This window comes from Theropithecus gelada, chromosome 15, assembly GCF_003255815.1.
Source record: "Theropithecus gelada isolate Dixy chromosome 15, Tgel_1.0, whole genome shotgun sequence".
Taxonomy (NCBI): Eukaryota; Metazoa; Chordata; class Mammalia; order Primates; family Cercopithecidae; genus Theropithecus; species Theropithecus gelada.
In genome coordinates this window covers 87,727,685-87,871,863 of record NC_037683.1, presented here as the reverse complement: position 1 = coordinate 87,871,863, position 144,179 = coordinate 87,727,685, and the positions used below count along the sequence as shown (strand labels likewise).

The 144,179-nt window shown below is 36.1% G+C and overlaps 2 long non-coding RNA genes across 2 annotated transcripts; one reads left to right on the top strand and one right to left on the bottom strand.

Moving 5' to 3' along the window:
• Positions 1–30,572: 30,572 nt before the first annotated feature.
• LOC112607602 lies at positions 30,573–42,462 on the bottom strand. The gene is made up of 3 exons (XR_003115883.1): positions 42,243–42,462; positions 41,528–41,843; positions 30,573–30,693 (listed from the first exon to the last, which is right to left on the bottom strand). It is a non-coding gene; the product is annotated as an uncharacterized LOC112607602 (long non-coding RNA).
• A 10,548-nt stretch (positions 42,463–53,010) lies between these two features.
• On the top strand, positions 53,011–139,140 carry LOC112608349. The gene is made up of 5 exons (XR_003115980.1): positions 53,011–53,569; positions 97,574–97,735; positions 130,280–130,448; positions 131,860–132,014; positions 138,017–139,140. It is a non-coding gene; the product is annotated as an uncharacterized LOC112608349 (long non-coding RNA).
• Positions 139,141–144,179: the final 5,039 nt, after the last annotated feature.

The window sequence follows — 144,179 nt, the reverse complement described above, 5'->3', positions numbered from 1 at the left end:
GAATTTAACATAATTTGTTTTGCAGTAATAGAAAATATAACACATTTCACTAAATTTCCCTTTTCTCATTTAACAATACAGTATGGAAATCTGTCCAAATTAGTTGATATAAGTTTGATTCATTCTTTGTTACAGCACCATATTACCTGGTGGGGATTTGCCTTAATTTATTCAAATATTTCTTTATGGATTGATATGGTTTGGCTGTGTCCCCAACCAAATCTCATCTTGAACTGTAGTTCCCATAATCCTCATGTGTAGTGGGAGGCACCTAGTGGGAGGTAATTGAATCATGGGGGCAGTTACCCCCATGCTGCTGTTCTCATAATAGTGAGTGAGTTCTCACGAGATCTAATGGTTTTATAAGGGTCTTTTCCCCCCTTTTGCTTGGCACTTCATGTGAAGAAGGCTGCCATGTAAAGAAGGCTGTGTTTGCTTCCCCTTCTGCCATGATTGTAAGTTTCCTGAGGCCTCCCCAGCCCTAAGGCACTGTGAGTCAATTAAGCTTCTTTTCTTTAAAAGTTGCCCAGCTTCGGATTTGTCTTTATTAGCAGCATGAGAACCGACTAATACATGGATAGTCATTAATTTGCTGCTACATTTCTAGTGGCAAAAAAGCTCTAAACCAAGTACATATTTAAAATTACAATTAGAAGCTGATTTTCAGTCTTGCTTTCTATATTTGAGATGTTGATTTAGAAACTGGGAAAAATACACACATACAAGAAATACTAAGGAAGCCACATTTTCATATTCTATAAAAAACTTTAGATGAAAATTATGACAATAATTTTAGAGCAAAATACCATTAAGACAGAGTTATATTTTGTTTGTTCTGGGGAAAACATCTTTAAAAACAATTAAAATAAATATTTTGTTGACTTTTTAAACTATATGAATTCTCTTTAAATTCCCTTCAGAAGTATAAAAATTAATAAAATCATTTAACAATAAATCAGAACAGATGTTAAAAATTACCTAGTATAATCACTGATTTAGTGTGTTAACTCCCTTTAAAACTTTGGCATTGAAAGATATTGTAAACAATAATTTCCAATTTTACAAATAGTACAAATACATATTTGTTGTAAAGATGTAAACACTGAAGATAACATTGAAGTTCCCTATTCTGGTTCCTTTTCTCTCTCCCAGAGGGAACCACAACTATTGTTTTGGGTATTACTATGTGGTATTGTATATCTTTTGTATATTTTCAAGGTCTTTAATTCCTATAAATACGTGTATATACCCGTAGACACTGTAAATTACATTATGTTTTATATATCATTCAACAAGTTGCTTTATTAATTGGCATTTGAGAATATAATTTTAACATCTTCTTCTGCAGTGCTTTATGACTGATGATTAAGTTTTAGGAATGAGGAATGATAAGTTTCTTTGATTTTTTGTTATTTTTATGTTTATATTAAGTTGATCTTTTTTTGTTCTGTTGTCATGTGTAATCAATATCATTTTTACTTTCCAACAATGTGCTGGCTTCCATGTTAATGAAATGATGTTAGTAGCTCAGCTGGCAAACAAAATTCCTTCAATTTAAAGTGTCTCTAAGTACATTTCACCCAAGGAAACATTTTGAAACCATGCGAAGCTGAAACCTTGCCTGCAAGCATTTCTACTGACAATCACTTTTCTAGTTTAAGTAAGGACTAGAGATGTTTTTAACATTCGATGTCCTAATGCCTTTAAAACAAATTTTTTCAGCCTCAACAGCAAAAACACATTTTAGAAATGCCTGTTAGTAGAGCAAACATTTCAACCAAAAACACATTTGAACTGTAAAATTCCCTTGCTGAACCAAATGTTTTGCTTCACAAATAGTTTTTAGATTTGCTTTGGTTCAACTCTATTCCTTCTTAAACATTACTGTATTTTATAAATTAAGAGTTCTTATTTCTTAGAATATTTGCACAATTTAGATTCAGTTTGGCAGATATTTGTGGAGCATCTTCTTTGGGCTGACTGTAATGCCAGGTACTGACTGATTCAGTGGTAAGTATTATACAGCCCCCACTTTTAAGAAACATGATCTAATGGGAGAGAGAGAGAAAAAAAATCAAGCAATAAATCTAATACAATGTAACAAATGATAGTCAATTAATTAATCAACCAGTGAATTCTTAAGTTTTAGAAATTCTCCTCTGGGCCAAGCATTGTCCTAGGACTACAACCTGTCTTTAAGAAGGGACATGCAAAAGGGCACAGGATTAGTTACCAAATCTCTCCTTAGTAAAAGGAGATCAGGACATGCGTTCTGAGAGATAATACAAGATCCAGGACGTGAAGGAAAGAAGATTGACATTGCACAGGCAAAGAAAACCGTGATCAGCAAAGATGTGAACATTCCATACCCAGAAACAGAAAAGCATTGTGTGTTGGAGAAATACTGAAGCACATTTTGGCGATGGGCATGGTGGAGACAGAGGGTCGGCTGGGAGAAACAGACAAAGACCAGGTTGTGGAAGATCTTGTAGCCTGTTTTAGGAAGCTACTAAGTCAAGAGCTTATACTATATCTTAATATTCATGCTGAAACTCAGCTGCTTACTAATTCAGTAATAATAAATTTAAGCTCTTTACTACCTTAATAATCGTTGAAAAAGAAAATCTGATAAATTTGCAATGGACTGGAAAAAGAATGTTCAGCAAATTATACTTTGTAATATATTGGTGCTTAGGTGCAGTTTGACTCTGACATAAAAAAGTTCAGACTAAAGTGGATTAAACTCACACCCATACCGCATTCTGGCTTCCCCTATAGCATGGTGGGTGTTTGGCAAAGGCCTTACTTTAATGGTGTGAGTTTTCCAGAATGCCTTTGATTTTGATTGAGCAGCAAGGAGTTCTGGCAGTTGCATAAAGGATAGGCCGACAATTCTCAAATGCATTACATCATGGTTAAAGTGATACTGACTTTTGAAAACTTCTATAGAGTTGTCAAGATTTAAAGACATTGTAAGGTGAATCAAAATAATATACTACAGTTAAAGGGTCATCAATGTGATGTAAATACTCCATATTTTGGTCAGATTTTCACTACTGAAGAATAAATAGTATAAATTTGGAAAAATTATTTAAGCTTCTGGGGCTTACTTTCTATAAAACTGAAGACATTAGATAAAAACCTCTTTTAGTTGTAAAATTATGCAAATCGAAGTCATCTACTTTGCAGTAAAATTATCCCTAGTTTGAGTGACAAAAATATGTAGTAGCTTGGCTACTGGTAGAGCTGTCCAGTATCAGAATATCTTAAGTAATTTGCTATTTGGTAAGTACGTACTATGTTGAAATGCTATTATAGGAGATGGGAATGTGATGGCTGTGGTCATTTGAACTACTAATCAAATCTTTCTGCCTCTCCGCACTATATTAGAATATAGAAGGATTGCACTTCCTGGCCTCTTTGCAGCTGGATAGGGCTGTGTAACTTCCTCTGGTCAATGTGGTTGTCAATGAAACCCCATAGGTCAGTTTCTGGGTCACAGCAATTAAATGTCCGGTTTGAGACCCTCAAGTGTTCTTTTATCAGTGTTCCAGATAGTAGCTGTTCCATCAGCCTGAGTCCTGAAGTGAAACTCCAGCCGACTGCAGTGAACATATAGCATAACTGAGAAGTAAACTTTAATTGTTAAAGCTAGTGAGGTTATAGGCTTGTGTGTCACTAAAGCCAAACTTAGCCTATCCTGGACTAGCAGAATGGGGAGCAAGACAGACAACCTACTGTTCTCATGGTGCTTACAGTCCATTGGGAGATAATAGAAATATAAGTAGGAACCAATCAACAGGGTCATTTCAGTTAGAGATTTAGGATGGGTGGTCATTGAAGGGCTTGCTATAGATATTTAAATTGAGGAAAATTGACAAAAATAAGTCAATCATCAGAAGATCTTTGGAAAAAGCATTTCAGACAGAGAAACAGCAAGCACAAAGGTCCTGAAATGGAGCAAGTTTAGTATGTTTAAATAGAGAAAGGTGACTGGAGCCCAGATATTGTATGTGAGTTGTAGAGTGTAAGGTCGAAAAGATGGGCAATGAACTTTCTCAACCCCGGGGGCACATTAGATTCTCCTGCAGTACTTAACAAAATACCATTACTAGCCCCAGTCTCGGATATTCTAGAATTATAAGAGGCCTCAGTATTTTTTTTAGTTCCCTAGATGATTCTAATATGTAAGTTGGGTAAAAATAACTGATGTAGAGTCTTTTTAGAATATGGTTAATTCTTGATGACTAGAATTTTACTCTGAGTTGTTGAAAATTTTTTAGGAGAGGGGTGACATGACCTAACTTTTGTTTTATTAAATCACTCTGACTGCAATGTGGAAAATGTATTATGGGTGAATCAGAAAGATTACTGAAAAGGCTATATCAGAAATGATGTAGATGGGACAAGGTATTAACAGTGATGATAGAGAAACATTGTTGGATTCAGGATATATTCTGAAACTAGTGCTAAATTAACTTGCTGATGGATTGGATACACTTATGGTGGTGGTTGGCATGATGAACAAAGTGAGAAAAAAAATGCTGACATGTAGATTTTTGGGTGAAAAACTGAGTTAAAAGGAAAGCCTCTAGCTTAAATGGGTAAGATTAGAACAGTAATTGGTTTGCAAAGTGGAGAGAACCAAGAATTGTTTGTAGGATTTGTTATATTAACGTTGCAACTAGTAAACATTCTGTAGAGGCATAAAGTAGACAGATATGATAATTTGGAGAACAGAGGAAAGATGAGAAATGAAGATATAAATTTGGTGGTTATTAGCAAATAATTTTTAAAGCCAGGATATTCATGTAGTAATAGAAGAGAGCAGAGAATTACATCTTTGTGTGCTCCAATATTTAGAGGCTGCAAATATATGGACAAATCAGAAAACACCGAGAAGAAACAGTCAGCAAGGTAGAAAGAAAGTCAGAAGCATAAGGACTCATACTATTGCCAAGAAGAGTGATTTAATGAAGCAGTAATCAACTTGTTAACTGCTGCTGCAACGTGGAGTAAAAGGAGGACATTAATAGCACCCAAATCTAATTCTCTTTTGTATTATACCTGATAATTCAATTGGTATACATTTAAGGAAATGGCATAGAATAGTGCAGTGCTCTTCAAATATTGGCACAAATACTTCTTAAATGACTTTTGAAAAACTAAGCACCCTTTGCAAATTTGTAAGTTGACCTCTAAAATACTTTTATTATAAATTCAAGTAATAGTTGCAAATAATGTAATTTTCAAAACTTTGTAAATACTTATGTTTAAGATAAAATTACTTCTCTTTTTAAAGGTACCCAGTGGCATATAAATACCATAGTCTATCATTTATTGAAAATATGCATGAACAAGTTCTTCTTTACCAGTTGAAAAATTATCTTCAAATTTATGTTTTAATTCTACTTCCTCTATTCAATTGTATCTATCTATCTGTGTATCTATCTGTCTGTCTGTCTGTCTATCTATCTATCTATCTATCTATCTATCTATCTATCTATCTATCTATTTTTTTGAGACATAGTCTTGCTTTGTCGCCCAGGCTGGAGTGCAGTGGCTCGATCTTGGCTCACTGCAAGCTCCGCCTCCTGGGTTCATGCTATTCTCCTGTTTCAGCCTCCCGAGTAGCTGGGACTACAGGTGCCCGCCACCTTGCCCGGCAAATTTTTTGTATTTTTTCGTAGAGACGGGGTTTCACCATGTTAACCAGGATGGTCTTGATCTCGTGACTTTGTGATCCGCCCACCTCGGCCTCCCAAAGTGCTGGGATTACAGGTGTGAGCCACCGCTCCCGGCCTCTCTTAATATATTTTTATGTGTGAAAGTGTTTACCTGACCACTGTTTCATATATAATGCAATAAGAATATATAAAAAATTAAGTCTAAATTAAAACATCCCAGTGCTTTTGATTGTTAAGATTATTGTTCTTCTTCTGGAGTGATGTCAGTAAAAGAGAAGGGAAGGTCCAAGGTCTCCTTCCCCTGTCCCCTATCTTCCAGAAAAATAAAAAGCAAGTACTGTTATTACCAACTTTGTAAGAACTCTGAAAAATGTTCAAGTTTTTCAGCAACCAAGCAAATGCTGAATTTCAAAGCAGTAGGAAAACTTTGTGGTGTTTTTACTTGAACTTGTTTCACTCTTCCTGGTGTGGCTGCAATCTTGAAGAAGAAAGCCTATGATCTCAGTGTAGGACTCTGGTCCCTGGAGGGAGCAGAGCTGACCTGATTTGAAATTGTTGTGTATGTTGGTTCTGACTTATTTGGGGGCTGCCTGAAGGACTGGCTTATGGTACTTGTCTCTTTCACCTAACTCACACCTTGGACTAGAAAGGTGGTAGGCATTACTCAAAAATCCTGCAAGGTGAAGTAACAACTGCAGACACTTCACATAAAAGATTACGGTTAAAAGGCACAATAGACCACCTAATACCTGGGAGCAAAAGCTGGGAAGAATTTCTTTTGAAAATTGGATTATTCAATGCACTATGAATATGGGGAAATTTAGAAACTCATGTACATGACCAGGGCAAAGTGCATGCTCAGAAAAGGACAGAGAAGACCCTAAGCTTACACCTTAGGCTGAGCCTTAGGCTCAGGGCAAGCCTGGCTAAATTTTGAAAGATTGCTCTGGTACACAGCCATTATACAAAGACTAGAGAGTTTTATTTTTTTTATTTGTTTGTTTGTTGGTTTGTTTTTAGTTTCTGGTCTTCAGGGAAATTTCTGTCAGAACTCTAGCTGAACACAAGCTGAAGAACAGTGATTTCAGTGACTACACATAATAAATAACAGTGTCTTTGCATAAATAGTTTGAGAAAGTCACTAAGCCAATGGACTGCTATAGCCTTTAATACCGGAAAGAAAAAAAATAAAGGAAAGAAAAAAGAAAGAACAAAGAAAGAGAAAGAGTGAAAAAAGAAAGAGAAAGAAAGAAGAAAGAAAGAAAAGAAAGAATAGAAAGCAAGGAAGGAGGGACGGAAGGGAGGAAAGGAAAACACTGGGGAAGGGGAAAAATCTGATTTCCAGAGTTACCATATTATAATGTTTAAATGTCTGTTACCAAAAGAAAATAAGGCATATAAAGAAATAAGAAAAATAGTCCATTCAGGAAGAAATAATCCATTTGGGAAGAAATAATCTCTGAAGAAGCCTAGAAATCAGACTTACTAGCAAAGACTCTAAAACAGCTGTCTTAAATATGTTCAACAAGCTAAAGAAAATCATGGACAAAGAACTAAAAAAAAATCAGGATAATGATGAATGAACACAATGAAAATATCAATAAAGAGAGAAATTATTAAAAGGAGCCAAATAGAAATTCTGGAGCTGAAAAGTAGAGTAACTGAAATAAAAAGTTCACTAAAGGGTTGTAAAAGCATATTCAAGCAGGGGGAAGAATCAGTGAACTTGACAATAGTACCTTAAAGTTATCGTCAGAGTTGCAGACTGAAAAACAAACAAGGTAAAGTTCATCAGAGTCTAAGGAACCTGTGTGATATCCTCAAACAATCTAACATATGCATTATGGGTGTCCCAGAAGAAGAATGGAAAGAAATGACCAAAAAAAGAATGTTTGAAGAAATAATGCATGACACCTTCCCAAATTTGATGACATACATGAATCTATATACCTAAGAAATTCAAATAACTGTAAAAAGGTAAAGCCAAAGAAACCCACACCAAGACACATTATAATCAAATTGTCAAAAGATTAAAAAATAAAAATGTATATACATACAATGGAGTAGTGTTCAGCTATAAAAAGAAATAAAGTTCTGATACATGAAAAACACGGATGAACCTTAAAACATTATGCTAAGTAAAATAAGCCAGACACAAAAGAACAAATATTATATGATTCCACTTACATAACTTATCTAGACTATGCAAATTCATAGAGAGAGGCACTGGGGTAGAGGAAATGTGGAATTACTCCTCAGTGGTTATACAATTTCTGTTTGGGTGATGAAAAAGTTTTGGAAATAGAGATAATGTTTGCACAACATTGTGAATGCAATTAATGTCACTGTATAGTACACTTAACAATAGTTAAAATGGCAAATTTGTATCTATTTTACAACAATAAAATAAATTTACAAAACATTCTTCTGCATTGAGTTATCATTACAGCTATTATTAGTATATAGTTGATTACTCTCTCTATATATATATATACACACACACACCTGCATATATTATACATTTTGATAATAGTGATTAAATATAAAAAGTATACTTAATTGGGAGTGTATCTTTTAATGAAATGTATGGAAATTTATTCTTCTGAAAAAGAAAATCATGCATCCATGGATAAAGCTTATTTATTGCTAGAATGAGATAAAATTCAGAATCAATTTTTGCTTTACCTTTTATCATGAGCTGTGTTCTGACAAAATTTGTTGGCATAAATAAAAAATGAGAATGGAGGGAGTTTTGCAACAGCAATGTCACACAATCCCTTGATTCATGTTGCTGCTGAAAAAAGTGAATGGAAGTTATCTGGGCCATCTTTTCTCAACCTAAAGTCAATGTTTTGAATTGTCTCTGTGATATTTTCCCCCAATAACAACATACCAAAGTAAAACTAGATATGACTGAGAATTACATCTTTCATTTGTATAGGCAGAAATAGGTAATTGTGAAAGAGGAGGTGAGTCCCTTGGAAAGACTTTGTGTACCTACATGGTCACAGGCACTATTCAGACTTCTGGTTTATTGGAAAGAACATTAGACAAAGATTCAGGAGATTTGCCTTCCAGGCTAAACTCGGTGACTGAGAAGCAGAGAAGATAAAGAATTGAATGTGTTTTAATATAATTAACTTCTTCGATGCTATCTTTATTGGTATCTATAAGTGAAATTTTATTGCTGTTCTAATACAAAGTTTTAAGAGAAAGAACATTTAGCAAAGAAAATAAAGAACAGAGAAACCATAGTTAGAGGTTATCCAGGAAACCTTCTGTGTAATTTCATGTTCTTTCCCATCATACCTTCTATGCAATTTAATGCTCTTTCCTGTACTGTTTAGTTTAGTTTAGTGAGTTGGTTCCCACAAGTCAATTACAAGAAGATGTTTATTGAGGTATTTTACCTTAAATTAAAGCTTTAATGATGAAAAGTATATCAAATAAGAAATGCTGAGGTTAATGTGGAAAGGAAAGGCAGTTTTAAAAAAGAAATTGATGAAATCTCCAAAATAAGCTCTTTCAAAACCTCACAGAAGAAATGCCACGCTGCTTATAGTAGAAAAAGAACAGAGATACTTCTATGCTAGAAACTTTCTTGATCGGCAGAAACCCATAAACTTATTAAACGATTTTCACTGGTCAATGAGGATGCCTTGTAAATTTTTTAAAAAGTTAATTGAATGTGCTTGTATTATAGAATTTGGCCAGTATTAGAGCCATTTAGGCTTTGCCTACATTAGACAATGACCTGAAGAAAGTTATCCACAGATTTTAATACACTGTGGAAGTCTCATGCTTATAGTCTTTTGGTTTCCAGTAGAGTATTTTATAATTTGTGGTCCCTGGAAGTCAGAAAGATCTTGGGGAAAATATTAAGACCTCTGATTTACCTTATTTTGAAAAACCTTCCAATTGCTTTCCTTTGTGCTAGAATAGACTACAAACTCCTTACAATGACCTAGAAGGCTCCTGGCTACCATGTTAACCTCTTCTCAGAGCTCCCCATTATGATCTGTACTCCAGCTGCTTCCCATCTTTCTGTGTCTGTTCTTGACACATAGTGAGTTTATGCCTGCTTAGGACCTTTGCACATACTGTTCCCACTTCCTGAAATTTTCTTTTCCAGATCTTTGCTTGGCTTGTGCCTTTTCATGCCTCAGGTCTCTGTTCAAAAGTAGCCTCTTCAGAAAGGCCTTTCCAAACCACTCCTTCCTATTCTCTCACTACCGTCTACCTTATTGCATGTTAGAAAGGAATGGTCTTCATAACACTCATCATTCTTAAACATTTTCTTGTGTCATTATTTGCTTACTTATTATTTGGATCTTTCCTTGTGTTGCAACTTCATCAAAGGAAATCAATCTTGTTAGCTATTGTATTCTGGTCTTCTAAAACAGTGTAGAGTAGGTGCTTAATACATCTTTGTTGATGATTGACTAACTAGATGAATTTTTCTGGCCTTCTTTTTTCTAGACCATTTCCTGCCAAAGTCACCCATGGACATTTTTTCTTATGCAGAGTTCAGTTTATTTTAATTCTTAAAAATTGATTGACTTGCACATAATAAAATTAACTCAACTGAAATATTTGGCTAATTGGTCTGTCACTGTAGGAAATATAATTTGGCTAATAGATAGCTGCAAAAACCCTGAGATCTGTAAGTTCATTTCCATTTTTGGAACTAGAGTAGGAAATCAAGCTGAATTGCAAAAATCAGGTCTTTTATGATTTGAACTTCCATTCTTTGTATCCGAATCTCTCAGTTGATCTGAAAATTCTGGTAAATCATTAAGTTACCCTTTTTCCCAGCAGAACATCCTTCTTATATCATGCTGGGTTCCCACTGTCCCAGAATTTCCACTAGGGAATGGGTCAGATTGGAAGAAATGACCTGAACTAAGTGGGCAGATAGTAGCATTTTCTTCCCTTTCTATGCTAACAATTACATTAAATAAGTCAAGATTTCAGCTCTGGGTTAGGTTTGCTTATGCAGTCCTCTTTTGGCAGCAATCAATTTGTAGAATTTTCCTACTGAAAAGGTTGATCTCTCAAGAAGCAAGTGATAGTGGACTGATGTTTATCATTTGTGCCTGTTAACAAACGTTTCTCAGTTGTTGGCTATAATCAGGCTGTAGCTAAATTTTGGTTGATAACAAGAGTTACGAAGCCTAAAGTATTAGGGAAACTGTTGAAAAAATCAATTAAATAGTTGTCTATTTTAAAACCACTATGTTTTAAGTTGTAAACTTCTGCTCATGCTTCAGCCAATTTGTAGATATTATTTCAGTAATCAGCAGCCCAGCTTGTTAAAATAATTAAATGTCAGTATTTCCTTCCTTCTCTATTATATTACTTTCAGTTCTAAGTTTCAAATGAGTGTTTACTTTTTCAAATGATGAACATAAAAGCCAACAACATTAGTACCCAAGGATGATGTTTTTATTTGCCATTGTTTTATTTCAACTGTAATTAAATGAAAGTAATATTTTAATATTTTACTCACAGATATTATTGGTTATGCTGGGAGCACAACAGAGTAAGTATTTAAAATTTTCATTCAAATGTTAAGTCTAGGCCTTGGAAAAGAGATATTAAAATATTAATTCAATTTTCTTTTTCTTAAATGTTAATCTCTCTGATTTCAAGGAATATTCTCCTACACCATTTCATAAGATAGATGATGAATGAATAGATTTTAGTAAATTAAAAACTAAAAAACTGATTTAATAATCAACTTATCTCAAAAACCACAAAGTATGTGAAAACTTTCATTATTATTCACGTTTAAGAGAATGCAAATACATGAAAGAAAAGACTTAGAGGGAGTATTGAGCAAGGTAAAGTCTGATAGATGTAGGTAAAGGTTGTGTTGGGTTTTCACAGAGATGTTATTTTGGAAAGAAAAGAGAACAGAAGAAAAATAATTATCTGTTGATAAGATATTATTTTTAAAACCCACTTTCATGATTTTTGGTTTTTGTATTCCCTATTGCTGGCTGCCTTATAAATATTTTGCTCTCTGATGTCAATAGTGAAGGTTTCAAAATTACTAAAGATTTTCTTTTCATACTCCAAAAAGAAAAGAAAAAACATTTTTCCTCCTTTGATCCAAAGTAACTGAGACCAAATCCTCAACCAACAAGACCTGTTTCATTAACCTTTACATTTCAGCTGAGAACAACAGTACACTTATATGTTAGAGTGTTTGTTCTTTAATAATCTCTAAACTAAAACAGTCACTATTTAAAATTTAGTGTAGTTGGCCAGGCGTGGTGGCTCATGCCTATAATCCCAGCACTTTGGGAGGCCGAGGCAGGCGGATCACCTGAGGTCGGGAGTTTGAGACCAGCCTGACAAACATGGAGAAATCCCATATCTACTAAAAATACAAAAAATTAGCCGGACGTGGTGGCGCATGCCTATAATCCCAGCTACTTCGGAGGCTGAGGCAGGAGAACCGCTTGAACCCAGGAGATGGAGGTTTCGGTGAGCCAAGATTGTGCCATTGCACTAGGCAAGAAGAGCAAAACTGTCTCAAAAAAAATTAATAATTTAGTTACAGTTGCAATTTTTAGTTGTTTTTGTTAGATTTAAAGTAAACTCTGGCCGTATCTAACAGGTCTATAGTTCAATCTTGGGTGCACAGATGGAACTATTCACATGAAACTTAGCCTTCTCATAGTTTCTTTTTCCTTTGGTTTCAGTGTTTTCAAAGTACACTTGATTCTGCAGTTTTGAGCTACAGCTATTGAGCCAACTATCTCCAAAGCCATCCTAATCTCTTCCCCCATTAATACTAAAATGTGTGCTTGTTGAGGGATAAGATAATGTCTATGCCATTTTTGTTTGCCTGATGCTGGAGTAGCAAATAAGTTTCATCTCTGTGTCAACTGCAACTAGATTGCTAGTAAATGCCTGCAGTGATGTATTGAAAAGCAATCTGAGGCTGTATGACATAAGTGGAAAAGATAACTGTGTTTGATTAGCAATGTCTGCCATGGGCATAGGAAGAAAGAATAGCTCTAAAACTATTTATTTGTTATTCCTGTACCTGGTCTTAAGCAGATGCCTGGAAGAGATTGGTACTTTATAAATGTTTGGTATATAGATGGATGAACTTCAGTTTTATTTGGACAACCATTTCATGTAGCAAGAAAACTCAGAAGTTCCTTTTAGTCGTAACCTTGAAAGTTTCCCTGTCACTCAGTGCAAAAACTGCTCCCTGGTTTTGTCAGATAAAATCAGTGGTTCCCGGACCTCACCCAAACTAAACTTCCAAAATGTCAATCTATATAATTTACTTCTCACCAAAGTTACGTATTTGTCTTTGAGTGCTACTTGTTTCCTATGTATTTGAGTTAATAATATATGTAATCTAGTCACTTTACTTTTGTTGTTTCTATGCTCATGTTTGACCCTGGACTAATTAGGCTAAGCATGTTCTCTGTGATCTGAAGCTTATCTCTACAATTTATTTTCTTCCTCTGCATGGCCCTTTCCATAATACCAAAACCTGCTTTCAGGAAAAGGTCTGCTATAATATGATGCAATGCTTTTAAGATAATATGTTAACCTTCATAGAAACATTTTTAAAATGCCTTTTCTATTTATTTATTTATTTTTTTGATACAGTGTCTCGCTCTGTTGCCCAGACTGGAGTATAGTGGCACAGTCATAGCTCACTGAAGCCTTGACCTACTGGGCTCATGGTAGTAATTGCTCCTCAGCCTCCTGAGTAGCTGGGACCACAGGTCTGCACCACCATGCCCCACTAATTTATTATTATTGTTGTTGTTATTTGTATAGATGAGCCTCCCTATGTCTCCCAGGCTAGTTTCAAATTCCTGGGGTCAAGGGATCTTCCCATCTCAGTCTCCTGAAACACTTAGATTACAGGTGTGAGCCACCGCACCTGACTCTAATTCTTGAGTAAAAGTCTTTGTCTTCCTCCTTTGCATACGTTCTTTACAATTTCCTTAGACTCCATAATCTTTCATAATTAAGACAGTACTCATACATTCCTTTCAGTACAGTATCAATAAAACATTTATAAAAAAAGCAAACAAACAAATAGGACATCAAAAAATCTTGATCTAAATGCCTGATGATAATCTAAAAGGGATATTCTTTTTGTCAATTAGTAACACCTAAACACTTAGTTCAAAATATAAATAGTCATGCTATTTATTCTTTCTAATGATTGCCCAAAATGCAAATAATAAAATCTACTTTATAAGCTGCATTAGAATGAAACACATATACATATGGTTTAGCACAAATACAGTGCCTTGACTCTAATGGACACTCAATCAATGATAGGTGCTATTATGACTTGTGCTAACTCTTATCTGTATCTCCAACATGTTTTCCCTTCACTGCTATGCCTATGAAAATGTCTCCTATTACTCCATCAAACCTTGAATATGTGTTGTGGTAAGGGAAGCATGAACATGACTATTTGAGCAGGTCCAATAAATCAACATCTATTTTTCTCAACCAAATGTTTTATAAGGACTGAGGACAAATAACAAGTGATTGATTTGAATTTTACACAGTTTTCCTGACTGCATGATTTTTTGTGTGTGTCTGTGTGTGTGTGACCATGGTATACTTTTCAAGCAGAAGATAATGTTTTAAAAAATGTGGTTGAAAGGAAAAGAGACAAAACAATAAATCTATAAATCCAAAATGGTCCTCTAAGTAACCTGGCTGTATAAATCCACAATGATCCTCTGAATAATGAGAAATGGCTCTATAAATGCTTATAAGCATATGCCATTAATCTGTTTTGTTTCCCCATTTATTTTATAAGCTGCTTGAAAAGATATTTATAACTTCATAGTGCCTAGTGTAATGGAATACACATCATGAAATTTAGTAACTATTTTCTGAAGAAATAGAGCAAACTCTCTACCAAATTTTGTGTTGCTTTTTCATAATATAGTTTTATCACTGGCATATGGCTACCTGCTGGGGACTACACTTCTCATCTTCCTTTGCAACTTGGTAAGGACACGTGACTACTTCTCACGATAGAATGTGAGTGGAAATGATGATGCTGCTTCAGCGTTAACAGTGGTAAAGAAGGGAGTGTGTTTGCTTCATGCTCTTTTTCTGAGGACTCCACTGAGTGGAGTGGAGAAATGTGGAGACAGTAGCACAAGTCCCTTACCACTACAAGCACTTACACTGAACTGTAATGGAGAAACAAATTCTTACTGAGTTAACATGCTAAAAATTTGGGGCTTGTTTCCATGGCAAGCAGTTGCCTAGTAGTAAGCTCATTTTTCATTTGTATGCCCTAGCATTCCCTGAGCTCACAGCAAATTTGAGTTGCTTTCAACATCAAGCCTAATTCATAACTACACTGCTAACTTTGATTTTTACTTTTATCTCAAATTTCATCCAAATTATCTAAATTCTGACGTCTTAATTACCTAAAGTTTTGACATGCCACATGTGAACAAATTTAGTGGAATATTAGTTATGCTGATGGTTGAAGATCTTCCTTTTGGCAGATCAAGACGGGCTGAAGCATGACCATCACACTATTGCTATACTTATTCTTGTCAAGCCTTTCTTCAGATTGTTCCTTGGAGTCATTGTATTTTTGATATTTTGGTATACAACTACTTTGTGGCCGATCATGACAGACAAAAGCCTGCTGCGTGAATTAGAAAAATTACTGTCTTCTGTTTTTCTACAGATACTCTCTGTAATAATAAAGCCACGATATTTATCAAACATGCCTGAATGAAAAACAAAACCAAACCAAACACTGAAAACAGAAGTTTTTGTTTGGATGGTGAAAAGAACTAAAAGAAATCAAAGAGTAAATGACTTCAAATTGGTATCTTTCAACTATAATTTTAGTAAGTTGCTCTTTGGAGCATGTGTATGTCATATTTTTCAAACATATTTTTTCTTTATAATGATACAATAACAGTTATTTAGTCTTTCTCAAATCTAAATAGTTCTGTGGGAAAATACAATTGTCCATCACTGGACATGTTATGGGAAAGGCCCAGAACAATAAGTTTACTTTATTTTTAAACATACTGCAGCTTTGTGATATTACAAATAAAAATCATCTTCCAAACCTGCTCTGACAACTTTCATAATATCTTTAAGTTTTAAATTTAAAAATGTCAAATTATGCTATGTGCATAATTAAAATGTTTTAAGTCTTTTCATCCTTTTATATGAACCATTTGCTATCCATCAAATATCAATCATAAGCAGAAACTCTCTGAAAACAACATTAATTCTAGGGACTAAAATAATTATTATGATGACTGTCACTTTAATTTAGAGCATAATGATAATATACGGTGTGAGAGGGAAGAAGATCCAACTTTCTGGATTCAGGCAGACCTAGTTTGAGTACTTGCCACTAACTAGTAACATGACCTTGAGAAAGTTATCTAAACTTTTGGAATCAATTTTCTTACCAGTAAAAGAATGGATTAAAAATAATACATATAAAGAATCCCTGACATATATTAGGTGCTCAATCATAACCACAATTAGCTCTTTTAGCCTTTAATTACATCTATATGTCTTGTCATGTGAGAGAAATACAAATATGATTTTTTTTTTTTTTTTTTTTTAGTACTTTAGAGTCAGAAACCTGTGGTGTTAGAAAGAACTTTGTATCAGTCAGCTCTTTACACAATAATGCTATGTAACAAACCACCTCAAAATGCTGTGATTGGCAACAATAGAAATTTATTATCATGCTCTGAAGTCTGCAGGTCCACGGGTATATCTGATGTAGAGTAAGTTCATCTGCTTTAGATGGCAAAGTAAGTTGGGCTCAGCTCCAGGCTGTGCATTCAGCGGGTTCAAGTCTGTTAAATGTGTCTTTGATCTGGGGCCCAGTTGGAACGACCAGCATCTACTTGGGATGAACGCTTCTTGTGCTAATCGGCAGGTGGAAGAAGCCTGCCAAACCATGCAAGCACATCTGCTAATTCTTCACTCTAAAGCAGGTGATAAGCTCAAGTGAAATGGGAAAGTATACTCATGATGGGTTTAGAGGAAAGTGGATATTTGTAGCACACTCAAAGTATCACCATTATTTGGGAGTATAGGGGGTAAAGGCAAGAATGAAAGCGGTTTAGGCCACCAGAATAGAATAATCAAAAAGAGGGTGTTGCTAGACTTTAGTCATATTGCAGAAGAAACTGAATGAGATGAGGAATAGAAGGAAGGAGAAAGAGGAAAGAAAAGGATAAGGCAGTTCTGAGTTTTGAAATACAACAATGCTAAAGAGACAGACACTCAAAAGGGAAGTGCTTTTAAAAGTAGCAGTTCTAAAAATGGCATGTGTATTTATCTGTCATGACAAGTAGAGACAGGCAGAGTACACTTATTCAAATGGGCTATGTGGGATCAATATTCAGACTTATTCAGGCATACACTAGTTATTCTTGCACCATCTCTCGAAAATATATATTGTTCATGTAATAAAATATATAACAAATTGAAAGCCAAGAAAATGATTAGTTTACATGAAATAAACTATTTCCACAAAATGTTAAACCCGTTTTGGTAATACCTATTAACACAAAACAGATGTGCTTATGTCTAATGACTCTATTAATTAAAACTGATATATCAGAGTACTCATTCTTTAATTAATTATGAGCCTTAGTTTCATTACTGTGAATACTGAGAAGTGTTTTCCTAAAAACATTGGTTTGAAAATATTTATTAATTTAGGCTTGTTATAAGCTCGAATTGTTTCTCCTAAGGAGACTAGATTAATGTAATTTTATAATAAAAAAACTACAATTAATTTTCATTTAAGTGTTCAATCAAAAATTGTCTAGTCACTGAAAATAAAAAGATGAATTTAAAATGAGAATGCCTGCCCTGAAGAAGCACAGAGAAAAAATACAATTGATAATTTTATACAACATGTTAGAAGCTGTAATTGGGGAATGTACAAAATATGCAAACCATTTGTAGTACATGGGACGTGAAAGTATCATCAGTGTGGTAGTGTTTGGGTTGAGTTGGAAGGACAGGAAGAATTTGGCTCTGTGAATCGTTAGTAAGAAGATTTCTGATGGAAGGAGCAGTGTGTGCAAGGGCAAAGAGACATACAGATGGGATAGTGATTGTGGAAAATGAGTAATCCAGGAAGGCTGCTGTATGTATTTTGCAGGGAAGCGGTAGGAGACAAAGTTGGAAGCATAGTTTGGAGTCAGAATTAATAGATGCATTCATTAGGCCGTCTGCCTTTCCTACAGCTCTTCTCTGTCACTTCCACCAAGATGACCAACCACTTTCAGTCGCACAAAAATGTTGAAAACTGTTTCCACTGGGAGCTTGAATTGAGCACACAGGTAGGGAATCTTGGGACAGCCATTTGCTGCCCTAAACCTGAAAAGTCAGCAAAGTTAGTCTTCTGAGACGGCATGACACAGATATAGTGACAAGTAGGGACAAAAACCAATGTGGCGTCAGGGAAAAGGAAAAAAAAAATGAAACAAAAGCCCAAAAAACAAAATGGAGGGTATCTGTCTTGGTTATAATGCTTCTCAGACTCTTATCCTGGGAGCCTGTGAGACGAGGGGCACTTTTGGCCTTGAGCCCCTAGAGAGTCCCCTTTGGTTTAAGTTAACCCACCTTTTGCCAGATTCAATCCAAATGTCTTTTTAAGTCAATTTCAAACTTGAGCCTTTGACAGGTGAGTGGCGGGAAAAGATTTATATTTTATAATTGTAATAATAATATAATAACAACAGTGATGATAGTTCACATTTAGCACCTACTGGGCTAACACAGTGCCATATGAACACATTTTATACAGGTATTAACTTATGGAATTCTTTGAACAATCTGGTAAGTTAGATATTATTTTCAAATGTCATTTACAGATGGGTGAACTAAACTGAAACATGAAATAAGCCAATCTAACCTAAGGTTTGTGTGCCAATCATCAGCACCACCTATTAGAAAGACTAATGTATTGGTTATGAAGACTGGTGAGTCAGCTGGTAGGTTGTTGTAACCCAAAAGTCACAGGCCAGCATGGACTGAATAGTAAAACAGGGTAATGGCAGTAGGGACTGTAGAAAGGTAACTAATTTAAGAGCTATTTAGGACAGAGAACAACAGGACTAGGACAAAGCAGGAGGGAGAAAGGTAGTCAAGGATTTGCCCCAGATTTCTGACTAGAGTAAGACATACGTAGTGGTGCTAGATCATGTCCTGAAAGAATGTGCATGTTATTGGAGGCTGGGAAGTCTCTGGGTATGACACTGACTTTGGGATTGTGATATTTCCACATCTGAGACCGAGCCCCTAATGTCATCCACTGGCCTGTCTCCCTTCTGAGTTCCTCAGTCTTTCCTCTCTCAACTGCAACCCCAGGCCCTGGGTATATTATAGACTATAGATCTAGATCAATCTATTGGTCTCTTCATTTTTTTTCCTTTCTTCTTTTCCTCCTCCCCTTTCTCCGTCCTTCCTTCCTTTCTTTCCATCCATCCACCCCCATGTATATTCTCTTGAACTTGCTGTCTTTCCTTCCCCACAGATATGTAGGTATTTCAAAGTCAAAAATATGTGGAGTGATACTCCATCCTACCCACGTCCGGTTCTTCTGTTTTGTCATCCCTCATTGAGGCAGTGAATGGAGAACAGAACAGTGTTCTAACTGAAGGTGGAATGACCAACAGGAAAGAGGAACTAGTGAAAATAAGTAACATAAGGGATAATAATTACGCTCACTCACTCTAAATTATTTCGATAGCCTTCTGAGTGCTTTCCAGTCCTTCCTTAATAAAGTCAAAACTGTTTTGAACACCAGGAAGTTGGTGGAGGTTTGGAGCCTGACGGCCCCTGCATGTGTTTCTTCCTGAGCCTCATTTCCTGGCGCTTCATCACCTTCACTCATCTTTAACTCAGCTCCCCATCTCGTACTCAGCTCTTGCACTCTCCACCTTGTGCTTTGAGCCAACATTGCCTTCACTCCCTGATGTACTGTCTTACCTTTCAGGCTATGTTTAACATTTGCTCTCTCTTCTTTTGTAATATATCTTATTCATGTTTCTGGCTTCTACCCTGCTGGACCCTACTCTGTAGCTAAAATATAACAAAGACTTCTGTGAAGTTATCTGTTCATTTGCATTGCCCATACCTTTCATTCCATATTTATGGTGCAGGGCAAATATTTAGTATGGCTACAAATAGGATTTGGTTAATATAAGGTTCTAGCTATTAGACAGTTTCAAATGATTGTCCCACTCCTGACTCCCTGTAATCAAAACATGATTCTTCTTTCTTTTCCCGTAGCATCCAGCTAGGGTTACCAACCATCCTGATTTGCTTAGGACTGTCCTGGATTAAGCACTGAGCATCCTACACCCCTGGCTTCTCAGTCTCAGGCAAACTGGGATGGTTGGTCCCCTACATCCCCAGATGATCTTACCTATCCCTCATTTTCCCTTTTCAAGATCACGAAGCCTAGTTAAGGTACTTACTTCTTACTTTTCCCCTTCACTCTGGATTTTATTTCAATAGACTTATCATTGATTTTCAGTCATTCCAAATTAAAATCTAGACTGCCTTTGAACACCGGATTAATTTTCCTACAAGCCTTTTTTGGTAATGTCACTATTTTGTTCAAATACTTCCAATGCCTCCCTTTTACCCATTGAATAAAGCTTAAATGCCTTAGGCTGATATTTCATGCCCCGCCCCCGCATAACCTTTCACCAGCTGACCTTTCTCCCTTTGCTTTGGTGACTCAGGAGTCAGTATCTTTTAGAACTTTGTAGGCATTATAATAAACAATTGTACTGTTTTTGTTAACTGTAACTTGGATTACTGAAGTGACTCAGTACAGATTTTTAGATAATAAAATCTGGATAAAACAATATTTTTTGTATATCAATTCACATTTCTCTCCTTCCTGTTGCTTGGCTGAATTAGAGTAGTTCTTAAAAACAAATTAATTTCTTTATATGAGAAGTTCAACTTAGCACAAATGTTAAGGCACATCCACTAGGAAAATAAATGGAATTTAACAATTAATTAAATAAAAAAAAAATAACGTAAAATAATCTGGAATTTAACAATTTTTAAAATAAGCCATAATTATTTTTCTAGTCATTTTCACTGACAAAAACTAATCCTGCTTTAAAAATTATTATATTGTTATTTTAAAGAGGGTTCGATTACTAATTACAACTTCTCTAATTTTGTGTTATTGTTCCTTTGATAGTGAAAAAAAGGCTCGTTTTATTTATGTGGCTTCATAGACAATTTTTAATGTCCTAAAGAAAATATCAGCAGACCGTGAAAACGATGTTCTCTACACCTCCCTTTTCTATGACTGAAAGGAAGTCTTTTGATGACTTTCTTCATGAGGAAGAATAACTTAGAGTTTTCTTCATTTATTCTAGGCTTCTGTTTTTTTTCTTGCCCTGGGATTTTCAGACTGTTTCTTCTCCTCATCTTTAGTTTTATTGATGGGTGTACTTTTGCCTGCTGAGGGGCCTGGGGCATCTCTATTTATAACCCTCCTAGCCCAGTCTGAACCCCGAGGATTCGGCTTGCTCCTGCACGGCTGCTCTCCTCCTTGTCAAGATTTTGGTGTAAGTCCAGTGTTGTCCTTCAAAGCAGGCAAGTGGCTATTAATGATGTTCTGTGCTTGCTAATATACATATGGCCATCCATCATCTCTTTGTCCTTTTGTTACTCAGATGCCAACAATCCAGGACCAGTCTCTGCTGTGGATTTCCCTCTATTTTAAGTGCATTTATCATTAAGAACAAAAATTATGTAAACATTTTTTGCTTTAGTATGAATTTACCATTTTAAAATATTCTTAGGTTGGCATTGTGGTTCAAGTGAAAATGTCTTTGAGTTATATATTATTTCACTTGTAAACTCTGCTTTGTTAGAGTAAAAGTATGTGTCAACTACCCACTCTTCCTTACTTCCTCCATTGATAATGATCTATGAAGCCCTAGGACTAAACATCACACACTGTCCTGTAATAAGGGCTTTGGAGTCTGTGATGATTTTACAACATGACCACAAACATTTTGATTCCACTTATGCCATCAAGGCATAGGTTCTAGGTCTTCTCTCCTTGAATCTAGGTAGGCTTGTGAATTTTGGCAAATAAAGAGTGGCAAAAACGACCTTATGTGACTGCAAAGGCTAGGTCATAAAAGATTAGATGGCTTTTGTCTTATGTGCTGGAATACTTACTCTTGGAGTCCTTCGCTACTATGCTGTAAGTCTGACTATCCTGAGGAAGCCATGATTTGAGGAAGCTCAAGCTATGTGAAAAGGCTACATGTGGTCATTCCAATTGTCAGTCCCTGCTCCGTATCAGATACCAAGCATGTGAATGAATAAGTCTCTAGATTATTCTAGCTTTAGACATTTAAGTATTTCTAGCTGAATTACTAGACATCTTGATGCAGAGATAAAGCCATCCCTCTAAAGCCTATTCAATTTTCTGACCTATAGATTCATGTTACTCCACTAAGTTTTAGGGCATTTTTCTTTTTTTAACTGCAGTGTCTCTCAGAGTCAGATGTAATGAGATTATTTAATTTCCAATTTTCAGTTTCCTCACCTGTAAACAGAGAACAGTAATGATAATTCTGTTATTGGCCTTTTTTTTTTTTTTTTTTTTTTTTTGAATTTTGTGTGAGAGTGTATATAATTGAGCCTGAGGAATTCAGTTCATGGTAACTATCATTACCATTACAGGCAATAATAATAAAAAACATTTTCTGCCTTTAGTGAACCTAATAATTGCTTTTTAAAAAATTGTGGTAAAATACACACAATATAAAATTTATCATCTTCATTATTTTTGTGTGTGGTTCAATAGTATTAAGTATATTCACATTGTTGTGCAACCAATCTCCAGAACTGTTTTCATTTTGCAAAACTGGAACTTTATAGACATTAAACAACAACTGCCATTATCCCTTCCCTCTGACCCCTGGCAATAACACTTCTATTTTCTGTCTCTATACATTTGGCTACTCTAAGTATCTCACATAAGTGGAATGATACAATTTTTGTCTTTTGGTGACTGGTTTCACTTAGCATGATGTCCTCAGGGTTTATCCACATTGTAGCATGTGTCAGAATTTCCTTCCTTTTTAAGGCTGGATAATATTTCATTGTATTTATATGCCATATTTTGTTTACCAATTCATCCTTTAATGAATGCATGTGTTTCTTGTACCTTTTGGTATTGTCAATAATGCTGCTATGAACATGGGTATATAAACATCTCTTTGACAACCTGATTTCAAATTCTTTGGGTATATATATTAAGAAGTGGAATTGCTGGATCATATGGTGATTATGTTTTTAATTTTTTGAGGAATCAACATATTTTTTCTATAGTGGATGTAATATTTTTCTTTCCCACCAGCAATACGTAAGGTTCTAGGTTTGCCACATCTTTACCAACATTTGCCATTTCCTGTGTTTTCTTTTTAACAGTAGCCCTCCTAATGGGTACGAAGTGTATCTTGTGGTTTTGACTTGCAAGTCTCTAGTGCTTAGTGATGTTCCGCATATTTTCATGTGCTTATTGTCCATTTGTTTATCTTCTTTGGAGAAATGGCTATTCAAGTTCTTTGCCCATTTTAAAATCTGATTGTTTTGTGTTAAATTGTAGATATTCTTTATATATTCTGGATATGAACTCCTTATAAGATATATAATTTGCAAATACTTTATCCCATTCTTTGGGCTGCCTTTTTACTCTGTTGATTGTGCAATGGTTGCTTTTAAGCAAATATCCTGATATATTATTAATTCAGTCTAAATCAAGATTTGAAACTGTATCATCAAAAATGTAAATATGACGGTGGAATTAACCTTGAATCAAGAATTATTCTCACTTTAAATCAGGCTTCATTTCAAGATTAGCAGGATGGATAGTTTTGATGAGAAAATCAGGTAAGCAAAGTAAAATTCCTTACTAATATAATTTATATTTTCAGGAGCAAAGAAATATTCTTCAGATTTTGGGATTTTGTTAGTCAGCGCCAGCTCCTAGTGAAAATGTTCAGTGTCTATCAAATGCTGTGCTGGTATCCTTATTGTAACTCACAGAGGCCATTGCACTGACTTCTACCCATCATGCCTTTCAACTTGTTGACGGAAAACTTCTGTAGTCTCTGTTGTAGCCCTTAAGCTATATGCAGTAACTTAGTGTAGTAGTGATTGATCTTATTTTGGCTTCAGGTGCTGATATATAGCTGAAAGATCAGTTTTTTCAAGGAATTCAGTTTACTTTTCCTTGGTGTTGCCTTGTACTTGTATACCTCAAAGTATATTTTAATTGGTCACTTGAAGTTTTCTTCATCCAGGTATCTGTAAATCTCCATTAGATGCTTGGAATAAAGATGTATGTTCATTTCAGATGCACCAGTTAGGAAATGACTTCCTTAGTTAGGTAGAAGTTAGGCAATTCTATGTAGGATTTTTAAAAAATAACAGAAAATTTCAAAAGAGGTTTAAAACTCACTAGTCTGTGGGCAACATCTTGACCTTCTGACACATGAGATACAGTGAATTAAGCTTAATATACACATATTGGGGCACCAGTCAACAAAAATTATTACCATAAACTTAAAATTTCACCCATACCTCAACCCTTTAACAGTAAAGTGACATCTACTCTTTTGAGCTTTTGAACATTGGATGGATGAGGATGATTTGTTAGATTTTGATTTAAATCCTTGTATGAAGCTAATTCTTAAGAGGTTCAATTTAATTTCTTTCAGATTTTAAGTCTCTGAACCCATAAAATACTGAAAGGTGCATTAAATGTATGTTTACCTTGAGAAACTACTAGAAGGATATTAGAAACAAATATTTGTAGGTTGGAAAGAGGCAACAGGAGCCAAGAAACCTGGATTCTAGGTCTGCTTCTGTTAGTAATTATCTCTGTGACCACGGGAAGATCACTCATACTTTCAAGCTGTCATTTTCCTAATTCATCTAAGCTCGTGTAAGGCTCTAACATTTAATTTTCCTATATGTCTATAAAAATTACAGAGGAAGGTAGGTAGATGCTTTTCCACTTATACACAAACACACACACGTGTGTGTGCACACAATCCTCCTTATTTTATCTTACCTTACTCATGTCAATTGTTAGCTCTGTCAACTCATTTTAAATAAGAGTATACAAATAGTGCTTACTTGCTTATTTATATATTACACTGAGAGAGTACATTATGATGAATCCATTATGGATACAGAATGAACAGAATGAAAATAATGTAGTTTCTGTCCCTGACAGTCATAATTTTTGAGGCATATTTGCATTACTCTGGCAGGGCATCAAGTAATAGCCAAATGTATCAAAATAATAAAAAATGGATATTAATATAAAAAAGGGGAAGTGATGACTTTTCAATATAGTTTAATATGGATATGAATTTCATCATGACAAAGAGGATGGTGACAATTCTTTTTTGTTATTAATGTCTAGATAATATCCAGAGGAAAGTGATCAGAAAGGAGAAAAGGTTGAGAATCACTGGCATGAGTGGAAAGGTTAAAATAATTAGGATGTTTAGCCTGGATTGGAGAAGACTTGGGGGAATTGATGACTATCTATTAGTAATTAAAGCAATGCCATTTAGATTTGGGAGGTAAATCCAAGACCAGAAGGTGGACATTTGGTAAATTCAATTTAAGTTTCATGGAAATAGAGTTTTATTCAGTACAAGGAAAAACTTTCTAGCAATTGAACACTCCGGTAATAGTTTTGGCTGCCTTTTAAGACACACCATTTTCCATAATGAGAATTGTTTGAACAGACATCGGCTCAGTGCACAAAACTCAAATGGCTTGCCAGGCAGGTAAACTAAAGAGGCAAGATGGGTCAGTTGAGGCAAACGAGCAGTGTATGCTCCATTGAAAGTTTGCCAGATCTGACTTTTCTAAAGAAACAAGAAATCAGAATTTTTATGTTAGTCTTTTGATATATGCATGTTGGCTTATTTAGTTTTTACAAACTCTGTGGGTTGACTAAACAAGATCCATCTGGTTTGAGCATAGACAAATCATCTAGTTTGATCTTTGAACTCTATTTCTGATACTTAGTAGACATGCGGTCTGTAGGCCAATCACAGAACTGGGTGTATGGGAGGGGGAAACACTAAAAGATTGGAGGATCAGGTCAAACTTAAGGAATGAGCAGGATTTACAATTAATTTATGCTGCAAAGCCACCTGGTACACTAACCTTTGCATATGCATAACCACATAGGAAGAAGAATGGCCTGTCCCAACAACATCTGTAAAGAGAAATAATACAAGACTTTGGATGTTTCCCCAGTCAAAGCTTGCAAGTAAACTAGGTAAAGATAGAATGGGAAGGAAAAAGTTCAAATAGATTCTCTAGATCCACATAGTGCTTCAAGAATGAAGACTGAGGATTCAAGGGCAACCAATTTGGATTAGTACAACTCAAGGATCAGCTGCCCATATTTTCCTGATTTCTTCATTCTTGTGGGGTCCTTTAGTACTTACAATTGTTTACTGTCTAAATAAAATGGCACTATTTCCCTTTCCACTGGAATACAGTGCCTTCTCCTGAATCCCCACCAAACCTCAGGGCTTATTTCCTCAGTACCTTCTTTTGCTTTGTGACTCAGGTCTTGCATGCAGTGGCTGTCACTCCTCTTAGCCCTGTGTCAATCCACATAGGGATGGAACAGTGGGAACTATCAGGACAGGTGCCACTTAAAGGCAGGGTAGGGTTGGTTTAGTTGCTACCAAGTGCTAGTCAGTTGTTGCCATATGATAACGCAGAACTTTCCTTTTTCCATTGCATCATAAGCGAGGCAGTTGCATCAGATTTTTTCATGAGCCTTGGAAGAAATACAGGGAGGTTATATCCCAGAAGAACCAGTAGCTTAATATTGAATATTAGACCTCCCTCTACCAAAAAGGTGCCCAGTCCCCCAGTGGACTGCTCTGTCGTCTAGGTTTCTAAGATCTTCTCCTCTCATTTTCTCCTCTTCCTTCTTACCTGTTCATAGCTCTTCTTCCTCAACTTCCATGTTTAAGTTTTCATGCTTCCTCATGAAGTTCAACTCCTTCTTCCCCTACCTTACATTTCACCCAGTTCTATGTTTGCTTATTCAAAACCTCGTAACATTACTTGACTAAACAAGGGTTCTACACTTCAAATGTAGGTGTTTTAACCACATGTAACACTTGCCCCATCTTTGTAATGACTATCTCTTTTCTTTCATGAGATCCTATTCTTAGGTATGACCTCCTCCCACACCAGCTATGTAAGTGAAAAGTGGCCGTAATAGCTTTGTCTTGCTCCCTGCTATTAATTTAAATGTTCCTACTGGAAAGTTGGAATATTAAAAAGTCAGCTGTTTTTGCTGTAAATTGTATTTTTTTTCTTCAAGTACACATAGCACATGTAAATTTATTTTACAAATACTTTGAAGCAAATAGGGACCTCTGCTGCCTCAAGTCTGCTGAAAGTGGTTAGATCACAGTAGGCCTTGAAAAGACTGCATACTGGGAAGGTGTTTGAGGTGTAGGAGAAGATCCAAAGGGGAAGCCTGAGAAGCAGATGTCATGGGGAGAGGGAAATGTGGAAAGGGAATATAGACTTTCAGGTCCAAGAAAATAACAGTGACCAAAATTGTTGAAATATTGAAGAAACCCTCCTCTTTTTCTTCCCACGTTTCAACTTTAGCCAAAAGAAGTCGACTCTTTCATGCTTTTTCTCTTCCAACTTCCTTTCCTCTCTGACTCACTTGTATTTCATGCATAATCCAAATTACTTTTAGATTTTGGAGGGAAGACAAATGTAACCTCTACCTGTTTTAGAGGTTTTAGCAGGGGCTTTAACAAAAATATTAACAAGAGTAAAAGAGTTTATTAATGCACATAGAAGATACCACACACGATAATGCTCAGGGAAAAGTGACTCAAAGTGGCGGCTCAGAGCTCTGGCTTTTGTAGCAAGTACAGTAAAGAGCAACACATTTGTAGAAAAATGACAAAACAAAGGAAAATGGTTTTTAGGTTTCTAAGAGTGGGAAGCTGTGGGAAAGGAAATATATGGGAGGAAAGTGTAGAGGAAAGTTTGTTCTGGAACTCTTCTGGTGCTGTTTCTGGGTTAAGAGTCCAGTGTCATCTCCTCTAAAGGAGAAGTTATATCCCTCCTTTAGGCAGAAAACAGGGTAGGCAGAGAGAGGTTTGCTTGAATTTTTTGCTTCTTAATTGCTTCAGCCCCAAATAATTTTCATGTCATAGAGGCATGTTTTGGGGTAATATATCCTGGTTTCCCTCAGTGTCCCCAAATCATAGCAAGTTCCTTTCTGACTTGATTCTAACTTGTTTTTGGAACTTTCTGCACTCAAATACAGTGAGCTTTTTTCTTTGCTCCCTGTAAGTACACTGTAAACCATACAGCTCATTACCTCTCAAAGTTGGGTTCTTAGAAGCAACAGCTGCATCACTTGGGAGCTTTTAACAAATGCCAATGCTTGGGCCCTATCCCAGAGGGATGAATCAGACATTGTGTGGGCAGGGCCCAGAAATCTGTGTTTTAATAAATCCTTCAGGAGATTTTAATGTATGCTCAAGTTTAAGAGATCAAGCCTAGCCTTCAGTTAGTCCTGCTATGCCTTTGATTAAGCTGTTCAGTTTGAGATTTGCTCTATGAACTTGGCCAGCCTCCATTGATGGGGAAGCTAGAATTCAGCCTCAGATCTGTGCCTGGTTTTTCAATCCAGTTTATCAGAGAGTTCTGCACTTTGAGCAATAAAATAAATACTGTGCTTCATCGTTCTCAGCTCTTTATGTATAGTCTCAGAATTTTGACGCGAAAGAGTGTTAAGATTTGGATATCAACTTCCATCCCAAACCTCCTCCAACCTGGTATGTTGGCTAATAGTTTTAATTCCTTAGAAGAGATTTGGCTGTGAAATGGGAATAGGGAATAAAGGACATAAGGATAAGAATAAGGTTAAAAGGTAATAAGAATAAGGAAAAAAGGTAACAAGCTGATATTTTTAACTTAAACAGTGGAGGATGTTCAGTCCTAGAAGATCAATCTTGATTTACTCAGCAGCTGCTGGTGCAAGAAATCATGGATAGGACATAGCACTACAAATTGTAATGCCAGGTAATTGTATAGATACTTTTGTGTTGGAGCATTTAATTCATGTCTGTGGTCTTATACACACCATTTTTACACACAATTACATACCTTGTAATTGTAGTGTGTTTGTGAGGGGTATCTCTGGTTAGGATGTTGGACACAGAAATTTACTTTGAAGCTCTTTGATGCCAACACTGTGGCTAAGAATATCATGAGAACCACAGAAGATGCTGGTACACAAGACCACTTTAAGTTCACATTTCTCTCACCTCCCTCCAGTAGAGAAAAGGAGTAAGATTGAGGATGACATTACATTTATATGGTTTCAGTGGGAGCCACTGTGTTAATACAATACAACCTTTTTACTTGAACATTGATTGATCTTGGGTTGAGCACCTGACCCATATGGGGAAAACTGTGCTCTTGTTCAAAGGGTCAGGTCTAATTCCACAATATCACATGGCATGAATTTAGTGGTTCTCAAATTTTAACAAACATCAGAATTACACAGAGTACTTGGTAAAGTAGATTTCCGAGCTCCACTCCCAGAGTTTCTGATTTGAGTTGGTGTGGAGTCACGTCCATGTATCTGCAATTCTGACAAATTCCCTGCTAGTGCTAATGCTTCTGGTCTAGGAATCACACTTGAGGAATCAGAATCATTGGTTTAAAGAATAGGCTTTATAAAAAAAAGAAAATTACAAGGACAGGATTAGCTGAGAAGGTCTAGTCTTTTTCCTCTCTTTTTCTCACAGAGAGACTTCCCAGGGCCAGGATACTATACTGGACAGGCAATGTGGAGTTATCCATGTTCCATTAGGGGGACTTCATGCTCCTGGGGGTGTTCCTCTTATAGAAAAATTATGAGGGCAACCATCAGTGAAGGATAACCAGTGTACTTTGGTGCTAGACAATGTGGATTTGAGCACCAGCCCTTTACATCAGGAATTTAGTAATCCCAACTGTCTAACACTTGGGAACTTGAGAGATATTGGGAGTTATCACCTACAGAGAGAAGGGAGTACAGCAGCCCCTACTGAGAAAAGAAAGAGGGGATCGTCCTTTCACCTTTCCCCCCACTGTCCTGCCCTCCTCCAACTCTGGTCCTAGCTGGTTCATTGTTCAGGCAATTATAAAGGAGCTCTCAGGATCACTTTTGGTAATTCTGCTCACCACATGATACATGCTATCTACTCCATACCCAAGCCTCTGATTCTACTAATTTTACTAGGTGTAGATACCTGATCCAAATTGGGCTAACCAATGTCTTTCCGTGAAAGTTGATTTCAGGAAAAAAAAACAAAAACCAAAAAACTATTTTACCTGTCTCTTGAAACTCACGGAATATAAACCCAGGTGCTCTTGTCATTGGCTATTTTCAGCCATGGGGCCCAGGAAACCCAGCAACCTCGTCTGAAGAGGGAGAGAAGAAGTAAGCCCACTTTTAGAGCAGTGGAAAGAAGATGTAGGGTGGGAAAAAGACTGGGAAGTATTTGAGTTTCTGCTTCCTGTAGTTTCTGAGGCCCAGAAACTTTGATTTCAATCCTGAGGATTCAAGAAAAAGCCACTGTCCTCTTTTGGCCTAACTTATTGTGTGATGGATTCCTGCCCTTTGTAAGAACGAATACTGACAAAGACATTCTGCTTCATTTAGAAGTTGTCATTTCCAAGCAAAAAGGTAAATTGAGTCACAAGAGATTTCACTTAAAATAAGTCTAGTAAAGGCCTTCAGAGTTTGTGTTCTATTTTAATTTAAGCTTTTCTTTGCAGAGGCTTCATTGTGTGTTGGGGGGGTTGGGGAGCTGGTCACTTAGAATCACTTGGATCTTGAGTTCCATCACAGTTCTGTTATCTGCAGGGCTTGGAAGTTAAAAATGTCATGTAAATTTTCTCCGGCTCAATTTTCTCATCTTTATTGAAGGACTATATCATTTATCATACAGTGTTGTTTAAGAATTGACATGAAAAATAAAAGTACGTAGCACAGTCTGTCTGATTTTAATGTGTTTAAATTTCAAAACACATTTTCTAATTTTGAAAGACATCCCCCAAACATGATGTATTTACAATAAGATATATATAACAAGCATAAAAACAAACAAAAAAATTAAGATTTTGCAAAAGAAGGAAAAGAAATTGTCAGGACCAGTATAATTGCTGAGTGTATTAGTCAGGGTTCTCCAGAGAAACAGAACCAATAGTAGATATTTGTATTTATATATATCTGCTATATATATATATATTTCTATATCTGCTATATAGATATATTTGTACATATATGTGCTCTCTCTCTTTATACATATATCTAAACATGTATATGTATATTTCTTAATATACATATCTGCAAGGTAGGTGGGAGGCTGGGGACCTAGACTCACAGTTCAGATTCAAATGCAGCCTGCTGGCAGAATTCTCTTTTCCTTGAAAAAGATCAGTCTTGTTCTATTAAAAGCTTTAGCTGATTGGATGAAGCCCACCCACATTGTGGAGAATAATTTGTGTCATTTGTTTTATTTATTCAAAGTTTACTGCTTTAAATGTTCATTACCACTAAACAAAATCTTCACAGAAATATCTAGAATAATGTTTGATCCAATATCTGGCTACCATGGCCTAATCGAGTTGACACATATAATTAACCATCTCATTAAGACTGATTTTATTATCTATTTATTTATTTAGAGACAGGGTCTTGCTCTGTTGCCTGGGCAGAATGTGCAGTGGCACAATCATAGCTCATTGCAATCTTGACCCCCTGGGCTCATGATACTCCCACCTGAGTCTTCTGAATAGCCCGGACTACAGGTGCATACCACCAGGCCCAGCTAATTTTTAAAATTTTTCATAGAGACAGGGTCTCACTACATTGCTAGGGCTGGTCTCAAACTCCTGGGCTCAAACGATCCTCCTGCCTTGGCCTGCCAAATTGCTGGGATTATGGGTGCGAGCCACAACACATAACCCTAAGACTGATTTTAAATTTAATTTTGAGCTTCCTAGTAAGCTTAGAAAAAAAAGAAAGATATATCTTTTATGCAATCTTTTATTAAGTAAGACAATTTACTTAGTAGAGACCATTTTTCCATACATTAAATTCCAAAATATGGTATGGTTGCTCATACACAATTTTGTATTTTGGACCTTGACCGATATCATAGGCAAGGCTTTTAAGAATTATTGTTTTATAATTAATGGAGAAGCAATTTTGGTATTTTGTTTCTGGGAAAGGTTCTCTGTAAAATCAATGAAGGTTATTCTTCCTAGGATCCTTAATCGGTGATTTGCTTTTGGGTACATTTCTAACTCCCACACCCCTCTCATGAGTTGGAGCAAATTTATAAATATGTAGCTGCTTTACTTCTTCAGGGCTTGACTAAATCAACTTTTTAGATATCTTTGAATTTGGAAAAATGCCATCTCTTGCATCCAATCTGTCACCAAATTCTGTCATTTCTGACTCCAATATTCTTTAAAAACTGTACATTCCACTCCCTCCTGTTGCCAATGTCTTAGTTTAATCTGTTATTGTTTCTCACATGAACCTAGGCAATAGTTTCCAAACTTATCTCTGCTCCTTTGGTCACTTCAAATGCTGTCTTTACACAGGCACCAGACGGCCCCTTTTTGGGACACAGTTATCATGCTACTTTTCTGTTTAACAATCCTCTTTGTTGTCCCAATAAATAAAAAACAGAGTTTCAGCATCACATGTACCTTAACCTTTGACCATATCAAATTATTTAGAATATTTAGAAAATGCTGTCACTTAGAGAGTTCTGCCTCTGCAGACTGCTGTTTCCTCTGCTTGGAGTACTCTATCCTAGACTAGCCTAGACAAATCCCAGTCATTCTTTAAGACTCAACTTAAAGGCCATCCCCTTTGTCAGACCTTCCCTGACACATATAAGCAAGAAGTCACTCCTTCCTCCTTCTCCCAGATCAATTTTAACATTTGAGTTACATCTCCTTGGGTGTCAGGGTCTGAAATTAAGACGTAAAGTAGAAATCACAAATAGTTCTATCACCCTTGAAAATACCTTAAATAGCCCAGCAAATAGAATACATTAAGTCTACATTCATGTCACATTGAGACTGACATACTATTGCTCTGTGAATCCTACATAGAGTATGCTTCCTTTAGATATTTATTATGTATAATAAAGACACATAGTGTCTTTAAAACTAGACACATATTCAGTGCTCCCCACTGAGAGGTACACGCATGCGGAGCTAAGGCTGAGAGCCATTGACTGCCATCTTCTGCCACATGCATGCGGTAGGGTATATGCTCACTGAAAGGAACAGTGTGGGGAATTAGCTGCACATTTAAACTGTTTCTTTCTGCTTTTTTCTCTCTCCCTCTCTCTTGTGCCATATGCAGGAGTTTAGTACAAACAGATTAAATGATTATACTCTATGGTGCATAACTTAATTCTAGTCTATTAACTTAGGTAGGGCACTCACATTGTGATACAAATTTTCATTTGATGCTCAGGAATCCCCAGGCCATCAGAGTAGAAAGCTCCATGAATACAGACCTATATTTTTTATATCTATTTCCTTTCCTCATACATTATTAGGACTTTAGTGGTCATTTCATGAATCAGTTAATAGAAGGCAAAGGACAAGGCATTGAAATTTCCTTCCGCTTTCACTAGGAACTTTCAGTATGATGAGAGGGAAGTTTAACATGTCTGGTCATTTGTGACAAGGTTCTGCATAGGAAGAAAAATAGTCTATTTGATAGACTTGTGAAAGATAATACAGGGTAGATAAAATACCGCATAAATGCTAAATAATAAAGTGACAAGCACAATATGTCAGGGGACGCATAGTAATGCAACTATGTCTGTAAAACATTTACTGTATTTTGTCTCTGAAATGTACAACAACAACAACCCACCAAATGGCGGCATCTGTGCTTATTTCCTCCCTGGTCCTCGATATTTGGAATCCTTTCAATGTTCAATGCCCAAAAATGCAATAAATATTTTTACTTTGGTACATCTATATTTTAACACTGGAGTTGGTACCAGCCAGGATTGTGGGGTTACTCACATCATGTGACTCTCCTCCCACCATTCAATGTGTTTACAAGTGAAAACTGATAAAATGAGCATCGAAGGCAGCCTGGGAGGGAGAATGAATGGGAGAAGGCATTGCAGAATGCATACTGAGGGCTAAGTGTGGAAGGCCCAAGAAGGGGATGGGTACTGTTTATAGGCAATCTTATTAGAAGTGGTGGGAGGAGCAGGAAGTGGGAGAGTAGGTATGTACAAGCTCTGATCTCTTTGAGCACCAGGTGGCACTACTGCTTTCTCTCTTGGCTGCTGCCTACCTGTGTCAGGGGAATTCCAGAAACCTAGATTTTGTAGGAAAGGCTAGAAGATTAAGAACCTATATGGGTCAAGAGAGAAATAGGCAGACAATACAGAGATCAGAATGTTTCTTATTGATCAAATCCTAGGAATGACGGTACTCACGGCACTCTGACAATTTTTAGCATTTCACAAGCCATCAAGGGACATGACTTGATATTGTTAAACTCAAATTTATGAACAAGAGACATTGTTTAGCTTAAGGTATTACTAGCTTGTAAATTTATTAGTAAGTTGCCAAGTTCCTTAAGGCAGAGAAATGTGTAGAAAACCAACAAACCAAACTAAACCAAAACAAAATCAATCACTACAAGTTACTTAACACATATGTAATAGTCAATTGGAGGGTATGTATCTGCCTGTTGTATCAAGAAGATTGCTTCTCTTTGGCAGTAGGTGGTTTTTTGAGGAGTCAGTTTCTGTGAATGGGATAACTGATGTAATTCCCCTTTTCTTACTTGCTATTAGTAAGTTTAGAAGTAAATATGGGAGCTAATTTGTAGTCAGTATAACATTTTGCAAGATTGTAAACACATTTTAGCCACATCCGTGGGCTTTATCTTTCATCTTGCTTCTACATCTCACATAATATTTTACATTATATTTCACTTGCGCTTTTAATTTGTTAAATTGTATATGTTTATATGCTGTGGAAAGAGCATATCCTAAGTTTATATGCTTATAACCTAAGTTTATATGCTCTGGAAAGGTCCTCTAAATACTTTCTGAAATAAGGAAAGGAAGACATATAATTAATTATGTAATTATAACAAATTTCCATTGGGTGTACATTGCTAAACACCAAGAATCAATAGAATTGCTCCTTCCCTCAAGATTGGACTTACTATAAAATGTGCACTAAATAAAAATTCTTTTCTTAAAAAATATAAGTTTTTGGAGTAGAGATATCTAAGAGTAAACACAAGGGAAAAAGGGATACTTGATTCCATGCTTAACTTTGTGTTTCTACCGTTGGCTTTGCATGGCCTCAGGCAAGATGTATAACTGTCTCCAGCATCAATTTTTCAATAGTAAAAGGCAGATTCACCTTGGGACAAACACTTGGATAGGCTACAGTGATGAAAGGCATGGTGTGCTGTAATATTTGACTATTGTTATGTAACATTTGATTATAATCTCACTCTCAGCAAAACTAGTAGGAGAAAAGATCAATTTAAGTCACATACTAAAAGGAAAAAAAACGTGGTTTGACTGAAATTCAGCACATTTTCTATAGGAAAGTGCCACACTATAGCGGCTATGGGTATACTAGATGCTGATTTATTTTTAAACTTCTATTTACAACAGTTTGAGACAAATATTCAAAATTGTGTTCTTCACGTAAGAAAGTAAATGTTTTTGGAAAAAAATACAACATAAGCTTTTTTTTGAGGATTTTAGGCTGGAAGAGAAGGAAGCTAAAGAGAGTAAAATTGGGAATATTCTCCACAGGCTACTTTTCAGTAAATTTTAGAGCAACCAATAACAAAACAATTTGCTATTGCATTAAAATTAATGTTTCCTTTTTGGTTTATTAATTTTTTATTCTTTTAAAACAGACATAACTGATATGCCAGGGTGCATTACTTTGTAGAAATGGTAGTGAGATTATTTTGGGATAAATGAAGAAGACAAGAGGTAGAAACTACAGAAGAAGGACTGGAGCTTGATTCTTACCTTTAGTTAGGCTCATTGACTTCATGGAAAACCATGGGTCAGACACAGTGGAACCTAATAGGCTTTGGTATCAGATAGAGCTGAGTGGAACCCAGCTTAGTCTGTGACACTGGGCAAGTTCCTTCACTTGATTCCTGGATTCTTTGCAAAAAGTGGGCATAATAATATCAGCCTCATTGAAAGAATAAGAAACATCCATAACATTTCTAGTTCAGGGCCAGACAAGACTTATTGCAGATGCTCACTAGATGGCAACTAATAAGGTGGGACAATTCATTAAAAAATCATCTCCTTTTATTTCTATTTAGGAGAGGACAGGAAATGGTAGCTTTGCATCATGACTTTACTTCATAGTGGATGGCAGACTTTAGGTAAAGTATGGTAGTGGCCCGTAAACTGCTGCGCGAGGCCTGTCTCCTACTAGTCTTTCTCCAGTTTTGAAAAGTCACTCCTTCTAAGCTTTCATTTGCGTTTGAAATCCGTGTTGATCAATAGCTAGCTTCCATGAGGTCTAGCCTTATCTGCCTTCTTTATTCATATTCAGAGGGCAGGGACCATGTTTTATAAAATTTCATAGTAGGCAGCACACAATCATGTATTTTACTTTTTCCTAATGACATAATTTATTTTAATGCAAGCTTGTCAGCCAGAGCATTGAAAAATCAGCCTGATACCCTAGTTCTTTTTTACTTTTGTTCATTGACCTGCTTGCCTTAGGTGACTAGTGAGAAAGTCAGCACATTTTGAACACATTACTCTGTGTAAAGCATCCTGTTCAGCATATTACACACGAAGGGGGAACACCTCAGGTGTTCATCAGGTGGGTAATACATAAAACTTTCTTAAGTTTTCAGGAATGCAAATTTCTCTGTACTTTGAATCCCCTATAGCTCACTGAGTTATACCCATGAAGAAATAAAAATAAAATTCTAAGCCCCCAACTAACTGAATGGACCATTTCTTGGCCAAGGGGACACCAAAGAAAACTTGGAAGCTGAGCCCCTGGCCATGACAGGATGTGAGGATGGATATGTCCCGTTATATCCCTTCCCTTGCTAACCACTCTTAGGCTTTCTTCCCTAAAGGTTAAACAGAAACAAGCCCTTTGGAGAAATTTTACTGCTGATTTAACCCAACTGCCTGACTACTGCCACTCCCTTTTGCGGTTTCTGCACAACCAATCAGCATTCCTTCCCGATAAGAAACCACTGACCAGGAAGTGGTTCTGGCCAGTCTTCGAAGAACGAGCAGTGAGGGTTTTTGTGTCTTCTGTTACAGAGGCTGAAAACTTCACTCTCAGATCATGCTAATGCCGCCATTTTTGAACACGGGGTCCCATCAAGAGGCATGAATTCAATTACACCTGCGCATGTTTCTCCTTTCATAAATATTCATGACTCCTCCTATAGCTTATTGAATATGTGTATTTGGCCACCTCATTCCGCATACATCTCTGTCTTATTCTTCCCACCCTTGAAATGTCTGTTTCTGGAGTCTGGAAGGAGGCTATGTTTCCCAGCCTGTCAGAATGGCCACCCTGCAGGCTGCAATCCTTTATGAGAAATAAAGCTCCACTTCACAAATGTATGAACCTTTTCATTCATCAGTTGACACCACTTAATCAAATTGAGTCTCTCTCTTTTTTTTTTTTTAATTTCATGCTTTGCATTTTCATTCAGGAGTCTTAGAAAGTGCTAGGATTTGGACCTAATTTCTGGTAACTTCATCTATCAGTGCTGATGTCCACTGAAATACTATTATACAGGTCTGATTCTGAGAGTTTGGTCCAGGCAGCTCACCACCTAGACTGCCTTCATTACTCCCTGCAAAACCGCTCAGTCTGAGTCCAAGTTCCTGACACTTCCAGGCTCTCAGGACATATTCAGCTGTTTCTTTACAACTCCAGAGTCAGATCTCTGCTTCCATGTGCTTCTTAGCTTCCTGGGCTCTTTCCTTTACTGCCATTCAATCCTCCCAAACCTGGAAGCAAAGGGTTAATTATATCCTTTTGCAAGGAAACTGAGGCTCAGAGAAGTTCAGGAACTTGTCCACTGTCATATATTTCACAAGTGGAGGAGTACACTTTCAGAGCAAAGTCCAACTAAATTCATGATTCTAGTTTCCCCCATCATGCTGCACTGCCTCAATGATTTCAGTTAAAGTCTCAGGTCTTTTTAATTCTCATGCTAAAACCTATCGTTTAGTACTAACTTTTAATAGTTTCACTCTTATTTTTAGTTAAATGTCACCTTGGAAAGTAAAAATGGGAGTTTTAAAGGCATGTTTCTCAAAATATGGTGGTCTACATTAGAATTACCTGGACTAATTGTTAAAATATTTATTCTTAGGCCCAATTATAGCCCTACAGAATCATTATTACTATTGGGCAATGAAATAAGTATTATTAATAAACTCACCTAATAATTACTATTCATGTCAAATTTAGTAGATTATTTCTTTAACATATGTAGACAAGTTTATTTTGATCTTAGTAAGGAGAGTGAGAAACAGTTGAAATACAAGGTGCTAAGGCTTTGAATTGGTTCATCGCGCTATCTAACTACTGAAAATTTTGGATATGGAGGAATGACCTTAATATTGGGAAAAAAGAAGAAAACAGAAGAACAACAGATGAATTCCTGAGACCTGAGACAAATTTCCTCTCCTTCCTGATTTTGCCTGCAGGCAGTTCTGTGTGAGAGTGGATGAACTGGTGAGAAAATGTATTTGAAATTTAAACCTACAGTAACTTTTGGGTTAAGAACTATATTCCCAAATGAAATAACTTCGTTATTATTTTTAACTCCCTCTGCCCAAATACCCTAAGGACTTAAGCTGCTTGATATAGCAGTCTAGGTGCTCACTTTCAGAACCAAGATAGCTTTTCTATTTTATTCTTCACATCACAGTAAAACTGTTAGATGGGCTGAATGCCTGGGTTCAAAATTTCAGAAATTTGCACCTAAATTGCACCTGTAAAATATGTCCTCACACATGTAAGTGAGTCATTTTACTTGCAAATTATTGTTTTGCATATGCAATTACTTGCTTGCATCTGGCTATACATTTTGTGGAACAATTAAGTGTTTACGTTAGAAAATTAGATCACTAATTTTATGTTCATTTTTGTAAGACTTAGAACTTAAACTACCAGAATGTTTTCAGACAGAAAGATCAGTATTGCATATGTTCTAAATTGTGAGAGAGGAGTACATTCTTTCATCCATTCATTTGTTAATTTGACAAATATATTCTGAATGCCTACTGTGGGTCAGCTGCTGCACTGGATGCTAAAGTTACAATGATAAACAAATAGTCCTGCCTCCGGACATGGAGATTAACACTATGTTTAGTTGCATTTAGAGACCAGAAATTTGTTAGTGTCTTGCTTGATAACTTCAAAATATGCAGTTTTCGCTTAACTCTCAGGTTATTTTCTAATATGAGCCATATCAAGTTGAAAATAGACAGTTGTCATTTCTCACTACTTTCACTGATGGAATGAATAATAAAATGGGGGGGATCATTTTTTATTTGATTTTGCTTTTCTCCTAATTCACAAATTAGCATGGCAAGTTTGTATGTCTTTTATGCAATCGTTGGGCTCTAGATCAGATAGTCTGTGGATGATTAATAGAAGCATAATTTGTGAAAATTAAAGGCTGATGATGGTCTTTGAATGAATGCCCTTCCTATGGGAAGATGTTCAGGGCTTTTGCAACTTGACCCTTGTATACTTTTCTCTGGGTAAAAACTATATTTTAGAGTGCTTAGTTTGTTGGGATAATGACTTCAAGATTAGAGAGGCATTGCATTACACACCTATACATTTCTTCATAAACAAAAATACATCAATACACCTGCACACATATGTATCTTGTGTCTATAAAGTCTGTGTAAAACACTGGTCTTTTAAATCTATCAATTTATCATTCAGGACCTAATTATAATAATACATTTATAGATATTTTGGGTTGAAAGAAACTTGAAAGTATTTTTTATTTAGTTCCCTTACTTTACAAATGAGTAAACTGAGGCCTGGGGCGGTTAAAAGAATTTCAAGGATTACACAGATGCTAAGGCAGAGAAAAGACTAAAATCTGGTATATAGGCATTCATTATTTTTTGAAAAATATCTTTTGTGAAGGAATGTAATGGAAACCAACTAACGTTACCCTTGCAGATCCTATGGTGATGTTGAATGTGGCTCTTCTTTAAATAAATGTGGGAGGAAGAGAAAGATTATACAAAATCAGAGAAGAGTCAGAAAAGCAGAAGTTTGTCTTCTCTGTTAGATATTGCTTTTTCTAGTAACCACAAAGCTTGACATACATTAAGGTCAAATAAAGATGAGAGATGCAGTGATGGTAAAGGGAAGGAATAGGGAGAGAGATATCTGGAAATTTTATGCACTTACACAATGTTTCGTTTTGTTGCAATCAGGGTCTCAACAGAAAACGGATGTCAAGCATAAATTAAGAATATTCCAAGAAAATTTATTTACATAAGAACCAACTACAGAAGTGTGGACTTGATAGAAACCACAAGAAATAGTACAGTAACACTGGATTAATAACCATGGAGCTGGTACCACCTCTAGGCCCAGGGGAATGAGGAGAGAGGGAGTGATTACTAGGACCCAGAAGGGAACATTTTCTTGAGAAGGCTGTCTTGAGAGGAGTAGTGACCTTCATTGGAGAGACACAGCCAGGTTGAGACAGGGGATCCCAGCAGAAAAAATATCCTGTAATGTTGTTTTCTACTCATCTCTGATTTCTTGCTGATATCCCCATTGTTAATTCTAACTGGAAGCCAGAAAGCAAGGAAGAACCCATTAATGTCATCTGCCAATGGGGAAGAAGGCAGGTGGAAAGGTGTAGGTGAGGATTTGGAGTTGCAAACAAATGGCACAAGGTATACTCTTCCAAAAAGAAGCCAAGCACTCTTACAAGAATATATAGAATGTCAGAAAATGGCATAAATTAAAATACTATGAAGGAAAAAAAGAAAATAAAAGAACTGACGCCATTGAAACTAAAAGACTGATTTATACAACTGCTCACACTAGATGGCAAATTATTTATCTCTAATGCAATCGTTCAGAGGTAGGTGGGTAGTCTGAGGGCAGCTCTGCTCCACGACGGCATTGTTCTTTCTTTTTGCTTTGATCAGCACCACACCATATTTAAATTTTAGTCTATAGGAAAATCAAGTTACCGTGTGGGGAGCAAGCAGCTTCCCCTTAAGGAAGTGGCTGAGACATTATACGCCTCTCTTCTGTAGCTCCTCGGAGTCCCTGGGTGTTGGACCCTTCTGTGACCTCCAGCTATTTGATTCACTTTTCCTGTCTGTAAGTTCTGGCAGTTGGACACCTAGGGGAGATTCAGCCTTTTGCCCTCAGAAAGCTCTCTACTTGGCCTCTACTGATCAGCCAGGCTTCATACCTAAATTGTTTGGCTGTGTCATCCTATCTGAACTTACGTGAATGCCAGAGCGCATGGTGTTGGGGCTCTGAGTGCCTGCCAATGGGTCAAATACAATCTAGGCGTGCAGATAATTCTCCATGGGGTAACTTGGGCCAAAATAGAAGAATGGAGGAAACCCAGTTTCTTTCTTCTTTATCATATGTACCCTTTCATAGTCCTTATCAAATTCTTTGAAGCACAGTGTTTCTTGGTTGTCTATCTGGAGAAGTTCTATGCATGAAATACATGCAACTGCCAAACAATCAGCTTGGTGTTGTTGAAACATCATTTTACATCTTGCATAGCTCAGTTGCCTTTGTCCTCATCCTGGATCCTCTGAATGTATGCCTTGCCAAAAAGCATTTTCCTTTCATCCTTGATTCAGGCTTTGTGTTCTAGGGAAGCTGATATAGAACATATCTATTCACATTTGGTTGATCAGTCCTGGTCCGTGATAAAACTTGAAGTAGACAAGTGTTTTGCTGAATACGACAAACGAGAAAATCATGGAATTTTGGGAATAGTGAGACATTTTTGCCAAAGAAGAAGAAAATAAAGTCAGGAATGAGACCAAAAAAACCAAAACAAAATAAAATGTGTAACATAATTCTTTACACCAAGTAGATAAAAAACTCAATTTAACTTTTACAGAAGCCACCACAAAAAAGAAAATATTGTTTATTTTTGTGTTCATGATACAATGAGTAGAAAAAAAAAAAAACACCAGAAACCCAAATCTTTAGGAAAAATCCAAATTCTTTGTATAAATTTCAATTAAATTTTCTTTCTGAATCCTATATCACTTATGAATACTACCAGAAATAAATAACACAATGTACGACCAACAGTGACTTCGTAATGAAGATATTTGATTATCTCACTCAATAGGAAGTGTAGAGGGTAAGCATCCAAAGGTTTATTTCCCTTCAGGATCACTAAGGATCCACGTGATTTTCATCTTTTGCCCTCCCATCTTTAATACATTGTTTTTGATCCTTTAGTTTGTCTTCTCTTGGTGGTGAGATGTCTGCCAGTGTTCCAACTATCAAAGGTAGGAAGTGGGGAAGGAAGTACAGGGCAAGAGAGAATTTTTGCTCAAATGTCTTTCATGGGATGGGGGAAGGTCTTTCCTGGAATTCCCCTACTTCAACTTCTGTTTATGTCACACTGGCCAGAACTGGGTCTTCATGGCCACTCAAACCTGCAAGAGAGGCTGGGAGTTTAAGCACTGGCCTTTTTGAGTGTAAGAAACTCACAAGGAGAAGAGGGTTGAGAAAAGGCAGATGGAGACACAACTGGGAGTGGTTTTCTTTGTTTTGTTTTGTTTTGTTTTAATAATTCTCATAATGAGAATTACCAGTGATATACTGACTAATATCCTAGGTAACATGCTATAGTAGATATGTGACATATCCTATAGCTATACATAAGTGCTTTCCATACATGATGATGACATTATACCACCATATGATGCAGTAGAAATAATTCCTCATAGTGGGAATAGGTAGGGTAGAAATGGTTGCAGTCTAGGTGTGTAGGCAATTGACCTAACTCGCATATTTTAGAACATGGGACAGTTTGGTCTGTGTGTTCTAAAATCCTGTCCCTGAATCCAGATTTGTAAGGCTAATGTACATGTTACATAGCTCCAGATTACACTTCATGGTGATGCTTGAGTATGACTCTTTGATTTTGCCATTTCTATATAGATCCAGAATTACTAGGAGATAAGTAAGAAATAAAGTTGCCTGATTTGGGGGAGATAACTAAGAAATCTCGTATGAATGCATGCATGCTATCTCTGCTTGGATGTAATCATGCCAGGGGGCCAGGATTCTGTTCCGAAGATTGCTTCAAATTGGCTTCAGTGCCTGCACAAATGGGCAATAAAGGCCCCCAAGATATACTCCATATTATAGCACACAAATAATTATACCTGAAGAATTTAAGGCAAGTAAAATCACACGCTTGCCTGGACAAAAGCAAAATGCTAAACTTTCAGGAGTGCTATTTTCTGGTGTACCCTCCAAAATAAACTGTGAGTGAATATGCACCAAAATAAGTAAACAAGGTAATTTATTGTATGCGGTTGTTATTTATATACCAATTGAAAGTAACAGGATGGCTTCCAAAAATAACTACTTTAGTTTTAGAATAGTTCCTCTGCACTCCCTTTTGGCAATAATCAGCAAATAGAATTGATGATTCAGGCCACTAGTAGTATGACATAATAAAACTATGCTGTCTTTATATAATAAAATATTTGTGTGATGGTGTGGTATGCATGGTGTATGAGTGTGTGTGTGTGTATGTGTGTGTGTGTATTCTGGGCTTGTACTATATGTGGAATGTGTATGGGTGGGGGAGGAGCAGGGTACTGAAAGTTATAATGCATAAAACTAGAATTTCAGCCTTAAAAGACAGAATTAAGAATTGAGAAATATGAGAAAAAGTAAATAATCATATATGAATACACTTTAAAATTCCATGAAACAAGACTTTCCATTTAAAATTGCCTTTAATTAGTAATACTTGACATACTCTCTATCCAAGTTATCACTGGTGTAGGGAAAAGAAAGAGAGATCAGCCTGTTACTGTGTCTATATAGAAAGAAGTAGACATAAGGGACTCCATTTTGTTCTGTATTTGAGATGCTGTTAATCTGTGACCCTACCCCCAACCTTGTCCTTGCAAGAGACATGTGCTGTGGTGACTCAAGGTTTAATGGATTTTGGGCTGTGCAGGATGTATCTTTGTTAAACAAGTGCCTGAAGGCAGCTTGCTGGTTAAAGGTCATCACCATTCTCTTAATCTCAAGTACCCAGGGACACGTACAGGGCCAAAGGTCGCAGGGACCTTTGCCTAGGAAAGCTAGGTATTGTCAAAGGTTTCTCCCCATGTGATAGTCTGAAATAGGGCCTCGTGGGAAGAGAAGGATCTGATCGTCCCCCAGCCTGACACCCGTGAAGGGTCTGTGCTGAGGAGGACTAGTACAAGAGGAAAGAAGGCCTTTTGGCGGATGTTGGCAGTTGGATAGAGAAAAGCATCTGTCTCCTGCCCGTCCCTGGGCAATGGAACATCTCGGTGTAAAACCCAATTGTATGCTCTGTTTACTGAGATAGGAGAAAACCGCCTAACGGCATAAGGTGGGACTTGCTGGTAGGACTTGCTGGCACAATGCTGCTAAAAGGTTTATGGAGATGTTTGCATGTGCATATCGAGGCACAGCATTTTCCTTTGAACTTATTCATGTCACAGAGATCTTTATTCATATGTCTTACTGCTAATTTTCTCCCTGCAATGATCCTATTGTCCTGCCACTCCCTTATCTTTAAGATGGTAAAGATAATTATCAATAAATACTAAGGGAACTCAGAGACCGGTGCCGGTCCTCTGTATGCTGAGGTGTGGGTCCTCTGTATGCTGAGCGCTGGTCCCCTGGGCCCACTTTTTCACATATACCTGCTTTCTTTTTTTTATACCTTGCAGTAGTCACACACAACTGAGCAGGCAAGAGGGCACAAAACATGGCGCTCTGTACTCCTGGAGCTGCAGCCTTCTGACGTTGAATAACATAATTAAAAGAGAAACATGGAAAGCCATCATAGCAATGCCTAGAGATATCTAAAGTTTGTCAAGTCATTCATGAATTCAGAGTATCAGAGACACAGGCCTATCTGTGTCAATATATGCTCTCTCGGGCACATTATGGGCAATGTAGTCCAAGGGACAGTTGGGTTCCATGGTTAGGTTTTCCTGGTTTTTAGTATTTTGCCCATAACATCCTAGAAGTGTCTTGTATCTAACCTAGACTAACCAAACAAAGACTCATTCATTCTACCCATATCAGATTTGTTTTTTTCCAAATAGGTGATAAGCATCAACATTTACAATTTAGGAACTTTTGCGAAAGTACATCCTGAATTTTAGATGACAAGAATGGAAGACGCCAATACTATATGTGGGGAAAAAAAGAATTGAAGAACAATAGAACCCAAGATAGAATGGATTAGAAAAGATTCAAGTTAAAAAGGCAAAGAATGTCTCAGATTTATAGATATCTCAGATATGTATATCTATATATTCCATCATATATTCTCTCTGTATATATATGTATATATGTATATGTGTGTATATATATGTGTATGTGTATCTGTTTACCTTCGGATTATGTCTCATGTATTTGAATTGAAGCTGTGTTTTCTCCTTATCTTGAAAGATTTACCTTTATATTCCCCAGAATTTACTGAATGAGTTTTCACTTTGTTGATGAAAGTTGTACTTCCAAGAATTTAGCAGACAGTGGTGACTGTCTTGAAGCTAAATTACAGCAGCATAATTATTTCTATCCAACATAGAATACTACATGATACTTTGTATATGGTATAAGTTTGATTTTGAAAACTGTTACTAAAAATGAGAATAACAACATTTTTCTCAATAATTTTCTATTTTAAATTATTTTATTTGGATTTTCAGGGCAGTTTGTTGATAGAATGCTAAAATAGTACAAAGTCAGTGCAAAAGTGTTGCAATAGCTAAAAAATTAAGTACGCTGTTCATTGTTTTGGTTTCTTGACAAGGGTATCAAAAAATATATCATCCCTTCTCATAAAGGGACACATAGATAGCCGTAATGACGGATAGAGGTTCTCTAATCTCTGGCTTAAAATGGCAGGTATGGGCACAGAGACGAAATAGGATTTAGTTCTGCCTAGAAGAAAGAGTGGCAGAAGGAGCTTTGTGGAGGAGATGAAATTTGAACTGGACCTTAGAAGATGGTTAGAATTAGGATTTCCATCTAATGATGGTGAACTAAGTAATTTGAACCAAACTTTCTCATAAGGACAACTTTAAAAACTGCTTAAATCTTTAAAAAGTATTTTATATATTTATTAGAAATCATAGTTTTTAATTTATTATATGTGATTATGTTTATATTTAGACCCAATTATTTAGATAGATTAAGAAATGGCCAAGGATATTTATTTCATCTCAGGAAATTTTAGTCTGACTAACCGCAAAATCTTATTTTGTCTTATATACTCAAACAAATGTGTCTATATATGTGTGTGAGGTATATGTGTATTTATGTGCTTTTTTATCCAACTTTTATTTTAGTTTCAAGGAGTACATGTGCAGGCTTGTTACATGGGAAAATTGCATGTTACAGGGGTCTGGTGTACTGATAAGTTTGTCACTCGGGTAATCAGCACAATACTTGATAAGTAGTTTTTTAATCCTCAGTGTCCTCACACTCTCCACCCTTAAGCAGACCTGGTGTCTATTATTCTTATCCTTGTATCCATGTGTATTCAACATTTAACTCCCACGTGTAAGTGTGAACATGCAGTATTTGGTTTTCTGTTCCTGCATTAATTTGCTTAGAAAAATGCCCTCCAGCTTTATCCATGTTGCTGCAAAGGACATGATCTCATTCTTTTTTTATGGCTGCATAGTATTCCATAGCATAGATGTACCACTTTTTTTTTTTTAATCAAATCTACCATTGATGGGCATCTAGATTGATTCCATGTTGTTGCTGTTGTGAATAGTGCTGTAATGAACATATGCGTTCATGTGTCTTTATGGTAGAACAATTTATATTCTTCTGGGTGTATATCCAGTAATGGGATTACTGGGTTGAATGGTAATGCTGTGTTAAGTTCTTTGAGAAATTTCTGACTGCGTTTCACAGTGGCTGAACTAATTTACATTCCTACCAGCAGTGTATAAGTGTTCCCTATTATCTGCAACCTTGCCAGTATCTGTTATTTTTTGACTTGCTAATAATAGCCATTCTGACTGGTATGAGATGGTTTCTTATTGTGGTTTCTATTTGCATTCCCCTAAGGATTAGTGATATTGAGTGTTTTTTTCGTACACTTGTTGGTCATGTGCTAAAAAAGGCATTTTTAAAGGAATCAAACTATTAACAAAACTATGAAGACTTATAAAGTAGAAGCCAGGAGAAGATAAAGATCCAAAGAAGTAGCCATGGCATTTGGGTTTGTATTGCCCTTGGAAAAGCAAGTTGAAATAGGTACTTGTCAATTCCAGAAGGTATGGTTGAGAGGACGAGGGGCTGAACAGCACTAAATGGGCAATTATTGAAGCCCAGAACCAATAGGCAGAAAAACTCATCTTAGTCTAGTAACCCAAATGGGCTGCATCATAGGAGTAAAGACGAACTATTATGCTGCCAGTGAACTTGTGCAAAGATTTTCCCAGAGAGTTAATGCCCATTAGTACTTGGCAAAAGCAAAGATAAATCCTCTCTGGAGAAAGATAACGTTCCAACTCTCAAACTATTTTTATGAATGATTTATAAATGAAATATTTTGGTACAAAATAAAAATAATCAGGAATTTAAGAAGTTAAGTTCACGTGAAGAAAAGCCAGAATATACAGCAGATGAAATAAATAACCCATGAAATCAAATTAAGATAAAGTCTAAACAATTCCTAGGAGTTATTTATACATAAACACTAAAATAACAGGGATTATTAAGTTAAAAAGTAAAGATTCAACATTTTGGCAGAGAATCAAATGAAAATTCTTGAATGGAAAAAATGATCAAAATTTAGACCCCAGTGAATAGATTTAATAGCAAATTAGATACAGTTGAACAGAAGAATTAGTAATCTAAACAACGGGTGACAAAAAAATCCCAGTGGAAGCAATGAGATCACCAAGAATTAAGATACAAAATAAAAGGTGATATAAAGAGAAGGTATAACATTTATTACTTGAAGTCAAAGAATAAGACAGAAAAAAATGAGCCAGATGCATTTTTGGAAGAGTTAATAACCAAGACTTTTTTTCAGGACTAATCACAGATATCTAGACACAGATTCCAGAAACTATATGAAACTGAGGTGGATACAGAAGTTCATGATTAGGCTTGTTATAATAATAAAATTGCTAAAAATCAAAGGTAAAGAAGAAAAAAACCTTAAAAGCAACCAGAAACAGAGAGACAGACTTTAAAGGAGCAATTCTTAGACAGTAGCTGACTTTTCCACAGAAGAAAATTAAATGATGCTTTTATAAAACAGAAAGAAAATAATTTCCAATAGAGAATTCTACATTCACTAAAAATATTCTTCAAAATGAAGGTGAAATAACCATTGTGGAAGACACTGTGGCAGTTCCTCAAAGACCTTGAACAAGGAATACCATTTGATCCAGCAATTCCATTACTGGGTATATGTCCAAAGGAATAGAAATCATTCTACCATAAAGATACATGCACATGTATGTTCATTACAGCACTATTCACAATAGCCAAGACATGAAATCAACCCAAATGCCCATCAGTGATAGACTGGATAAAGGAAATGTGGTACGTATATAGCATGGAATACTATACTGTCATAAAAAGGAATGAGATCATGTTCTTTGCAGAGACATGGATGGAACTGAAAGTCATTTCTCAGCAAGCTAACACAAGAACAGAAAACCAAATATTGCACCTTCTCACTTACAAGTCGGAATTGAACCATCTGAACACACAGACACAGGGAGAAGAACAATACACACTGGGGCCTGTTGGGGGTGGGAAGGGGGAGGGAGAGCATCAGGAAAAATGGCCAATGCATGCTGGTCTCATTCATAAGCAATGGGTTGATAGGTGCAGCAAACCATCATGGCACATGTTTACCTATGTAACAAACCTGCACATCCTGCACATATACCCTGGAACTTAAAATAAAATATGAAGGTGAAATAAGGACATTTTAAATATTATATTTGTTGGAGTAGATTGAAGTAGATTTATCACCTGCAGTCCTCCACTGAAAAAAATACTATAGGGTATTTTTAGGTAGGAGAAAAATTATTCCAGAAGGAAATAAAGTGATGTTGGTAGAAATGCAGGGCAAGGCAAAATGTACATCCATGGGTTAATCTAAATGAACATAGCCTACATAAATAATAATATGAATGTCATATTTATTGTATGATATATATATAAGTAAAATGTAAATACACACACACAAATACATTTCATTCTGCAAAGGAATTAGAGAAGACAGAAGTGCTTGCACTGCCCACATCGAGGGTCACATAACTACCTGTTAGACTTGATTAAGTCTAGAATACAACAAACTGTAAATAGATGAGGTGCTCCACTTGTAGAATCAGTTTTTTTTTAAATTCAACTCTATGCAGTTTAAAGAAGACACATCTAATACAGAAGGAGTCAGATAGCTTGAAAGGACAACGTTGGGCAAAAGGATTCCTAATAATTCTACAGACAAGCCAGGGTGGTAAGTAGTGTATTTATAGCATTGTCCAAAGACCGCAGTTCACATGAGTGACAGTAAGGGAAGAGCCCTTTGTTAGTAACATTGTCTTTAGTGGACATGGTTTATAGGATGAAGGAAGACTGAGAACATCAATATATTAAGAAATCTTCTTCCTGGCACATTTATGATTGAGACAAAAAAAAAAAAAAAAAAAGGGAAGATCTTTTAGTTCCTTTCAAGTGACTTGGTTGATAGAATTATAAAATATTCTACAGGACCAGTGAGGATCTGGCTATCAGTGACACTGGTATCTTTCACAGTTTGTATACTAGAGGAAACACAAATTTATACTCACATAAGGAAATCACTATGTTTCTCTGAAAATAAGTAAAGGGAAATATTTGCTATTATATTCAACATGGCTGTTGTAATTATAACCCATTTGGTCAAAATTCACTTAATTGAGTGCAAATAATAAATAGTAACTCAAGAGGGTGATTCATTTATATCTAATTAAATAGACACACAAAAGTTGTCACGCACAATGATGAACAGACTTCACCCTTTGTTGATGTAAAGAATGATTTTTTAAAAACTTTATTATCCACCTACTTCTCCACCCACAGGCTTGAGCTATTTCACTAATATAAAATTAAATCTATTTTATGTAGTACTTTTATGAACTGTTTTTAACCACAAGGGCTATAATAGCGTGCTGTATTCTTTTACTTTTTACACATTTCTTTTTTATTTTAATTTTTCTCTGTTTGGTCAAAATTTTAATTTACCCAGTATTGCATGCTTTTCTTATATGGCAAAGTTCATATCCACGAAGCATTTTATTTAGTTCCGGGAGTGGGTAGTATTAGTTGATACAGTACATTTAGTTAATGAGACAATGATACAGTTAATTATTGGTAAGAAAACTCAGGACCAATATGAGCATGACCCTCCATTTATAAGTGAAGCCACTGCATAAATATTTATATTAGTCTCTGCAGTGTGACTAATGTTGGAAATTCATTGTACTTCTGAAGAAAACCCACTTGGAGACCTTTAAGTAGGATTTACTTTCCTGATCAATTGTTGATGAGTTTTTAATCCTTGATAGTAGGAAGTAGTAAGTACAGGAGGGAAGCAGAGGAAATGGGGAACAATTTGCTGTCATAGAGAGGTTGGGAATCAAGGGCTGATGGGGAGAAGCAAGTCGAAAAAATAAACACTCAATATAGAATTAGAAAATAATAGATGAGAGTGTGGAACTCATTGTTTAAATAGAAGATAATTTGTGTTTGGTTAAATTTATTTAGAAGGATAATGTAAATTTAAGCGATGCTCAATGCATTTGGGAGAAAATATACGAGGAAGATATTTTTCAGTGGGTAGGAGCAAAGTAGCAAACTGAAAAACTTGTCTTGCTTCAGAGGTAGTACCATAATCTGTAAGGAGCTAGTTGTTGTGACAGTATTTACAAATTACTCAGGGGCCTTGAGATCCTAGAAATTACCTGAAGGAGAATGGTGGCCTCCAGGCAGAATTGCTGAGCTTCCTACATTGTGTCAATCAAAAATCTACGAAAATATGGCCTCTGAAAGTCCCGAGTGATAGGGCAGAAGCCTTGGAAGAGCAGTTTTATCTTCCACAGCCATCAAAGTTTACAGGGCAAAGTGAAAATGAAACCAAGTTGTGGACACGCTGATTTGACATCTGTGCTGGACAGCACCCCCAGCTCACTCTAGGCTAATGCTCTTAATCTGCGGATTGTTGGAGAAAAGACCAGCTCTTCAAATCACTTTGAACTTTGAAGTGGAGAACTTGTTTATGAAGGAAAAGAGGCTAATTATTTAGGCAAATTCAACCAGGAACTCACTAGTGATTTTGGGAAAGAAGCTTATATATTTATTCAAATGCCATTTGACCCATCCAGGGTGTCATTGTCTTATACTTAATGACCATATTAAGAATTTGAATAAATGGTTATTGCCACATTATGTGGGTGTAAAGTTAAGAATGAGGGAAATGGAAAACATATTTTTAAGGTCAAGGCTTGATAAATTTTCTTTTGCCTTTAATCTACCGACTCATGACCTAAAATTCTTTTTTGTTTGTGAAGTGTTTCATGTTACAGATCGTTCCTGCCTTCCAGAGCTTTTACTCCTACAAATATTACTAGCTTGTATGTGACAGATACTTTTGTTTATAATTTTAATTACTTCCGCAAATATAAATAGGTGACTCAGTCTCTGCAAAAGAAATATTTGGGAGTCCTGTGGAACACAAGCCACCTGTATGCCATCTCTTACCTCAGCATTCTTTGTGGAGGAATAGTTAGGAAGACAAGTAAATCTTATGTGATTGTTTGCTCACCAGATAAACGTAACTGGAGTAGTATAAGACATTTGACTGTATCCATGGAAACCTTCTAGACTACCTTTCTTAGATTTTGCTTAGGCTAAAGCAGGTGACAGGGTTCACACGTTTCAAAAATGTTTTTGAGGAGGCATGGGAAGCTAATGCTCAGTGATGACAGAAATCTAATAGTTACGGAAGGTTCTAGCCCTTAACAACCAGGAAGCAATATATAAATCCTAGGTGTGAGTCAAATGTGACTCAGGTAATGATAAGGGCAAGTCACTCTCTTACTTCACTAGAGAAATGGCATAATTTCAAGACCTGCCGATGCTACACTAATCAGTATCATCATCACCACCATTTTACAGTCAAAAAGCACTATTAACTCTACAAAGCCGTTTTATACTAATGATATCTTTTATTCTCACAGATAAGCAGATAGATATTACTATGGTTCATTTTAAAGATGAGGAAATCAAGGCACCTAGCCATTAAATAATTTGCTTAAAGTCATATAGCTAATTAGTATCAGATCGGAGCCTCTTCACCATCAGAACTGGGCTCCTTAATAGCAAAAATTTTAAAATAAGAAATCAGCATCCTAATTTATAACCTAGGCAAAGGCAGTGAAAAATATTAATGACTTCAGCAGAGAGTACAGTAAGAACTGGATTATATAAATGTTTAAGAATAAGCTTATCCTTCCTGATTAAGATCTTATGTAAAAACTTTTGAAAACAATATAGAATTTTTATTGTTTTATTGTTTTGAAAACAATATATAATTCATATGCTCTAAATATAAGGTAAAATGCATCAATGTAGTGGCATAAGCTTTCAGAACTGCAGAATGGTGAACTCAGGCTAAAAAGATATTGATCTACTAAAATTAAATGACAGGCACTTCACTGTTTCATTTTTGTTTTAAAAAACAGCTTTGAAGGGTCTAAGTCTTTATCAGAGTGAGTCTTTTTGTTCTGGGTGAGAAAGCAGAAAATACTTTTGATAGGGAAGACTGAAAAGTAAAACTTTTAGGCCCTCCCCGTAAATGGTTCTGTTTGTTCGTGGCGCAGGCAGAGTTTGTTGCAAGGCTAGATGTAAGACTTGTTACTAAATGATTAACTGCCTTTGTTCTGCTTCTGTAAAACTGCTTTCCCGCCCTCCGAATTGTAAAACAAGCCCTGCCTCAGCCGGAAATTCCAAACCAGTATGCTAAAGGTGGCGGGGCCCGATCGCTGCAACCCAGACCCAAGGTTGCATCAGCAAAGGAAAACTGCATTCCCCAGACCTCCCCGGGGCTAGTACCTATCCCACCCCTTTGCGTCGCCAAATAGAAAAAGACACCTGGCCTCGAGGTTACAAAAGAGGCCAATCAATAGCCTGTATGCAAATAAAGCCTAAACGCTATAAAAGAGATGTATCGCCACAAATCGGGGCTCTCTCTCTCTCCCTCATTCCTTCCAAGTGAGAGGGCCCTGGTGCACCAGTAAATGACTTTCTGCCGAAATCTGTGTGTTGGGTGGTTCCTCGCGCCGACTCTCAACCCCTAAGGAACGTGATTCTAACAAGACAAGGTTCAGTTTAACTTGTGTTGGTCAATGCCACACGTAAGTAATTGCCAATACATGTGTTTTGATCATTAAGAACATGTCTTCTTGCTAAATAACTTAAATTATATTTGAATTACTTGCTCCAGACTATTGATTATCTCAATTGTGTGTGTCAAGAAAACCACTTAACTTTTGTAGGTGTCTCAGTTTCCTCGTATAAATCAGGCGTTGTCCCAGTTTATTTCCAAATTCAACTTCTAGCACTCAACTTGACTAAGGGCTAAAGAATGGACCCATTTGCTTTTCCTGTAAAACCTGATTTTATTTTCATTATCTCTTACAGGTGAAGAGAGGGCATGAGGGAACCTGTCACAAACCTACTTACCGAATAGTAATTTTTCCGGTTTTTTTTTTTTTTTTTTTGAGACAGAGTCTTGGTCTGTCACCCATGCTGGAGTGCAGTTCTTACCTAATCAATTGTCACAAAAGGATAATTGTGTTTGTTTTTGTTTTGTTTTTCTTTTTTGAGACAGTCTTGCTTCGTCACTCAGGCTGGAGTGCAGTGGTGCGATCTTGGCTCCCTGCAAACTCTGCCCCCTGAGTTCAAGTGATTCTCCTGCCTCAGCCTCCCAAATAACTGGGATTACTGCTCGCACGCCGGGCTAATTTTCATATTTTTAGTAGAGACGGGGTTTCACCATGTTGGCCAGGCTGGTCTCGATCTCCTGACCTCAAATGATCCACCCACCTCAGCCTCCCAAAGTGCTGGGATTACAGGCTTGAGCCACTGCCCCCGGCTGAATTGTAATCTTTCATTTCCTCACTGTCATATTACAAAATAATACCTTTAAGAATTTTATTGTTCTTTCCATTTGACCCCAGGCTGATTTCCTGTCCTCACTCTCATCCTAAGTGCAATCATTGCAATGGCTTTGCTGCTGTATTGGTTCTAGATGAGGTAAAACATTGCCAAGAAGTCTTCAGAGAGAGAGAGACCTTAAACTTCTAGGCCTGACAATTTGATTTTATCCTTACTTTATCCTTTTGGTGCATTTTAGGAAAGAGAGCGAGGGAAAGAGAAAAAAAGGGTTTTTCCGAATATGTGACCCTTAATGAGACTATTCCATTTTCCCTCACATCGCATTAATTGTTTTTAATTTTTCTAGCTATCTTGACATTCATGTCATATGGAAAACTGAAGGAGCAGAGGGAGGTATTTATTTCCAGGAGAGGTCAGAGAGCATAATCAGGGGACAGAGACTAGTAAGTAATCAGGCATGCAGTACACACTTTCATTAAGGCCCATGTGTTACAAAACCACAATATTTTAATATTCTGGTTCCTGCTGTTTATGCTGAAGACGTTGTGTTAAGGTTTATTTTAGTTAAATTTTACAAAGGATAAAAGTGTAACATTTTCAATCTTATTAGAGATGCAATGTGTTATTCTAAGTTTCATCTTCATTTACACGAAAGGAAAAAACTTCTCTTGATTAAATAATAAAGAAGTCTGATTGTTTACAGAGCCAAGTAACAAGACTCGATTGTGTGCCATGAACCAATCTCTCCTTAAATCTAGAAATTCTTATCCAACTTAACGATGGCATCTGCTGGGAGGGGAAAATTTCCATAGCACATCTTTGCAACAACCCCAAATCTCATGGAAACAAGCCAGGAGACAAATTTAAATGAGTGTAATCCTCTAGGAAGATACACTTAGAATTTTTCTCTTAATGGGAACTTTGTTTGCAGACACTGAACAGTCTACCCAGATAACGCCAACAACATCTGCTGCTGTTGGTAAGAACTGACCTCTTAATCATGAGCTATTCACATCAAAATGACTGCAGGCTGTTGGAACAACACGAGTTTTCTTCGAGAAGCCCCTTTCAACAGTATCACACAGACTGAATGCCAAAATTATCTTTTACCTCTTTGTTTTAAATGCAGTTTGCTAAGACAAGGTAAAAGGAACGTGTGGAACAGGGAAGAGGATCAGATCAATCAAGCGAGATGAAGGCGATCTGCTTTGTTTGGCATCCGCTCTGGAAGAGTAATGCTCTGGCATGCCTTTATTTCAGCTTAGATTTGTCAATTTGAGGGAATCATCTCTTTCCTCTCTCCACTAAGTCCATCTTTACTGTGACTGTACCAGCTGTTTGTTTTGATTATAGGATGGTAGACACCAGCTCCCTGACCATAATGTCTGTGGGAAGAAGGACATAGGGGCAGGGAATAGCCATCCTTTACAGGCCAAAGGTCCTTACCTTTAAATCTCTGTCTCAGGACATTGAGCTGATAGAATATGACTTATATGTCATATAGTTGGAGACTTTATGCTATTCTGTTTGCTGTGATCCACAGTGGTTCGCTTTATTCTCAGTCTGTTGCCATTTAAGGTAAAGCAACAACATAAAAAATACCTTTCTGTTGATACTCATGGCTAACTTGGGAACTATATCTCTTGATCCAATATTTCAGGTTATTTTATGTTATCAAAATCTAGTATAGAATCAAAGAATTTGAAGGGACCTTAGAGTATCGAGTCCATCCTAGTCTCCTTTTTATAACATTCTTGAAAGAAAATCGCCATTCTTGCTTGTATATTTCTAGGCATTGTGTATAAGCTTTTCTGTAGTGACAGTAGTGAAAAGCAAAAATTTGCCTCTAGTTAGTTTCTACAGTAATTTTTTTTTTGTGTGTGAATCTCTGTTCTACAGAACGTCTCTTCAGATACGTGGAGAACACAAAACAAAACAAGAAAAAACATTTAACTATTGCATCCTTCCCACACCGAGTCACCTTTTCAGGACTATAAAGTACAGATTTCTTCTTTGATAAGGTTTCCAGATCCCTCTCTGTCCTGGCTTTCTTTCTGCGCACACAACCTAGGACATCTATGTATATTTTAATGTGCATTACAAGGAGAGCAGAACATAGCAGAGCTGATAGATACAAAGAACTTTAGAAATGAAAGGAACATCCACATTTTACAAAATAGAAACGGGGTCCAGAGAAGCAATGCAAACTGTTCTTTGTCACACAAATAGTCTCGTCTCTCCCAGAACAATGCACTTTTCACTTTTTTCTAGACTGAATTGCTTATTAACTAGATAAAATGCTTCAGATGTTATCTGATCAGCCCAGAGCTGGGGATTGAATGCATTTTGATCTATTAACAACCATACTATTTGGCTGTTTTATATTATTTATATAAACTGTAGTGAAACTAGGTCTTATATTTTCTCTTATATTTTCTCTTATTTATCTTGTGTAGTTTAGCCAGGGTACAAACTTCTCAGGATATTTTTGAGTCCTAATTCTTTCATTTCATCAATACATTGTCTATTGCTTTTTGACTCATGCAACTGTTAATTCTCAGAATGCTTTCTATGTCCTTGTTCAGATTATTGTTAGAAGTATTCAACAGGACAGGACCAAAACCAAAATGAAGCCAAAAACCAGAGAACAAACCTGTTGCATTCTACTGGATCTCGTTCTAGATTGAAAATTAATTAACCAAGATATGTTGGAACTGTTGTCGAATCATGCATGTTTATGCTTGATTGTGTATTCACACATATTATGCTTTCCTCCTTGCCCAAAAACATTTTATGAAGGCCCTTTTGCAGATGCCTTGCTGGAATTAAGACATGGTTTAAAATCTAGTAACTCTATAGAAAAGGAAAAGGAGATTATTGTGAAATGATGTATCCTTAGTAAATTCTTTAGTAAAGGAAATAAATATTTCCTATGAACTCACTAATCTTTTGTTTAGTAACTTAGTCTAGAATTTTGCCCAGAATTGATAAAAATTCATAAATCATTGATAATTCTTCTTTTTGAATGTTTTTGAAAATAAGGACATTTCCTGGACCTCACCTGTTCATGAATTCTCAAATATTGTAGTATTTTGGAGATGATATGTGCAAATGCTTAGTAGCTTGGCATATAAATGTAATGGACTTAATTCTGAATGTATTTAAAGTTGTTTGTGCTCTGTTACAAACTAATTCTTGATTTCCTTTTATTGATGTATGCCCTGACATTTACAGAATTTTTTAAAAATTAAATACGAAGTAAATAGAAAGGAACCCTTATAAAATATGTGTTAGTTATAGAGACAATCACATAGAAATATCCATGTACATAAGTGCACATTGAGCATGAGAACATTTCCATTAACCACGAAGTCCTTTGGGTACCCTTGCCAATTTCACCTCCTTCCCTGACCCTTAGAAAAATACTGCCATACTCACTCCCCCTTCCTTGAAGATATTATTCTGTTTGTTCTACAGCTTCTCACTTAAGGTGTGTCCCCTCATTACCCAGCATCAAGATATGCAATTTTCTATATATTCCCCTATTGAATGCAGTGCCAGTGGTCGTACTTTTTATTTACCATTATGCTAAGGGCTTTGAGCTTCGGGAAATTCGAATGTAAGTGTGTATCTGTTTCCTATTTGACTTCCACCTTTACATACCTTTTCTCTATTCCTTGAGGACTATGAAAAGTTCATTAGAGTTCAGCAAATCCCTTCATTTTAGTCAGCCAGTGGACTTCTGTGGGCTTTGCTCATCTCTCTGGATTCCTGTTTGCTCTTAGTTTTTAACACAGATGTGTGTGTGTGTGTGTGTGTGTGTGTGTATGTGTGTTTTCTATGTCTTATTCAACAAACATCATTTTCAGCAGAAGCATTGGTCAAGAAATGAAATGTGCTCTACACTTTTCAGTTTGAGGGTAATTCTTGATGGGGAAGCAGAATAAAAACAGGAGTTCAGTAATTCTGTTATTCAATTAATATCAGGTCTTTGTGGCCCTACCTTCTGCTTTCATCATAGCTGTTGCCTTAGACTTTTTTCCCAGGCCTTTGTTGATCTTCACATTCTACTCTTGCTCTTATACTTAGTTCGGATCTGTATTGATATGCATTGTTTTCAACCTCATATTATAATTTCTCTTTTAGAAACGTTTATCCTTTAAACTCTTTAGAAATGAGGTCATAATTATCTTTACAATGATACAACAGAGTCTCAGAATCAGAAACAAAATTTCTAAGAACTTGCATAAAGTTAGTGTTTTTATGGACCTTTTTATGGACCTTCCTTATCTTACCACCATCCTCCTTTATGAGAACATCTCGGTGCCATATATTATGGGAGTCATAAAGCCTTCTCTGGCTCATTATATAGCTATACAGAACATAAGCTCTGTCCTCTGAAGCTAGTGATTGCTCATTGTCCTGGGAATACTTCTCAATTGAAATGGGATATCAACAGGTTTAATGGGATTTTAGGACAATACAGTTAACCAAGCTGACTCAGCTTTTTAATGCACAGTTGGATTTCATTGAAATACTTAGAAATAGATTTAGGTTCATTTAATCAGGCTCTTTCCTATAAAAATAAAGGGTAGGTAATTCTTATTCTTAGTATCCTCCAAAGACAGGGTGGGATCAGGGAACATATAGTAAGTGTTTGAATACCTCTTTGATAAGATGAAAATGATTTTTGGTGTATTCTGCCAGATTCAGATTCTGAATATCACTGGAACTCCTATGAGGAATGAGAGAATGTGAAGACATAGAAACAATCTGATATTCATCATACAGGAATCTGTTATAATCACCTCGAGTTTATAGGGTGTTGATTGTGAGAAAAATATTATGCTTTGGCTATAATTGATATGAACATGGGAATATGGTATTTAGACTGATCTAACACTTCAGCAAGTATCCCTGGTCCAAAAACAGTTATGATATATTATCCAATCAAGTGATACTACATAAGATTTAAAGAAAAATTGAATTATTGTTATTTGTAAATTCTTTTCACAAACTAAATTAGAAGCAAAATTTGATTAACTTTAGCATCTATAAAACTAGATGTAGTTAAACACTTGACATGAATATATTTTATATCTGTGAATATATGACTTTTATGGGATATTCAAATTAAACCATCCTTTCTTACTCTTTGTATTTGGAAATTTATATTTATTTTAATCTGAAATTTTGTTGGTTAGTTTTGCAAATCTTATTGTGACTTGAAATTTTACAAGTAAACTTGCATCTGGATTTTCCAGCGTGTATTATTTATAGATTAAAAATAATCTTGACTTCCTGTAAATGCTATGAACTTTGTTTAAACATCATTGGCAGGATAAGCTTGTTCACAGATTCCTGTTTCTCATATATCCTTTTAGAGGAGGTTATATACCTTAGGAGTATGAAAATCCCTAAGATATCATTTCCAGACTTAAAGAAACTTAGAGTTTCTTTACAGGGGAAATAGAAATGCTTGCAGATGATGTAGGGAAGAAAAAGAAGGCTCAGATAAGAACAAAGAGACCTGTTTATTGTCAAAGCTCCAGGTTGGAACAATTGCATTATGGATTGTATTGCTTTACAGTCCCAGTCTTAATTCCATTATGGCACTTTTTCTTCATAGATTTGTTCAAGAGAGTAAGACAGTGGACAAACCATGGTAAATTATATTTCAGTGATATAAGTGATTTCAACCTATTTGTTGTCTGAAGGATAGAGGAGAAGAAAAGAAAGAAGTAACACTTGAAATCTGGTCTCTGTATGTTCAGCAGAACATAAAACGTCCTTCAGAGGTTAAATGCTGAAGGAGACATTCTTTCTCACCCCTTCAGTCCTTAACTGTGTTTGTACTTGTGGTTTTCATGAATAAAGACAAAATCCAGATTAGTATGGCTACCCTAGTTTGAATGGTAATTCTTCATACTCGCTAACTTTCAATAATGATGGGAATCCTAAATTAAAAGAAATAGACAACCATAAAATATCTTGCAATATTTTATTTTCACTGGAATCAAATTTTAATCTTTGCAAGTAGTAGAGAATCGGAATTTGAAAGATTTGTATCTAGTGGCAAAATGACTTTCAAAGAGAATAGAAAAGCTTTCCTTATTGAAAGCTAAGAAGACTTTAAATACTTAGTTTTTTGATGCTTGCACTACAGTAGGTATTACATTTAAAATCTTTGGTAACCTTATAAGCGGACAGATTATGTTGTGTATTATTTAATTTCCTAAATTACTAATGAAATACATCTATTGACCATTTGCGTTTTTTTGAGAAAAAATAAATCTATCGCTTATTCATCTACTTGACTTCTTGTCTTTTTGAGACAGTCATCTTTTTATTGTTGATTGGTAGAAAAAAGACATCAGTTTCTGGCCATGGTAGAATAACAGGGTATCGATATACTCCCCCTATAAACAATTAGAAAATTGGAAAAAGTATATGAAACAACTATTTTCAGATATCAAATAGTTGTGATCATTAGGAGAAGAGAAACAAGTGAGGTAAGCCTATGATCACACCCTTCTTTCAGTCTAGTGACACATTCTGTATCTTTTCTCCTAAAGAAGAGTCACTCAACAGAGCATGGCAGGCTTGCTGAAGTTTAGAAGCAGAGTTTGTAACTAAGGATGACTGGGACATTCGAAGTTGTTTTGGAAGGAAGGAAGAAGCTACTGAGAAAAAGCTTTCATAATCTGGATAGGGATTTCTTTTTCAGTCGTTGCTTAGTAGTAAGCTTTGTGAAGCTGAGCAAAGGATGACTGAGGAACTATAAGCTGTACAATTCCCAGAACTCATACAGAGTGGCGAAAGGATTAATCTCCAGTCACCCAGAGTAGAGAGTCCTCATTCTATACCGAGAGAATTAAGTAGTGACCCTGGTAGGGTGACACATTAGTAGTAGGGCTGAGTTATCCCTAGAATAAAGGCTACTTCAGAGCATGCTAACAAAGCTTAAAAATAAGGCTTGAAAAGAGCGAACCGAACCATAAGTGATTTATCTGCCTTCCAAAATGAATTTCAACAACATTTACAGAAAGACAACAAAATCCAAACCCACAACAGCATATGACTGCAAATTTCAGCAGCTGAGCAGAAATATGAGATATGCAAACATATGTCTATTAGATAGTAGAAAAATCAGTCAATAGCAAGAGGCCTATAAATGACAAAAATGATGGAATTAGTGAAGACCCTAAAACACTTATTAACAATATGCTTATATGTTTAAGCACTTAAAGGAAAACATGAATATAATGGATACATCAAAAAGAACTCAATGAAACCTGTAGAAATTACCAAAAAAATTTGAAGTGACAATTTTACCATATGAGAATAACAACAGGTTAGAAACTACAGAACAAGATATATCAACATATTTGGGAAAATAGCAATAGACTCTATGCTAACTAAAGTGCATATAGAAAATGATTAAAAATACTTGACAGCTAATGAGTATTGACAAATACTCATTAACCTGCGGGACAATATGTGGAACACACAGTTGCAAATGCAGACCTAGGGAAAAGAGAGAGAGAAAGGCAGAAAACAATGCCTGAATAAATAATGGCTTAAAAACATTTCAAATTTGACACAAACAATAAATCTAAGAACCCTACAAATCTCAGGCATGATAAATAAAAAGAAAACACATACTAAGGCACATCAAAATCAAATTGTCAAGAGCCAATGATGAAAAGAAAATCGTCCAGGAAAAAACAAAAACGAAAACATTGTGTACAGAGGAACAAACAAAAGATTGACTGCATTTTTTTTTTTTTTCAGAAACTCTGAATTCCAGAATATAAAATGACAATTTTAAAGCTGTTAAAGAAAAACTTGTCAATCTAGAATTCTATATCCAGGGAAATTATTATTTAAAACCATAGCAATAAAAAGACTTTTCAGAAAAATGAGAGCTGGGCAGATTTATTGCTAGTAGCCAAGCTAGATTAAATGTTAAATGACACCAGATTGAAATTGGAGTCTGTATAACGGAATGAAGAATATCATACATAGAAATAAATGGGCAAACATAAAACAAAGATTTTTATTCTCATTTTAAAATATTTTTAAGGTTATTTACTGCTTAACACATTATAACTAGGTAGGGTTTGTCCCAGGAATGTAGGATTGTTTTAACATTCAAGAATAAATTTGATTTATCATATTATAATAATTAAGAAGGGATAAAAACCATGTATTTACTCCAAGAGATGAAAGAAAAGCATCTGGCAAAACTTAACACCCAATAATGATAAAAACTCTCTGCAAACCAATATTAGAAGTGAGCGTCCTCAACTTTATTAAGGGCATCTATAAAAGCAGTTAACATTGTACTTAAGGGTGAGATATTGAATACTTTCTCCCCAAGACTGGGAACAAGACGAGAATACCCACTCTTTTCCAAAACTTTCTACCAAAAACCTAATTCTAACCTAATTCTAAATTCTTAAATTTATGTGTAAAGGCAAAGGAGCTAGAAGAGCCCGATGATTCTAAGAAATCTTCCAAAAGTTACTGAAACGAATAAGTGAATATGCAGGTTCATAGACACTGGATCAATGCAGGCCGGGCGCGGTGGCTCACGCCTGTAATCCCGGCACTTTTGGGAGGCCGAGGTGGGTGGATCGCCTGAGGTCGGGAGTTGGAGACCAGCCTGAACAACATGGAGAAACCCCGTCTCTACTAAAAATGCGAAATTAGCAGGCCGTGGTGACATATGCCTGTAATCCCAGCTACTCGGCAGGCTGCGGCAGGAGAATCGCTTGAACCCAGAGACGGAGGTTGTGAAGAGCCGAGATCGCACCATTGCTCTCCAGCCGGGGCAACAAGAGCGAAACTCCGTCTCAAAAAAATAAATAATAAAATAAAATAAAATAAAATAAAATAAGTTGCATAATATCAACAAACAAGTGGAACATCAAATTCAAAGAATGTAATTTACGATGTAAAACATAAAATTCCTGAGAATAAATTTAACAGAGTATGTTCAATATCTATACAGTGAAAACTACAAATTATTACTGAGTAAAATTAAAGAAGGCTTAAGTAAATAGAGTGATACGTTTTGCTAATGGATCAGAAAGCTCCATACTGTTAAATGCTGATATGCCGTAATTGAGCTATAGATTCAATCAGTCTTAAATAAAATCTAAACCGGCTTTTAAAACAAATGTAAAATGAATTGTAAAATTTATGTGTAAAAGCAACGGATCCAGACGAGCCCACTGAATTTTGAAATACAGCAAATTTGGCTTTCAAGACTTACCGTAAAGCTGCAGTATCAATACAGCGTGGTAATGGCATACAAATAGTCATATATATCAATGGAACAGAATATAGTCCACAAATAGACCCATACATATACGGCTAAGTGATATTCAACAAAATGCCAAGATAGTTCAATGGGGGAATGAAGAGTCTTTCAAAATTTGTGCTGGAAAAACTGGTTATCCATGTGGGGGGAAAAAAGAATGGAGACTTTTACCTTATGTCACCCACAAACACGAACTCAAAATAGATCTAAACTTAAAAGCCCAAACTATAAAAATTTTAGAGAATAACATAGGAGAGAACAAGTTGCAACTCAGTGGTAGGTACACTTTTATGGTACACAAATATCTTATGAGAACTCTAAAATTTAAAACAAAAGTTGATTGAAATTCATCACAATTAAAAACTTCTGGGCCGGGTGCAGTGGCTCACGCCTGTAATCGCGGAACTTTGGGAGCCTGAGGCGGGCGGATCACCTGAGGTCAGGAGTTTGAGACCAGCCTGGCCAACATGGCGAAACCCCGTTTCTACTAAACATACAAAAATTAGCCGGGCATGGTGGCAGGTGCCTGTAATTGCAGCTACTTGGGAGTCTAAGGCAGGATAATTGCTTGAACCTGGGAGGTGGAGGTTGCAGTGAGGCCAGATCACACCACTGTACTCTAGCCTGGATGACAGAGCAAGACTTCATCTCAAAGAAAAACAACAACAAAACTTCTGTCCTTTGAAAGACATCGTTAAGAAAATGAAAACGCAAGCCCTAGACCGTGAGAGTATATTCACTATACATGTACTGACAAAGGTGTTATATCCAGACTGTATAGAGAACTCTTGCCACTCAATAACAAGAAGAGAAATCACTCAGTAGAAAAATTATCAAACATCTTAAAACAGGCACTTCGCAAAAGAAATATACTAATGGACAATAAGTACATGAAGTTATGTTCAACATTATTAGCTACCAAAATGATGCAAAATAAAATGACAAGACAATGAGATATTAGTACCTATACATTAACCTGACTAAAATTAGAAAGACTAGCAATACCAAGTTTTGGCTAGTTTGTATAATAACTAGAACTCTCATATATTGGTGATGAAAATGTCCAGTTGTACAGTAACCTAAATAGTTTGGCTATTTCTCATAAAATTGATCATATTCCTAACATATGACCTAGCCATTCTTCTCCCCAGATGTTTACCTAAAAAAAATAAAAATATATGTCCACACAAAGACTTATACGGGAATGTTTCTAAGTTTTACTTACAATTTCTGAAAACTTCAAACAACCCTAATGTCCATCATTAGGTAAATGGATAAACAAAATATGATATAGTGGTAAAATATTATCTGCAGTAAAAAGAAATTAACTACTGATAAATGCAACATGGATGAATCTCAAAATTTCAGAAACCAGGCATAAGAGAGTATATACTATGTGATTCCATATATGAACATCTAAAAAAGATTCATCTGATTTATGGTATCAAAAAGCAGATTAGTAGTTGCTTGGGACCAGGGTCGAGGAATGACACCAGGATGGGGAGATGATTAACTGGTAATGGGCATAAGGGAACAATTTGGAGGATGGAACTAAGTCTAGAATATAATTGTGGTTGCAATATTCATAGCTTGACAAAACCCACTGGACTACACACACTTAAAATTGGAGCATTTGAAAGTATGTAGTTTATACCTCACTAAAGCTGATTTTTTTTTTAAAAAAAAGGATAATCTTTTCCTTTAATCATTTGTTTGCAGTAATTTTGACATACAGAAATTCAAATTTCTACACAGTCAAAATATATCAATCTTTCATTCACAGCTTTCGAGTTTTGTGTCATATCTAGAAAAGCTTTCCCTGCACGTTTCATACAAAGGCCATTTAAGGGAGTGTTTTATAATGCATCTTCTGGCATCAGAGGCCATCAAGAGATTGTTTACACTTGAGCAAGTTACTTAATCTATCTCTTCTGTAATTTCTTCGTGTATAAATCTGTGCATGATTACAGCTTCTACCTTAATGACAGAAAGTGACACAATGCAGGCAAAGTAATTAGAGTACTAATGGATACATTGGAAAACTTAACACAAAATTTTTTATTATCATATTTTCTTAGAGTATTTTTTATTTGAACTATTACACATGTTAAGAGAAGTCTAGAAATTATAATGAGACCTGTGTAGCCACTACTCCATTTGGTCAAATCTTAATTTAATGTTCTACCAAATTTGTTTAGGATGTCTTAACTTTAAGAACTATGGTTAGAATTGAATCCCTCTTGGCACTTTTTGATGCTTGTCTTTTATTATACATAGGTTGATGCTCCCCAACCTAACATCACCTCACAGAAATTTATGTGTATTTTTCTTGTCCATGTAGTAAAGTGGTACTATATATTTTAAGTATTTTAAATTTATGTAAATAGAACACCATATGCATTGTTATACAACTAGCAATTCTTAGTGACTATAATAATATGGTTGAAATGTATCTATGTTTGTGTATTTTTAAGTAATTTTACACTGTTATTTTTCATGTTTATGTCTCTAACCTATCTGGATTTTAGTTTACTATACAGTATGATGTAGGAATGTAATTTACTGTACTGTTTAAAATGGTTAGCTGGTTGTTCAAAAATCATGTGTATAATACAATCTTCATTTTTCTTATAGTTTTGAAGTTGTGCCATTTTATATTCTACTATACTTAAGCATATATATATATGTTTAATTATATTTCAAATATGTTTAAAATATTAGGCATATTTCTTGACTTTCACTTCTGTTCCATTGATCTATATCTTGAGTTCCATTACATTGCCACATTATTTCAATTATTTTAGCTTTTATATAATTATCATAGATTTATTATATTTATGTTTAAGTGTACATATACATTTGAAAAACTCATATAGTCATAATATTATAAATTGTCAGTTTTTAATTTTAAGATTTATAATACACAGAATAGAAAGATAATTATTGTTATAGGAGAGAGTATAAACATGAATCTTGACAACTTAAAAATAATATTATAAGTAACAGTTTTGGAGAAAAGGAAGACTGGTGGAAGAAGTTTAATGGTGTTACACAATACTTATTTTTCTAAGTAAGGGGCCAGTAGATTTTTCCTAAACTTATTTAATCAAGTAATGGAAGTCTAAATGTATTACTTTAAGATATAAACAAACAATTACAATTATAAACAAACAATGGCGGATTAGAGGAAGAAGTGGAGGAGTGATGTATATATACTAAGTGTTTTATCTTTTAAAGGACTGTCAACTTGCACATGCATGTTTATAGCAGCACAATTCGCAATTGCAGATATGTGGAGCCAGCCCAAATGCCCATCAATCAACAAGTGGATGAATAAATTGTGATATATGTGTATATATATGATGGAATATATATATATGATGGTACATATATATGTGTCTATATATATGATGGGACATATATATGTGTCTATATATGATGGGACATATATATGTGTGTATATATATGATGGAACATATATATGTGTGTATATATATGATGGAATACTACTCAGCCATAAAAAGAAATGGATTAATGGCATACACAGCAACCTGAATGGAACTGGAGACTATTATTCTAAGTGAAGTAACTCAGGAATGGAAAACCAAACATCATATGTTCTCACTCATAAGTGGTAGCTAGGCTATGAGGATGCAAAGGCGTAAGAATGATACAATGGTCTTTGGGAACTGGAGGGAAAGACTGGGAGGGGGGTGAGGGATAAAAGGCTACAAATTGAGTTCAGTGTATACTGCTCAGGTGAGGGTGCACCAAAATCTCAGAAATCGCCACTAAAGAACTTACTCATGTAACCAAATAGCACATGTTCCCCAAAAACCTAAGGAAAAAAAAAAAATAAAAATAAAGGACTGTCAATTCATACTATTCAAAGTGGCTATGTCAAGATATAGTTACATTGGTAACTATCGGAATGTTTAGAAATAGAATTTGTTAATAGTAATTATCTCTAGAGAATGAACTAGAGGTTCAAGAAGAGATTTATCTAATAACTTTTGGTTTTTAAAGGGGCTAGTCTTAATTTTAAATTGTTTTATTTTTTGCTTAGAATATTCGGCTTTCTTAGAAGACTGGGTTTTTATTAAAGAGGTGGTTCTCCTTTCAAATCAGTCTTATGTCTCCCAAGAAAGACATCATGGGAATGTCAAGATTGATCCATAGTGTCTTTTGTCTGTCATCTAAGTGCCACTCTTAGGATGACTAGAGTGTCAGAAGGGTGAGTTGTTGAGCTTCAAGGCCACGTTGATAATTCTCTTGATATTATGCCAATTTCCTCTTGTTTGATCCTCTATCAGTTATTACTGAAAATAAATTACTTCCTTAGAAACACTGTTGCCCGATTGAGAAGTCTGGCTGTACACACACCTATTTTAAAAAGTAATTTATTCTTTGGCCCTTTACTCATTGAAACATAAGACCACAAAGTGACATTATCTCCCAAATCTTGGTCTAGTCATTTGTTGACTCCTCTTTCTTTTACTAAAAATCCTTGAGAATTACACCTTTTCTCACTTATAGTTCCACTGCTAATGCCTTGGGTTAGGAAGGCTTAAGAAGTTTAGGTAAACTCATCTTCTATTAGGATGAACTTGTTGGTTAAGTTTTATTTTGGCCCATTTGACCTGGAATATTGGGGTACACCACACAATGGGAAAGAACAGCCCCAAGTCATGAGGCAGTAAGAGCCATGGAAGCAGATTTTTAAATCTAATAGAATCCTTAGATCACGCTCCACAGTGACCAAGTATTATTTTAGAAAAATGGCTCATCAGGATCAAAGAAAAAAAGTTATTTTACATATTTTTGGGGATTTTAGAATCTATGCTTGTAAACAAATATAAGTTTTTTGTTTTCAAAGTTTTGGACTTTCTGTTTCTGGCCATTGGGGTGTAAAAGGTTACATGTAGGAATAAGAAGGTATTTTGATGTATTGGCCAAACTTGCTTTTTAAGGTTTAGGGGGAACTGCTGTCAAGCTGCCCAACTAAAATGATAAGAGTTATTTTATTCCGATTTTTATATAATTTCCTGGCAAGCAGAAAATGATCTGTCTTAACACTTATATTCTTCCTGCCAACACGTATGCAGTATGTTTGGACATATGGTCTCATTTTTATGATCTTTTAACCTTTATTTATTTTACATACCCTGTGGCAGAGCTAATCTCTCATGGGACTTGAATGCCAGGGAAGGGTCCCATCTGGAGCCTCTGAAAAAAAAAAAAAAAAAAGAGGATTGCTTCTGAGGGAAAACTTTTAAAGATAGATACATTCATGTAAGTGAAATAATTTTAGTTCTACTCTTGATTATCTTAACCTGGTGGCTTAATATTTAGGAAAAAATCTATGGGACAAATTTCCTATCTCTTCTGTGGGGTTTAGTATTATAAACAAACAAACAAACAAACAAACAAAAAAACATGTAATAAGCAACTTGTGCTGCCAACAAACCTTGGTTAGAGAACATTCTTTTAAAGCTTTGGCCCTGGAAGTTCAGAACTGTATTTTCACAAACAGGTGATGCATCAGCTAGGAAAATGAGTTGCCACAAATAATAGGAAACCCCAAGTACCAATGGCTTAAATGAGATAGACATTTAATGTTTCTTATGGAAAACAAGTCCCTTGAGTTGTGCAGCTCAGTGACCTCAGTGTGTTGGCTCTGCTATTATTACAGTGTGGCCTTTGCCTAAAATAGCTTCCAGAGCTCCAGCCATCACATCTGAATCTCAGTGGAATGCAGGTTAAGGACCTTCTGCAGTAAAACGTTGATGAAAAGCAGTAATGGAGGCTGTCCTTGCCTCTTTCCTAATCTTGGGGAATATTTTAATATTCCTTTATGTATAACGTTTACATTAGTCATAAAACTTTTAAAATAAATAAGAATCTTTTTATTTTTACTCCACTAAGTTTTAAATTATGAATGGGTATTGATTTTATCACATATTGTTTTTTGCATTTATTGTGATATCCAAAATTCATTTTGCATATTGATTTATGAAATACATTGGTTTCTTCTTCTTCTTCTTTTTTTTTTTTTTTTTTTTTGACAGAGTTTCACACTTGTTGCCCAGGCTGGAGTGCAATGGTGCTATCTTTGCTCACTGCAACCTCCACCTACGGGGTTCAAGCGATTCTCCTGTCTCAGCCTCCCCAGGAGCTGGGATTACAGGTGCCCGCCACCACTTTCGGCTAATTTTTCTATTTTTAGTAGAGACGAGTTTCACCATATTGGTCAGGCTGGTCTGGTACTCCTGACCTCAGGTGATCCACCTGCCTCAGCCTCCCAAAGTGCTGGAATTCCAGGTGTGAGCCACTGGGCCCAGCCACTTGTATTTATTTTTAAAAGGTGCCTATAATTATCTATTGTTACTATGTCCTTATCAGGTTTTATTTTACTTATTTATTTATTTATTTATTTATTTATTTATTTATTTTAAAGATTAGCTTCATAGAATGAGTAGACTGAGCTGGGAAGTGACCACTATTTTTTTCTTTGCTAGAAGAATTCTATAAGATTGAAAGTTTTTTCTATTTTCTCTATTTAGAAGAATTTATTGCTGCAAACATCTGTAGGTTCATTCATTTATGATATCGGTAACTTTTGCCTTTTTTTCTTACCAGTCTGCTAGAGATTTATCAATTTTGTTAGTCTTTTTAGAGAGCTAATTTTTGGCTTCATTCATTTTTCTTAATTACAACTTCGTTTTCTATTTCATTAATTTTTACTCTTATCATTAATGTATTCCTTCAACTTTATTTGGGTTTAATTTAGTTATTTTCCTAGTGTTGGAGACTGCTATTTATATAATTTATTTTTAGCTTTTCTATATATGGATTTAACATTATAAACTCCCTTCTGGGACTTTCTTTTGCTGTATTCAACACATTTTCATATGTTATACTTTTCATTTTCATTCAGTTAAAAATGTTTTCTAACTTTTGTTGCAAGTTTTTCTTTGACCTGTAGATTATTTAGAAGTGTATTGCTTTATTTTTAAATATGTGGGTTTTCTTGTCATCTTTTTATTTATTTCAAGCTTAATTTCACTGTGGTCAGAGAATATAATATACATGATTTGAATCTTTTGTAATTTGATTAGACTTGTTTTATGGCCCAACATGTTGTTCAATTTGCTTCATGAAAAGAAATCTGCAGTTGTGTGAAGTGCTTCATGTGTGTCCACAGATGTCAATTAGCTGAGTTTATATACTGACTGATTTCATGTCAACTTGGTTTATCGGTTACCAAGAAAGATGAATTGAAGCTTTTTACTATGACTCTGTTTGTCTATTTCTCCTTTTAGTTCTGTCAGTTTTTTGCTTTATGTTTGTAGCTATATTTTTCATGCATATAAATTTAGCATTTTAAAATTTATTTCATTGTATATATTTACACTGTAGAACATGATGTTTTGCTATACACATATACACAGTAAAACAATTACTATAGTCAAACAAATTTATAAATCTAACACTTTCTTTGGTTGACTTTTATGTGTGTGCGTGCGTGTGTGTTAAGAGCATCTAAAATTTCTCTTATCAAATTTTCAGTGTACATTATTATTAATTATATTCCTCAAGAAATTTAGCATTTTTAAATCTTCTTCAAAGTTGACCTTTTTATTATGAAAAAAATTTCTCTTTCTCTAGTAATGGTTCTTGCATTAAAGTCAACTTTAACCCGTGTTAGTACAGTTATACCAACTTTCTCTTGTGAAGTGTTTACGTGGCATATTTTTCCAGTGTTTCAATTTTTCTGTGGTCATATATTTAAGGTTTGTCTATTTTAAACTGCAAATAATTAAGTTTTGCTTTCTACCTCTGTCTTACAACCTAAATCTTCTAATTGGAGTGTCTAATTTATAAGAATAATTATACAAATACAATTTAGATACGATTATATCAAATATCTTACTATTTGCTTCCTTGTTGTACATCACACAATTTTTTTAACTCACTCCACATCCAAATGGTATTTTTGCAGAGTGCAGAACTCTAGGCTTGCAGTTATTTTCTCTCAACATTTGAAGTGCACCATTCACTTATGTTCTGTTTCCACTGTTTTTGTTGAGAGGTCAGCTGTCACTTTTATTACTATTTTTTCTTTGATGTAATGTGTCTTTTTACTTTGGCAACATTTTTTCTTATCTTTAGGAGTTTTATTATGTCGTTCAGAGTTGTGATTTTCTTTTCCTTTATCCTGCTTAGAATTTTGTTTTTCAAATCTGTGCTCTGATTCTCCTATAAATCCGTATTATTCTTGTTCATTATTTCGTCAAGTATTGCTTCTGTCTCTTATTTTCTCTCCTCATATTCTGTATTTGCAATTAAATGTATCTTAGACCATTTCACCCTATTCCTTATGTAATTTATATTCTTTTTAGATATTTTCTATATCTTTTGTTCTCTATGCTTTACCCAGATTATTTTCTATTATTCCATCTTCTGTATTAAAAACATTGTTTCCTGATGTATCCCTTCTGTATTAATCCCACTGTTTATTTGTTAAATTCAGTTACTGGATTTATCTTTGATTGCTTTGTATAGTTTATAGTTGTTTCTAATTTTTGCATTTTGTTGTTTATGTTCTTAGACATATTAATCACATTTAAGGTCCATGTTTGTTAACTCTAATATTTGAATTGTATATGGGTCTGTTTCTATTGTCTAGTTTTTCTCTTGGGCCTTTGTTGTGACATGCCTAGTTGCTTTTAATTTATTACTAGATATCTTAAATAAAATTATAGAAGTTCTAGATGATGATTTTTCTACTGCAGAGCATTCACCTTGTCCTATCATAGAGAGCTTGAATGAGGCCACATCAACGTATTTCATTCAGAAATTGAGCTGAGTAGAGACCAAGTTATAGTCCTTATACGCTTTGATCTACCTCTGCATTGTCTCTCCTTCTGCATTGTCTCTTCTTCTTGAATTCTAAACTTTGGGACTGGCGTGTTTAATATTGTTTCTATTTTCAACTCTAGTTTTCTTTTTCTCATCACGATGAGACTGCTGAAAAGTATCTGCTTTTCAGAGCGTTTCCATTTGGCTTCTTAGCTTCTTTCCTTACGCAGTTGAAAAGTTCAAGAAATACTCAAGTGAAACACTATTGAATGCTAGGCTCAATTCACTGCACCACCTTCTTTTAAAAATTTTTTTGCTCCTTACATCCTAGCTGCCTGAAAGACCTGAACTTTATGTCCTCAGCCCATGAGAATTTCAAAAGCTCTTCTGGCTTTTCTGCCTCTTAGCAATGTCTTCCTTCCCAGATTTTCAGCCTCTCATCTGTACCAAAAATACAAAAATGCCTTGAGCAGAAAAGTAGCTCATAGGACATATCAGCTCACCTCTCTGTTATTTCCTTCTCTTTGAAATGTCTGCCCCTTCGGTACTGGCATCCTGGACAGCTATCTGATGCTTAAAAACAGGTTTTGTTTTTATTTTTAATACAGATTTAAAAAATATTTTTAATGTACATATTGGTTTGCCAAAAGCTACTGTATTTCATCTGGGGATAAAGTCCCTCTCCCCACTTCAAAATTAATATCATATTAAATCTTTGGCTGCAAGACTCAATTAATGAAGAAAGTCACTAGAAGTTAAAAATGGTAATATTTTACTGATGGGAAATTAAAGTAAAATAAAATATTTATAGAGTGCTTTTAATGAATAAAGAGTTGAACTATGCTTTAGATACAGTAATTATAATAATTACATATAATATTGATAATAAAAGGCAAAATATAGTCTTTTATTTGATAAAGCTTATAATTTTGAGAAAACAAAAACCCAATGTACTTAATTATTAGAGAACAGATATACACAAAAAAGTAAGTTTACATTCTAGTTCAAGTGTTGGTAAACTATAGCTGTGGTAAAACTATAGCTGTAGCTGTGGTAAACTAAAATGTGGTAAATCTGGTCCACATTCTATTTTGGTGAATAAAGGTTTTTTTTTTTTTTTTTACTGGAACATGACCATAATTATTCCTGTATATATTGCGATAAAAACAAAGTTGTTGCAACAGAGATTGTATGGCCTGCAAAGCCACATTTGTATTTATTGAAGTATTATATATCAGGAATTACTTGCAAACACCTTTTCTAGTTTTAGCATTGTTTTGGGCCATCATTTTATTTTATTTTATTTTTTTGGTTGATGGTTAATTTCAAAAGATCCGTAAGACTTAAACCACTTCTTACTTTTGTGGCTCTTTAAAAACTGTCCTCACTGGGGTTGTTATAGGTAGTTAGGCATGAGCGGGGCAGGAGAGGGGTCTTCACCCTACTCACTAGAAATGTTCAGTGATGGTTTGGCAATGATCACATTTGCCTCTCTAAAAGTGATAAATTGGCAGCTGTTGCCAGGGAGAGGCCATTTCCTGATGGTCCACATCAAAATGTTAATTGAATGTAGGCCCCAGGCAGAAGCAACTTCCTGGGCATGCGCGTTAAGAGACAAAAATGGTGAAGTATGATCTTCCAGAAAAGAAAAGAGCCTCAGATGGGCGTGTGTATAACTCCGTAAACACACTGCCTGTGCTCAGTTTCCCAGGGTAAGGAGGGCACCGTGTTTGAGGAAATCCCACCCTAAGGAAAGAATCATGGGAAAGAGGTGAGCCTATAAAGTCCAAGGTAATAAGATGTCTTTTTCTCTCTTTGACATTCAGGTGCCCGCTTGGGTCTCTTCCAAGAGATCTTTCCTTTCTTTCCTGTTCTAAGGCCTTTATAATGAACTTCCCATTCCTGCTCTGGAACTTGCCTGGGTCTCTTTTTCCGCTTTACGCCCCTCAGTCAAATTCTTTCTTCTGAGTAGGCAAGGGCTGAAGATGCTGCAGTCATGTACAGATTCGCTGCCTATAACTCAGGGTAACTCGGATCTCTTCCACTGCTAACAGGTTCAGGTCTGATGACTTCATTTCTGTGATTGCCATCTTCAGTTACTCTTGCTTAAGCTGAACCTACAACCTTAATTTTTTGTTTGCAACTGACATGGCCTTCTAACTCCTATGCAAAGTTTTTGTGTCATTTGTTGTGTCTTTTCTTATCTGGACAAAATTTATCTAGCTGAGATTATGACTGCGTAAAAAAGCATTTTGAACTGTTGCCAATTTTGGAGCCAGAAGGCTCAATGGGGAAGAACAATCACTTTCATGCCTCGAGACATCCCTTGAGGCATTTTACTTCTCAAGGACCAACCCTTAGGGAGTATTGGGCCAAGTGAAGTATTCCCAAGAGAAATGGAGGGCTCAAAGCAGCCAACTGTAATCTTCATGTATGTGTCAGCTTAGCTTTCTCAATGAAAACTGCTTTTTGAAATCTTACTCTTTCCTTTCTGGTTGCATCTTCTTTGCCTCCCCTCTGATTTTTATGGGGCGCCTTCAGTCTGTGTAGCACTTCCTGCCCCTGCCGTATTAAGAGACTTTTAGAGTCCCTCTGTCTCTGATTTGAATTACACACAAGTGTTTTGTAGTAACTGGTGCTTATTTTGGCTCTTTATGTAAGTAATTGAATATCCATTAACAGAAGGTAATTGGTTGACAGTTTCATTATTCTTGGAATAAATGGAAAGTCTGTGGACTGAGATTGAAGAGGCAAAAAATAGTCTTGGAAATGCAGAGGGTAGATTTATAGAATATATTTCTGTATTTAAGTGTTAATGCCACACTTAAATAGATGCAGCACAAATTCCTTTCATGTTTCAATCCGTGTTTTTTACCTTACCTAAAGTTATTCAAATGACATAAAAATATATGAATGGATGGAGCACTAGAAACCAAAGGTAAAAAATTCATTTTTAAAGTAGAAGTTCTTGTTAGGTGAGTGAGATAACACATCTGAGGTAACTGGATAAAAATAAAAGTTATTTGTTTATGATTTGTTTCATCAGCATAGCATCAAACTAGAGTGTGATAGATCCCCCCACTCTTTAGCCAGGTTGATTGCTTAAATTATAATGCGCTGCTAAAATGATTTTGTCAATTCCATGTGAATCTTCCACATATGTAGGGGCTTATGGGTAAATCTCCTGATTTTTTTTTGTGTGTGTGGGTGAACTCACCAGGTAGCATTGCTGAAAAACTAGAAAACCTCAGGTATCATTCACCAGCTGAAATTTTAATTTTTGCCTGGTATTGCCCTGGTATTTGTAGTAAGTTTTCCAAAACGGAAGATTTAGGGTAACTGAAAGAGTTTATTGATGATCACAATCCCAACTAAATTTGATAATGATATTTCACACTTATCCCAAGTAAAGAGGTGAACACTTACGTAATGAAGATCACACTGTTAGTCCAGTGTAGCCCTAGCCATAACCCAATGTCTACATCAATAGAAGTATTAGATATGACCCATCAGAGTTAGTAGAAGTCGTGCAATTCATGCAACTGATAATTCCTTCTTAACCACTCAATACATTATTGTCCTATTAGATGTGAAAGATTTAGAATTTGGGCTCAAACTTGGACACTTGGCTATCTCAAGAACCATTTTGCCACGCTTACATTCTAATTTCCCTTTCCCTTTAACTTCAGTGATTCAAATAGAGGGCAGTTTTGTTTGAAACAGCCATCGATGGATTTTTAGAGGAAAAGTATCTAATTACTGGCCATAAAATCCTTCTAGCCCTCCTTTTTTTTTTTTTTTTTTTTTTTGAGACAGAGTCTTGCTCTGTTGCCCAAGCTAGAGCTCAGTGCCACAGTCTTGGCTCACTGCAGTCTCTACCTCCCGGATTCAAGCAATTCTCCTGCTTCAGCCTCCCGAGTAGCTAGGATTACAGGTGTGCACCACCATGTCCGGCTAATTTTTGTACTTTTAGTAGAGATCAGGTTTTGCAATGTTGGCCAGGCTGGTCTTGAACTCCTGACCTCAGGTAACCTGCTCACCTCGGCCTCCCTCCCGAAGTGCTGGGATTACAGGCATGAGCCACAACACTGGGTGCTCTATTTTTGAAAGATAAATGAGGAGACTGTAGATGTTTAACGAAGTTCAATTATGTTTCCTTTTAGTTCTTGCTATTGAGGTTGATTTATATGTAACCACAGTGAATTATTTATACCCACAATCAGAGTTTTCTTCTTGTAAGTGTGAGAGATCACAGTGGCATTTATACCTGCTAACCATAGGCTTTCATTAAGATGATTGATTGCTTACATTGATTTATTTGATATGTGGGCATTCCTGTGGTGTGAATTTTCACTTTAAAATGTACACAGTTCGTCATTTGGACTCTTCTCTTGGATTGCCATTAATGGGATTTTAAACATGCATTCTTCCAAAATCCTTCCCTTGATTAGGTAAACATTTATTATCCTTGAAGGAATAAGATAGGAATCATTGAATGTTTTTCCGGATTTTGTGGGGGTACTTAATGAGCATTATTATTCTTAACATTTAGATGTTTCTTCTACTTGATATCAGTGATTGCCAGTTTCTTCAGACCCCTATAACGAGAGTTGGAAGCAGATTTATAATCAAAGGGATGTTCAACTTTAAACACTAAAAGGAGTAGAAACAACTCACACTAGTTGTTCCTAAGTGCTGGATTACATTTTAAAACTCCTTTTGAACTATGATTCTGTGGAGACGCTGTACTGAGTGCATTGCTGCTTATTAGAAAATCTGACTCAGGAAACAAGTATGCATCCACACATATGAATATATACAGGTTATATACTATATATGTTTTATATTAAAATATAGTTTAAATATATACATATATTTTATATAAAATACATACATATATGTATATAATATAGTTTGTATATGTATATATTTTGTATATATGTATATAATATATTTTGTGTATGTATATAAGTATATTTTGTATATAAATATGTATATATTATATATAAAATATATGTATATATTTATATATAAATTTATAAATTTGTATATATAATATATTATATATATAATGTGGGTGATTTGGTACAGAGAGAGAGAGGAATATAGTCAACCAGATACACTTACTGAAAGTTCTAGAGAAAAAGTTTTGGTAAATAAGATTCCCACTGCCTAGTACAAATTTCTAGAATCCGTAATTTGGAAACAAATGACACTTACACACTTACAGTAGCTTGTATTGTATCCCTCAAAAGATATGTCTATGTCTTATTTAAGTACCTGTGACTATGACTTTATTTGGGATATAGGGCTGTTGCAGATATAATTAAATTAAGGATCCAGAGTTGATTTCATTCCGGATTTAGGAATGGACCAGAATCCAGTGGTTGTTTTCCTTATAAGAGAGGAGACAGAGATTTGACACACACCGGGACAAAGGCAATGTGTCGATGGAGGCAGAGATTGAGTTACACTGCCACAGCCAGGAGGCTTGGAGTGAGGAGCCAAAATGCCCGCTACCAGAAGCTGGAAGAGGCAAGGAAGAATTTTTCCCTAGAGCCTTCCCAGGAAGCATTACTCTACTTATACCTTGATTTTGGACTTCTGACTTCCGTAACTGAGAGAGAATAAATTTCTGTGTGATAAGCCACCACATTTTTGGTAATTTGTTGTAGCAGCCTTGGGAAATTAATACAATGTACATACTGTCATCCACATGAAGTGCTCCCCCTAGATTTGTGCCACATGACACCTGCATGATCAGATAGCCCAGATCTTCATGTTTAGAACACATCCAGTTGTCCTTTGCAAAATTTACTCCCCAGTGTTGATATTCATGAAATTTCTGTACTGTACTTTGAATTACTTGTTTTTTTGTTTTTTTTGTTTTTTTGTTTTTTTGTTTTTGAGGCGGAGTCTCCCTCTGTCGCCCAGGCTGGAGTGCCGTGGCTGGATCTCAGCTCACTGCAAGCTCCGCCTCCCGGGTTGACGCCATTCTCCAGCCTCAGCCTCCCGAGTAGCTGGGACTACAGGCGCCTGCCACCTCGCCCGGCTAGATTTTTGTATTTTTTAGTAGAGACGGGGTTTCACCGTGTTAGCCAGGATGGTCTTGATCTCCTGACCTTGTGATCCGCCCATCTCGGCCTCCCAAAGTGCTGGGATTACAGGCTTGAGCCACCGCGCCCGGCCGAATTACTTGTTTTTTAATCTTAGTCAAGAAATTTTGTGTTCCTATTAAGCTTTCCTAGACAAATTTCAATCAAGATACTCTTGTGGACTTGGACACTTTACGTAGATTACTTAATAAGCATGCTTTATATTCTCTATGGTTATCCCTCTGGCTTTTGTAAAATGCTTACAAATTTAGCACTTTATATGATCATATTTTTTTATTGTTCTGCACACAAAATATTTATGCAGTAATAAAATTGGAAAATAAACAGGTTAAGCCTCCTGCCCTTAGACTAAAAATGACAGGGACTCAGAAAGGGAACTCTCCTTTCTCAGAACTATTATTGTATTTATTGTCAGTATACTCAGGTAAGCACTTGGCTATACAAAGATGGGCTTCATCTCAAATCATTTCTTAGGCATAAATCTTATCTCCTCAACTATTGGCACCAGCTTTCTGAAAGCAGCAATTGCCTTAAACCCTTCACATGACCATCGCCTCTCCAGGGATGTCTCTGATATAGTTGCTTGATAAATGCTAATCCGACTAAATTGATGTGTGGGCTTCCGAGTCACACTTCAGCATTTTAGATCATTTCCAGAAATTTCTACAGGATGTGAGAATGTATGATGATGAAAAAATTATCAAACCCCTCCCTCTGACATCTATTATTTAATTGGCTGTCAAGTTTAGAAGAAAATAACTTTAATATTACACAGAGAAAAGATTTTATAAACTGTAATCAATTGTTTAGGAGTCTACTAACCTCAAAAAGAAATACACATAACATATTCCTAGAGGAAGGTAACTTTGGAAGCTAAATTTGTGACAAAGTTTTTTTGGGGAAGATAGGAAAGAAATTAGATGTATGGTTACAAATAGTTCTGTAGATTGAAAATTAGGCAGCTCTTTCAATTGGCAGGAGTGAAGGGGATGGGTAACTTTAGTCCAGTGCGGAAGAAAAAAAAAGCATGGACTGGTCACTCTGTATTGAACTTGAGTATTTCTTATTTTAATTGACAACATTCACGTCTCTGAGCTTCTCATTTAGACTTTGATAAAATCAACTTGCAGAGGCAGATGGCAGGCTGTTATTTTTAATTCACAAGCCATGTTAAATGTATGCCATATGTTATAGAACTTTTCAGGCTCAGCCTTTTGAGTGCTACCACAATAAACTCACCAACTTACAGAAAAGGAAATCTGACAGGAAGAATTATGCACTTGCGGGTTACATTTTTGAAACCGAAGTCAGTTACTTGTCTCTTTGCCTGATTTAAGGAGGGGGTGGGTGAGGAAGAAAAACCTCTCAGCAAAATGAGAAGCCACACATTGAAATGGTAATATCTGTGTAAAAGAGAAGTGGGATTAGAGTGTCTGATTGTTGCTTTGTACTGAGAAGTGATATGTCATATCAACAGTAAGACACCTCTGAAGAATATATAAGGCAGCCCATTATAATCCATAAAGAGACTCAAACATGAGTTCTAATTTGTATACTGCCAATGACCTTCAGCAGAGGACTCATCTCTCTGGCCTTCAGCAGTACATATGTCAAATAAAAAAGAAGTTGAATTAGGTAATCCCTAAAACCTCTTCCCAAATTTACATAGAATTTACATTTGTACTTTACATACTACAAATCACAACCCATACTCCTGGCTGCTTATGGTTAATTACTGACATTTTTATAGGTGCCATATTATACATAATTGTTTCCTTTTTGAGCAATTCTTCACTTGACAAGACTCGTTCAGTTGCTATTAGTGAAGGTCGCCATGGTCAACAAATGTCTTGTTGGGTTACTTTTATGAAATCTGTTTATTTATTCATCATATGCCTGTGATCTTTGTCTGCAAGAGGTTTGATATCTGAGACGTTACACTGGTAATAGACATACAAGCGAAACTTTTGAGCACCTGCCTCTGCTCCCCTGGAGACAAATCAGTTTGTGGAGACATGATTCTACAGATCAGGATTGCTAGTTTCTAATGATAAGGATTTAAGAAACCTTTATCCACTGATGAGAACTTTTGCCAGTGTTTACTTACTGCACTATTTAATATTCATATTCATATTCATATTAAATTGTCTGTTAAAATGAGTTTTTATGAACATCTTACTTTCCTTTTGGATTCATTAAGTAGAATAGGAAACGCCTCCTGCTGCATGAGCAAGAAATGCGAGGGAATTGTCAGATGACCCCAGAAATATCTGAACTACCTGGCTGGGGTCTAGGGGTAAAGAAAGGGGGAAGCTTTACAAGAAAAATGCAAAGGAAGGCTATGGCTCTCAGAGAATAATTTATGTGCTGCTCTTCTTTCCTTCTCATGGGATCCTCATCCTTTTAGTGCTCTGCTCTTATCTGGGAGTCTTGAGTGTGACACTCGTGTTCAGCCAGAAGCACGAGATGTAAGTCAGGGCTTACCTGGTGTGTCTTGAGTGGGGTGGAGGCAGGTAGTAGGAATCTGAAATTCTTTCATAAAGTATTCATATCTTTGAATTAAACTGTGTCTTTATTAAAGGTGAGGATTGCACAGGAAGTGTGCCCTTTTTCATAACTCAGAGTCACCTTTGTATAACCCTCAGGCTTTATTCTTATTGTAACTTCCTAGTTTCTATTTCAATATGGTAAGTGAACATAGCAGCTCCCTGAGATGATTTTCCTGCTCCTACCTGGTTTTCCTTTTGCCACCACAAAAAACATGGCAAGAGAGCCTTCCCTTACTCCCATGCTCCTACTTGCACTTACACCCTCCGCCTCTCGCTCTCTCTTCTTTCACACTTCTATACACACGCACACACACAGACTTACACGTAAAGATGTGTTAGGCATCTGGTTTTGCTGTTACCATTGTTACCTGCCACTGTACAAAATGCTGTTCCCTAAGCACACTACTTTCAGAGTCATTTCTTTATGTGTTTGTCTTTCCTACTTCCTGAGCCTGTACTCCTTGAGGACAGGGGCTCTGTCCTATTTATATTTATATTCCTAAAATGTTGCTGGATCTCGTACATAGGAAGGACACAGTTAGGTGTTTATTGAGTCAAAACGATGAACTGAGTAAAAAAGTTCAGTAAAGTATGAATTAACAAACAGTCTATCTGGTTAGGTCAAGAACTTCCTTGATTTCTAGGTCATTTATTTATTCAGTCATTCATTAGGCAACTGTTTCATTAATGATTTCACAGAAGAGGTTGATAACACCGGAAGTGATTGCTTGCCCTGTGGAGTTTGTCGTTTGTGTATGTATGCGTGCATGTAAATCTGCACATGTATATATAGAATGAGAACAGCTATTAAATGGAAAATTATTTGTTTTACAATGTTGGTTTAATCATTTCCACTAATCTTTTTGTTGCCTTCAAAGTTTTTGGAACATTTTTATATATAGATATCTGGTCAAAGTGTGCTGCACTGCCAACTGCAGTTGAGATTTGAGAGTCCAGAATAGACGGACCAGATGGGCAGCTTCCCTCACAGTAGAGTTTCCCAAAGTGCATTCAGCAGAATACTTGTTTCGAGGGGTGTTAAATGGGATGTTACTAGGTGTTATGAGAAAAGAAACAGAGATAGAGATAAAAGCAGAGCATGAGATTTACATACTCATATCATATACATATATGAGAAACATTTGAATTAAATGAAGGTAAACAGATTTATTCCTTCAAGATCATCTTTCAGAACCTTTAATTCACCAACATACTTTGAAAAGGAGTAAGAAACAGAAATCAATTTGATCATTTCTCCAATTTATTTTCTAGAAAACTTCTAATTTGTAAAGCATCCCCACGGACTGTTGGTCTTATAAGACCATAGGAAATTGCTGGATTATTAAATGGTAATTGAATTGTGCAGTCCTGATTGGGCCACACTTTGTGAATTCATAGGTTTCTGTGGGTATGGTGTATATCTGAGATCTCTGCTTGTCCTGAGGTCTGATCTACATGTGTTTCTAATTTTTCTGGATGTTATTTGACATCTGGCTTCTGGCCACAGTAGTAATGTTTCCCACTCATCCTCTTGGTTTCCTTCCTTTTTTCAGGCAATGTTCAATTAGGCAATCGGAAACATCTCAAGATATTTTAAGCAGAGATTTGATTCAGGGAATTGTGTAAAAGGTATTGGAAAGTCGGAAAGCAAATAGGAGAAGGTAGAGAGGGACTGGAACAAACCAAAGGACATTTTTGGTTTTGTTTTCTAAATTCATGTTCTTAAAGCTTCTAGGCTAGAGCCACCTTGCTCTTCATACTGAGTTGCTAGAGGTGCTGCTGCTGCCTCTGCTGTAATTGGAGCCACACTGATGCCACTGAGTTGGACTCATCCAGGAGGTTGGAGTCTCACTGATGTTGCTGAAATGACCACCCACACAGCTAGAGCTCAGTTACCCGTGGTTGCCTTTAGTTGCCTGTGGCTGGTACTGTCAATGAGTTGGCCAAAAGGAAAAATAAATGTCATCTCCCTTCTCCCTTATTTCAAACCTTCTGCTATTGTCTCCCATTGAAGGAACTCATTAGGAGGTCAATTGGCAAGGGGGTTTTACAAATGTGGCATGCAAGTCTCCAGCTCTGGTGTACACAGGAGATTATAGAAAGGCAAGTATAGAGATTAAAGCAGCAGACGCCCTTGAATGCAGTCCACTTTTTAAGGTACTCGGCATCCATAAGCACCTTTGTATTCATACTTAAGCTTTGATAGAAGAATAAGAGGCATAGACCTCTCCTTAACAAGGTGTACTATCACTTTTTATAAATAGAGACAGGTGATTAAACCACTGGTAAAATTTATTAACTTTATAAAACTGTCCACTGTATGGATCCTCTGTGTAAAAGTCTCTGCTGACCTGCACTTCTTTATGTAGCTTATATCCTAAGGTTCGTAGTTAGAGTCATTTCCTTACAAATTTTCTCCACTTCCTAGTCTTTCTCTATTTTCCCTGACAAACCTCAGTCCCAGATTAACCTCAATCAGCTAATTTCTTCTGTATCTGGTCCCTTTGCAGGTAAGTGTTACCGGAGAAAACTATGTAAACCAGCAGACTTGTATCAGAGTAAGTTAAAATTATTAGCCTCAAGTGAGCATTCTGTATTACCTAGCCCTTCTCTACTAAGTTTGTCCTCTACTCTGTGCAATGGTTATTTCAAAATCCCTGCTTGCTTCCTCACATTCATTCAATAGTACTGGGAAAAAAGAAACCAACAGCTCTGAGATCTACCATCTTCCCAAGAGAGAGTCTTATACGAATCCACATCTGCACCTGACCTCCCTTCCATCCTTGTGCCGCTGTTCTTCATTCTCTTAAAGGCTAATGCCTTCTGGTGTATTGCACTGGTTCCTTCAAATAAAGTTTCTATTACTAGTAATACACTTACACTGGAGTGCAACATCTCTCACTTTCTCAAGATTTCTGCTTTTGTTTCAAGACAAAATTCACACCATCACTGACAATCTCTGCCTCTGCACTACTCCTGTCACCAGATGAACATGATCACAAATTTTAAATAACAAAAAAAGCAAAACAACTCTCGATGTTTTGTCATTATCTTTTAGCCGCTTTATTTCTCTGGTCCATTTCAGAGGTTGCCTCTGCTTCCTCATTTCCCACTTATTCTTTCCTGTGCCCCAGTTTGGCTTCTTCCACCAACTCGCCACTGAGACTGCTTATGTCAAGTAACCAATAAACTCCATTTAAGGAAATCAAATGGACAGACACTTCCCTGCTCATTTTCCTTGGCACAGCTGATACTTTCTTCTGAAAATTTACTCTTATTTTCTTGTTGTTTCTTAATATAGCTCCTTTTGGAAAAAGTACTTCTAGTTGTTGACAATCTTCAGGCTCATATTTTAGGGGGATGTTCTCTTTCTCTATAGTCTTCCTAAAAGTTTTCATTAATTGCCAGAATTCTTGATGACTCTAAAATCCCCATCTCCAGCTAAGAGAACGCCTCTGAGCTTCAGTCTTGAATACATGACTAAATTCATCACAACATCACTTAAATATCTCTCAGGCACCTCAAACCCCAAACCTCTAAAATTTAGCCTGTGGTTTTCTTTTTCAAATCTATTTTTTATTGAGTGCATTCCTCATCTTAGAAAATTGTCCTATCCACTTAACAAAACCAGATTATTTGAGAATCATCCTCATTTATTCTTTCTTTTGTCCTCTATGCAATGAATCTTCCTCATTCATTTAAACAGTATGACCTGTGGATTTCATAGGAAATTATATCTCTTCATCTTCACTGCTGCCCAACTTGTGCAAGGCTCCGTCTTCTTCTGGTTACACTAAAAAGCCATCCTCTGGCCAATGTTTTCTAATGCAGTGCATGACCCTGACCTTGGTCTACATCTTTAACTTCATCTCCAGTCTTATTCGTCTCCTCATTTACTCTTCAAGCACCCTTGGACTCCTTTTGGTTTTCCAAATACATCAACTTGTTCCTTGCTTTAGGATCTTTTCTCACCCTGTCTTCTCTTCTGGGAGCTCCCTCCCTCCAGGAAATTCTGTCATTTTCTCATCCTTCATAACTGATCAAAAAATGTTTACCTTTATTGTCTGACTTAGGTCCTCTCATTTTCCTCTTACAGCATTTAGTTTACTTTCATCCTAGCACTGATTTCAATGTATGATTACCTGTATATGATTTTGGATTTATGGATTGATGGTTTGGATTCCTTTCTGAGTTATAAGCTCTATAAGACAGGACCTTTGTTGATTTCATTTAGTAATAGGTCCATTGCCTGATGCATAGTAGACACACAATAGTATTTGCTGACGGAATGAAAGCATGAAGAATAATATCTAAATGGAATTGTAGGAAGAACTCCACAGAGAAGTGTGATTGTTTGAATCTCATCTATTGAGCTCTAACAAGAAGCCTAGATAGAGAATTGTTTGGTTTGAAGGATTAAATACAGGGAAGTAAGAATTTTCCACTTTAATGTGGACATTAAACATCTGTGACTAATATCGAGCCAGTCCTCATAGAAGAAGCTCTTTGTCAGCCAAATACTGAAGAGGCTCTGAAAATAACTGCAGATCAAAACTCCTGCGATGGTTTGAATGTGTCTCCCAAGAAAGCATGTGTTGGAAACCTAATCCCCAGTGCAACGGTATTGGAAGGTGAAACCTAATGGGAAGTGTTAGGTTACAAAGGCTCCACCCTCATGAATGGACTTCAATCTCCTGCTCTTTCATGTTCTATTGACCTCTTAATTTCTTCCATGAAATGACAGAGCAAAGACACCCTCACTAGATGAAGCCTCTTGATCTTGGACTTCCTAACTTCCAGACCTAAGAGCCAAATAGATTTCTTTTCTTTGTAAATTATCTGATCTCGAGTATTCTTTTATTAGCAGCAAGAAGTGGATTAAGACAGCTCCCAAGAGAACACCATCATTAAGCTGTTGGCAGATGTCTACTAGGATTACTAGTTTCTTTTAAAATGCCTTGGTTTTGCCTGTGATTTATTCAATAACACAGGATTCTGAGCTTTGCATCACTTTATTGTGTAACAGCAGGCTAGAACTTTTGATATTGTTGAAAGCCTTGGGAAGAAACCAAGATAAATTCCATTTTGAATTGTCTTCTCTTTCTCATGCAGTAGAAATTGAATAGAAGAAAGGATCCCTGAAAAGTGAAAAAGTATATTATTTTCTTTGGCCTGACAACTTTTATGGGTGGGAAGAAGTTGGGTACTGTTCTTCTGTTAACATGAGGAGAGAAGGACTTTGTGAAAACCTCCCCTTGCCTTAGTTGATTAAAGCTCCTTATTTAATCTCATGGGAATAAGAGCAGTAAGGCCATTCACAGACAACCATAGAGAGTCAACTCTCCCTGGCACACTTTTCCTATTTACAGTCAAGAGCTTGTAGGTAGAGTCAGCTACCAATTTAGGAAGATTTAACTTTTAGTATTTTGCCCAAGTTTTATTTTTTAATGGTGCAGTTTTCACAGTACTATTTAAAAAAGAAAGAAAATAAAAGATGAAAAACAAAACTTGTACAAGATCTCTCCATGATTATAATTTGTGTAACCTTATCTGGGTCTGTGTATCTGCACTATATTGCTTAACCAAAAGGGCTTGCCTGCGTGCTTGCTTTTGGTGGCTGTGAGGAAAGGGTGAAATATTTGGAAGACTGATTCATACTTTGTAGTAAGTTTTAGGGTGGTGAAAACCGGTCTTCCAATCCAATGGCAGTTTGGATGATGAAAAAGGGTCAAATTTTGGAAAACTCAGTGGTGTTACAGGAAGAAAGAATGAGCAGAGAATGGATGGAGAAGTGACTCTGGAGGTATAGACACACTTCAGCCCATTGAGCTCTATTATTTATTGAACCTTCTCTTTGGTTCATTAAACCAAACCGAAGCTATTGAACATCATAGCTTTTGTGTTTTCTCTTGAGAGCTTCTGCAAAATGAGAGCCTGAAGATTCTAAAAGGTGCCAATTCATAGGAAATAGGAGATAATGGCAATAAGAAAACTGGACAATCGCTAGTCCTGTTTTTCAAATGATCAGAATACATTTTATCTAGTTCTCATTTTTTCATATATTTCTGTTGTCCTAATTAAGGTTTATTATGAACACCAGGAGTTGAGGATCATTGTATTTTTCTCTAGTTGGTGAGACTTTTATAATTGCTAAATTATAACCAACTAGGAATGATTAGAGGACTATCTTGTTTTCAACAGCATTTTTCATTCCAGTTACTAATTTTGACTCTCCTTTTCTCCACAATACTGTGTGGAAGACAAAGTTAGGGTCAATACTAAATGCAGACTATATGATCCTATACTCAAGTAGCCAAAATTTAGTTCTAAGTTCCTCAGCATTCAGGGCAATGATGTTATTGGTATTAAAAGACGCCTAGTTCTAAATATTAAAGTGAGTTGCTTCAAAGAAGTATAACCGTCTTCGGGACCTGGAGTAGTGTCTGCTATGGGTTTTTACACAAAGAAGACATTCTATAATAGAGAGATATATACCTGCAATACCTTCTCTACAATACACCCAGCAGTGAATTTTGTATGCTAAATCTTATATAATCCTTCAATAAAAAAGTTTGACTACCTCAAGCTAAAGTCTGATTGAATATTGGTAAATACATGAAGGAACAAGGAAAGTGGAAAGAAAGAATACTTTACATTGATTGAACAACAAAAATGTAGAATACCTGGGGAAGTATGTCATATCTCAGAAATATTATGAACTAGTACTAGAAAGAAAAGGTAATTCTCTCCTATTTTACCAGGAGACTTTAAAAATTATTATTATTTTGTTTTATGGGGTCTTGCTCTGTTGCCAGGCTGGAATGCAGTGGCGCAATCTTGGCTCATCACAACCTCTGCTTCCCAGGTTCAAGTGATTCTGCTGCTTCAGTCCCCGAGTAGCTGGGACTACACGTGCACGCCACCACACCTAGCTAATTTTTGTATTTTTAGTAGAGATGGGGTTTCACCATGTTGGCCAGAATGGTCTTAATCTCTTGACCTCGTGATCCGCCTGCCTCGGCCTCACAAAGTGTTGGGATTACAAGCGTGAGCCATCACGCCCGGCCTAGAAGATGTTTAGATAGAAACTTGGACTACATTTTTAGACTTTTTTTGTTGGTGAAATTGGGCAATATTGACTCCTCCTTGTCTGAGAAACTAATTAAAATATAAGTGTTTTGTATTGTACAATTAGTTTATAATTGGCTTAATTAAGCAAACAAATAGAAACATCACTAGAAGGACCATTTTCTTATTTCAGAGGCAATGCATTCCAAAACACAACACACATGGCCACAAAGAATTACTAATTGATGGTGCTGAATATTTTATTTTTAGATTACAATCAAAAGAATTTGACTTACAACTTAAACAAGAGACAGTTCATAAAAGGAAAGAATTTTTCCCCTGAGTAGTTTTGGTAAAGGACAGAATTCTCATTAGGAATAAAACACAGCTGAAGATCCATCCGTTTTCTCTTTTATAATGGAAACATGGGATTTAGTCCCCATAAATCCTACATATCCCTTAAAAATCATGAAAACGAGATGGCCATATTAAGTTTATAGAAGTCAGTTAGGTAAAGGTCTTTGTGGAATCTCTGCCAAAAGGTACTAGACTGGAAGGAGGTATTTATACTCTATCTTAACTTGGATTGTGACACACCATTTAAGGTATTATTAAGTTTTTATTGGCGGAGTCAAAGTACATTGAACCAAAAATAAAATGTTCACATTTAGTTCATATTACATATTTTCTATATCCCTTAAACATCATAACATATCACTGATTTTCGATCTTGCCAATTATGGCAAAACAAATATGAGTGGAGAAGCTTAGATTTTGGTTCTCTCAAAGTAATCACATAGTCAGGTAACCCAGATATATCTAAATTCTCTTCTGAACTTCAGCCTGTTTTCTGTGATGTTTCTAAGGCAACTGTACATCTAAGGTATAATACGAATAGAAATCAAAATATAATTCATTCAAAATTTTTCATCAAATATCAACAAGCATGCCAGGCACTGTCCTAAGGTGCTAGGGATATTGCAGTGAACAAAAGAGACAGAAATGCTTTGTTGTCGAGCTTACATTCTAGTAAGCAAATAAATAAAATGTGGAACAGGTTAGATTCATTTAAAAAATAATCCAGAGTACTTCTTAATGTCTCAAAGCAGACATATGTGTCAGAGCTGGCCTAGAGCATCTGACGTAGGCTCAACTCACATGAAGAAGCTCTCCTTTTATCTTTTAATTTATTTACTTATGTATTTATTTTTAAGTTTTAGATTTGTAGGCACATGTGTTTGTTTACTACATGGGTATATCGCATACTGGTGGGGATCTGGCTCCTAGTATACTCATTACCCAAATAGTGAACATTGCACCCCACAGGCAATTTTGCAACCCTTGCTCCTCCTTTACCCTCCCTGCTTTTGAAACTCCTGGTGTCTATTGTTTCCATCTTTATGTCCATGTGTACCTATTGCTTTGTTCCCACTTACAAGTAAGAACATGTGGCATTTGATTTTCTGTTTCTGAGTCATTTCACTAGGATAATGATCTTAGCTCCACCCATGTTTCTGCAAAGGATATGATTTCGTTCTTTTGTACAGCTGCATAGTATTCTATGGTAATTCTCTCCTATTTTACTAGAAGACTTTTTTTTTGATGTATATAGTATATATAGTATTCCACTATAGTATATATAAAGTAAATATGTATAATACCATATAAAGTATTACTTTATAAAGTACTATAGAAAGTAATACTATATAAAATATATAGTATTCCACTGTATATTTTTTTCATCCAGTTAACTGTTAATGTTATCCTTATCTTTACTGTACCCCCAGTTGGCCACAGTGGTGCCAGTGGTGAGTGTGCCCTACCCACAACACAGGTGAGAGAAAAAGTAGAGAGAAGTCTTATGGCAGTGATTTTGCCCACTACTAAACATGATCATATAATGCCATAACTCAACATTTGTAACTTCTTCTTGAGATAGAGCCAGTGTGTTGGAGAGGTGGAGACACTCTCAGAGTTAGAAGTAATGTGGAAAAAGGAAACTTCCCCCTGTCCATCACCTGCTGCACAAGAAATCATGCGTTACCATTGCCAGGAAAATACTTACTATCCATGTAATACAAACAAATTCTTCCGATTTGGACTGCACTCCTCCATTGACACAGAACCAGTAAGTATACTCCGGTGGTGTTCATTGGCTTCATTTTCTGGAAATGTCACAAAACCTAAATATGGATGCCTGTAGCCCAGGATACATAGCTTGGCTATGATCTGCATCAAGAGAATCCCCCTTCAATGCACTCTCACAGCTGTGATGCTTCTTTTTAATTTTTATAGTTAATTTATTTTGCTTAAATATGGAGTAATGAGGATAACGTTTCCTTCCCCCCTGTAAGATTATAGTACTACAGTCAGGTAAAAATTTCTTGGTATACATGGTAATTATCTGAGGAGTATATAATTTCTTGTAAATTGGCTGCTGCTACTGCACTAATTCAGAAGGCACTAACTCATTCACAAACAGGATCATTAGAAGCCAAGCCAAATCTACCTGGAACAGTACACCAAAGCTGCTTCAGGACTCCTCTCTCTCTCTCTCTCTCTCTCTCTCTGTCTCATTAATTCCATTTTCAGGCGGCTGGAGCAGGTGGGGCACTTTATCTTCTCATCTCATTAATCACTTGTGGGTTGCTGAGGAGAGCTCTATTATTGCCTGGTCAAAAGACAGCATAATCCATAACATCTTCTAGCAGCAGCACAGCCAGCTGTGGGGCCAAGGTGTTACTATGTAATCAGGCTGAAGTAATTTATGCAAACTAACATGATACATCTGCAAAGGAAACCTGCTTGCTCAACCAGGAGCGAGATGATTGCTTTAACCCCCACCTGCAGGATTGGCCCCCTGCAGCATCGTCATGTGATCAAAACTGGCTTTTACTCTCCTGACATTTCTGCTCTGTATCTTCTCTTCTTCCTACCTCATTCCACACTCCAGTGTCCCAGGATCCTTCCAGAACTCTGCTCTACCTTGCCTCTATCTCACTAACTGCTCTCAGATTTCTGATCCAGACACTGTTTTCTAAAAAAATGCATCGCCCCTTCCACATTTTTTTTTTACTGTGACTAAATTTTTAGTTAAAACGTAGCAATTTGAAGGTGAAATTCTGTTAGTGTTACTTGACACTCCTGAAATTCTATATAGGCTGCTGCTTTTCAACTATTTTATCACTCAAATTTTTCATGAACCACACAAAAATCTACATATGTTGACTGTTAACTAATATATTTTATCATTAAAAAATCACAGCCATAACATAACTGCTAAAGTGATTATTTGATGACGGAGTTGATGTAATTCTAGCCAAAAGTGAAGGACTCTGACACTTTACTAACTTTTCAGGGGGAAATAGAAGATACACACTAGCTCTTTCTGAGATACTTAAAATAGGTTAGGGATCCCCATTACTTGGTTTTCAGAATAGATGGTAACTTGTAGGTAAGGTGGCCCAGGCTTCACGCTCCCTGAGGAACCCAAGATATAGCTCTAGCAACAAAAAGCATTATTTTGGAAAGTTGGACAGATGATGCTTTATGCTATTATTAAAGGAATGGTAACTGAGGTATTTAGTAAAGAGACTCAAAAGTATTAAGCCTTACTCTTCAGAAGAAGGTTTGCAAAGCCTGATATTTAAAGACTTTAGGGACATTTTTTGTTCAGTTTTGTTTTTGTTGACAATTAGATTATAGCAGTCAAGTAGCTAGATGCCAGATGATAGAGCAGGTTCCAGGACTATATACTTTTAAGGTATTATTTAATTCTTTAATAACATTTAAATATGATTATCACTTGGTTAGAATGTCGGAAGAAATAACTCCGGTAAACATTGGCTGGAATTATTAGTAATTCTGTAGTTCCTCTTTTTAAAGCTGTGCTATAGTAAATTTGTTTTAAAACCTGCATCTAGCCTGAGGTCTGGGGCATGGCTTCCCACCGAAATTTACTGTATGTGCTGTGCTTAACCTTTGGTGTGTCATAGACTTGTGTGGCAGCTTGGTGAAGGGAAGGGATCCCCTAACACAACTGTGATTTATTGCTTGTCACAGGGATAATTGAAGAAAATGATACGTGTTAGAGGTTAGTAAAAATAAAAATGAAAATTTTTCCCCATCTAAGAATTTGGCCCCTCTGCATTCTCAGATTAAGAACCCCTGCAAGTGTTTTATTTTTGTGAGTTGTTGGAGTACAGTCAAGATTTGGTATTGGTTAAGTTTCACGTAACAAGATAATGCAGAGGATTTTTTCAACTATTAAATCAACCCACAATTTTATAACCAGAAATGCATATTGAAGCAGAGCTCTGATGCTTTCTCTGCCTTTGAAGTCTTGATTCTCACTCTATGCTGACTTGTTCCGCATCCACCTGAAGTGCATTTCTTTACCCTTTCTACAGTGAATGTATGACTATTGTCCTACTCTATAGTGTTCTCTTTGCTTAAAAGAAACAAACGAAAAGCACCAAACAAATGAAAGAATCTCGTCTTGATCTTCTGATTTCCCTGTATGTCGACATTTGATGGCCTCAGGACTTCTATCATGGCTCTATCTACCATGAATGGCCCATCTCCAACCCCCATAAAGGAATTTGAACAAATGAGAAGAACCAGTTTCTCACATTAATTAGGCTAACTAGAAGTTTCATGAGAATTTAACATAGTACTTTGCCTTTTGCTCTGACTTCTGTTTGGCAGACAAATAGACTTACAATACCATGTGTATGAGTCTGTTTTTATGCTGCTGATAAAGACACACCTGAGACTAGGTAATTTATAAAGAAAAAGAGGTTTAATGGACTCACAGTTCCATGTGGCTGGGGAAACCTCACAATCATGGTGGAAGGTGAAAAGCATGTCTTACGTGGCAGCAGATGACCAAATGAGAGCCAAGCGAAAGGAGTTTCCCCTTATAAAACCATTAGAACTTGTGGGACTTATTTACTACCACGAGAACAGTATGGGGGAAAGCACCTCCATGATTCAATTATCTCCACCTGGTCCCTTCCAGGACACATGGGGATTATGGGAACTGCAAGAAGAGATTTGGGTAGGGACACGGCTAAACCATATCACCATGTTTTTGTATTTTGGGAATGCGATAGAAACCTGTTAATGCAGCGCAGACCACCAGTCTCATTCACATTTTTGTGATGATTCCTTCTAACTAGGATACAGCAACAAACCAAAGTCTAGCACCCTGAAGTGATCTGGCTCCATGTCATATTTGGTTGCCAGATAATATACGAGTCAGTTTGTTAACTTGCAAGAGAGCAGACTTCTCACCTTCCTGGATGAATCAAAATTTGCTTCCTTAAACATATTCTGCAAGTTTCTCTAAGTCTTACAAAATCTTACTGAGCAGAATGCACAAGCTAGTTGATTACATTGAGTTTATGACTAACATGGCTTAGGTGATAGAACTTGTGATCAAGAACAGTTTGTCATACACTTTGCAATTGGGTGACTTCTTCTGTTACCTAGATGCACAGTGAACAAATCCATAGTATAAATGTCATATTACACTCCAGCTTATCTGTCAATCTTTTCAAAAAAGTTTAATTTGAGATTTCTGTGGGTTCATAGTAGGTACATATATTTATGGGATGCATGAGATATTTTGATATAAGCATGCAAGGTAAAATAAGCACATCCTAGAGAATGGGGTACCTATCCTCTCAAGTATTTGTCCTTTGTATTACAAACAATCCAGTTACACATTTCAGTTATTTAAAAATGTACAATTAAGTTATTATTGACTATAGTCCCCTCTTGTGCTATCAAACAGTAGATCTTATTCATTCTTTCTATCTTTTTGTGTCCATTAAGTATCCCCATCTCCTCCCTGCCAAGACCCCCACTGGTTATCAAATTCTGGGAAGGTGGTAGAAGGTAACCACCCTTCTACTCTTTATGTCCATGAGTTCAATTGTTTTGATTTTTAGATACCACAAATAAGTGAGAACATGTAATGTTTGTCTTTCTGTGCCTGGATTATTTAGCTTAACATAATGACCTCCAGTTCCATCCATGTTACAAATAATATGATCTCATTCTTTTTTATGACTGAATAGTACTCCATTGTGTATATGTACCACATTTTCTTTATCCATTCATCTGATGATGGATGCTGAGGTTGCTTCCAAATCTTAGCTATTGTGAGCAGTGCTGCAACAAACATGGGAATGTAGATATCTATTTGATACGTTGAATTTAGGTATATGCCCAGCAGTGCGATTGCTGGATCATATGGTAGCTCCATTTTTAGTTTTTTGAGGAAGCTGAAAACTGTTTTTCATAGCAGTTGTATTAAATTACATTCCCACCAACAGCGTACAAGTGTTTTCTCTTCTCCATATCCTCACCAACATTTGTAATTGCCTATCTTTTGGATATCTGTTGATACTGCATAAAAATGATAGATGAAAGCCTATGGAGGAAGGGGGTACAATGAACCTAGAAACTGTGCCATGGAAACTTTGCTTGAGGGAATTGGGGTATTTATCTTGGAAGAAAGAAGACCATGAAAGTAACATTTAAGAATCAGAATTAACAGTCTTAAATGAGTTGCAATGTATTTTCTATTGTTCTAGAGGGCAGAACCACTAAAAAAGAAAGAAAGGCATATTTTAGTTTAATCATTTCACAATGTAAACACATATAGAAACATTACATCATACCCCATAAATAATACAAGGATTATTTATCAATTAATAATAAAATTTTTTGGTAGGCTGAGGCAGGAGAATGGCGTGAACCCGGGAGGCAAAGCTTGCAGTGAGCTGAGATCTTGCCACTGCACTCCAGCCTGGGTGACAGAACAAGATTCTATCTAAAAAAAAAAAAAAAAAAATTTAAATTACAAAAAATTAAATGATGTAAATCCACAAGTAAACAAATTATATTAAAAATGAAGGTAAAAATGTTAAAAAAGAAAGATTTCTATTAATTATATTTTTAAGAAATAAACAAGCACAAACAGAAGGCAATGACTTCTTGATTCTTTGAAGTCTTTGTGGGGGGAATGGGAGGGGTGGAAGAGATAGTGAAGGTGAGCTTCTGTCTGAATGATGGTGAAATGAGGGTGTGTGTGGGGGACAGTGGAGACTTTCCAAGGGCTCTTTCAACTCCGTGATTTAGGGTTCTGTGATTTAAGAGGGGTTGCCAGAATGAAGCTCTCACTCTGCAGAAGGTAGTTTAATGATCTACATTAACATTTTAGTCCATTATTCGTATTTCTGGCATATGTTTATTTTCTTAAGTACCCCTTTCTGGGGGCCACAGCTGTGGCTGCCATTAACATAGAATGGCATTTTATCTCTGCAAGTCTAGGAACAGAAGGACATATTAAATATTTTTACCATTTTTATCCAGGATAAAAGCATCTCCTCCAAATCCTAGCTCATGGGATCAAAGGTTCATATTTTTTTCTTTTTTCTTTTTATGCCACAAGACAATCTAGATGTTTTCTAGAAACTGTGAATGTTAGTCCCATTAAAATGTACACATTTATTAGCCCACAATTTTTGCATACAATTCTAGGGGCATGATGCAACCCCTGAAGCCCGTCAACATTAGAGCTCTTTGGACTGTTTTTATTTCAATGCAGAAAAATGAATCTTAGGAAGAAACCATAGTGATGCCCTGTTTTCTGGTTTCTCATTTGCTGCTTGTGGTTCTTTCCACTCTACAGTGTGGCAGGGATCTCAGACAGCGATCTAGACCATTCCCGTGCTCCTTCTTTAGCATGACTTACCTGGACATCCCACATGACTCCCAGAATACTACATTGGCAAAACTGCCAAAGATGATTTTATAATTTATAGCATTTTATTAGCCTTAGAAAATTGTTTTGGTTTGTTTGCATGTTTTGCTTTGTATTTAGCTAAGCAATGTTTTAAGTTGTCTCGTAAAGCATAACCGTCTTCCTTCAAAAGCAAACCTCTAGATCAAGTGCAAGTAGCTTACCCAGAAAGTGCAAGAAATGCTGGTAGAGAAGAGGGAAGACATGAAGGAAAGAAAGTGAATAGAATTTGTGGGATGTTTGAACACCAACCCACATCAGTCATTGTTTGAAGGCTGCTGGAGGTGGGTATCCTTCTTGCCTCCTGAGCATGTAGCAAAGAGGGCTTCAGCATCTGGAGAAAGCTCTTCTGGAAAAGAAATTCAGGAGGAATTCAGGAACTGGTATTGGGGAGTTGGAAGACTGGTATCCACTGAACTGGTGGGACTGTGTGGATATAGATGCATTACCTACAGAATCTGCTGCAAGAGTTTTCTTATGGTGTGCTTGAGGTTTCTTTCAATATATATTGCAGCAAACCTAATAATATGTAGAATGAGACAACAAGTTTGTTAATCTTATTTAAAAATGCTTTTTTTTTTTTTTTGGATTCCTACTTTCCTAAAAGTATCTACTATTGTGAGTAGAACTATGTTGTTGCATTTTCTTAGTGGAGGTAAATTGGTTTAAAGGCACCACAATTCCCTTTCGATCATAGGTTCAACTTACATCAAATGTTTTTCCATAGTTCCTGCGTTTAGGAAACATAATGGCTATGAGCTTTATGTCCCTTTAGTCTTTTGATATAACCTGGTAAGAGAGTGCTTGTGTTCCCAGGCAGAGCGTGCATTAGAATGAAGTTTTGAATTCATTAAGCAACTGCAATATTTTACAGATTTAAACGCTAGGAGCATCTCCCAGGTGTATGTAAGTGAACCTCTCAATTAATCCAAATGGATATATATTTTTTATTCCTCAGAGATGCCTTGTATCACCTGTGAAAGTAATAAAATTACCTAAGTTAGTGCTACAGGACATCCCTGGATTTCATTGTCAAGTGGGATCTACACATTATTAGATCATCCTCCCTGTGTCCACAGTTAGTACAGACTCCCATATGCCCATAGTCTTCATTCTCCTAATATATCCAATCTTTATCACCTGCCCCTCTTTTTTAGCAGATGATGATTTTCTCTCCTATCAAGGAGAAACCACAGGAAGTGAACTCTAGTTTCTTGCCACCAAGCCTATAGTAATCTGTACACTCATGCTTCCTCATTTCCCCTTCTCTCTCCTCTGAAGATATTATTTCCACCTCTGTTCAGGATATCCCCCTCAGAAACAGGCTCCTTGAAAGACTTGTTTTACACTTGCTGACTATGGTAGGCAGGATAATTGTCCCCTAAAGATATCTGTGTCCTAATCCCCAAAATGGGTAATATGTTATTTTACATTAAGGTTGTAGATGAAATTGAGATTGCAAATCAGCTGACTTTAAGATAAGGTGATTATCCTGTGTTATCCAGGTGGTCCAATGTAATCACCAGGGTTTCTTAAACTCAGAAGAGGAAGAAAAGTCAGAGTCAGAGTGAGGTGACGTGACCAAGACTCCACAACTACTGCTGGTTTTGATGACAGAAGAGCACTGTGAGCCAAGGAATGCAGGCAATTTCAAGAAGCTGGAGAAGGTAAGAAAATGATTCTCCCTTAGAGCTTCCAGAAAGAAACACAGCTTTACAAACACCCTGACTTTAGCCCGGGTAGACTCCTCACCAACTTCTGACCTCCAGAACTGTAAGATGATAAATATGTGTTGTATTAAGTCACTGTTCGTGGCAATTTGTTAGAGCAGCAACATAAGCATTGAATTTACTGTTTTACTTCCTATTAATTCTACAATCTGTGAAATAAAACTTTTACTTTTAACAGTTTTATTAGTCAAGCTTCTCCAGAGAAACAGAACCAGTAGGATCGATCGATCTATCTATCTATCTATCTATCTATCTATCTATCTATCTATCTATCTATCTATCTATCATCTCTCTCTCTAATATATGTATCTACATATATAAAGAGATTTATTACAAGGAATTGAATCACATAATTATGGAGGTTGATAAGTCCTAAGATCTGCAATCTGATAAGCCAGAAAATCCAATGGTGTAGTTCCAGTTCCAGTTCAAAAGTCTGAGAATCAGGAGAGCCAATGTCGTGGTTCCATTCCGAAAGCCAGGAGGCTCCAGACCCTGGAAGAGCCAACATCTCAGTTCACATCTGAAGGAAGGGGGAAAATGACCACTGACATCCCAGCTCAAGGCAGTCAGGAAAAATGAATTTTCTTTTATTCAGCCTTTTTGTTTTATTTAGACTTCTAGCAGATTAGATGAAGCCCGTCCGCATTAGGAAAGTCAATCTGATTTAATCAGTCTACCAATTCAAATGTTAGTCTCATCAGAAACACCCTCACAGACACACCCATAATGTCTGAACAAATATCTGGGCACCCTGTGGCCCAGCCAAGTTGACACATAAAATTAACCATCACAAAAATCAACTACAATTTGTCTCATCAAGGCCACCCACCCACGTTTATTTTGTGGCCAAACCCTGTGGACACTTTTCAGTCCTTATCCTACCTGACTAGTCATTAGCATATAACATGCTTGCTCTTGATAAGCTTCTCTAATCTCGTTGATAAGTATAATTCCCATCCTAAACACTATATCCCAGCATATAAACCTACTTTAAGTCTTTGTTATATGTTTTCTTTCTCTCGTCCCAGAAACTTTGCATCTACTGCTTGCTGTGCTTGAAGCTTTCTCTGCAGCCCCAATCCCTGTTCAGTGATCCTTTTACCTGTATAAATCTCACCCATCCTTCATTTTGCTAAAATGAAATCTCCTTGAGGGGAATTATCTTGGGTCTTATAATTATATTCCCAACACCTAGCACAGTCACTGATGCAAAGTTGTTAAACAAATGGGAGAAAACCAGTAAACATATTTTACTCCGGGGAAAAGTAGAATAAAAATTAATGAGCTTAGTCTGGGCACAGTGGTTCACACCTGTAATCCCAGCACTTTGGGAGGCAGAGGCAGGTTGCTCACTTGAGGTCAAGCGTTTGAGACCAGCCTGGCCAACATGGTGAAACCCCGTCTATACTAAAATACAAAAATTAGCCAGGCATGGTGGCACACACCTGTAATCTCAGCTACTTGGGAGGCTGAGTCAGGAGAAGAGCTTTAACCCAGGAGGCAGATGTTACAGTGAGCTGAGATGGTGCCACTGCACTCCAGCCTGGGTGACAGAGTAAGAATCTGTCTCAAAGAAAAAAAAAAAAAAAAGAAAAAATTATGAGCTTATAGCTAACCATTTCAGGTAAAGAACAGCATAAAAACATTATAAACAATTCTATGAATTTCTTTTGGTTTTAAGGATAAGCAGATTATTGAGCATATTCAGTAATGTTATTAGAAGAAAAACAGGAGACACCCTATTTTTAAAAATCCAAAACCGAAGACATTCAAGAAAAAAAGAGAAAACACTCCATTATCTTAACAACTTTATTGAGATATAGTTCATTTACTATTCTAGTGACTCATTTAAGGTGTTGCTTTTAGTATATTCACAGATATATTCACCAATCACCACAGCCAATTTTAGATTTTTTATCACTTTGAAAAGAAACCGTATCTATCACTCCTCATCTCCCATCCCTGCCAGCCTTAAACAACCACTAATCTACTTTTTGTATCTATAGATTTCCCTATTTGGACTTTCTAAGGACTTTCTAATCTACTTTCTGTATCTATAGATTTCCCTATTTTGGACTTTCATATGAATGAATCATATAATAAGTGGTCTTTTGTGGCTATCTTCTTTCACTTATATATATATATTTTTAAGGTTGATTAAAGTTCTAGCATGTAACAGTACTTCAGTCTTTATTATGGCCAATTAATATTCTATCGTATGAACATTTCATTTATCCTTTCATCAGATAATGGGTATTTGGATTGGTTTTTGCCTGTTGGTGCGATATCTGAGAACTCTTTGCCAAATTCAAAGTCATGAACATTTACTCTTGTATTTTCCTTTAAGAATTCTATAGCTTTAGCTCTTTTGGTTAGGTGTTTGGTACATTTTGAGATAATTTTAGTAATGGTATGAGTTAAAAATCCAACTTCAGTCTTTTGCATGTGGTTATCTAATTATTTCAGAACCATTTGTTGAAATTAATAGATGGAAGGGTTTATTTCTGGACTCAACTCTATTCCATTGGTCTGTATGTCTATTCTTTTGCCAGTATCACACTATCTTGATTATCATTGCTTTAGACTAAATTTTGAAACTGGAAAGTGTGAGTGTTCTTACTTTGTTCTCCTTTTCCAGATTGTTTTTGGATTTGGGGTCCCTCACAATTCCGTGTGAATTTTTGAATAAGCTTGCCAATTTCTGTGAGTCAACTGAAATTCAGATATGATTATATCTAATTTATAGATCAATCTGGGGAGTATTGACATCCTAACACTGTCAGCTCTTCCCATGCATGACCATGGAATGATTTTCCATTTATTTATATCTTCTTTAATTTATTTTATTTTAACAATATTTTGTAGTTTTCAGAGTATAAGTTCTGTATGTATTTTGTTAACTTTATTTTTAAGTATTTCATCAATTTTGATGCTATGGTCAGTGAAACTTTCTTTTCATGCTCAGAAATTTTTACTGTAAGTAAAAATTACAATAGAAATATAATTGATGGCTACATTTTCATCTTGTATCCTGCAAACACTCTAAATTCTTTTTTGGTTCTTCTTTCTTTTAGTGGATTCCTTAAGGTTTTTTGTCTATAAGATTGTATCTTCTGAGAATAGAGAGAGTTTTACTTCTTCCTTTCCAATGCTTATGGAACATTGGATTCCATAATGACGAGTGAATGAACACTTCATTTTCATTTCATTTCAATTAAGCAAAATAATTGCTTAATTATTTTGGCTAAAACCTCCAAAACAATATTGATAGAAGCGATGACAGTGAACATCTGTATTTTATTCTTGATCTTAGGGTAAACCGCCAATCTTTCACCATTAAATATGTTTTTCCTGTGAAACTTTTGGTAGATGCCCTTTATCATGCTGAGGAAGTTCTCTTCTATTCTTAGTCTGCTGAGTGTTTTTATCAAGAAAGGGTGCTGGAGTTTTTAATCAAGTGCTTTTTCTGCATCTATAAGGTAATCATTTTATTTTTCTTTTCTGTTCTACCTGGTATGCTATACATTGCATTAATTTATTTTTTGAAATTAAATCCATCTTGCATTGAGGGAATAAATTCCACTTGGTCATAGTTATAATTCTCTTTATGTGTTGCTGGATCTAGTTTGCTAGTATTTTATTAGGATTTTTGCATTCCTATTCTAAGAATTATTGATCTATAGTTTTCTTTTCTTGTAATATCTTTGTTTGGTTTTGGTTTCAGGGTCATACTGGGCTTATAGAATGAATTAAGGAGTGTTTCCCCCTCTTCTATTTTTTGGAAGAGTTGGTAAATAATTAGCATTACCTGTTTTTCAATAATTTTTTTCTTTTGGAATTCATCATTGAAGCCACCTGGGCTTTTCTTTGTGAGTCGTTTTTGATTACCAGTTTAGGCTCTTCACTTGTTATAGGTTGATTCTCATTGTCTAATTCTTCTTGAGTTCGTTTGAGTGATTTTCATCTTTTTAAGAATTTGTCCATTTCATGTAACTTATCTAATTAGTTGACATGCAATTCTTCATATATTCCTTTATAATCCTTTTTATTTCTATAAGGTCAGTAGTAATGTCTCCTTTTTGAGCCTGTTCTCTCTCTCTCTCTCTCTCTCTCTTTCTCTCTCTGTGTGTGTGTGTGTCTGTGTGTGTGTGTGTGTGTGTGTGTAAATCTAGCTAAGTCATTCAATTTTGCTGATCTTTTCGAAGAACCACACTTTGGTTTTATTGGCTTTCTCAATTTTTTTGTTTCTTCTTTATTTCATTCTTCTATTTTCATCGTTATTATGCCCCTTTAAAATTTTTTGCTTTAGGTATAATTTACTCTTCTTTTTCTTGTCTTGGTGTAATTTTTTTTTGTTGTTGGAGATCATTCTTCTTTCTTAAAATAGGCATTTCTAGCTGACGTTTTCCTTTAAACACTACTTTACCTGCATCTCATAATTTTTGATATGCTGTGTTTTTATTTTCATTGATTCAAAATTTTTATTTTCCTCTTGATTTTTTTCTTGACCCTTTGCATATTTATGTGCATTGTTTAATTTCCACACATTTGTTAATTTTCCAGTGTTTTTTCTGCTATTGGTTTCTAATTTCATTCCATTGTGGTCAGAGTACATACTTTGTTTATATTATTCTTTTAAATTCGTTAAGGTTTGTTTTATAGCCTAGCATATGGTCTATCTTGGAGAATGTTCCATGTGCTCTTGAGAACGATGTACACTCTGTTATTGCTGGGTGGAGTATGCTATTGCTTTCTATTAGCTTCAGTTGTCTGTCTTCAAAATGGAATACTAATCTTTGAATTGCTTGTATTAAGTGGATGATGTTTGAATCACACTTGATAATACATATGAAACAATTTTGTGATTGGACTGCTATACTAGTGACTTTCAACTGGGGTTATTTTTGTTTCCAGCTATGGTTTGAATGTCTCTCCTACAGTATCTGTGTTGGAAGCTTAATCCCTAATACAACAGTGTGGAGAAGTGGGACTTTTAAGAGGTGAATATCTCATGAGAACTCTGCCACCATGAATGGATTAATGCTGTTATTGTGGGAGTGGGTTCAGTGTTGAGAAACTGGAGTTCTTGTAATGGATGAGCTTGGCTCCCTTTCTTCTCTCTCTTGACATGTGATGCCTTCCTCCATGTTATGATAGAGCAAGAAGACCCTCGTCATATTTGACTTTTTGATCTTGAACTCTTTAGCCTCAAGAATTATAGACAAACAATTTCTGTCCTTCATAAATTAACCAGCCTCAGGTATTCTGCTATAGCAGCGCAATATAGACTAAGTCACCCCCTAAGTGACATTTGGCAGTGTCTGAAGGTGTTTTTGATCATCACAACTGGGAAGGTGCTACTGGCATCTAGTGGGTAGAAGCCAGGACTGCTGCTAAACATTCCACAAGTCACAGGGCACCCCTCTAAAATATGTGGTCTAAAATATCAATAATGCCAATGTTAAAAAAAAAACTCCATAGTATTCATGGGTGGCCCAGCAGTTGCAGAATAAATGCTAACAGGAGATAGAGGTAATGTTTGTAAACTCATGGAGAACATACATAAGGGGAAGTTAGGTTTAGTCTCAATTCATTAATATCTTAAGAAAGGATGTATTCACTTGACTTTGAAAAAGTAAGTTGAAAAATGTATATACTGAGTAGGTCTTACACTATACGTGCAATCACATTTTTAAACATGTGTGCAAAATAAAAATTCTAGGCCGTCCATATTTTCCATAAAAATGGTACAATAATAGTAACAATAATTGGAAAAAAGAAAGCATATATTTGGATTCTCATAACAAAAATATGTATAAAGCTATAAGTAAAAATTTTTTAAACAACCAGTATATTAGAAAGAAATGTAAGACCTATTTGTGTAGAGAGAGGAATAATTTTCAGCTCAAATCAGGACATTCAGTTTCAAAGAGGAAGATAGATGTTTTGACAACCTGAAGAGTAAAGCTTTTCTAATTTAAAAGACATAAACAGCCATATAAAGGAAACAAAATGGGTAAGATCATGAGAAAGATAATTTCTACCATGTAATAATACACTTATTCACATTTTGCATTTTTCTAGAAAAGATGGATCTAGTTTTAAAAACTAGTAAATTATTTGAACCTAAAGATACCACAGCGTTGAGTTTCTGTGAGTTCAGGGCAAGACAGTTCTATCTCTGTTTATTAAGGGACACCAAAGATGTTATACAGGGCACCTTTGACTTTTTATAATGAGACACTGAAAACCACTTCTGATCTACCTCAATATTTTTATCGCTTACGTTTCCCAAAACACAACGTAATTCTAAACAAGTATGACATTTGGATGTTATTATTACTGTGATTGTTCTGATATTTCTGAGTTTGCAATATGTACCCTCAAATCTGATTCACTCCTACATGTATCTTGAGAGGACATAAACACAATCACAGGAAAATGACAATTTCCTTCACTAAGTCATATCTCTGGTACATTCATTTTAGTCAAACTTCTAACTTAGCTGTCTTTCAGGAGCTTTAATGTTTTCAAAAGCTCCTTAGAGAAACTTTCAAGCAAAGGAGACTTAGAGTCACACATTGTGAGGCTGAACAGTCAATGGGAATGCAGATAATAAGAACTTAGCAAACCATTAGCATGCAGCTGCTTCATTTCTTAGAGGATAATTTTTTTTACAAGCGGACGTCATTCTTTCTGGGTTGCATTTACTGCAGACCACCTCAGGAAAAGGCACCATTTGCAAGATTTTTAGTAGAATGGACCATCCCCAGAACTTTTCCAATAGCTCACCCTCTGTGTTGCATGTGATAAAGATCAATAAATTTCATGTGATTCTTTTTTTTTTATGATAGGCTGCTAATCACCCTTGATGCTATGATAAATTTAAATACTAACTAATCCACTTTGAATAGGGATTAAGCTTCAATGTAGGAGGAGAGTGTTCATTAGAATTCATTATATCAATTTGTAATTTGAATGATGCATCTTCTAAATAAGATACTGCAGTTTCTAGTCGTTGTTAACTGGGAGCTTAAACATCCTTATCATTAATTAATGGAAAGATAAATAGAATCTGTCACAATTGAGGGAATGCTTACCCCCACCTCCCTTAGCTTTTAAAGTATCTAGTTATTATTTTTAAGATGAACAATGCCAAAATAGAATAATCACCATAGTAGAAGGGAAAAATAACAAACTCAAGCTTCCTATGTCAAGGATAATTTGATGTGCATGAAAAATGGAATACATATTGCAGACTTCCTTATTGTGATGTATGCTTTATTCATGCTGAGCCCATTGTTGTCAAATTATCTTATAAATTCAACATAGAAATCAGATCAGACAATCATCTATTACTGTCTTACATTTTCCATATTCGCAATAAAAATATCTAATACCACTGAGCTAAAGTTGAGTGATAGCTCCCAAACCTAAGTAATATTTTATTCCAAGTAATTGCTACTATAGTACAATGATTTAAATTTTGATCTTAAGATATTTAACTCATGAAATCAGAATAAATTAGACATTCCTCTTTCTCTCCCTTTAAAAAAATAAAGACTTCCATAAGTAGTCATTTGTGAACTTAATGAAGAACATTAAATTTCTAGGGCCTCAGTACTTAAGAAAGTACTTCATTCAACTGAAAACACTAAATCATGACTTAAGCAGAGTGAATTGTTCTTACGTTTTAATGCTATATTTGTGTAGACTGTCATAAAACTTGATATTCAGAATTTGTATTCTGCTGAATTTTGTGGCTTTTTAAAAGTAATTTTGTCAAGACTGATAGGAATATAATAGTGAATGCTTGCTTGGCACTTGATGTGTGCCATGCACTGTGCTAGTGCTTCATGCAAAATAATTCTTTTAGTCCCCATAACAGCCTCATAATGCAGGTACTGTTAGAAACATCATTTTATAGGTGATGAGCATAAGGCTAGAGATTAAACGTATCCAAGCTCACACAGAGGGTTCATAAGGGAGCTGGGATTTGAACCTGGGTAATGTGGCACCGTCTGTGCTTCTATATATTCTGTTATATGTAGAGTTTGTTGGATGCTCTACGTCTCTGGCATGTTCATTTTAGTCAAACTTCAAACTTAGCTAAGTCTTTTATGTCCTCCCAGTGGTCCACTTCCTGTGTATTTGGGCATGTTTTCCGGCTTCCATAGCAGAATAATCTCCTAGTCCTCTTCTTCAGCTCATGATAGAATTTTTTCAAGCTTGTGTCTTGAAAGGAGCCCAACTCACTTTCATAACCCTAAAGCCGCTCTGGTGAAAAGTGCCATAACTGCAGGCAATTTCCAGAAAATTTATTTGATTCTTCTATTTACCATCATATTCTTCACTTTCTTTTTTCTACCAGTTAGGTCCTGATCTCCTACCATGCTTACATCGTAGAACTGGTGGTAAATTTTGACTTCTTTGATTTTGACCCTGTCTTTCATAGACGACAACTTGTGTGTTATTCCCTTCATTTTCTGCTGCTGGTCTTATATATCATTTTATTCTCTGTATCTTCCTCGGTTTATAGCGTTTACATGTTAATGAAAATTGAATTGTTTATGTAGTGGCAATGGATATACTCTGAAGGGTCAGTGCCTTAACGTAATAAAGCCTCCCACCTCCACCTCGGCTCTGCTGCCAGGAGCAGGTGGTATCCAAGGGAAAAAGAGTATGGTGGATATACGCTGATTCTCAACTGCCTTAACCCCAAAGTGACATATGTTCTGGTTGAAACTAGTTTATTGCTACAAGTTGACTGAGAGGGTGAAAGGGAAGCATAGGGGATCACATAGACTATCTGGTGGGCATTGCCGCTCTTTCCCACAGTATACTAAGACCTCAACAATTTTTTCTGTATAAATTATCAAACAGTCTTTTGTCCTATAAAATGAATTTATAACCTGCTCAAACTATTTTCTCTTGTACTATTGACATGTAGTAAAGATGACTTTACATCATTGAAAGCCTAGAGCACAGGAATATTTTTAAATACTAAAAATATAATAACATTTTGCTATATTAGTAATAAGCATCAGCAGATTCAAAGTCAGGCAATAAAGGTGACATTTAGTTAGGTGGACATAAGGAAAAAAATTAAAAAGAAAAAATGCCTAATTTTACCAGTGTGTTGCATTTCCTCTCAATTTCTCTTGCCCTGTCTTCCATAAATTTTATAAAGTGGAGCATATATATCAAGGAAATTCCCGTAAGAGTATATTACAGACCAAAACAACGAAACTATGTGATTGTTTCAGTGTTATGGGGAGTCTCCTGTATATAGAATTCTGAGGTAGGCAAGCTGTATCTGATTGTCCAGGCTTATATAACGGTTTTTCAAAGAACAGAAGCAGCGTTTCAGTTTGAAAGCCCTTTGTAAATAGGTAAAACTGTAAATACGCATATCTGTGTGTCTCTTTATAAAATAATGAGGGTACAAAAATGAGGTCATTTCTTGTGAAAGGGTAAATACATCTTCATGGAGATTGATATTAGAAAAGAGCAGAAGTGTTTTGTTTTAACCTAGTCAAAGACAGCTGTCTTATTAAATGATTGAGATCTCCAACTTGAAATCTCCTTTACGTGATTCAGTCTTCTCCAAATGTCTAAGATCCTTATATTGTGACAATTTTTCTGAGATCCTGAAATTTATACTGACCACCACATGAATGTTCTATATGGTTGGGCTTTCAGGTTAAATGATGCCACCAGCCAAAAGTATAATTTCTACTTCCATTGCCACATCAAGCGAATTTAGATCCAAGATATATATAAAATTAAACACTAGATACTGGAGAGGAAGAAAAAATTATGTAATTATAGATTATTGGCACTTGCTATAAGGAGAAAATAACTTTTAAATTGATCAACCACTTGTCTATATTTCTTCAAATCATATAGACGGCTTGGAAGACAACTTTAATGAATGAATACCTGCAAAACTGTTAGTTCATAGTAAGAAAAAATAATAAAAATAATCTTTCATATTTTGACTTTCTTTCTCTTTTAATTTTACATTTTAATTTCAAGATGAACTTTTGATCCAATTGGTCTTTATTTTTTGGTTTTAGCCATTGTTAATGGAATTTATAACCTGTTTTTGGAGAGCGAGTTTTACATACAACCATTTCATTGCGGTAATTACATATCTTGCTTTATTTTATTGCGAAATATAATTTTTTGTCACATGTTCGCCTAACATTTGTAAAGTAAGCCTAAGCTGTTAATGTTTTCTAAAAATTTACGTCAAAATATTCCTGTCAACATTGGAGAAAGTAGTAAGATTACATTTTTACCACTAATCATGCAAATGAGGCTCAGCAGGAAATGGTTTACCCAAAGTCAGGCATTCCATGGATTCATACCGAACTTTCTTCAAGGACTAGTTGGCTGAATACAAATACCTTCATTGTCCTGAAATTTGTCCCAGTCAAATCCTTTCTTTCAAACCCTGCACAATAGGCGGCTTGGGTCCTCACCAAGTCCTTGTTTACATGTTTAAGCAGATTTTTTTTCTTTTCCTTTTCTTTTGAAAAAATTGGCCCTGCCTATTGGCATGCATGCTACCCACCCCCATGTAGAGGTTGGTGATCTTCTGGGTTGGACGTTAGTGAGGATCATAATTTGTATATATTTTAAAAAGTCAGACATGCCACTGAAGGATCAGGCATCAAATGGCTTGGCTCTTCTCTATTAAGTACAATACAGTGGTAACTCTCCTATTACCAGAATGGAAAATCTTATTGACTGTGATTCAGCCAGACTTTAGGAAACCCTACAAATGTCAAGAGCTGAGTTTGCTAAGTGATAGCCATAGGCCGTGTTTGGTAGAAGGCTGTGTTTTGGCCACACTCACATGCTTTGTTTTGCCTTACATATATTAGGGCCCACATTAAAAAAACAGTCAGGATATTTTGCAGAAAAGTTCAGATTTAAGTGTCTCTTTAAAACTCAGAAGTTCCAGCACACTGAACCTACATGCCCTGCATTCAGCTAGTGGTGCCTAGTGCCTGCCCTCTTTAGGCGAGGCACATGGACTCCAGGTCACATTTGCTCTGCCACCCACCCCAACTGTCAATTGTGCTGTGAGATCTGTTTCACTCATTGGCATGACCTGCCTCTCCCTTGCAGCACTTGAACTTCTGACCCTCTAAGTTGTTCTTGCTCTATGTGTGGCCTCAGTGCCACTTTCATCACAATCACCTGGAGTGTTCACTAAGTTTGTAGATTTGGGGGCCTCCCATTTCTGGGCCGTTACAGAATCTGAATGTAAAGAAGCTCCAGAGGAATGAAATATACTAAATTTTGCAAACCACTAGTGTAGTTCACTGGATATTTACTGGACATGCATATGTAAATCATTTGGTGATTTTGTTTTTAAACTACAAACCTTTGATTCCTGATCCAACACCCTAACCCCTGCTACATTCTGCATTGTTTGACTTTTTAGTTATATGTAATATAATTATATTACATACAATATATTTATTTATGTGTAATATATATTATATATACTATATGTGATTGATTATTTATAATTATTAATTATATGCATTATATTAATTATATGTAATTTAAATGTATGTAATAGTATGTAACACATTTATTTGCACTATAATTATATGTATATTTAATTACATGTAATATAGTTTATGCAATATGTAATACAATTCATGCAATATGTAATGTATGTAATTTAAGAGTAAATTACTAAATATTAAATACATTAAATATTAACTGTGGTAAATATTAAATTAAATTTAATACGTTTAATTATATATAATTTTTAATTATATAGAATATGTATGTATACATGTACATATATAAATATGTATATATACATTTAATTATATAGAATATGTATATGTGCATATTCCATAGGACTCAGGAAAAAGTGTTGCTCCTATAAATATAAAATTTGAACCAAAAGAAATTTTTGAGATGACGTCTTGCTCTTGTCACCCAGGCTGGAGTGCAATGGCCCTATCTCGGCTGGTTGCAATGTCCCAGGTTCAAGTGATTCTCCTGCCTCAGCCTCCTGGGTAGCTGGGATTACAGGCGCCTACCACCATGCCTGGCTGATTTTTGTATTTTTAGTAGAGACGAGGTTTCACTATGTTGGCCAGGCTGGTCTCGAACTCCTGACCTCAGCTGATCCACCTGCCTCGGTCTTCCAAAGTGCTGGCATTACAGGGATGAGCCACCACGCTCGGCCTGAGTCAAAAAGTCACCTGACTGGCTGCATTCTTGGGCAAGCAGAGTCTGGAAGTGGTGGAGTTGCTGCACATTCGCAGTGCATTCCTGAAACTCGTTTCACCTCCCTTTTCTTTCTCCACTCAAGTTGTGTTTGCTTTTTATCTTTTCCTATTGGGAAATTACTGTGTTCACCTGTCTCACAATTTGAGAGCAAGTCTACAAAAACTTAGCGGTAAGTTTCTTACAAGCCACAGGAGTCTTCATCTTTTTGTCTTTTTTTCCTCCATTTTACAAGATTAAGTGCTAGAAAAAGCTTTTATCCCACTGTGAAACTAGGTATTTTAAAGCTAAATATTGAAGGTTATATAATTTACTGTGCTTCTCTTTTTATTTGGGTGACCAAGAATTTCAAAACTAAATTTATATCTCAAATTTAATAATTGTTTATATCTCTATGACTGGAGTATCTGCATTTTAACTTCAACCCTTTTTGGAATCATTTGTTCTAATCCTTTTGAACCTGTTTCTGAGAATTATTTTTAATATGTTTATATAATATATATATATTTTTAAAGGTTAATTTAATATTTTTTAAATTTAAAACACTGAATGTAATTGGGTGTGCAAATGCAAAAAAGAAAAATAAGCTAAGAAGCCTAATTGATTTTCTTTTAGCCAATAAGTTTTAGACTAATATACACTCTTGTAATTAGTTTTAACTCATATTTTTTTCTTGAATGCCAACTGATCACCATACAAGGCAAACAAATTTTTTGAACTGAAATCCAATTTACATATCATAAAATGTGTTGATCTTAAGTGTACCATTTCATGAGTGTTGAAAAATGCACATATTCATTAACTTGTACTACTATCAAGAAATGAAATATTTCCATCAGTTCTCTCATAATCCTTCCCAGTTCATCTCCAGCCTCCAGAAACAATCAGTGATCTAATTCTTATCATCATAGTGTAGTTTTGCCTTCTAGATCTTTCTGTAGATAGAATCATAGTATTAACTATTTTATATGAGGATTTTATTCACTCAGCAAAATATTTGTGGAACTTATCCATGTAATTGCTCATATTTGTAATTTGTTCATTTTTATTGTTGAGTATTATTCCATCGTATGAATATGCCACAGAATTGTCAGTTTTTCTATTTATGGAAACCAGGCTGTTTTCCAGTTTGGAGTTATTATAACAGAAAGAGAAGCTGCTAAAAACATTCCTATACAAAGCTTTTTGTGATCATATGTTTTCATTTGTCTAGATACATATCCAAGAGTAGAATGGTTGGTTCTAAGGGTAGATGTATGTTTAACATTTTAAGAAAGTACTAGATTTCCAGAGACATTTTACTATTTTACCTTCCCATTGGAAATAGGACTCTGATTGTTCCACATCTTCACCAACATTTAATGTTGTCTTTTCTGTTTAACTTCTAGTAACACTATAAAGATATCTCATTAATTCGAATTTTAATGATGCAAATGATGTTGATTACTTTTTCATGCATATATGTGCAATTCACACATCTTATATTGTGAAGCGTCTCTTCAAGTCATTTTCCCATTTCTTTGGTGGAGAAGTTGTTTTTCTTGTTATTAATGAGTTGTAGGAGTTAGTTCTTTGTATATTCTAGAGACAAATGAGATATATAGGACACAAATATTTTGTCTCATGTAGTATATATATTTTCTCAACATTTTATTTCTTTCAATGAGCAGGAGTTTTAAATTTTGATGAATTCAAATTTATCACTTCTTTCTTTTATGATGAGTGTTTTCTGTTTCTTCTCTAAGAAATCTTTGCCTACTCCCAAATTACAAAAATATTCCCTATACTTTATTTTCTGAAAGCTGTGTAGATTTAGTTTTACATTTAGATCCAAGATATATATAAAATTAATTTTTGTGGATGGTATGAGGTCAGTGTGAATATGTGGATATTTTTCAAAACCATTTGTTAAAAAAACTTTCATTTCCCCGTTGAATTGTTTGGGGTCTGTTAGTGTATATCATTTTACCATATATGTATGGGTTTATTTCTGGAGTCTCTATTCTATTCTACTGATATACTTCTCTTATTTTGCCAATATTATACTCCCTTTATTTCTGTAATTTTAAAGTAAGTCTTGAAGGCAGGTATTCTTCCTATATCATCCTTCTTTTCTAAGATAAATTTGGTTATTTTAGGTTCTTTGCATTTCCAAATAAATTTAAAAATAGGATTGTTCACATCTACAGGAAGTTTTTTGCTGGAATTTTGCTTAGAAGTGCATTGAATCTATCGATGAATTTGGTGACAATTGACATTCTAGCATATTGAGTTTTCCAAATCCTTAAATATGGTGTATCTCTACATTTCTAAGCCCTTTAAAATTTCTCTAAGCAATATTTTATAGTTTTCATTCAGAGATACTACATGTCTTTTGTTAAACTTATCCTGAGTATTCCATATTTTGGTGAGTAACTGTAAATATTATTGTACATTAATTTTAATTTATGTATAATTACATTTCTAAGCCTTTTAAGATTTCTCTCAGCAATATTTCATAGTTTTCATTCACAGATACTACATATCTTTTGTTAAACTTATACTGAATATTTTATATTTTGGTGAGCAATTGTAAACATTATTATACAGCAATTTTAATTTCATTATCCAATTCTTTATTGTTAGTATAAAGAAATGCGAATGATTTTTTTCGTTAATTTTATATCTTGTGACTTTGTTAAATTTACTTAATAGCTGTGACAATTTTTTACAAATTCTTCATAGCATCCTACATAATCATGCTATCTTTAAATAAAGACAGTTTTCTTTCGTTCTTTACAATTTTAAACCATGAATTTAATTTACTACCATATTGTACTCACTAGGGCTTCCAGTACAACATTGAATAAAAGTTGTGAGAGAAAGCATTCCTGTCTTATTCCAGATCGTAGAGAGAACGCTTTCAAAATTTACTCATTAAATATGACAGGGAATGTAGGTTCTATATAGATGACTTTTGTCAGGCTGAAGAAGATTTTCTTCTATACCCAGTTCGCTGTGAAGTTTTTTTTTTTTTTTTAATTCTAAATGGAAATTGAATTATGTTAAATGCTTTTTCAGCATCTGTATTATATAATATTTTCCCCTTTTAATCTGTGGATGTCATAAATTATAAATTATATTTGCTGATTTTCAAAAATTAAACCAACCTTGCATTTTTTAGGTTAAATGCTATTTTTCCATTATATATTATCCATTATATAATATATTACATATATTGTTCCATTATATATTATATTTTAGTATTTTAAAATATATTTCTGGATTTGATTTGCCAATATTTAATTAAGGAGTTTTGTGTCTATGATTGTAGGATATTGGTCTGTAGTTTTCTTTTCTGATGATGTTCTTGTCTGACTTTTGTATCAGAATTATTCTGACCTCATAAAACGGTTGGTAAATGTTCTCTCCTCTTCTACTTTCTGAACCAATCTGTATAGAATGGATGTGATTTCTTCTGTAAATGCACCAGTGATGACATCTGGGCTTGCTTCAACTTTTTATATGAACAAATCTGGTTTGTTTAATCCACCTAGATATGTTATCGTAATCTTGTTTTTTTTGTGTCAGTTTTGGTAAATGGTATGTATCAAGGGATTTGTGCATCTCATCTATATTGCTGCATTTATCAGCATAAAGTACTCATGATAACCTTTTACAATCGCAAGGCCTGTAAAATCTATGGGTACAGCCCTTTATTCAATGTTGATATCGAAAGTTTGTGCTTTGCTCTTTTTTCTTGATGATTCTTGTGATAATTTTCATCAATTTTAGTAATCTTTTCAAAGAAACAAATGACTATTTTTTTTATAATGTGTGTTCATTATTTCACTAATTTCTGTATTTTTTGTTTCCTCCCATTTTATTCTGTTTACTTTGTATTTAATTTGCTTTTTTCCCCTTCACTTCTTAAGATATAAATGTAGTTTATTAGCTTTATATCTTTCTTCTTTTCTCCTATAGGGAATAAGCTATTAATGTCCCTCTAAGAATGCTTCAGCTGCATCTGTTGTATTATTTCATAGCTTTTGTTCTTTTCATAGCTATATTGCTGGATTTCCAGAAAAAAATATTTCACTTTATGGCTTTAATTGTAGCGTTGATTTTTAAAATACATAACATAGCAGTGCTTTCAGGGCATTGGTCAATAGCTCTTCTAAAAGAATTTGAATCACATAGCATATTTTTCTGGAAAAGAAGCTTTCAGTTTGAGAAAACTATCATACTTTTTAGACTAATTTAAAAAAAAATCCTTATTTGAAAATAGCAAGCCACCAACTTGCATGTAAATTGTATGAATTATTATAATTTTTCTTGATGAGTTGGTAGCTCTCTGTTAACATCGGTTTCAACATTCAAAGAGGGAGAACAAAAACCTGAGTCAAAAATAATTTTAGAGGCTATCATCTTTTAATGTTAGTCAAATCTTTGACCAAACTCTCTTATGATCAATTTCTTCTTAAAAACATCAATGTATATTTATTTCAATTACTCCAAACTGAAATATAAGATAGTTTTTGTTTTCAAACTTTTTTTCCAATTATTTCACAGTTATCATTCAACATCCTGGAAATTACTGCTTACTTATTGAACAAACAGGAACATGTTTAACGTCACCAGAGTAATTTATTGAATTGCTATTTAAGGATTCCTCACATAATACATTATCTGTTTCTTTCCATGTCTCTGTACATTAACGTTTATATATTTGGTAGTTTAATGTTAGACTCTACAGAAATGGGTCCTTCGTAGCAATAGCATTTAAGCCAGTTGTAAAGGAAAAGGGTGGAGTTTCCTGGAGAAAGTATACATGTGAAAACAATCACACATTGGTTCTCATTTTTGTATTATATAAGTGAGTTTGGGCATTGAATAGAATGTGTTGCTGACATCAATAGTGGCACTTTAGCTAACAGAAAGTGCTCATATCTTGCCATGAGGGTCAGGAAAAATGGATAATATGTGGAAGTAATATAGTTACCACTGGGAAACACCAGAGATTAAATGTGCATATAGGAGAATAAAGAATGGGCTACTGTTCAAACTGAAGTAGAGGCCGGGCGCAGTGGCTTATGCCTGTAATCTTAGCACTTTGGGAGGCCGAGGCGGGCAGATCACCTGAGGTTGGGAGTTCGATACCAGCCTAGTCAACAGATGAAACTCTGTCTCTACTAAAAATACAAAAATTAGCTGGGTGTGGCTAATAATCCCAGCTACTCTGGAGGCTGAGGCAGGAGAATCATTTGAACCCGGGAAGGGGAGGTTGTAGTGAGCCAAGATCGCACCACTGCACTCAAGCCTGGGTGAAAGAGTGAGACCTTGTCTCAAAAATAAATAAATAAATAAATAAAATAAAAAATAAAAAATTGAAGTGGAGAAAAACTTAGAAGTCAAAGTCATTGGAGGTATGTGTAAAAGAAATGACAGGTAATTTAAGAAAAAAATGGGTAAAATATTTGAGGAAGGGATTCACAGAGGAAGAAACAGCTAATAAAGAAGAAAAGATGTTCACCTACATTGGACATTAGGTCAATGCATATTTAAATGGTGTGCCACTTCACATCCATCAGATTAGCCAAAAGTGAAATGCGTAAAAGTAATGCATTAATGAGAATGTGGAACTCCCATATACAACTGGTGGGAGGGTAAAATGATACAATCATGTTGCAAAGCAATTTTGCCACAACTTTATGCTGGATACTTTCTATTTACTCCTCCACATCCACTTCCCATCTTTCTTTGCATAGCTTTTTGCTCTAGGGGGTTGACCTTACTTCAAGAAAGCTCCCCGGTTTTCTGGCTTACAGTTGGGTTCAGTTGTAGACTGGAGGATGTAAGGGAAGTAAGGTCATGGTAATTATCTTCTTGCCACTCTCACATGTGTTTGCGTGTCCTATCCCTTAAACCACAGATCCCGTCAGACAGTTCTCTCCATAAAGTTATGTGCTCCAGATCCTTCTGTTTTCTCTCCTTGCTACATGAGGCTTTAAAATGGTGATGACTCTCTGTTCTTGCTAATGCCAGAGTATTGCACTATTTTTTAGGTCTCTAAACATTGGCAATACCTACTGAGTAGTCTTTATTAAATTCTCCTTAAATTTTCCAGTTTGAATGTGCCATCTGATTCTTGCTAGGATGGAAAAGGATATCCCTGATAAAGTTAAATGAGTGCATGGCTATGACCCAGCAATAGCAATTATTAGGCATATTTCCTTAAGATAGATTTGTTCAATCAGTTATACATAAATGTTTATGGCAACATTATTTGTAATTGCAAAAGTTTAAAACAATCTAAGCATCCAAAAACATATGATAGATTAATACATTGAAGTATGCAACATTATTCAGCAGTGAACATGAAAAAAGTAGAGCCAATGTACCACCATGGATAAAACTCAAAAGTATATAAAACTCAATATATATATATATATATATATATTTCCAGTGAAAAAAAGTAAGTTACAGAAGGATATGGACAGCAGGAAGCCATGTGTATACAAATTAATACCCATGTATGACTTTTATTGTGTGTGTGTATAAATATATATATATATATATGTGTATATATATATAAAGAATAAAATCACATTTGAGAAGGATAATTCAAAATTCAGGAAAGTGGTTATCTCTAGGGACAAAGAAGAATAAGGTTGTACAGGAATCCACCCAGGAGTTGAAAGTCTAGTGTTTTATTTTTTTAGATGGTAGAGGATGCAAGAGTGTTCACTATATTATTACTTAAAATATTTTACTTGCCTGAAATAGTTGATAATTTAAAAACATTTTTAAAGGCAGAAGTACTACAAGAAAAACAACAACAACAAGAAGAAAAGGAGCATGGCCTCTGTGCAGAGTTTCAAATTGGCCTTGAGTTGCTTTGTCCGTATTTGGCCCCATAGAAATTGTTATTCCAACCTTCTAAAATACTTCTTAATTACCAAAGGATTATGCCATCTGGTGTTATCTAACATATCCTTTTGTAACATTTGTGCAGTTTTGGTTAGAGTGGAAATCCTTCATCTTTTAGCTATTTGTTGTGGACACTGGCAAGGACAAGTATGGATTTAAGTGATGGCCCTCCTGTCAATTTCTTACTTAGATCCAGCTGGGAACGTTTTCAGTGCGCATAAGACAAGAAGCCCGAAGACCCTGATGAGGCCACTCCTTGAGAGCTCAAGGACAAACTTCTCCAATTGGGCAGCAAATGCTGCACATTCACTCCGCTCTTCTTTCAGAATAATGCCTTTCCATTTGGTATAAGATGTATATTGTTACAATGATAGCAGGGGAATTTGAAAATGTTTGCAATGCGGAGAAAAGAGTATAACATCTGACTAAACTTTGTCAAAATTTATTCTTTAAACTATCTGTTATATATCCCAAGACACAAATGGGCTAAATGAGAGCCTTAGGTTTTTCTTTAAAAAGCAGGTAAATTATTATTATTATTATTATTATTATTATTTTGCCATGTTAACCCAGAGATGCTGGAAAATACATAGTGCACTTATGGTGGTCACAACTGATACATGATATCACAAAGTAAAATATTTATTCTTATTGGTAGCATTAGAATAGTTACACACTATAGATCTTTAGCAAATTACTGAACCCTGTGCTTCAATTCCATCATTTTAAAAAGGGAATGATAATAGCATTAACATCACAGAGTTGCTGTGAGGATTCTGTAAGCACTGGAAAGAGAGCCTGGACAGGCAACTACTGTGTGATCTGGCAATTGCAATCCTACACATTTACCCCAGAGAAATGAAAAGCTGTGTTCACATGAAAATCTGTACACAAATATTCATAGCACCTTTATCCATAATGGCCACAAATTTAAATAGTGTTGTTTCAAAGCGTAGATTTTATTATTGTTTAAGTATGATGAGACCAACAGATCAGGAGGTGACTGCCATTGAAATGGTGGTTTGTTACAGTTTGTAAAAGGAGGGGCATGCCACGCCATGCAGGGCCCATGAGGAAGCATCAGGGTTAATCAGCAAGCAGAGAGAGGGGAGAAAAATAAGAACATGAACCCTTATTGTAGTTTCCACAGGAGGGAATATGTGAGGCAGAGCCAGCAGGCTTAGGATTGGCTGGTTTTAGTAATTTTAGCAGGTTTTGGGGTGTAAGTAGTGTCTGGTACCTGGCCCTGGGTGATTAGGGTAGGGGAATATTGGCTTGGAATATAAGAGCTTTGATGTTATGATTACATATGCATATTTGTTTTTATCCATGGTTCCTGGCTCATAACTCCCAGAGCCCTTATTATAGTCTTTTGTTATAATGTTGGGGGGTACTTTAGGCCTCAGGAAACAGAATCTCTTTCTCTGATTTTCTCCTGTCCTCCTCTTATCTGCGCAAGGCAGGGCTCTCATCTGATTGTAGGTCAAAAGACCCTCATTCCAGAGAGATTCCTGCCCCGTATTCTGCAGGAAGGGATGCTGCCCAGAGAAGCCAAGAAGAATCTAAACACACAGGTCTTGCCAGAGTTCCCCACTCAGTCCATTAGCATGAGATCATACCCTTTTTGTCCAATTACATTGCCACACAGTTGCCACTCATCACTGTGTAATGAATCCTCCATTAAAACCCCAAAGGACAGGGTTCAGAGAGCTTCCACATGGCTAAGCATGTGGAGGTTGCTGGAGGGTGGTGTGCTCAAGGAGAGCGTGGAATCTCTGAGCCCTTTCTCCCAGGCCTCTCCTATGCATCTCTTTATCTATATCTTTCGTAATAGACTTTATAATAAACTGGCAAAATATGTGTTTCCCTGAGTTCTGTGAGGCACTTCAAATTCATCAAACCCAAAGAGGGAGTAGTGGGAACCCCAAGTTGAAACCCTGAAGGCCTGGACTTGCAACTGCTGTCTGAAGGCAGGGGCAATCTTGGGGACTGAGCCCTCAACTGTGTATGTATGGGGGGGAACCCCCAAACATTTTGTCGCAGGAGTCTTCTGTGTTGATTGTTGTGGTGTGAGAGCAGAGGAAAAATACTGCTCTAGATTGATATTTTGCATATGAGAAGAGCACCTGCAGGGGAGTAATTTACTTTCTCTAGAAATTGGCTATCCTTGGAGGACAGGGGTCATTTTCTCCAGGATGAGTAAAGCCTCAGATGTCAAAACATCATGATAAAAAGACATGCTCAATACAAACTTGGTCAAACAGTGATACATCTATACCATGGAATACTATTCACTAATAAAAAAAGAATGAACTATTGATACATGCAACAATTTGAATGAATCTTAGCACATGGGATGGGGGATGGTGGTAGTGGTTGAGATGGAGTGTGTGGCTGTAAAAGGGCAATGGAGGAACCCCCTTGCCTGTGTCAATGTCAATATCCTCATTGTAACATTGTACTAAAGTTTTACAAGATGTTACCCTCCTGGGAAAATGGGTAATGGCTATATGAGATCTCTCTGAATTAATTCCTATAACTGCATATAGATTTACAATGATCTCAAAATAAGAAATATAATTACAAAAAAAGAAACCTGGCACATAGTTGGAGCTTATCATTTTTTTTTTTTTGAGATGGAGTTTCACACTTGTTGCCTAGGCTGGAGTACAATGGTGCGATCTTGGCTCACCGCAACCTCCACCTCCCGAGTTCAAGTGATTTTCCAGCCTCGGCCTCCTGAGTAGCTGGGATGACAGGTGTGTGCCACCACACCTGGCTAATTTTTGTATTTTTAGTAGAGACAGGGTTTCACCATGTTTTCCAGGCTGGTCTCGAACTCCTGACCTCAGGTTATCCACCGGCCTCAACCTTCCAAAGTGCTGGGATTACAGGCATGAGCCACCGCACCCGGCCAAATATTAGTTATTTTTAATGTTATTTGCTCTATAGTACTAATACATTATAATTTAATGCATTAGTATAGTTTGATTCATTAATTCCAGCACTAATTTAGTAAATATTTAAGAATGCTTATAAGGTACAAAACCTCATAGGTTACAGTTATAAAGACATGACCCCTACTCCCTTGCTGTCATGTAACTCCACTACAAAAACGGAAAGAAGAAAATGCTCCAAGTATTGTAATAGGAGACGTAATGGAGTAGTTACAAGCAAGGTTTGGAGCTAGGAAGACTCATGCTGAATCTCTTTGATTCCTGTATTTTCCTCAAAACTGTATTTTTCTGAAGAAATTATTTACCCTTACCCTCTTGATTTCTATTGTTTCATCTATAAAATGATGAAAATGATTTATTGGTGTGGCTTTGAAGTTTAAATGAGATAATATAATACTTTAATCTTCTAATAAAAATAAGTTGAACACCTGCTACTTGGCTCTAGAAGATACTGGGGATCCAACAGTGCTTACGCAAATTATGTCAGCCTTCATGAAGTGTAGTCTTGTGGGCTTTTGAACACTCAGAGAGATTTGCTATGAAATTGAATGCTTTCATTGCAAAGTTATGAACTTTTCCCTTGGACAGTTAAAAAACAGTAATATATCTCTACTTTAAGATAAATGAAAGCACCTATTGTTAGTTGTGTAATGTTGTCTCTGTGTGTTTCTAAAAATGTGTATGCAAATTGAAATATATTTTCAGTATAATTTCATTCATGCTTTATCTTCATGTAGGCTTGATTTTTGATGAGTAGCAGGTACTTGCTTAGCAAGTGATCAATAAGTAATAGCATGAAAAACAAAGATACATATATATATATATCTGATATAGAATGGGGATAAGATGATTTCTATCAGGAAAGGCTTTTTGGAGGAACTGGCATTTGAGCTGGACCTCGAAAGAGTAAATAATAATATTTAAAATAATACTTAAAATAATTCTTTAAGCATCGCTCAGATTATACCCAATTGAAAAAATTTAGCACCTATCATGTCCTCAAAATAAAGGGCTTCATGTAGTAAAAACAAAAAAATCAAGTGGCATTCTTCATACTTTCACTTGTTTTACCTGTAAACGGCACCCTGAAAATCTGCCACGCTGGCTTCTGAGGCTATGAGATAATAATACATTCAGCCAGGTTGAGTTCTCTGTCTTCGATCTGACGATCCTGAAGGAAAACAACAATTTTCTCTAAACCCATTGTACGAAGTATCTTACTTCTCAGAGATGGTGCAATGGGCTTTAAGGTTCAGCCTGTAGTTACTCATGCCAGCCAGTTTTTTATGCAGTGTTTCCCAGAAAACAGCAGTTCAAACCATCAGAATTTAGCTTTCCCCTTTAGAAGATTTGAGGCTGATTGTACCTTTTCTCTGAAGAAATTCTTATAACTTTTAACTTTATAAAAGAAAGATTCAAAATTTGTGTAAAGAATTATGCAAAATAATTGAAAAGAATTCTAATTGTTAGAACTGGAAGGTAGCTATAAATTTGATTGATAGGATTAATGTTCTTCTCGTTAGCTTTGTGTGTGTGTATATGTGTGTGTGTGTGTGTGTGTGTGTGTGTGGTCTGAGACAAAAATCTTGACAAAATCTTGCTCTGCTGCCCAGGCTGGAGTGCAGTGGCATGATCTCACTGCAACCTCTGCCCCTGGGGTTCAAGCGATTCTCCTGTCTCAGCATCTCGAGTAGCTGGGATTATAGGCACATGCCACCACACTCGGCTAATTTTTGTATTTTTAGTGGAGATGGGGTTTCACCATGCTGGCCGGGCTGGTCTCAAACTCCTGACCTCGTAATCTGCCTGCCTCGGCCTTTCAAAGTGCTGGGATTACAGGCATGAGCCGTCATGCCCTGCCTTTCTCATTAGCTTTCTAGTTACCTTTACTTGGTGTTTGAATTCTTCCTCATGCAAAATGCAAGAAGGCTTTGATAGTATGTCTACAAGTTTACTTCCCTAAACTCCTTAGTTTCTTTTTATATATCATTTATATTTATGGAATATTTATAGAATGTCCTCTTGTGTCGATCCAAGGGTATAATGCAGTTTTTAGCTAGTTGAAAACCGGAGCTACTCTTAAGATTCTCAACACACGAGATACAAAAAAGGAACATGTCAGAGGAAATTTAGGAACCTAGAGTGGAGGGAAGGATTGGAGGATCTGACAACAGATGAATTCACCTGAAGGGATGACCACTTCCCAATTTAACAGCTTAATTACCAGGTCTGCATGTGGCTGAGACTTCTGGGGTTTCTGATAACGATGACGAGAAATGATTATCTTCAGCTTAGCAGTAGTACAAAAAGTCTATTAGATATCAGATGCAAAACACAAAAGCCCTTTGAATCTACCATTTTTTTTTTCTTCCGTGGCATATGATTTGCTTGAGTTTTTTTTTTTTTTTTTAAATTAAACTTCTACTCCAAGAAAAGTTGGAGCACATTTTTGGTAACAGTTTTTGTCTCTTGGGGGAGAGGTAATGTGATAAGTTTTTTTTTTATTCAATCAGTCATCTAAAAATAGCAGGTAAACGCCTTTTTTAAAAAAAACAGAAATCTATTTAAAGCAACTTAGAAAATGTATCTATCAGGATTGTGTGTACAATTATGGTATTGTATATGCTTACTATGTAGTGTTACAATGACTTGTTATTATTTTAAAGAAAATTTCATTGATATATATTCGAGGTAGTTTAGAAACAGACATTTAGAAAATGTTCCATTTCAATTTTAAAAAACATTTTATTTATAATACACAAAATAAATCAGGTTTCTTGAAATATGGTGAAATACTTCTGGGGGTTGTTTTATTAAAACCTTTATTTATGTAAATGTCGTTAGTCCAAAGAAAGAACTAGAAAACAAATCCCTCTGAGATGAAATCGAACATTTGAGACTTGTGGAATGCTGAGGACAGAGGTAAGGTCATGAAAATGAAATATGTATGCCTATCACTCATTTTTGTTGCTATTGTATTATTAAAAATATTTCTGTAACAGCTGGATTCTGCTTACCTGACATACTGAAATATGACAACATTCTGTCTTAGCTTTAAATTATATATTTTTAAAACATAATAGTAATAACTTCCCACCTTTCATGTCCTGGTGCTTTAAATATATCATTTTAAATTATTTTAAAAACCCTAAATTATTCAATCTAGAGTAGGCATTTTATACCTATTTTTAACAACATGGAAACTGAGGCTAAGAGAGTTTAAATAACTTGCACAAAATCACAACATGCTAAGTAGTAAAGATTTAAACCCAAAGCACATGCCCTGAACACCAGTGCTATTGCCCTTCCTGTTGGAAACTTTGCAAATTGTGAAACCCTTTTCATTTTCTCAAAGCAGAATATAGATAGATGTACGGCGTTGTCATACTGCTGATGAAGTGGCTGTCACTCAGGAAGGACAGCAGAGCGGCTACACAGTGAGATGGGGTCTGGTTGCCACCTGTGTAGGTTTCAAGCGATGCATAGAAAGGTTGGAATGGTTGGACTCATGGAAACCTGACCTCCCTACTTATCTGCAGTCCCCTTATTTCAGGTCATTTACATTCACAGAGCACTTCAGGACTCATTGCCAAGGCTCTTGTGTAAGCATCTCTTTGGTATGCAGGCACAGATGAAGCTCTTGAAGATGGTTGGTGCCCCAGGTAGGAAGTTGACCCAAGTGAGTTCCTTGACTCTTGAGAAATGAGCTCAGTTATAAGAGAGTGTTCTGAGACTTGAAACAGAGGAAGGAGAAAGTGAGTAAAATTGGATTTAAATGGAAATCTGATGTTCATTTGAATTTGTTCCAGTTATGCTTGGAATGCCTGATGCATTTGAATTTCAAGTTTAGAACAGTATTATGTGAAAATGCCTCGATAATTCCAGAAAAGAATACGTCTAAGGGGAATGAAGAAGTAAAGGTGTCTTTTATTACTTTCAGCTTTTCCTTAAATCCATTTAATTATGACACCAGCTTACACATCTGTAATAGCTTTTCAGGGCACTTTGTGATATATAACTTTGTTTTATTCTTAATAGATCTTTGTTGTAGGCAGCACGATTTGTATTTTCCTCATTTTGTTGATAAAATAACCGAGGGGCAGAAAGATTACATAAATCTGTTATTACTCTTAAAATTTGTGGTAAGTTAGACAATAAAATAGATTAAACAAAAAATGTGTTTGTGTGTGTACATACACGTGTGTGTGCGCCTCAATGTTTTGTTTTAACTTTAAACATATAAGTATACATTCTGACATGGGCTAAAGCTTTTTGTTTGCATGTATTTTTGATGACTGAAGTTCCCTATAATATTTTTTTATTTAAATCATACCCATATTGAATCATCTATAATATTTAGGGTTTCATTTGGCAGGGAGAGAGTAAGTACTTAAAGTTTTAAAGCAATGGGTATGTCCATTTTCTATATTTTTATTATTTTTCAAATATTTTATATTCATATTTGACATTTGTTAGTCACTTGCCTTTACTGAGTCTTACTAAAACATTCAATGGCATTTTCATAGTACTATAATTCTATTTGCAGATTCATAGTCTATTGGTTTACTAATGTTTAATCAAATTGTACAATTACAACATAACAAGTGCAACTGACAGGGACAGTTTTGGGAACAAACACAACTGATTCTATTAAACATACAACACAGCGAGTGGGAGCAGACGTGTGGATGTGCTTGTGAGTAGTCTGCTAACTGTGAGCATACAATGTGCTAAAGCATACGGAGGTTTTAGAGATAGAAGGACAAGCTTGGATTTATCAGTTACGGGGACTTCTATTTTGACTGTAAATAGTTGAGACAAGAGCACTTTTTTCTCAGTATCTTGAATAGAAGCACAGATGTAGCTAAAGTCAATTAATCATAACATCTACTTATTCAACCAATATTTATTAGGTACCTGCTATGTGTCAGATACATAGTTCTAGCAGCTGGGGATACAATATGAATAGAGCAAATATAAATCTCTAATCTTACGAAACGTAGAGTCTATAAAGTAGAAGTACATGAAACAAATTAAATATGAAATATGGTGAAAAGTCTATGGCAAAGGTGACGTGGTGTTTGAGATATGGTCTATGATTTGAAGGCCTTACTGAGTTGACATTTCTGTAAGGATGCAAAGGAGAGGAGAGTGTGAACATACTTGAATGGCTTTAATACGAACAAAATGCAATGGGGTTCAAAGCAGACAGTTTTGATTTAGCTAGGTGTGGAGATTGGTTTACCACCTAAAGGAGCAGCGAGTGCAAAGGCCCTGAGGCAGAATAGTTAGTATCTTTGAGGGAGAGCAAAGAGACCAATGTGGCTGGAGTAGGGTGGGAGAGGGGAAAACAATAAATTTGACCAGAAAAATAATGAGGGGGAGGATGGGAGTAGAGTTTCAAATACAGTCTTCTAGTCTCTGTTAATTGGACTTTGGCTTTTACTCTGCAAAAAACAGAAAGACATTGGAATATTCTGAGTAAATAGGAGGCATGAACTGACAGATGATATAATCACTCTGTGTGCTTGGTTGAGAATGTCTTAGAGAAGGCTGAGAGTGAAAACAAGCAGAACAGTTAGCAGGCTGATGCAATGTTTCAGGTGAGAGACAATGGTAAAAAACACATTTTTTTTAGCATGCAACTAGCAGTAGAGGTAGAGAATTATTTATATTTCTAAAACAATTAGAACACAGTAGGAGAGATAGAGCCAGAAAAATGAGAAGCAATCAAAATATGTAGCAGAAGATTATCTAAAAGTATATTGTGACTACATAATGAATTACTATCTAAAACGTATGTAGAAAAATATTATAATGACACACATTCAATCATGATATACGGTAATACTAAGTCAATGTGGTATATTCCGAAATAGACAAATGATATTTTTGCAAATACAAATTGTGTACATATTTTATTTGCACTTACACGGTGTACAAAAGACATGCATGGATTATGAATGCTTTAAAAGATTCTTATTTTTTGCTCCTCTGCTCTTCAAAAAGTTTTCTATACAATCAGCATGCATGCTAAATACATTAGCTCATTTATTTCTTTGTTCCATCAATGCATTTTTTTTTTTTGAGCATGGATTATCTTTAAAATTTTGCTCTTGGCTTTAACAGAGATTAAAAATGAATGAGACGTAATTCTTTTCATCAGTCTCTATAATTTTGTAGATGTAGAGTAATATAATGGTGTATATACTAATACTATTAAAAAGTTAGAGAAGCACAAATAAAATATTATAAGGGGTTAAGAGGAGACAAATATTTTAGCTCAATGGCATTTGAATTGGGCTGAGAAATATCAGGGAAGTGTTTTGACAGTTTGTGGAATAGAATTCTCAGTGGAGGAAACAGAATTAGCAGCATTATAGAGTCAGGGATGCATAAGCCATGTTGGAGAACATGTTATCTAGTACAGCTAAAGTGTAGAGGAAATACATATAAGTATAGTACAAGGAAGTATAATCATGTGTGTGTGTGTGTATATATATGTATAGTATAGATTCAAGAAGTATGTAAGTATATTACAAGAGAATCAAACAAGAAAAATGGAAGACAATGTAAGAATATTCTTGGTCATTAAAAAGCAGTATATTTGTGCTATGTTTGTATATGAGACACATTTGCATAAAATATATTTAACCTCTGTAGACTTGTATTCACAGATTAGCTAAAATCTCTCTTCAGTTACTTAAATTTTTAATTGTAGACTTGTGTCACAAAATTAATATTTATTGAAAAGAAAAATGTAATCTTATGACTCTCTCCTTTCTGGAAATATTTTCTAATTTATTTTGCATTTCACCAATACAAATATACTGGAGATATCTATTTATGGATAGAAAATTTTACTCTAGCTCCTCATATATTGAATTTTTCCTAGGAGGCAGCTGGAAGAATCTAGTTCATTATATGTGAAGTTTATTTGGAAAAATGAAAAGAATTGTTGCCCTACAGAAGAACTTGGTAGTGACGTCTGCAGAGAGGTGCTGGGCATCTTGTTTAAATTCCTTGTGACTTAGGGCTATGGAACTGAGCCAAAACCAGCATCACGGCTGCCCCTAGTCACATTGCTGCAGTTTGTAAGTTTGCATTAGTCAACAGCACTTGGAGGGTCTGATTACTTACTTGTGAACATTTGCTCTTGGCTGTAAACTGGTAAATAAACAAAGGCTCTGCATGAGAGAGCAATGACATTTTGGTAATTCTAGGGGAAAATAAGTCAATTTGAGCACTTGATTATAAAGAGAGGAAACCAAGATGTTACATTTTGCAGTCGTTTGTCCCCCCCCCAACCCCATTTGTAACTGACAGATTGGATTTAACACATGGAAACTGGAAGACTACTTGCCTTTAAAAACGGTCTAATTACATTTGGAACTTAAGGGAAATAGAAGATTCCAGGATATTTTTGTTTTGAATTTGAAATTGGGGACAGCGCATGCACAGTTGTTTGTTTTCACACTTTATGGGAATGAATCACACCATGTCGACCGTGAGATTTAATTATGTATTTAGCAGAGAAGCTGGAGATGTGCCAATGCAATAGCTAAGCTGCTGGAATAGCCTGGGCACAGCCCCTTCCAGCTTCCAGACACTGCAAACCTTTCGTAATAGCACGTTTAGCATAGGAGATGGAATAGTGTTGATGAGATGCATAAAATCTCAGTGGAATGCTTCTGCTAGGAAACAAAATGCTGATGTCAAAAGAAAGACGTTTTTTATAACGGGGAGCAAAGCCACTGAACCTCTGGGCATAGGGTCTAACTTTAATTGAAGCAATTCGAGCAAAACATGTCATCTCTGCTTGTTCCCATTGTTCATTTCATCTACAGTCTGGTGCGTGAACTCTCCATCCTAAACCTTTGCACATGGACAGAGCTTGTTGCAATATTTAGAACCTGGAGACCAAGGAGTAAAATGAAACTTGAGGGTTTTTTTTTATTTAAAAATTTACCATTATTTTAATGAGTTTTCTTTAATACTCAATTCAGAATTGAATTGGCTGAGAAATTTTTGGATTAATGTATGTTCAAAGATTTTTTTCTAATAACAGCTAAATAGGTTAATTTATTTGTGAAGGATTTGTGAGGGCTACTGAAATAAACTAAAAGGGAGTAGGCAAGTCTGACATGATTTTGCCATAAAATATATTTCCTTCTTAGATGTGTCTGATCCAGTGATTTTCATTCTAAGTCTCTTGAAAGTAGCTAGGATAAACCTAGAGTTGCTCTTTTTTTTCTTCCCTTAAGATGTCAAAAGCCTAACAGAAGTCATACATTTACTAGCATGAGAGAGCTGTGATGCTAATTAAATAGTATTTGTTCTTGTTTGCTATAATTGTATCACCCTGGCTTATTGACCATGGCTGTAAATAATAATAATGTAATTGTAATAATTCAGGGTTTCATTGTCCATAGAGGAAAGTAACGAAAAACAAAACTTTGATAATAAAATACCTGGGCTCCAAAGATACAACTTCTGATAATCATATTCATTTTTGTCTACATGTTTTCATGTCCCTAAATAGGGACACAAAAGAAACATAATGACATTGGACTTAGAATAGGAAGTAGGGAATGCTCATTTCTTCTAATCTATAATACAGTCCACTTGAGATAATATTTGATCTCTTGATCCTTGGTCTCTCTGTCTATAGATATTTAATTTATTCTCCCAGAGTCTAGGTTAGCGTTTGTGAGGGTTGTTTGAATTTGCTTTCAGTGAATCTTCTGACATACAATATACAGATATGTTTTTAATAATACCGCCAATAAAATGTATGTATCAGATAACTTCCAGTGAATGGAGAGGAACTGCTTGTGATCAGGAATGATGCTTTCTCTGTATTGATAACGTCACGTAGGCACCTTCAAAGCCTGCAATCGGCCAGTTTGCTGAAGCAGCATTGCTGATTAGTTGATTAACTTAATAAAGTGGGGCTTTTGCTACCACTGCACTATCAAAGAATCACTCAATGATAAGTCCTTGAAAACATGTAAAATAAGTTAAAAGAGAGAAGAAACCGAGAAAGCCATTCATGACCACCGACAGAATTATGTCTCTGTGGTGGGCTGGCAGGGCAGAGCAGTAGCCCTCTGCTGTGATCCCCTTCAAAGAACCCCCTGAGCCACCCAAAGAAAGTTGATATGCCCACGGCTCTGTTCTTTTCAGGGGTAGATGGGGGTGGGAGCAGGAAGTGGGAACTTATAAAAGCCTTGCATCACACCCTGACTTGGGTCAGCTTCAACATTAGTTTCTTTTTTAGTTTTTATCTTCATAGATTTAGGAGGATGAGTACAGTTGTGTTCCATGGATATAGTGTGCAGTGGTGAAGTCTGGACTTTTAGTGTAATCATCACCCGAGCAGTGGACATTGTACCCAATCAATAGCATTTCACCCCTCACCCCTCTCTTACCCTCCTGCCCACTGTAGCCTCCAATGTCTATTATTCTATTCTGTATGTCTGTGTGTACCCATTGCTTTGCTACCACTTATAAGCGAGAACATGTGGCATTTGACTTTGTGTTTCTGGGTTATCAAAATTAATTTCACCTTCAGAACTTCATTTGAATTTGGCTGAGGCTCTCATTGAGATCACATCACAGCTCAGCTTCTTCCTCTACTTGTATCTTTCCTTCTGCCACCATAGGTGTTGATTCCCCAAGAGCCTCCTGCACACTAATTTCAACCTACAACTTCCTCCGTGTGTACTAATGAAAGGGCCGATCTGGGCAGCTTTTATGTCCCAGGCTATCCCAGGTCTGGTAACCAGCCTGAGATAAAGGACACCTAGTTCCTTAAGGCTGAATTGTCCCTCTGACTCTATCTAGCCATATATCCTAAATCAACCTCTGCATTCGTAAGACACCCTGACATTCATGTATTCCTTTCTTAACTACCTTGAAGAACAATCTCTCCCCAACAAAATTAGTTGCCTATTCAGATCCAGAGCATGTGAGATGATTTCAACTGAACTGAAGCCAAGATCCATGCCTAGCAACATTATCACGGTCTTTTGGGCAAAATGCCATGCTTTACGTGTCTGAATTCACAATTCAATAATGTTATATGCCTTATTCTATTTTCCAGAATGTTTCTTCGAATCCCAGATATTGAGACTATCATTTTGTAAGGAACTAGGAAGTGTTTAGTCATTTCTGTTACGTGTAAAGGACAAAATTTAAAATATTTCCCTAAATTTGTTATTTTTTCTATCTTGCTTTGAAATTTCTATCACTTGTAAGCTAACATTGTTTTCTGTGTGTGTTTTGGTGTCCCTGATTAAGCCTGCTATTGTGGTTCTGTTTTGACACTCTTGATGTCAATTTTCAGGAAACACCTGTCTAAAGAACAACGTAGAGCTCATCATACAGAAGTGAGCCAGCTATCTCTGCCAGACAGAATAGAGTTCTAGCATCTGTGTCTTCAGGCCAAATGATGTATGATCCAGTTTGATTTAATTTACTTATCATTCACATTGGAGGGAATTCAGAATACGAAGGTATGTTCACAAAGAGACCATTTCTGCCAAATTCAAAATAATTTCTAAGTGTTCCTGGAATGTGTGACTGTTGATTATTAAGTCAGAACTTACTTTCAGTTAAGGGATTCTCCCATTATATCTTTAGCCCAGTAGTGCCGAACTTGGTTGACCATGACTCTAGCTAATAGGTGATGTATGTATACTGTGAGAAAACCAATCTACCTCTTCAAATATCTTTCCTAGTTAGCCAAGATTTGCAAGTACTGGAGAAAATGAGCTTTTATCTCTAAAAATGGTCAATCTTCTTAAGTGCTCTTTCTGTATTTTCTTGGCAGTTACATACACATGCTCACTTTCAAATTCAGAAATCATAATGATTGGCAGCAGGGGTGCCTCAATCTATGCACTCAAGTGTCCACACAATGTTGCCCCTCTTTTTGACTAGGGAATGAAATAAAAGCCAACTTCTGAGGGCTCTTTCTGCTGGGATGATAGAAGATTGACTCCTTTCTCCCTTTCTTGGGGTTTCCCTCTCTCCACTGGGGTGGGGACCATGAATCTGGGGCCTTTTGCAGAGATAACACATTAGAAGTGAGAGCCCCTCATAGTCATTACAGCCATCTCTCTGCTTTGACAACTTCTGAGATGTTCCTTTCTCCTTCCCACACGGCTTCTTCAGTCCTGGCCTCTTCTGTTCTTTCTATGTCATGCTTGTGACCTGGAGCTTCCTGAAAGGCTGTCCGTGGCCATACTAGTTTGAAGCACTTCTCTCAAATCTTGTCACCTCCTTCAGAGCAGCACACAAATTCTCTTTCTCATGTAACCCAGTGCCTATTCTGCATTTCCTGAACTCCTTACCTCTATTCAGTGTACTTCTACTTTTTTTTTTTTTTTTTGAGATAGAGTCTTGCTCTGTTGCCCAGGCTGGAGTGCAGTGGCACAATCTCAGCTCACTGCAACCTTGCATCCGGATTCAAGTGATTCTCTTGCCTCAGCCTCCTGAGTACCTGGGATTACAGGTGCCCGCCACCATGCCCGGCTAATTTTTGTATTTTTAGTAGAGACGGGGTTTCACCATGTTGGTCAGGCTGGTCTCAAACTCCTGACCTTGTGATCCGCCCACCTCAGCCTCCCAAAGTGCTGGGATTACAGGCGTGAGCCACCGCGTCTGGCCTACATTTCTTAATGGTGTAGCCATTTGAGGGGGAAAATACAGACAGACTTGAGATTTCTATAATTACCATTCCTCAAGATACAGAAATCTTATAATCTCCTCAAGAGCAGATTACTTGCTTTAATGTGTAATAATAATAAAAATACATTGTGTGTGTGGGGGGAAAGGACCACACAGATTGAGATTTTAATATCTGAACCTACTATTCAACCACAAATCTTATTAGCCATTTATTGAAAAGCTTTCTTGTTTTAGACAGATAGAACAGGCCCTGAGTAAAGAAAGGAAGATGCAGAGTGCCCTGCGAAGAACTTGTCACCAGCCAGCGAAGGTTGTGTCTCAAGCTTCAGTGCAAGTGTGGCCAGTATGGGTCCCAAAAAGTCAAGATGACTCCTGACAGCGGTAATCAGGTACAGGGATGCTCAGTGATGGGGAATCAAAGGCCTCTAGCCTAGTGCCGAAGTTTACATTCTTACCAGCTGTGAGATCTGGCGTGCCACTTAATCTCTCTGTCCTTTAGTTTCCTAATCTTTAAAATGGACAGACAATTTAAAAAATAATTTAAACAGTTCCTGAAGTATTACAAAAGTGATTATTGATGACAATGATTATTGATGAGAGCACCAGGACATGGGAAATGTAGATTATATATTCTACAGGATATATAATCCTATATATCCTGCCAGGACAGAAAGAATAACGTGGAGGAGAAATATTGAATTGACAGCATATTTACCTAGATGGAATGGAGTTAAAACTAGAAGAAACTGAATGTACTTTGGATTGGTAAGATTAAGTTTCCGGACAGCAGACGAAATGGATGTCTATAAATCCATTTTTCACAAGTGGGTCAAAGTGTCTATAAATTCATATCTTGCTGGATAATTAGATAATTCCCTTTTAAAAATAACATGTGGTTATAGTGAACCAGACACAAATACAGGATTTATTGGCAAGAACTAATTGATTCTAATTAGTTTGATACCTAATTTGGTTTTATGTTTCTCTCTTTGCGTTTTACCTCCAAATTGAAGACTCTTTACCTTAACAGCTTATACAGCATAATCTGTTAAACATTTCTGGAAAAAGAAATGTATCATTCCCTTTGAAAGTTATTCATTCCAATCATAAAATGCCACAGGCTTTCTCCTCCCCCACCTCACCCTGCCCCCATTCAGAATTCTCTAGGGAAAGAAATGGTAGGGAGATGAAAGTCCTTTAAGACTTCTCCTTTTAAGAAATGAGACTCTCTTTTCCCTAATTTAATTAAAATAAACATGACTTGAGAAAGAACATGAAATACCTGCAGGTTTAATTCTAGTTTCTCTCCATCTGTCAGACCCATATTTTCTGAAATGACCTAGCAGCTGTGCTGCAAAGACGCTCTACATTAATGTTCTCCTTTATCCATGTATAAGACTCAAGCTTTAGTAAATATTTTAATATTTTGTTTATATTAGGTATAGCCACCTTTTAAAAATGCCATTGAAAGCTTAATGTTTTTCTTTGAAGGGTAGAATATTGGCAATTGAAATGGGACATCTAGCTCTATAATTGTTGACCTATGAGAAGATTTGGAAGAGTCTTCTTGTTTATAACTAAATTTCAAATCGTACCATGAGAGTCACTTTTCAGTGATTCAGAATGGACCATGGTCTGCTGCTATGAGTAGAGGCGAACATATATATATATATATATATATATATTTTTTTTTTTTTTTGACACAGAGTCTCACTTTGTCGCCCAGGCTGGAGTGCAGTAGCCCGATCTCTGCTCACTGCAAGCTCCGCCTACCGGGGTCACACCATTCTCCTGCCTCAGCCTCCCGAGTAGCTGGGACTGCAGGCACCTGCCACCATGCCCGGCTATTTTTTTTTGTATTTTTAGTAGAGATGGGATTTCACCATCTTAGCCAGGATGGTCTCGATCTCCTGACCTCGTGATCTGCCCGCCCTGGCCTCCCAAAGTGCTGGGATTACAGGTGTAAGCCACCGCGCCCAGCCGAGGTGAACATACATTTTATATGGTCTCAAAACAATCATAGGTTTGTGAAACAAAGAAATAGTAATTTGGTGATAATACCTGGACACAAAGGGATGCTTTACTCCATCATTCTGTCATTCAACTACTTATTTATTGAGCACCTATTATACTAGGCATGACTGGAGGAGCAGGGAAAGGGACTTTATTTAGATACAGATCTTGCTTTCAAGCATGTTAATGCTTAAGATTCCTTTAACAGGATGAAATAATATGTGTCCCCCAAGAGGAAGAAATCAAGGATTATTTCTTAGGAAGGGTGAGAGGGGAGTATACGTGATTAACAGAACCCTGATAGAAAAGCCTTAAATCTGAGCCAGCTTTGAAAGATAGATGGGATTTCAGAATGTGTCTTCAGGGGGACAGGTCTTTTTTTGGGAAGCAAGAGCAGAGGCACATTCGGAGAAGGCAGGAAGGGACAGAGTGTACGCGGGGAGGGTGAGAGCTGCACAAGAAATGAAAGGCAGTTAAACAATAATATTCACCATAGTTGATATGAGCTGAGCAAGGAACTTTCACACAATAGTGCTTCTTAAAACCCCCTCTGGTGTGTACTAATAGTCAACAGGAACTTGGTAGTGTAACCAGAGAACTGCTGTGAGGTTTACATTTCTTTAAATCTGGACCTTTAAAACATTTTTACAAAGTTTGCATTTTATTCCATAATACAAGTACATTTGTTTTCAGATAAAAAGTCTTAAATTATTTTCAGGAAAATGCCACAGTTTTGTATCATGGGAGTGGCCCCCATCCTTGGATGTATGTGACCTGAGTTTGAGAAGCATGGACATACATTTGCTCACATACTAATAGCAGAAGATAAGTACAGAAAGGAAGATTAATGTCAGATTGTGGTTGGCCTTGAGTGAGTAGTTCTTCTTCTTCTCATTTTTTTTTTTTTTTTTTTTTGTTTGATACAGAGTTTCGCTTTATCACCCAGGCTGGAGTGCAGTGGTGCGATCTTGGTCTCTTACCTCCACTGCCCAGGTTCCATTGATTCTCCCCACTCAGTTTCCCGAGTTGCTGGGACTATAGGCATCTGCCACCATGTCCAGCTAATTTTTGTATTTTTAGTAGAGACAGGGTTTTGCCATTTGGCCAGGCTGGTCTCGAGCTCCTGACTTCAGGTGATCCACCCGCCTCGGCCTCCCAAAGTGTTGGGATTACAGGCATGAGCCACCACGCCCAGCCTTGAGTGAGTAGTTCTAAGCTAATGCACTCAGTAGGAATTTTTTAGGAAATGAGGGATGATAGGTTTTAAAGCAGGATAGGCACAAAACCCAAACTTGCTTGAGCCAGCAGGACTGACTTGGTAGCAATATTTCACATGGATTAGCTGGGGAAGAAGAAAGGAAAGCAGAAGCCCAATTAATAGCTACCAATGCAATCCAGCGTAGTGGTAGATATAAGGTAACAGAAGAGAAAAAAATACAGCATAGACTAGGAAAGGATGGAACTTGAAAGCTGATTGGAAGTTGGTGGATAATGATGAGAGAGGAACACACACTCTGGGTAACTCTAAGGCAGGTAACTGAAAGGTCCACTAAAGGAAATAGAAAATGTAAGGACCAGAGGAGCAAATTTGAAAGTAAAAGCCCATATGTTCCACTTTAAACCATTAAATTTCAGATAGCCAAGTTCCATTCTAGCAACCTGATGTCAAGAAGCATGAACTTTTTTTCAAAATTTCCATTTATTGCATTAAGGATGCATGGACTTCCAGTAAAATCTTAGATGTACTTAGTAATGATGTATCAATATTTTAAATCTATTTGTATATTTATGTAGTTTTAATCACTTGTTACTACTAAAATATAACTTAATTCAGATTTTTTTGTTAAACATTAGAGATTTGGGGATTAAAATAAACAAGTTTCAATTAATAAACACAATACTTTCTTAGCATAGAGAAACATGATAAGAGATTAACAAAAGACTTTGAAGAATTAAATATATTTTATTACAATTAAATTGTATAAGGGAAGTAAAATACAAATTCAAGGAGAAAAGGAAAAGGTAAACTGGGAAAGAGTAGCTTCTTAATGTCCTTTTAAAATAGATGATGGGATGTATCACATTGTATGTATGTAGTTTCCATTGGATACATTTAAAATTGATGCGATTTCTATTTTGAAATATCAGTATTTACAATGTAGGAGAAATTGCATGCTTTTCAGCTATTTAAACTTACAATGAAAAAATTGTAAATATCAATTTAGGAAATGTCAAAGGGGATATATTGTTATTCAAATTATTTTAGGAGATACTTGAGCAAAATAAATTTGAAGAGCACTGCTCCAACATATGTAATTTGGAAATCGGGAGGTTCATCTTGCAACTAGACTGGAATCGCCTCTTTGGATGCTGCTTTTCTGAATTTGTGTTTCTTCTTGTTCCTCTTCACTTTGCTTGGACAACTCAGTGTGGCTGCAGCATGGAGTTTGTAGCTGGTGGTTTCCCTTGATGCAGTATTGCTAACCCCCAAAAGGTCCCTAGATGGGGGTGGTGGTTTGGGTGAAATACTGAACACCTGCCAGGCCTCATGCTGGGTGGAAATCCTGGCTTTGTTTCATCCTTGGTGTGTGACCTTGGGCAAGTCACCCAACTTCTCTGCGTCCTATCTGTAAACAACTGATGTGGTTATATAAGGGTTAAGTAAAATCATGTCTACACATTACTTTGCACCATTTAGCATAAGATAACAACTCAGTATAGTTCTTTTTTTTTTTAAATTATACTTTATGTTCTAGGGTACATGGGCACAATGTGCAGGTTTGTTACATATGTATACATGTGCCATGTTGGTGTGCTGCACCCATTAACTCTTCATTTACATTAGGTATATCTCCTAATGCTATCCCTCCCCCCTCCCTCCACCCCGCAATAGGCCCCGGTGTGTGATGTTCCCCTTCCTGTGTCCAAGTGATCTCATTGTTCAATCCCCACCTATGAGTGAGAACATGCAGTGTTTGGTTTTCTGTTCTTGAAATAGTTTGCTGAGAATGATGGTTTCTAGCTGCATCCATGTCCTTACAAAGGACACAAACTCATCCTTTTTTATGGCTGCATAGTACTCCGTGGTGTATATGTGCCACATTTGCTTAATCCAGTCCATCATTGATGGACATAGTTCTTTTTAACTATTAAGAGTTGTGTATAGTCTTTATATATAGTATAGAACAAACAGTAGTTGTTCTCAGGGCAACTGGCACCTTCCCAAGTAGGTGAATTTAAAGACCTTTATCAGTTTTCTGCTTACCTTTTCTCTTTTAAGCAAAACAAGTGTTTCATTAAGTAAATGACTAACACAGGTAAATGACAGTAAAATGTTGAAATTGTTTTTGTTATGCACTCTGCTTTCCATCAGCCTTTAAACACCTTTTCTATCACTGGAGTATTGCTTTATTTGTGGGCCCTAAGGTAGTGTGTACAGGTAGGATGCACTATGGCTCTATAAATCAGAGGCATTTACCCAAGCCTCGGGTTGGGAGGTGAGGAATGTGGATCTGCTCTCCAGGTGAGGGTTCAGTAGAGCCATGAAATGTTCTTGGACACTTTCAAGTCTCTGGCACAGAAGTGGTCCTAGTGCTGGTGACCATAGTGATGGGAGGAGAGTCATGTCGCTGGTGGCTGTGCCAACTTTAGCACCTAGTTCGTGGTGGCAGAAGTAGGAGATAACCCATACAACTACTTTTGGACAATTTATGTATCTTTGCAGAAAGCATGGCACCTATTTTGGAATCTCAGCCTTCTCAGATCTTCTGTAATTCTCTAATATCCTTTCAACAAACTTCTTTATCGGCTTCACCAGTCTACTACTTCCCAGAATGAAACAAATATACAATAGGTGATTTTAACAGGGCAAGTTTTGAAAGAAACAGGTACCTATGGTCTCATATTAGTCACAGCCTAATCTGATCTGGATCTTCCTCAGACTATTTTAGACTCTCCTTTTATGATACCACACCTTACACACATAGTGCTATCTCATTGGTGCCTGCAAATCTCCAGGCTTTGTGTAAGGAAGCTATATTCTTCTGGTCTTTTAATTTGGAAGTTCTCAAACTTTTATCTGTTGTCAACATAGTGGATGAATATGAAATCATACCTGTCGTAGCAGTGGGGTGCTATGGGAGTAGAGGTGAACTGGAGACACTGCAAACTGGAGAAGCTGGAAAAAATAAGAGCATTTACTGGATGAATGTAATTTGAAAAACTGCAGAGCAAAAGCTGCTTTACCAATGTTTACCCCTCACACTGTCTACCACACCCCGACAGTAGTAATCTAGACTTGATATTTGTTTTATAAAGTCAGATCATAATGACAGACCTTAGATAGTAGTAAATAATATTTGTATTCTCCTTTTTATAGGTTTATGTAGAAAAGGAAGGACAACATCCCAGGAATGTGACCTTCTGAGAGGGACTTTGTCCTATAATTCATCCGTCTGGGGAACAAGCATGAAATAAGACTTGAAGACAAAGAAAGGCTGAATGCAATAGTAAGCCGGTATAAAAATTATGTTCTGGGAAGCAAGGCTACGAGTTACAGAGGACCACTTTATTTATTTCTGTGTATTTTCAATTGGTGTGATATTTAGAGTAGTCAATCCTTTTGACCCCTCTTAACTACTTATTGATCAGAATACTGCTAATTCCGCATGATGCACATACTTTTTAAAAAAGACTTCTTCAATTAAAGTGATGAATGTAATTCATTTATTCTTCAAATTTGCTCTGATATGAATTAATGAAAAAATGCATTATAGCCTTTTTGTAAAAGATGAGGGAAAGGTAAGTAAGGCATGCTCTCTCTGAGGGCTTCAGATTTTATCTCTAATACTCAAGATGATAAAGTTGATATTACATTAGCCTTAGATATGTTAGTAATCAAGTGTGGCCAGATAGCTGCCTCCTGATTACATATCTGAGAAGATAAATATGGTATTTATGTCAATCAAAGTCAACTCCAATTCACTTTTTGACTAGTTCCAAGTTTAATAGAGTGTTCTGCAAACAGAAGAAGCTTAAGAGATCAGCTGAAAATGAAAAAATTATTTACCCTTCAGCCATCTTCAGGCTAAAGATACATAGTCCCTCAATATATTCATTGAATGTGAGAAAGGCTGCAAAACTTCGCAGGTTTACTGATATGGCATAACTTTGGTTCATGAAAAAAAGTGTTTTTTTTTAATTATGAAAACAATGTCACAACATTACAAAAAATTTGGCAAATACTAGGAAAAATATCAATCATAATTTAAACACTCAAACATTAAACCAAATGCAATATTTTTTATATTCGTGGGTTCTCTTCCTTTTTTTTTTCATTCAAACCATCTTCCATTATTGCAATCATAATGTACTTATAAAAACTTTGTTCCTTCTTATTAGAGTTAGCTGAAGAAGGATTTTTAGGTATTGCCATATGGACTTATAATTATCAGTTTTAAAATTGCACAGTTTTCAATCACGTAGATGCACTATAATTTAACATTCTCTTAACTGTGGACATCTTGTTTACTTTTAACTTTTTACATAAAAGAGTTTCCAATGAATGTCTCATGTTCATTGTGTTTTCCATTTTGGGGAGAATTTCTTTAAGATAATTCCTGGACTACATAATGACATTGTTAAAAATTGGTGACTTTGGTAAGACCAATTACAGGGGGGTGTTAGAGACTAAAAGCCAGTTTTCAGTGGGTTGAGGGGTGAGTGGGGGTGACATCCTAGAACATTTTTCTGCTGACTGTAGAAAATATTTTCGAGAAAAAGATTGAAGCTATAGGAACAGGAAAGAATGACTAAATGAAGGAGGTCCTGAAAAGGCAGGAGGGGTCCAGAATTGCTGAATGCCCATAGAAAGTTAATAGTAGGAAAAGGAGCATCTGCCCCTCAAAGTGAGGGAAATCACAATTGTAGATATGGATGCAAGTTAGCCTGTTGGTTTAGTGGCAAGAAGCTGAGGGAGTTCCAGGGTTCATTTGCCTAGAGGAGAACAGAGAATATCTACAACAGTCATTATTAAGAGTGAAATAAAATAGACTAATAATCATAATAGCTTGAATTTTCTCTTGTGCACTCACCATGTGATTGCAAGTGTGCAGAGTGCTTTTTATGAATAGTCCCATAATAGTTGTGTCATTTTCCACCAATTCTCAATGGCACTAGTATAGGCAGAGTGAAGAATTTACTCAAATATGAGTTTTTGCAAGGTTAGTAGCATGGAAGAGCAATGCTAAGAGGCAATTAAGAACCTTGGCATGAGAGATTTGAAGGTTGGGATCATCCTTCTCATATAGGTGGTAGAGGGTATAGAACAACATGCACTGTTGAATATTTTATGCAGAAATAAGGACAAATGTGTGCCACAGCATTGGCAGAATAAACCATAAATAAAAGGACAATTCGTGGGGCCAAATCTTTCGTATTACTGGAAGAAATCTGACTCTGATATTACTGGTTTATTTCCCGACTAGCTGGGCATGTCCTCTATTTCTGCACGGAGCTCCAATGATATACAGGTAGAAAGCACAGTGGAAATGTAGAGTTTAAACATCTTGAGTGGTCCTAATAATAAGAGGATTCATATATTTTCATTAACATCATCCTAGAGAGGCATACAGCACAGGCTTCAGGGCCAGCCTGCTTGAATTAGATCTAGGCTCTGCTACTTACCAGCTGTTAACTCTCAGTCAGTGTTTCTATGCCTCAGTTCTCTCACCTGTAAAAAGGCAATGGTAATGGTATACGCCTCATAAGATTATTTTGAAGATTATAAAATCAAAACCTACAAAGCACACAGAGAAGCTAAGTTTAGAGTAGCTGCCGTCAGGTTTATTATTAAAATAACAACTACCACTTGTTGAGGCTGTAAGTACTAATGATATGCTAAAGACTTTATTACTTTAGTTCATCTGATTCTCACAAAAACTTCCTGAGATAAGCTTATTTTCTCCATTTTACAGATGAAGGAACTGAAGTTTAAAGAAATTAAATCACTCACTTTATGCCATTCCAACTTAGAAATGACAGAGCTTGGATTCAAATCTAAGACTGTTTGAACCCAAAGTATTATGCAACTTTCTTGAGCCGGTGAAATTTCAGTGTGTGTGTGTGTGTGTGTGTGTGTGTGTGTGTGTGTGTGGTGTGTTCTTCTGTTTCTCTCTCTTGCTAAAGCTCTTAAAGTTTGTTCTGGAGCTCTCGCAGATGTGGCTTATCCACATGCCATCACGTTTCTTTACCATTTCCTTCCTGTCCATCAGACCCTGCCATGTTTTCCCTCACTGGAGCCAACACAGCATCCTGCTTTGGCAGAGGGGTGAGCTTAGGCTACCAAAGCCACTAGTACATCGATAGGCTTATGTAAACCCTAAAATGAACAGAATTGCCAGGAGGGCTTATTAAAAACAGGTTACTGGCCTCATGTTGAAGTCTATGATTGTAAGGTTTGGAGTAGGGTCTTAGAAATTCCATTTTTCACAAGTTTCCAGATCGGAGAATCACAGTTTGTCATATCTTTGTGTCAGTATCCTAGAGTCCTCGTTTTAATCAATTATATTTATAACAAAATACGACAAAAACAAACATTGTTGTATTATACAAAAGAATGAGAAACTCATTTAAAAATCCTAAACGGATTACTTCCTTTTGGCTTACATTTGTCTACTATCTCTTTGCTCATTGCCTTTTTTCATGTTGTTTTAAGTGTTTCTTGTAAGTGGCGTGCAGCTGGTTCGTGGCTTTTATCCTGTCTGTATTTCAGCTAAACATGCATGCATGGATCTGGTTTCTTAGTGTTTTTGTTTCATCTTTTCCTACATTTTTTGATGTTTTAGATTGCTCATTTCCTTTTCCTTTTTCTCAATTATTGGCCTCCTTAAGATTCTGTTTGTCCAAATTTTTCTTTTATAATTTGGAGGGCCTCTTGTCTGCATATTTTTATTCCAATAAAGATGACCACCCCTCTCCTTGTTCTCTTAATGGGATGTGGAAGATTCTACTGTAAGTTCTGCACAATGTACCCGTTATTCCCTAGGTCACACTCTGTTTCTCTAGCACCCTGCTCTAATACCTTGCTCCTCCAGCCTCTTCCTCCTGTAGAGTCAGCCCTATGAAAAGCCTTTATTTCTCTCCTCTCCTCTCTTCCCTCAGCCCTGTGATGTCTTTGGAATGTTTTACCTTTACTCTCTTCCCATCTATCTTCAAGTCCTAGGGTTCGCTAAGACTACTTATTGCTTATTCGAATTTTAGAAATGAGTCTGTGTACTTCCACCTGAGAGTGGCAATGAAGGCAGTGGGTCCCTTGGCTTTATTAAATTACACCATTGAGACGTTTTCTCTTCTTTCTCTTCCTCCTCCTTTAATTAAGGCTTTATTCTCTGCAGGTGGCTACCTTGCACTTCATTGTCTCAAAGGAGCTTGGCCTGGGCTGTAGAATGTTCTGTGCGTGCTTGCCTGTGTGTGCACTTGTGTGTATGCACATAGTTCCAGCAGCAGGGATAGTAGTTTCCCAAATACAGAAACATCCAGGGAGCTAGCTGTTGTTCCACCCATTTCTGTGCCTATTTAGAAAGCAAACTGAATGAACAAGAGTGAGATAACTTTTTGTAGGGATAACCTTGAATGCATGTAATTTATTGTAAGCAGGTATATGATTTTTGTCTAGTTATCAATGACTTGTGGCATAGCTCACAATAGTCCTTAACACAGTCTGTTGTGCCCTAACCCACGAGGAACCACCTCTGATTCTTGGCATTCCTGAAACTTGTCCTCAATCCTCCAGCTTTCCTGAGATTTCAGCATCCTTAACAAAGCACAGGTACCTGTCTGGCTGCACATCAAGGAGCATATAGTTACCCTGCTGTTCTCTGCACAGATGGAGCACGTTGTCCCCTTATAAAAGGTAAAGGAACCTTTCAAGAAGAGTCTAGGCTCACCTTTTAGCAATTTGTTTTTGGGTCCTGAGGTCAGTTTACATCATTGTCTTTATCAAGATGAGGTGTGGTGTGCTCTCTACTCTCGGAGAAGATATCCCAATATTTGCTTGTGCCTTTTGAAGGACTAATTTGCCTTCCTAAATAATTTCAAGATGTGTCTTTATTTTATGTTAAAATTTCCATTTGAAGGCTTGGCGAATCTGTCATTTCCTTTTTTTTTTAACTAGACACCCTTGGGACGTGTCCCTGACACTGTGAAATAGGCTCTGTTGGGTGTAAGGTTTATGAATATGAAATGAAGGAAATTTGCATGATTGTAAAGCAGTTTTCATTGAAACTCTCTTTTGTTTGAGCACAAAATCTGTAACAGTGTATGAAACACTTAATTAATGAACCTAATCCTCGAAAAAAATGTGAAATAACAAGACCAAAGTGGGATTGTAACTTTTCTAAATGTTTTACCATTTAGCAACCAGTTTATGCCTAAAATAGAGTCTTAACATCAACATCATTTAAAAATTACTGATTGTCACCTCTTTTGGAGTTTTGGAGGTTTACTTCTTTAAGTATTTCTTTAATGAAAACATAAACTTTTAATTACAGGTTTTCTATGTTTATTTTTTTTAAATAGAAAAGTCTCCAAAGACATAGGACTTCAGTCTGGGTCTCACTCTGATGAGATGAGGTAAGGTATAGACATTCCAAACAAAACAAATGGTAACACTCACCACTTTAAAGTGAACACAGGTCATTGTCTTCCTGAATATTAATATGCACATGCAGAAATTCAGTTAAATGTTACTGTTTTTCTTTGAAAAATTAACAGCAAAAGGGAGATAAGAGATTAAATTACAGAGAGATAAAGAGAGAGACAGAAGGGCTCTTGCCCACTTGGCCCCCTTACCTGGGAGTTGGGCAATTCAACTTAGAAAACACATGGTGTCATTTTTCTAGCTCTGTATGTTTAATCTGTGCACTTTTCCAATATGTGTATGTTAAAACATCAACCTCCCAGAATTATGTAAAATAGAAAGTGCATTGAACCTGAGGTTGAAAGACCTTTAAACTAAAGAGTAGCCTGAAGGTCTAGTCTCTGACTTGAAAACTTCTTAGTTATGACCTTGGAAAAAAGCTGATGAATCATTCTCAACCCCACTTAACTCTTTTACAAAAGAATGTTGTGAAGATCAAAGATGATGGACATGCAACTCCTATTTTTTTGTTTATATTTTAACTCTTTCCAAAACTATAAAGTACCCTTTACATCTAAGGCATTCTTCCATTTCTCCAAATATTTGTGCATGGTCAGGGAGCTTTCTGTTTCAAATGATGGATGTGCTCACATGGGAACGCATTCAGAATGAATTTACAATTAATTGCTGTTTGACTACAGAGATAATTGAAAACAGCCAAATTTGAATCTTTCAGAAAAACAAAAAAAAGCATAGTTCCTCATCTTATATTTTTATAGAGCTGAACCCATGAAACCTTGACAAAGTGGAATTGTGGATGCCCTGTAGGGTTTCCACACATGCTCTTGACTACCTGCCATATGCATAGGTACCCCTGTAGTTTTCCCCAAATAGTACCTCACAT